This window comes from Pempheris klunzingeri, chromosome 19 (assembly GCF_042242105.1).
Source record: "Pempheris klunzingeri isolate RE-2024b chromosome 19, fPemKlu1.hap1, whole genome shotgun sequence".
Lineage (NCBI taxonomy): Eukaryota > Metazoa > Chordata > Actinopteri > Acropomatiformes > Pempheridae > Pempheris > Pempheris klunzingeri.
Window position 1 is genome coordinate 18,070,263 of NC_092030.1, and position 143,489 is coordinate 18,213,751.

The 143,489-nt window shown below is 41.4% G+C and overlaps 7 protein-coding genes across 10 annotated transcripts; 4 read left to right on the forward strand and 3 right to left on the reverse strand.

Annotated features, from left to right (window-relative positions):
• The first annotated feature begins 2,862 nt into the window (after positions 1-2,862).
• agpat2 (1-acylglycerol-3-phosphate O-acyltransferase 2 (lysophosphatidic acid acyltransferase, beta)) lies at positions 2,863-17,611 on the forward strand. The gene is made up of 6 exons (XM_070851097.1): positions 2,863-3,099; positions 9,414-9,547; positions 12,353-12,528; positions 12,762-12,857; positions 14,349-14,421; positions 14,535-17,611. The coding sequence occupies exons 1-6, from the start codon at positions 2,924-2,926 to the stop codon at positions 14,690-14,692; spliced, it is 813 nt and encodes a 270-aa protein (XP_070707198.1). The 5' UTR covers positions 2,863-2,923; the 3' UTR covers positions 14,693-17,611.
• Positions 17,612-18,486: 875 nt separating this feature from the next.
• Positions 18,487-28,466, reverse strand: egfl7 (EGF-like-domain, multiple 7). 2 transcript variants are annotated; one of them, XM_070851122.1, is made up of 9 exons: positions 28,299-28,466; positions 24,559-24,797; positions 23,816-23,938; positions 22,784-22,896; positions 22,412-22,507; positions 22,131-22,316; positions 20,181-20,257; positions 19,622-19,784; positions 18,487-18,630 (listed from the first exon to the last, which is right to left on the reverse strand). In XM_070851122.1, the coding sequence occupies exons 2-9, from the start codon at positions 24,636-24,638 to the stop codon at positions 18,611-18,613; spliced, it is 858 nt and encodes a 285-aa protein (XP_070707223.1). In that variant the 5' UTR covers positions 24,639-24,797; positions 28,299-28,466; the 3' UTR covers positions 18,487-18,610. The 2 variants fall into 2 exon arrangements, with proteins under 2 accessions (XP_070707223.1, XP_070707224.1); XM_070851123.1 differs by lacking the exon at positions 28,299-28,466 and adding an exon at positions 26,701-26,719.
• Positions 28,467-52,608: 24,142 nt separating this feature from the next.
• tor1 (torsin family 1) lies at positions 52,609-56,749 on the forward strand. 2 transcript variants are annotated; one of them, XM_070850352.1, is made up of 5 exons: positions 52,609-52,871; positions 54,132-54,397; positions 54,497-54,672; positions 55,040-55,167; positions 55,277-56,749. In XM_070850352.1, exons 1-5 carry the CDS (start codon positions 52,673-52,675, stop codon positions 55,519-55,521), a joined length of 1,014 nt encoding a protein of 337 aa, XP_070706453.1. In that variant the 5' UTR covers positions 52,609-52,672; the 3' UTR covers positions 55,522-56,749. The 2 variants fall into 2 exon arrangements, with proteins under 2 accessions (XP_070706453.1, XP_070706454.1); XM_070850353.1 differs by lacking the exon at positions 52,609-52,871 and adding an exon at positions 53,325-53,531.
• A 1,759-nt stretch (positions 56,750-58,508) lies between these two features.
• nsa2 (NSA2 ribosome biogenesis homolog (S. cerevisiae)) lies at positions 58,509-61,258 on the reverse strand. Its single transcript, XM_070850896.1, has 6 exons — positions 61,118-61,258; positions 60,054-60,241; positions 59,791-59,941; positions 59,487-59,666; positions 59,117-59,309; positions 58,509-58,833 (listed from the first exon to the last, which is right to left on the reverse strand). Exons 1-6 carry the CDS (start codon positions 61,118-61,120, stop codon positions 58,766-58,768), a joined length of 783 nt encoding a protein of 260 aa, XP_070706997.1. The 5' UTR covers positions 61,121-61,258; the 3' UTR covers positions 58,509-58,765.
• Positions 61,259-61,662: 404 nt separating this feature from the next.
• Positions 61,663-66,461, forward strand: gfm2 (GTP dependent ribosome recycling factor mitochondrial 2). Its single transcript, XM_070850143.1, has 20 exons — positions 61,663-61,810; positions 61,901-61,985; positions 62,182-62,227; positions 62,322-62,419; positions 62,526-62,651; positions 62,744-62,832; positions 62,932-63,020; positions 63,111-63,171; positions 63,351-63,536; positions 63,628-63,708; positions 63,799-63,947; positions 64,141-64,281; positions 64,378-64,477; positions 64,562-64,742; positions 64,826-64,902; positions 64,985-65,123; positions 65,227-65,412; positions 65,544-65,659; positions 65,743-65,925; positions 66,020-66,461. Exons 1-20 carry the CDS (start codon positions 61,769-61,771, stop codon positions 66,146-66,148), a joined length of 2,304 nt encoding a protein of 767 aa, XP_070706244.1. The 5' UTR covers positions 61,663-61,768; the 3' UTR covers positions 66,149-66,461.
• On the reverse strand, positions 66,430-71,857 carry hexb (hexosaminidase B (beta polypeptide)). Of its 2 annotated transcripts, none has more exons than XM_070850144.1 (14): positions 71,537-71,857; positions 71,260-71,411; positions 70,789-70,854; positions 70,612-70,658; positions 70,391-70,501; positions 70,202-70,303; positions 69,944-70,076; positions 69,614-69,794; positions 69,438-69,524; positions 69,275-69,347; positions 67,678-67,858; positions 67,144-67,234; positions 66,921-67,025; positions 66,430-66,771 (listed from the first exon to the last, which is right to left on the reverse strand). In XM_070850144.1, exons 1-14 carry the CDS (start codon positions 71,827-71,829, stop codon positions 66,708-66,710), a joined length of 1,686 nt encoding a protein of 561 aa, XP_070706245.1. In that variant the 5' UTR covers positions 71,830-71,857; the 3' UTR covers positions 66,430-66,707. The 2 variants fall into 2 exon arrangements, with proteins under 2 accessions (XP_070706245.1, XP_070706246.1); XM_070850145.1 differs by lacking the exon at positions 67,678-67,858 and adding an exon at positions 68,518-68,692 and having other exon boundaries at positions 71,537-71,855.
• Positions 71,858-75,355: 3,498 nt separating this feature from the next.
• On the forward strand, positions 75,356-86,804 carry enc1 (ectodermal-neural cortex 1). Its single transcript, XM_070850967.1, has 3 exons — positions 75,356-75,490; positions 81,036-82,851; positions 86,021-86,804. Exon 2 carries the CDS (start codon positions 81,042-81,044, stop codon positions 82,815-82,817), a length of 1,776 nt encoding a protein of 591 aa, XP_070707068.1. The 5' UTR covers positions 75,356-75,490; positions 81,036-81,041; the 3' UTR covers positions 82,818-82,851; positions 86,021-86,804.
• The last annotated feature ends 56,685 nt before the right edge of the window (positions 86,805-143,489 follow it).

Here is a 143,489-nt window from a genome sequence, read left to right on the forward strand (position 1 = left end):
GATCCAACCCATCACCAGATGGTGATCAGCTGAAACTTAGACTCTTTATTCAACCCGTTCAATCATAATCAAGAGTACAAATCTAGTAGAACAACTCCAAACCTCTGCTTCTCTTGGCCTCTCTTCTCATGGTTCCTCTGTAGTTTCCGTCATGGCTGCTGAAGGCTGCTGAGTATGCGATGCAGATGTAATGAGTCTCATTGACTATATCACAAATGTAGCATTTACTAATTTTCTAATTTATCTCGTCAATTTCTTCAGGGAACTTTCCCTTGTTTTTCCACTTCTGCCAAGCTTTCGGTTTTTGCTGGTAGTGGTTGTAAGTTTGCTCTTATAAATGCAGAAGAGAAACAGTGTGACAGCACATTGCATTTGTGGTTGGATAATGAACAGACTAACTTTGCTCATATTTTCTAGAAATCTCTCAGCTGTATTTGTCTAGATTCATGCGGAGAAGTTATTTTTTTGTTGGCTCATCACCATGGTGGATCAGTTTGATTAAATCTTATGTCCTTTTGGGAGATCCTCAGAAAGTCGTGTAAAAATGTACAGAATATAGACAAAGTGGGTGTGTTGTTCCCCAGATTTGCACGCTTTCAACCACAGACACATTCAGAAGTACAAATATACCACCCTATTGAAAACACACCCATATCTCTAACAATAACACACTCTGCAAACAAAAGAAGATGTACAGCATTGGTTGTTAGAACTCAGTGTACAGTATCTGTCAACTTTCTTCCTTCTCCCATGTAGCACATCGCCATGACACTTGAGTTACTAAATAAACAGCATGCGAGCCTCTCTCCAAAGCAAATGGGCGTTTACTGTGTACCTGCATTACTGGATGACAGGCTGCACTCCCGATTAACAAACTTGTTTGTGAAACCATATTATTTTTCTTTCGGCAGCAGAACTGCAGCTCTGCCATCTAATTTTGCAACTCCATCATCAATAAAGAGTAATGATAACATGTCCTAAAAGCCTAGTTTCTGATATGACCAGAGCAAAAATACAAAAGAAGGCAGAAGTACTCCTGTTCCACGCTGATACACAACCTAAACCCTTCTGCTGCTGCTCCACCGAATATCCGTCTTATAACAGCCTGCAGCCCCGTTTGCTCTTACCTGCACATCGTCTAACCCCCTGCAGCAACTGTCCCTTTATCAATCCTGCCTCAGCTTCTCAGTGGTCCCAAAGCAGACCCAAAACCTGCCTCTTGCATTTGGTTTATCACTGTGGATGAGGAGACATCATTTGCTCCAGATGGAGTGAAAGGCCAAAACTGAGGTAAGATGAACTTAATTAGGAAACACACATCTAATGAGGAGCAAGCATGAGCCTTTTTCTAGATATCTGTGTACTTGCCCCTCTGACAGACAATGTATCGGGCCAGTAAATACTGAACCAGTGGTTTCTGCTGTTTGCTTCACACATCCTTGACTCCAGTTTGTTGACATAAACTCCACCTTTGACTCTGCCTCTCTCTAAAAGAAAACTTTCCCAATTTGTGTGTGACTCTGCTCCTGATTAAAGGACTTTGTGCTGAAGAGGTTTTATTGGTCTGTCTGCTTTGCAGTTGCTGCAACTTAAAGCTAAACTCAACTCAAAGGTGGACTTTGACTACTGGAGGAAGGTTATTGCATACCTGACATGTGAACCTAGTTTTAAGTTTTATAGATATGTTCCATACTACAGAACCAGGTGTTACACCTACAACCATACATGTTGACTCTTCAGTTAAATAGGCACTGTGCAGCATTGGCTGCATTATTTCCAGTCTTTAAGAAAGTCTTCAATTCATATTTCCTCCAGTTGATCTGGACACAGTATGGTCCACTTTTCTGCATTTTCTGCATACAAGGGATTTGTCTTGGTGTTTTGTTCCAGAACAATAAGTCTTAAATAAAACAAGAGAGCAAGGCAATAAGAATAAAAATATACAAAACAATATACATAATACAAAAGAAGAAAAATATATACATATATGTATATATATACAATTAAACCTGTAGAGGTGCAGGTATGTGCAGGGTGGTGATGAGTGTAAATCTTAGTTTTTAGTAACCTCACACTTACTGCATATAATCTACGCGTTTTACACGTTGCAAATTAGACGGAGCAGTTTGAGTTTATGAATGAGTATACCGATGCCAAGCTACGCAGTCTGCCAATGATTAGGATCACTGCACATATTAAATCAGGATTAATGAATGATTGATCCTAATCTTCCAAATCATGTCAACTAGAGCTCCTTGACATGAGCTGAAACTTCACAGTCAAGGCGACTGGACAGTGTCAGATTATAGCCAAGGATTGGATTATCACTGCTAATCCAATTATACATGTGGTGTATCCGGCTGTCAAACTGGTCTCATTCTGAGGATAACACTTTGGAGAGAGTGAATCCACATAGGCCTATTATAGCAGCCTGGAATCTGGATGTTTGACCACACAGAACATCACATATCCTACAAGATCTCTGATTTTGGAGAGGGAGAGCTAACCTTAAGCTAATGCATGCTAATGAATAGTAATTGAATTTAGCACCAAATAGGCTTTAGAATAAACAGATTTTAAGTCTGTTGCTTGTGACATCTGACATAGTGGTCCACCAACCGGAAATAGAAAAAAAATACAACCGATGACGACTTGACTCCACCTCATGATGCCATTTAGCAACAGATGAGCAGCTTACATGCTCATATTGGGCAGCTAGGGATAAGCACTGCCATCGCCAGGGTACCCTGAAGGAGTACTTACTGACTGTGTAATGTTTGTCAGGTCCGCGGTGCTTCCCTGCTCTGTTGCACCGTAGCTGGACTGGATTTTTTTAGCGGCTTTCTCATCCTAAAAGGGAAAAAAAAAAGGGAAATCGGCGCGTGTTGCTGCTGGCAGCGAGTTTCTTGTGTGGCGGATCGCTATGGATGTGCTGTGGATGATACCGCTGCTGCTGATTCCGCTCCTGATGTGGACCAGCAGCACGTTTGTTTTTTATTTCAAAAAGTGCTTTTACGTGGCCTGGATGATGTGTTTGGCCCTGATTACGATCCCCCTGTGTATACTGAAGAGCGGAGGCAGGGACGTTGAGAACATGAGGTGAGTTTGTTTGCATAATCAATGTCGCTCACAGCGCCGTCTGACAGCTAGCCTGCGTTAGCTTGCTAGCTGCTAGCAGTAGCAGCCTTAGTTGATACTAAACATTCAGATTACGTTTGCGAGCGACGTTACCGGTTTTAGGGTTATATTTATACGGCAACACCGTAGAGCCAAGGAGCGTCTAGTCCACCAGTGAGCCTGGCATTTAAAGGGAAACCCAAAAATAAATAAATACTTGATGCATTTTTAATTATGCATATGCTAACATTAGCCCTCTTGACACATTGGCAGCAGGAGCGTGTTAATGTTCGGTTAGCTGAAGACAGGAATGCTAACATTAACATTTACCGTTATGTCTCGTGCTTAGCGAAACAAGTCAGGGCCGATGTGTGTGAAACAATACTGACCTTAGACAGAGACAATTCTCCTCATTATGTTCTCTGTAGGAATGTCTGCAATTTAACTTCGCTCCAGCCAAATGCCTGACATTAGCTAAGTTACATGAGGTGAGCACATAAGTAAGTCTGCACAGTGCACATCACAAGGCAGTCATTGTGTTTCCAGGTCTGCTGTCAGCTTTTTCTCTTTTTTCTTTTTTTTTTTTAAATATTATTTTAAAACAGAAATTAGCCAAAACTCTTATTACTGAATTTTGATCATTCAAGTGTAGCCAGACCCACTGAGTTGTTAGTGCAATGCAGTGAATCCCATTTTTATGAGGCTTTTTAATGTTTTTGTTGAAAGTGAATGCAGCGGATGTTGAGGCCATGCTGGTGACAAAATGATAGAAACAACTTCTGATTTAATGCCATCTGATACAGGACCACAAATCACAACAGCCAACTAAAACCCTCCAGTGGCTAGGAGCATGCTGTAGATACAGATCCTGACTCTGACCTCACCACTGGAGGAAATATGTCATCTTACACTGGACACATACACACTGACCAGGTCAGCTGATACCTGCTTGGTCAGAAATGTAGTCCACCTTTAGTGTCCACTTTGTATGTTTTGTTTTTGTTGTTTCAGCTAAACCTAGATGGTGAGGATGGATTGCTGGACACAAACGACTGCATTCCAGTGATTACCTTGAAGGGATAGATGCCAGATGGCAAGTTCTCCCCGATTAGAGTAGGGTTACTGAATAGTTATGAGGCCCGTCCTCGGTGCAAGCTCGCTTGGCCTTGATCTGCTGACGGCAGCCCTGTCAGTTACAACAGCAGACCTCACTGCCTCGCTGCTCTAGGAATAACTGTTTCACAGTCACATTAGCCATGGTGTTGGTGTCATGTTGCACCAGTGTACCGTTCTGTCAGCTCAAAGGTTATCTGGACCTGTTGACCGTGTCAAAGCCACTGAATCGGGGTCAGACCTCGCACAGGGAATGAAAAGACTTTTTGGATGCACGTTTCACACACTTAACCAGCTCTGGCACAGACAGAGCTGTGTGATTCATCAAGGACAGAGCAGTCTGTCACAGACATTGGCTGTCAGACGAGTACACAAAGGCCTGAATTCTGGGATTGACTACTTGCTCCACAGCTGACTAAGGGGACTTGAATGTAACACAATAAACTATGGAAGGCCAGAACAGGCCCTCACACGAACAGCCAGTCAAAGGAGAAAGAATAGAACTCAAGTTACCATTAATGCGTTTCTTGCATTTCCTGAAACACTCTTGTTGGTTTCAGTGTGTTGTTGATGTGATGACAGAGTTTACAGACACGCAGAGTTATGTGAATGGCTAGTTTTGGCTAAGGCTCCAACTTTAATTATCAGGTAGGATCTCATGACAAGAGATAAAGGACAGAGGCTTAGTTTTCGCTCTCTCTCTCAATTGCTTGAGCTCAGGTTCCTCACTGTGTAATGGCATTTAACATCAGTGGGAGACTAAGCAGTAACATTGTCACTCAGACTATTGGGTGGCTGACCTTTTAAAGTGGACATAGTTTATACTACTCATGTCCTCGTTGATGCCTTTCTGAATGAATTAATCATCTGCCATGTCATTCTGATCCTTTCACCAAGTCCCTGTCTTGAGCAACCACCTGACCTTTAGCACCTGATTTGCTTAAGCACCCATATCTTTGATTGTTGGCACAATTTTTTAGGGACCGTTTATCCACGAGCAGCCAGGCTGTAATCTACGCTAAATGTCATTATGCTCTGCAGGTGCAGAAGGAATTTATTTGGAGACTGATAATGAAATGGACCAGAGGAAAAGCTTAGTGAATTGGCCATAAAAACAATCCAACCAAGATAATTTCATTCCCCTTGAACAATCTTAACAATAGCTGCAACACTGGCCGAGCCATTGCATAACCAGTTGCTTTTGCGCTACACTGAGTGTGTTATCACTGTAATGCAGTGCTGAAAGATAACCCAAAGACCGTATCCCAGTTTAAAGGTTAAACCTGTTCTACTATAGCATACCAGTTAAGCATACAGTATACTGCAAGGCAAGCTTGGCTTCAATTGAGCCAGCAGTGAGGGATGATTGCATTAGGCAGAGTCACAAGGTAATGAATGCCAGTAATAAGCTCAAGAGCTTTCTCGTGTCTTTGATTATCATAACATTGTGACTTTTCCCTTTTTGATATAGTAATTGAAATTTCTCCTGGTTTGATGGTCAAAAATGGAAGGCAAATTCATCATTACCCAGCCCCTCTTACAAATTGTGAAAAAGCTAAGCGCTTGGCAAGAGATAGTAAGGTAAATGTAAAATATGCACAGTATATCATATTACGGGTTATTAGAAGATCATTCAAAGAGAAGTGAAAATCTGATATGCTGCTCCTGCCACAGCTTTAACTCTGGAGTTCACAAAGTCAGCTCTCGTTTTTGGAGTTTTCGCTATCAGTCTTATCAGTTATGACAACATCTTACTTCCTGGCTCAACCAACAACCAGTCTGACATTAAAAAGATCATTATGTCATCTAAACCACTTACTATGTTTTAAGCGGAAATAAAGGCACATACATTTTTTGACCAAACCCAAAATGTCTGTTTCAATTTTCCATTAAAATCTAATGGATGTGAACTTGCTCCCTGGTCCAGCTTTTGCCGGCTGTACTTACTGTTTTATATTGGTCATTTCCAGTGCATACACCTCATCATCTCTGTTAGCTCTTAGTAGTTGGAGTAGTAGTAATAGTAGTAATAGATCAGGGAAATTGCACTCTGATTATGCTTGTTTATTTTCCTCAATAGTCCACAAAATGTACGTTTGTTACATGCCAATGAAGTCATTAGTAGCCAGTCCGAGCATCTCTGAGTCCCTAAAGCTGTACCTTCATGGGGCACTGTTTCAGCAACATCAAAACAAGACTCAGATTTTATAAGTGCATGAGGGATTTGTTCATTTGTGAGAAATCAGGCTCCTGTGACCAAACTGTGACAGACAAAACGGCAAATCCGTGCTCTCCTCATTTAGAGCTGTTCAGCTGCCATTCCAAAACAGAGTTTATGTCCAGCAAATGCTCCGTTTAGTATTTCCGTCCTCAGTGAAAGGGTAAAAAGATAATCAGCTCTGGCATCAGGGTGAAATAAAGGCTATTAAAATGTACTAAGTGGCTTTGCTCTTTTCAGGCCCATGATTATAGTGAGCGTAACCACAAAGAATTACCACAACAAGAGCTTTGATCAGTCACTTTCTTTTGTTTCAGAACAGGATATTGGAAATGATTGTTGGCAATGGTGAATTATTGTATCTATTCCAGCTTTCTCTCTATTTATGTGATGCTCCAACTTCAGATGAGTGCAAACTTGCAAAGGGTGGAGTCCTAGATGACAATCGAAAAAGCTACGAGTGAAACCATGAACCCTAAATTACCAGCAGATTGGCTGAAGGTATTTTTAACATGAGGGCACATCAGGACAACAGGAGGAGGGAGATGTTTTCGAGGGGGATATGATTCACTGATGAGGAAGGGACATGAGGTATTTTCTGAAGTGATGACTTCTCCGGCTGAGACAAATGATGGCGAGGGAAGGTCATCTACGATGGTGGTGTAACAGAAGCCAGTTTTGGTATGTTGCACCGGCTACTTTGTTAACCAAAATTTGTGGTTCAGGTTTGCATAGGAAAATTCTTCCCTCCTTTTTTTTTTTTCTTTTTTTTTAAAAGGTAAATAAGTTGTGGCTATATGGTCAGTAGGACACTTTAGTAATAGCAGATTGTTTTTAGTAAATATTATTTGATTACTTCGACTTGCTCAGAGTTCATTAGCTTCCTAAATAAATTGGAATTTTTGGGATGAAATGTTTTTTCTGTTTTCATGTAACACAGCCAAAGAAGAAACACATTAAATTGAGACAGCAAAAACAAAATATGGTCTGCATAAAGAGACATTTTTTGTTTTTCAGCCATCTTTCTGGTACATTCATGCCACTTAAGGCCTGTAAAATGAATCACATGGAGAAAGTTTGAGAGGGATAATCAAATGAAACTAGGTAAAGTTAGGGTGTTAGGTAGCCATCTTGTCTGCAGGCCACGTGACGCTCGGCACAGAATTGCATTCTTCATTTACAATTCCCTTTTTGTCCCTGTTCAAGTGGTCATTTCTCCAAATTCAACATCAAATGCCACTTTTAATGACTGCTGCAGTATCAAAGTTATTCAACTCCCTGAATAGATTCCCTCATAAGAGCACTCAATTGCAAATCAGATGTTGTCTCAAGCACACCTGATGCAAATAATCATGATCCTCATTAGTCTCATGAGGTGTACTTGAGACAGAACACATATACACGGACTGCCTACGGGTTTGTTCACAGTGACGTTTGGTTGCATGTTAGAAATATGGGTAAGTCCAGAGAAGGAGAGGAGATCATTACCTTGCACAAACAAGGAAAATGATACAAAAAGATAGCAAATACACAGTATGTTCTTAACGATACTGTTGGAAGCGTAGTTTACAAGTTCAAAGCTCAAGGAACACTACACTTCCGGGATGCGGCAGAAAGAGGAAGCTATCAACAGCTGCCACCACAGACGGGTGGCCAAAACCCCTCAAGTGACTGCAGAACACCTGCAGCAAGACAGGTTTCTGTTTCTACAGATTAGATTTCAGATTTCAGACCAGATTTCAGATCAATGTTACTCCATGTGCTTGAGGAGAGAAACTGTCGATTGGCGGGAGAAGGCAGGTTTTTGAAAGGGTTATAGGTGCCAAAGAGAAAATGATATGGTGTGCTTGGTGAAAAACGATCTTATTTAATTAAAGTAAAAGCATGTTAATCTGCATGATCAAATTGTGACACAAGCCTCTCTGGATCCGGTTGTTTAGAATCACATTGAAACTTTTCCAAGTCATGGCAGAGGTCACCTTGGGTATGTCTTAACAGAACTGTTATCTTCTGTTTCTGTACAAAGGAAGACTTAATAAGTCTAAAAACCCTGGGCCCTGAACAGAAGGGGCATAAACAGGAAACGTCAGTGTGGATCTTTTTTTTTTTTTCTTTCTATGTTTATCAGTTAACTTAAAGTGGAACACAGGTGACAGGTCTTGAAGCCCCATTAAGTAACCTGATTGTTGGCAGAGCATATTCGCCAGCGGCTACACAGTGTGAACCATTAACCATAGATAATATCAATATCACAATTACTATATGTATTCTGAAAATGTGACTTAATCTTTGCCTTATGCAAAAGTAGGTTAGCTAACACAGTAGTCATAACAGGTTTATAAGATGGAGATATGGTGGAGGCAGCTTTTTCTTTCTTCCCTAGAAAAATCAATGAATGCACCTTCTCGCTTAATCAAGAAAGTAATTAGCAGATTAATTGATAATGAAAAAATGCCCTTATGTCTGTACTACACAATTCTTTTATTGTAGGTATCTAAAAAATGAAGTGCTGAAATTGGATAGACTGCATGGAGTTACATTGGGAAGGCTTCACTTTTCATTTTGTGTTTTTTTTTTTTTTTTTTTTCCAGAGGCACACAGGCAGATGGTAGGACAATCTTTCTCAAAGCTTACTGGAGCGTACTTACTACAGGCAATTATTTAACCAACCAAGAAACAAACAGTGCTAATAGGGATGTTGTACATGGTTAATTTACCAGATATATTGTATTTTTAAGTCCTGCCGATATTATCTGATTCAGGTCACATTCTTAATGTCTGAGCTGGTATTCTTACAACAGACTGTAATAGCTTTAGTATTTATTGGGCTTTCTACATTCCACTCTTTCTTTCCAACCAAAGTGGGGGTCTTGTTAATAACATGTAGCCTACATACTGCACTCACATGACTGTGAGCGCTAACCTGTACGTATTCAAGACTGTAATTAACCTTTTTCCCCTCCAGGATTATCCGCTTCATGGTTCGTCATGTGAAGTATTTCCTGGGTCTTCGATTTGAGGTGAGCGGTTGGGAGCAGCTGCAGACAGAGGGACCCTATGTCATCATCTCCAACCACCAGAGCTCCCTGGATGTCTTGGGTGCGTACCATACTGCTTACATGTGTGACTATAAATAATTTTGACATTGATTTCACAAATGACAAATATAATTTTCCTCTCTTCATCTGGCAGAAAACGTTCTCTGTGTGCAGTCCATGTCTATTTGAATAATGATGCATTTGGATCAAAAATGAAACGGGGACTATGGTGATGACTTTGAGCTTGAACAACCTTATCGTTGTTTACTTGCCCTGTTCAAACACTGGAGAGACTCTGTATTAACAAGGCTAGGATTCCTTCATGAAAGTGAACACTTACAAATCAGATGTTTGGAAAACTCCCAAAACTGGCTGAAATATCTTGTTGGTTAATTTTGATGCAAGATGGTTGTGCAAATAGCAGCTTTTTGCAGTTCAAAGTTTGTTTTTATGTTCATCTCTGGTCTTCTGAGATTCAAATAAGACTACGCGTAACTGGGGTGGTAGTGTTTCACTCACAGCACTCCACCCTGTGCAATGTGACGCCATATTTGATGCACTGGGAGTTTTCTGGACACTTTCAGTCCTGCATGAGCAGCAGTCCCCTGCAGTTCACGCAGGACTTGTGGATGAAAGAACTGTACTGTTTGACTGGTTAACCTTCGTCAGCGGGGATATTTGAATCCACTCCTGAGTATGCATGTGGCCAATCCTCACTTATTGGCCAATAAAACGGACAAGCTGCCACCACACAGTTTATCTAAGTATTATCCCCCATGCTTTCCAGGACTGTATGCATTTTAGAGTTTTAGGGAAAACAAGTAGAGGCACCATGTGACATCCAGCAACATCAATTCATATAAAAGCAAAGATTTTTAGTCACCTGAGGAGCTGAGAAGTCTTTTTTTTTTTTTTTTTTGGTCAGTGTTGACATCCCCTTGTGGGAGGGAGATGCTACAACACCATGATCCCGAAGGGTTTTAATGGAGAGAGCTGTAGTCGCAAACTGCCTAAATACGGTGCCTGCTCTGACTGCTGACCTGGATGAGCTCACTGACACCATGATACAGGAAACCATCTCATCACACTGTAGACAATTAACAACTGCCTGATGACCTGAATGTATTTTACTGTAGGGTTGTCAGGCCCAGACACTGGAAATGTTTCAGAGGTAGTTCAGTTCTTTGTGTTGCCTCAAAACGCCTCTGTCAGCACTCATTTTAAAGTTTAATATAGCCAATCGATTATGTCTTTGTCAAATCTAATGACGTTTGATTTTACGTTATGATTTTATCCTCAACGCAGCAGCTTGGCATTGACTGCTGGTCAACACAGAATTCATGGGCCGCAGTCAGATTTCATGTATGTTCTGTTGTCTGACAACAGAAACAGAAAGTGAATTTTGATGCGTTCAAATTCACAATATATTTTACAGTACTAAAGAGAGCAGCCAGCTGTGACGATGCCGGATCCCGCGCACATTTGCAGATAGTTGCTGTCTGGTTTGGATCGGCCACCCAACAGTACAAGGACAGACTTGGATAAACAGTCGGGCTAAGACAGATTGCACTGAAGGTTAGGCAACAGTCCTGCTAAAACTGGGACAAATGTAAGATTATACCAGCTTTGTGCTGACGAAGGGTGTTTGAAAAGTGCAGGATGATTTGCAGCAGAGCATCATGCAACCACAGAAATATTTGGCACAGAAGATCAATGAAGAACCGATTGGTTAATATGTACACTGATTTTAAAAAAAAAAATAAAATAAATAAAATGTACGTATATGTCTGGCCTCACAGGACCTGGACTGATATTAAAGCTGTTAAAGTGATAAATTTACTGAATACCATTTAAAATCTGTTGTTTCGATTCGTTTCTCCTCTACCTGATCTCCTGATTCAGTTCCTTTGTGTTTGTCTATGGCTTTGCGTCTGTGGGCGTGTCTTTTAGCACTGTCTCATTCTTCTTGGTCCTAAATCTGAGCGTCGAGGACACCAACTTAGCAGAGGTAGATTTTTCTCTCCATCACCGGCAGGGAGAGCGTGTTTTTCAGTGCCGGTGAGTGATGAGGGCGGGCTCGAGGCCAGGGTAGTGACAGCAGGGGGAGAGTTGGGCATCTAATTAGCGCTGAGAAAACTCAGCATGAGTCTGATTTGGCGTTCCAAGTTGCCATGCCAACTGCTACACCCAGCCATTAATAGCTGCTCATCCTGGAGCTGATGTGTTGGGACCTTAAGGAACCAAGATCCCTCTCACTCTTTCTGATGTCATGTTGTTTCCGTCTGCGTTTTTTTTTCTCGCTTTAGTACAGGCATAGTATAGGCTCTACTACAAGGGTTTGCCACCCTTTATCCTCACACACCGATCTCTCTTCACTAATATCGTGTGTGTGTGTGTGTGTGTGTACGGAGCCTTTGCACCAGCTGTCTATTGCACGAAGGTTAATCAATTTCGTAATGTAACCTCTATTCATAGGGATAACTCTCATTGATAAAGTGAAATTTCTTTTCCAAAGGCACGTCATTACATCAGCAGGCTTTACACATGATGAGATCCAGAAAGTTGCATTTAGTCATTTGTTTTGCCACTGTTTAAGTTATGGACTTCTTTTAAGACACCCGGTTAGAGACTCTATATTTCTTTGCTGCTACTTTGAATTCATCTGGTAGAAAACTCATGCTTGTGGTCACATACTGTCCTTATTCAGCATGACTTACAGACTCACTTTACGTGGAGATGAGGTTACACATTTCACTTACAAAGCATTTAACGTTAATGGTTCTCATTTCTGATGCTTTGTAAAAACAAAAACCCAACAGTACCTCTGGCTGTTCGATGAGTAAGCTTCTTCTCCTGTGTTTCTCAGGCCTGATGGAGATCCTACCAGACCGCTGCACCATGATCGCTAAGAAGGAGTTGATCTACGCCGGCACAGTGGGTCTCATTTGCTGGCTGGGTGGCATCGTCTTTATCAACCGCAAGAAGACGAGCGATGCCAAGAGTGTCATGGCTGAGGCTGCCAAGACCATGTTAGAAGAAAAGGTAACCTGGCTATAGTTGACACAGGATACAGTTCTGTCAGTGATGAGAGAAGGAACAAACTAGTACTACGGGCTTTTTGCTTGTTAATACAAGATTATTTGTCACATTCATTTGACTCTTAGCTTCTTGAGCTTGCTTTGTTTTTGCACTTCATCTGTCACAAGGGTCTGCTTTTGGACACTTTGGCACGGGCTGATTTGCTCTTCAACCTCAATGTCCTTGTACCTCCACAGATTCGTCTGTGGGTGTTCCCAGAGGGAACGCGAAACCAGAGAGGCGACCTGCTGCCCTTCAAAAAAGGGGCTTTCCACCTGGCAGTGCAGGCACAAGTGAGTAATTTTTCTCCTTAAAATGCCCTTTTGTGTTTCTGTATACTGAGTAAACCAAGTGCAAGCTGTCCTATCTAGATATTTATACATGTGAATTAAGCCAACATTTCACGCCCTGTAATGCACAACCTCATCCTGTTCATTCACTTAACCCTGCTGCCAAAAAGGGCTCTGATGATAGTGGCTGTGCTCCAGGGACGCGTCTGCCAACTTTTGTCTCCTAAAAGAGAGACGGGGTAATGTTGCCAGCGATGTGCTGGTTCTAGACACATGGGGGAGCTAGCAACCCTATATGGCACAGGGCAACATTATGATTTAACCATATCCAGTATACGGATGGTGGCACGCATAGACGGTGCTGAATCAGCCAGGGATCTGTGCAAGGACTGCTTGAAAGGGTCAGAGTAGTTTGATGTGTTTACACATGAGCATTGTCATTGGGATATTTCTGTTTTGGTCTTCTTTGAAACTGTCCTCAGTTGTGTGTGTGTGTGATGTAACCATCTCCACCCATCAAACAATCAGAGGGAGGGCGGACGCAGCTCCCAACGCTGGACGACTCCCTTGTAATCGTCAGTTCAGCTGTGTGCGTTTATGAGCTTTATCTTTGCATGCGTGCAGGTGGTGCAGCACACACTCAGGGTCAGACAGGCTGAATGAATTACAAAAACACAGTAGAATGAGATCTGGCGAGAAACGGCGACGTGGTTCACCCCTGGTGAAAGTGTTGGTATGCGTGCTTGTGTGTGTGTTTGTATGCGTGAGCACATTTTTCTTGTTGCTTGCTGCTAAAGATTAATATCAGTTCGGTTCAGATAAGCACCGAGACTGAGAGGCTACAAAAACGAGGCCCCGCTGCTCCTTATTGGCAAACAGATTTCCTATAGGGGCTCAACTTGCTCTACATTTCAGAGCCTGCTTATATGTGCTAATATGTTTTATAAATCGTGCTTCCATGCCAACAGACACACCCAATTTGGAAATGTGTCTGTGCGTTGGTGCGAGGTGGCAGAATAACTTCACTTGAGGTCTGGAGAATAGAATCTGTGTTTATGGTTTTCCTTGTTCAGCTCACTTTACACTTGAGACCATTCCTGTGTGAACATGGACTATTTCTATCTCTGTGTTTTGCTTCTGCTCAGTCAAAACGCAGCCTTTTCATTTGTACCCAGCCGGCCAGATTGAGTAGAAGCAGGACAGCCCCCAGGGGGAGCCACGTTTGGCTCAGCCAGTCCTGTTGAAGGGCCACTCGGGGGGGCCTCGAGAGAGCAACTCGGCCTCTATTAGCAGCAGTGGAGGAGATGGAGATTGCTTGTGTCGTACTGATGACACAGAGAATGTGATGGTGGCTCAGTCAAGCATTTCTGTCTGAGGCTCTCTTATTTGGAAACAAATATAGTTTAGGAGTCAGTTTACTTTAGATTTGTGTGCGCAGCATGAAAATTTGGAAGTAATAATAATATTTTGTGATTGCTTCCTCTTGTTTTTCAGGTACCCATCATACCCGTCGTTTTCTCCTCCTACAGCAGCTTCTACCTACGGAAAGAAAAGCAGTTCAAATCGGGTAATTCAACTTGCAAGCAGTCCTTTCTTCATGTGACATCTGTATCTGTATGCAAAAAGCTGCTCGACGTTCCGTGAGACTGAAACTGACGGTGAAGTTTTGTGTCTCTGCAGGGACCATCAGATTGAAGATCCTTCCGAAGATCGAGACAAAGGGGATGACGTCAGATGATATATCATCCCTGTCTGACAAATCCTACAACGTGATGCGCTCCGCCTTCCTGGACATCTCTGAGTCCGTCACCCAGAGCAACGGGCCGTTGAGGCACTGAACATTTACCACACTCCCACCTCTTTCTCCTCCCTCTCCCCGTCTGAGACCCATTCCTCCCCCAGACCTCCCCGCTCTCCCCTGGGTCGTCCCATTACCTGGCCAGGAAACAACATGACACAGGTCTCTTGTCATGAAATCTCTTCTTGTCTAGTTGACGCCTGGTCCAGTCCGCCTACAGCACAGTCAGTCCCGACCCTCACTGTGTCTGCAGCAGCGCCGGCAGCAGCGCTGCTCTGCACGCCGTGAGCGGAGTGACGGACGGCAAGCCGAACAGTGTGGATGTGTGTTGTTCTTCATGCATGCCTTTTGGATGGCTCTGTCCACCTTCATCTCTCTCTGGCTTTCGAAAGCCTGGCTTTATAATTGTCTTACTTTATCACCATTTTGTACTTTTCTTTGGGCCTTTTTCTTTTCTTTTTTTCTCCATCTGCCTTCTGTTCAGCAGATAAATCTTGGCATTTTCTCTTTTTCTGCTCATAAATGTCCGCGGATATTCATGTGCTCCTGTCATGCTGCCTTTGTTTTAGTTCTCTTTGGACTCCTCTTCTTGCACGCACACACATACACTTTCAAAGCACCCCATCTCTTTTCCTTCCTTTTCCTATTAGTGTATTCTTCCCCCTTTCTGCATTCCAGTCTAAAGACAGATGACATGGGGTCTTCATGAGCGGTGGAGTGTGTGGAGGTCAGAGGTCGACCATGAACTTCCTTGGTTCTGTCGCTGTGAATTCGTCTCTAAATCCAAACTGGCTCTTCGACCCAATGACTACTAGCTCCACGACATTCTCCACGATGTCAGAAAGCAAGAAATCCAAGGTTACAAGATACAGTGTATAACAATAGCACCCATCTGTACTGATTTAGTGGACTAAAGCGAACTGATCAGTTTTCAATGTTGTGCATTGTCGGTGTATCATTGTGCATTCTTTCACTTTTCCTCTCCAAAAGATTAGAGATAGCGTGCGTGCAGCATTGAGCAGCAAGTGTCTTCTCGCCGTATTCTGTATTTTTATTTTCTATTTATTTCTACATCGGATAATGTAGTTTTGTGTTTTTTGTTTTTTTTTTTAAGGAGGGATCACAAGTTCTTTGCTCTGTGGACAGAACTCACAAGTGAACCTATTTAAGATGTGTCAAAAAGGTGATTTCATACTGTGCAATGTTTCAGCATTACTGTTCCAAAGTGCAAGCTACCTGCTGTGCCATGATGAAGAGTCTTTGGGAGGTTTCAAATGTAAGCCCCATGATTATCTCACTATGACCTGCTAAGTCAGTCATCATGTGACTGATTTCACTTTACCAATGATAGAATTTCCCTTTGCTGGTGATGTACAATAGTTCTTGCTGTTGGGAAGGGGGTACAACTCGTGTAGAATTGTGAAATAATTTAGATCTCAAGCACTGTTTGACTTGGTCCAATTTTATTTGTTGTGATTAATTTGAAAATTCTCTAATTACTAACAAAACTAGCACACTCAAGTCTACATCTCAGAAGAGTTTCAGGGTTGTCCTGTTTTTTTCAATATGAAAGTGAAAAGGTGAATAACACTGTTTTAGCTGTGATGTTCTTAATCTAAAAGGAGAATATGAGATTATTATTATTATAAAAAAAATAGTGGAGATTTTGGCCTTAAGTTTGATTGGTTGTTTTGTTGCACTTTGGATTCTTCAGCTAGTGCGCTCACGATCAATTTGTGTTTTGTAAAACGTACTGACAATGATTTCTAACCAGATAGAACTGACTGAACCGGTTTTAGTTTACATCCAGGTCTTAAATTTCACGTTGCTCACTGCCTTCACACTGACTCGCTTATTTCGCCGCTTTTGCCCATCAAACACCATCTGAGAATGTATTTCAGCATTCAGGATATTTGTGTACAACTAATTGCATCTTATTGTCATATTTCTTTGAAGTTCTTGTATTACAGTGCGATGTTGTCTCTCATGCAGTTGGCATCAAATCTAGGTAATGTATTTATTGACCATTAAATGTTAAATTTAGACTGATTTCTCGTGCGCACAAGCCTTCTGCGGAGATCGTCTTGTGAATGGATTTATCAATACTTTGGTACTAAGCCTGTACTCTGCTGTTCATAGTTAGCTGCAACAGTAGTTTTAGCGATTCCTGCTGGGCTCTCGGCTTTAAGTACATGTGATGGTCAGGATTTCATTTAAGTTCAAGGCCAGTATCAAATATGAGCCCCAACTAATTTGATTCTATATTCTTTTTTTCCTAGTTTTAATATATTTATTAACTACTATTAACTATTTTTATTATCTCTAAGAGCCAACTTTACCTTTGCAGCAAGTGGTTTGAATGTTATAAAGTACTCTACCAAATTGATTTCTTCCAAAATATGAATTATACCATATAAATTTTGCTAATGGAGTGTTTTATTCATTTATTTTCCTGTTAAGTTCTTGGTTATTTTGTAATAAATGTGCGATTTGTAAGCTTTGTGTCATGAGCTTGAACTGGCTCTGCAAAACAACCCCGCCGGTTGATATTGGACAGTTGTTTACGAACTAATATGTAAGATATTGGAAAAGATTCAAAGTATTCTGAACCCTAATAAAGCACTTTTCATGCTGAGTTTGGGTGGAAAAATACAAAGGACTTCAAGTTTTCTCTGATTTTTCACCAAAGCTATTAAAGTGTAATTGGTTGTAGCTTTAGATGGATACGAGAAACAGAGCTGACATCCTGCAGAGCTTTGTATGTGTGTGGTCCCTTACTGTGTGTGAGTGTGTGTGTGTGCGCGTGTGTGTGAGAGAAAATTTGCACACATGGTATAGATGCCCATTATAGTATATCTGGTTAATATTGATGTACAGTAGTGTTCTTGATTTCCGCTATTCTGGGTAAACGTGAATGCCTTGCATAAGACTTAATAAAAATTCATTCTTTTTTTCGTAAGTGGTCGTGCACTGAAATGCCTGCTTTGCCTTCCTCTGTGATTTATATTGCAGTCAGTGGAGGAAAGTAACTCAGTACATTTATTCCCATCTCATGTATGTGATTCCTTATTTGTAGATTAACAGTTTGCATAGTGCAAACACTGCAAACGTCTTCATCTTTCCAGGTAATCTGTCTCAGTGAGTCCTAAAAGTATTTCAAAATTCAGTAAAAGTTATTTTACTCTGAAAATGGCCATCCAGTATGAGTACTTGTAACACTTTAATTACAAATTCCCTGTTTGCTTTGACCTCAGTAAAACTTGAAATACTTTTATTCGAGCAACTGATCTGAATTCTCCCTCCACCACTTACTACAGTACATATATAGGAGAGATCAACTGCAGACATGCACTGTTGTCGTAGCTTAATGGATGGTTTGTCTTATATCAGCAGTGAATACAGGACCATGTATTTGCAAGCATTACCCAGTAATCTTTTCATATTAGTGATCACACGATGTTTTTGATTACGATTTTTATTACAAAATGTTACAAAACTAGGTAAAAAATGTCTATTGGTGCACTGCGAAATAACTAAAAGTAATCATAATTTAAATAGATAAATACAGATGTCCATGTCTGCCTCAGGACAGTTGGGGCTTTGACAGAGGACACAGCTGCACTGATGCAAAACAAACAGACACAAAGTGGCCAATTTGACCTCTGACCCTGGGGGGGGGTTGATTCAGATGTTGAAGGGATGATGTAACGCTGAAACTGACCCTGTCACAGGTACTATTACAAAATAAAGAATAAAGTAATCCAACAAGAAAAGTACATGGAACCGTTGGGAATAGTGAAAATCACAGATGATTTGTGCGATTATTTCGTCACAACATAGCAAGCTGCCTTCTGCCACCCCTTTCTGACAATCACCAGCCATCTCGGTGCGTACAATCTCTTGTAGGTTTGTGTCATTATTAACTTCACTGAACTGTTGTGGGGCCGGTGATCGGTGGCTAATTCTCCTGGCAAGAACCTGCAGGGGAGAAGAATGAAAAGAGTTACTAAAATGTACGATGTACCCTGAGACTATGCTTTGATGTCATTGTTCCTGCTGTAATCCTACCTGAGGGGAATGGCAAAGTAAAGATTGTTGGCGTGAGATTTTTATAGTTCATGATCTGAAGTCCCAAAATGTAATAATTGACCACAATGTAATAAAACCAAATGTGATGAAGTTCATAACATAATAAAAATCTCCAGTTTCTCCAAGGTAGGGTCAGGATTCCACGTGGACGTATAATACCATTGATTGATGTGCTTTAATTCTAACCTGATCTTACAGACATGAGTAAAAATGATAAAAACAAGCTTGGTTTGGCACCTTTACAGCTTTACTGTTCTTCATGCTACTTAAAATTCATCGTTTTCTCTGGAATAAGCACTCACTGTTCAGCACTGGACAGTGTGTCAATCAAAGGCCAAGCACTCAGTGACCTGCAATCCCTGCAAGGCCACACGTGGGCATGTGCAAGAGACTGCAGGTTTGTGCATGTGCATGTGTATTGGCTTTTTTAAAAAAATGTTAAGTGTGTTTAAGGGTTGCTAACATGCTAAGCTAGGATGGTGAGCATTGTAAACACTACCTGTATGTTTGCATGCTGAGTTAGCATTTAGCTCCAAGCATCAATGTATAATTGTATATGTATAATTTCACGTATACTTTGATCTACTGAACTTATTAAGTTGGAGCCAAAATTGTTATTACGTTAGAGGCACAAGATTCTATTCTATTATTGGATTTTTATTAATATGAGCTGTAATTTATTTTACTTTATTACATTATGAATCATTGTTACATTTGGACTTCTACACAGTCTCTGATATTTTTGAAGAAGGTTAAAAACCATCTCCGTTTCCTTGGGATACAAAGCTCCAGAGGTGCTCGACTAAAAATTGGATTTTCCCTCCTAAGTGCTGTGGTTTCAACTTTGAAAAATCAAAAAGGTCAGCCTGTGGTCACTCACATGTGCCGAGGCGCTCCTCCAGGAAGCCGATCTGCTCGCTGAGGGAGTCGATGCGGTCTAGCTGCTGGAAGGAGTGGGACAGTAAGGTGGTTTTCTCCGACAAGCCCTCGTCCAGCGACAGTGGGAAAAAGCTGCTGAAGGGCTCCAACACCAACTGCAACTTCTGCTCAGAGGGAGAGGGAAGGAGAGGGAAATGAGAAAAAATAGAAAATCGCTCCAGAGAAGGACAGTTACGCACCTTATGAAACAAATAAAATTAACAAGACCTACAGGGAAATTACACTTAATCAGTTAATCTTTATTTTCCCTTTATGTTTGCTTCATTTAGCAGAGGAAGGATTTTAATAAAACCCGTGAAAAATGTAAAAAGCCATTGTGAAGGTCTGGCATTTCAAAGAATCTTGGGTTTGGGGATTAAATAACATCTAGGATTTTACACCATATCATCATGCGAGGAGCAGAGAGGTCCCTGGTGAGCGCGGCTGGGAGGCATCAGGGTAGGTGGCTTTTATTTGTGTGTTTTTAGTTTGAACATGTGTTCGTGTGTTTTCTCACGTACCTTTTCCAGGAGCTCCACTCTGTTCCTCAGGCTCTGCACCTCCTCCGTCACATTCTCCACCAGGCCGAACCTCCCACCTGGAGAAACCACACAGACACAGAAACATACGTGAGAAAGACTACAGACTACAACGTTTGAGTCTGTGGAAACCGACTGAGGAGGAGTAGAGAGGAGGGTCAGGGTGTAGATCAAAGCCTAGAATGATGTGTGTTTAATCCTCTAACTCAGATCTAAAGTTTATATCTCAGAAGATTCCTTTGAGCAGCTTGCCCCTCATCAACCCTTCCCCACGAGTGATTCACGGCCACAGCAAAGTCTCTTAACTATGAGCTGCAGAGAGGCTGGGGGAATTCAGGGCACTAAGGGGAATCATGGATATGGGAACGGACGAAAAAGCTGATACACAAGCTGAAAGAGAGGTCACCAGAAATAGACGTGCACTCATTCATCGCTCCTGCGAACATGCATTGGTTACTGGGAAGCATCTGCCGGCTCCACCCGGGGGGAATGTCCCTCGAGCAGGAGGGACCCAGATTAGGATGCAAAAATTAGGGACCCGTTGCTTTCTGGCTTTAGCAGACAGACCTAGAAGGGCTCAATCTCTCCCAGATGTGGTCTATTACTGAGACAAAAATGAGTTGAGAAACAGGGTGAGGAGGATGAGGGGGAGGATAAGGGGGGAGCAGGCGATGACCCAGCAGACCGGGTTGATGGAGCTGGAATGAGAACACAAGTGTTGGCCAAGAGCACGGTGAAGACGGGGGGGGGGGAAAATGAGGAAGATGGAGATCCGCAAATGTAGTCCAACACTCCTCCACAGCAGCTTGACCGAGCCAGAGCGATGGTCTGCTTTTCTGAGCATTTAAACCTGTGTTTGTATGTGTGATCTCCATCAACATCACTCCGACGTGTGCATACGAACAGATCATGGAATGCAGTCTCAAGAAAAACACCCCTGCCGGCCTTCCTTTTTTACATCTGAGAGCTGAGCGTTGAAACTGAGCACGCTCCCATAAATAACCTTCCTTTCTCTTTCACCAAACAAAGATCTGTCACATTTCGGCTTTTTTATCCAGCTTTCTTTGTGTGTTTTTGCTGACTCAGCAATACTTACGGGGCTCTCGTGTGGAGCCATGGGAGTGAGCGCTCTCATTTTAGCTGAGGCGTTCCATTTTGTGTGAGTTTGGTCTTTCTTGTCTACAGAAACACTGATAAATAGAAGGGAGCTTGGATCAGAGCCCGAGAAATTTGGCAACGTCAAATCTACATTGAGATATTTCTTTTTTTGATAGTACATGAAACAGTTTCCCCTTTAGATTTACAGTTTGGTGACTCACAAAAATCCCCAAAGGTTGACAGATTTGGGATAAATCAGAAAAAGGTGAGTCCTCTTAGGGTTTCATGTTGCATTAATTCCCAAAAAAGAAATAACGCTGACACAGAAGAGGAATTAAAAGGAATATCCTCAGGTCAACAAACGCATTTGTAGACATGGAGGGGGGTCGTATTATGTTGTTGCTAAGATACAGGAGGCGCACACAAAACGAAAAAAATCGACTTTTTCATGGTGAGAGAAAACATTGCAACATTTTGAGGGGAACTAATGGAGTGTGCGGGATAAAAATATGTCTGTATTAACATGGGAGCTCTATTAATGTCAGATGTTTGCTATACTCACAGGACTCATAGGAGTCAACTGAGTCATTATCAAAAACCAAGCGGTCCCCGTCTCACCGCACAGGCCCAGACCACAAGACATCTGTCTGGAGTCGGCACCAGTCGCAGTGCATTATTACTCACGGTACGAGTTGAGAGTGGCATAGCGCGTACCAAAAGTAATAATGGACCGCGAAGCTGGCTATGTTCGTTTCTTCTGTGCTCCAGACACTTTGCTGCTGCAAAACACACAAAATTACACTCAGCGAATGCACGCACACAGTCCTCATTTACCCGCATCGGTGTGACCACCCACTGTTGCCTGACTGTTCTGGGTGGCAGAGGGAGGAGGAGGAAGGCTTTGACAGGAGCGGCCATCTCCAGTGAGCCTGAAACCATCTCTGCACGCACATCGATAGCTGCCAGCTGTGTTCACGCACTCCTGGGCGCACAGCCGCCGCTCGCCACACTCGTCCACATCTGACCGACGAGAAAGAGAAAGAAACTGGTTTGTGTGCGTGTTTGTGAATATGGTGGCTGTTCAGAAAAGTGTGAGTGTGTGTGTATGCGTGTACCTGTTTGGCATTGGTGCCCCGTCCAGCCAAGCGGACAAGCACACTGGTTGGGTCTTAAACAGGTGCCTCCATTGACACAGGGTTGTCCACACACAGCTGGAACAGACATTTAGAGGAATAATCCAACACTCAAAATATCCTATCAAGGATCTCTAAATGTAACTAATTAACACACTAGATCTCATTTGTTTAAGCTGTACAAAATGATCATTTGTGATTTCTAAGCTAAGATCACCATCTCCTGACTGATTTTCTAGTGTAGCTCTGGACAAGAAAGTTCATTCACACGTTTCCTGAGTTTCCTTTTCCATTGAACAGATGCAGGTAATACAAGCTCGGAGCACACATAAACCACAAGTCCCTCCAGGTTACCTTGGTTGCAGTTGTGAGAGTGAACTCTCCGCCAGCCCGGGCAGCACTCTGGGTAGAAATGAGAGGGAGGTGCTGCTCTGCTCACCTGCCGGTACACCACTGAGTACACAGTCCTGTGGAGCAGAAACACAGACACCCACAGTTAGGGATTCCTGGTTATTCGTGATGCTGTCATCGCCCTCGTGTGTGGTTGAGCCAGCCAGTCTTTTCCACATTTTGTCAGACCGAAAGAACGCTGATGAGAGAATGGGACTTTGGTGGAACATTGAAACCACGGACCGCTGACATCTAAGAGCGTGTCAGAGATGAGATAGGGATGGAGGGAGGGAGCAAGGCGCAGGGGAAGAGATGCAAAGTCAGATCGAAATTCTGAGATTTCGCCGCAGCCTGCTGAGACTCTGGTATGTTTGGTTTGCATGGAGAGATACAAGGTGGAAAATGTTGGCAAAAACTAAAAGCGATAACAGATGTGTTTTCTGGAAAACAAAAGGAATAAATAATTTAATCAAAGTTAGGAGAACCACCATCGGGAATAGAGGCCTGAAATTGCCCAGATAATGAGCAAAAGAATGAAGAAACTACATCCAGAAGTGAAATTGAATTTAGGTGGTGAGGGAAGAGTTAAAAAAAAGATTAAAATTGAGGGAATGTAAGGGGGGGGGGGGGACTAGAAAGCATCAGAGCTGGAGAGAGATTGAGAGTGCATAAGTATGGAGGGAGACGCAGTCCAAAATAAACATGAGTGTGGTCTCTGCGGGCAGGCAGTTCATTTCCCGTAGTTACACAAAGCACTCGATATTTAAATTCCACCCAAATATGTGGCACCATGACCCAATTCTGTGTAAAACGTGCATTTGAGTGTGTGTGTGTGGGAGAAAGTCAAGATCCATCTACTGCACTTGTAACCCTTTCCCTCCCTAAACCTGTCGAGCACACATTAAATAAACAGCTCGTGATGAATTCATTACAAACGCAGATGAGTTCTGTTGTTATTTGTGGAGGAGTGTGCTGTCCATGTGCTGCTGGCCTCACTTGTATGTGCTGCAGAGCCGATGCCCCTGACACAGGGTGATGTAGGGCTTGTGCGCCGGCTGGACGTATGACTCTGTTGCCATGACAACGCGGTGACGGAGGTCTCGGCCGCACACCCTCCTCCTGCAGAAGGGAGGCGAGATATCGGACATTAAAAACTGACACAAAATACAGACTTTCTGCTTCAAAGAGCATCTGCTGGTTTTAGATGAGAAGCTTTGGTGCTTATAAGTCACCGCCTGAAGGCTATTTAAGCTCTTAGTGGCTCCCATCTGGTTCAGAAAGCTTGAAAAACTCCAGATTGGAGCCTCGGCGTTCCGTTTTCAGCACCAAAAGTTGGCGTGCGGCCTAATTGTTCCTGACTGACCCGTGTAATCACTCCTGAATGTGTCAGAGCTACAAGTTGATCTTTGGCCTCTTTGTCTCCACTTGACCTTTTCGTTTTATTTTGGTCTTTGTGCAAGTCAACTGAAAATGACAAAAAATGAGCCTGCAGACTCCCCCACAATGCTGTGCACCTAATAGCCTAGGACAGAAGGGTAAAGCTTTGGTCCTGAGAGAGTGCACTCTTAAATGTTTAAATGTCGTTCGACCAATTTGTGTACATTTGCAGAGGGCCAGAGGCGGAGGAAGAGGTCGCTAAAACAAACGGGTCTGACTGACAGCTGAAGTGGAGATCTGCTGCTGAAGGGCCGAATGACAGGCCATAATAAACACAGGAAGAGCATTAAGTGGGCAGTTACCCGTGGTGAGTGAAGAACTGAGGAGTGCCCATCACATGGAGGATGAAGAGGGAGGAGGAGAGAAGCAGCGTTTGGTACATCGTCTTCCTCTTTCCCACGTTCCCTCGCTCGGTCTCTCACACTCTTCTGTGTGCCAGTCAGAGGGAGGAGGAGAGGAGGGCGAAGAGGTCGTGGATCCTCGCCAAAGTCTCCTCACTCGGAATGTGCTCGCTTTCCTCCTGGAGGATGACTCCAGCTACCTGTGCAGGGAGAAAAAAAAGAGATAATGATGGTTTAAAACAGACATTCAGTACTGTTTTTGACCTGAAGGACATGGGTCTATGAAAAGGAGAAACGCTGCTCTGCTGTTACACTACAAATCTCTTAAAACGTTGGCCAGCAAATGAATCATACTATAGCTCTGGTATTTTTTTTGTTTCATTTTTATTATTGCATTGTCCTTTTTCAAAGTATGAAATGATGAACTGTTTATTTTTAACATTCCCAAGTATTATTTTTCCTCATAGGCTCATAGAGTGTGTTTCCCTGGTGAGAGATTCTAAAGGTCATAGTGCAGTGGAGTGGGAAATGTAGCATTTTTTAGGTACACCGCATCCTCAAGTGTAAAATGTTTTTCATGACCAGCTGTAAAGGTGCGACCTATGTATGATCTGTGCTTTAAACTGCATGGTCTGCTCTCTGTAGATTTGGATTAGCATGCGACAGAAAGCCTTTTTTTTAAGTGTTGGACTCCGACAGCAAATAACTTGTCTGGATGCGTCTTTGGGCCTGATGACTGGCGTGAAAGTGAAGCCGAACTTTGGAACTGGACTTGTTTTGGTGGGCCGGGCCACATGCAGCCCGCACTTGCACACAAATAGCTACATATGTAGGCATGTATGCATTCCTGTGACTGCATATTCAGTCCTGAGCTCTTGTGGAAAAAGCAGGTTGAACTCTCTCTGACCTGCACCTGCACGGATCCTGAAGCTAAAACACAAACGACAGAGCAAAAGGACAAAGAACTCTCCTTTCACAGAAATGTTCACTCATCCCTTTACACCATTTTGGATTATTACATACTGTACAGGATTAAAAAGGACTGAGAACTCCACGACACTCAGCTTGGATCTGCTCCTGCTGCGACGCTTTCCTACTACAGATGTGTTTTAACGCCCCAGATACTAAACCCTTAGGAAATCTTTAACAGGGCAGTAAAGCCAGCTGGGCGTGATGGCAGGTTACAGGACTGTAGCCATGGAGTGATGCTGAGCCTCCCCTGACAGCTTGCATGTCTCTTAGGTCTTGCTGGCTTAGCGCCCAGTGACAGTTCGTGCACATCTGAAGCCTGCGTTCATTCACAAATCACAGCAGTGAGTGGGACTTGCAGTGCAGCAGGAGGCCGCTTTGAAGACAACAATGTGTGTGTGTGTGTGTGTGTGTGTGTGTGTGTGTGCACATGTGTAACAATCAAGCATCACTGCGTTGGCAATGAGGATGGTCCTGCAGGGCAAAACATGTGGCCAAAAAGTTTAGACTAGCTGGGTGTGGTGTAGGAGTGTCCCTATTACTGGAATAGCTTTTAGTATAACATTACAGAGGACTATCAAATATCGAAAAAATCCCATTCGTCCTTTGGGATGCATAAAGTTCATTACCAACATTTCAACACAGGCAATAAACTAATCAAATTATTCAAAATATTCTGAATACATCTAAACAAAAAACACAATCCATACAAAAGGATGTCATTAATCCAGGTGAAAATATGTGGTCCCAAAGCTCAGATCACGTATTTGTGTCTGCATCTGCATGTGTGTTGTGTCTCGCCTCCAAACTTTAGTAACTTCTGGCCCACTAACACATTTCTTACGCCCGCCATGAGAGGGCGCTGTTTTACAGAGCTGGAGAATCACCGTTTTAGGAGCAACATCCCTCACTCGGAGCTCCATCTCTGTGGTTTTCTTTAACACACACACACACACACACACACGCACATGTAGAGTTACGCGAGTTATTATATGGATGATAAATAACGAAACAGGAAAAAAAACACGTTTATGCAGCGAAAGACGACAAGAGCCGGGATGCTGGACACGCACGCACAAGCCATTAGAGGGCTATATGGAGGGCGCATGCATGGAAACAAAAATAATCACAAACCGTGCAACGAACAAGCGGCTTTCCTAAGAATAATCCCTGCAAACACTGAGTCCTACACTGCAGGAAGAAGAAGAAAAAAAACTGGCAAAGAGAGTCCCGTTATATTCCGGTGGTGAGTTCAAAGTCCAGTGATAAAACTCCGCTACTAGTCAGGTTCCTCCTGGAGCTCGGACTGTCAGAGCGCATGGGGGGTGATGGTAGGACCTCCTCCCACTCCTCCAGCTGGGTGTCCCGGAGCTCACACTGCCCGCACTGGCTGACTGTGACGTCACGGTGCAGGTTTCAGACACCACATAGACTTCAGGTTGTTTATTTTATTTTTGATTTTTTTTCCCCATTCATGAGCTCCTGATGCAACCTGGGTGCAGAGACCCTGCTCAGCTGATTAAAGGAAAGGTTCACAGTTTTTCCAGGTGCGTCTTAAAGCGGGCACCAAGTGTGAACAGTGAAACTGATTTTGCTGGGATCATTCTTCCTGTCCACACTGGCCATTATGAAATCCCTTCCTGACATGCTGCAAATGAGAGTTTCTTTGATATGTTTTGGTGGAAGGACAGTGACCCAAAAGTTGAGTTTTGTAATAAAAATACTGCAACTTTAGGACAATATCGTCTTGATTTGGCAAACTCAGACTGCTGAACCTTTATATTAGTGAATAAACTTGTTCCTGTGCAGAACAAGGACAGTGGATTTCGTCGATCATTAGGAGCGGATCCCATAGTGATCACAATGGACAAGGGGAGTGATTACAGCAAACGAAACCAGTTTCATTGTTCACATGATGTGCAAAATTGTGAACACATCCTTTAATTCACTGAAGCAATCAAGAAAGTTATAAGGAAAGCACAATGCTGACTGACGTCAGGTTTTCTAGTCTGTTAAATCCATTATCTTTTGCAAAAAAAAATTACTATAATTAAAATCAATTAGAAATAAGAAGTACCAGTAATATATATTTTTTTTAAACTTCTGTATGTGCAGAACAAATACACGCCTGTCAAACTTGAATCAGAAATTAAAGAGCTTTAATTGTGTTTGTTTCTTTTTTGCATGAGCACACTGATCCCTGCCCTCTAAAACAAATTACTTCAATATCTGACTTGCTTAAAATGATGAAAAAAGAGGATACTACTAAAGAATGAATTATGTTTATGCTCATGTTCATGCTCTAGATTTCTAGGTATGGAACTCACTACTGGGCGCTCAGATGTCCCTAAAATCAAAGGCAATGAAATACATTTTACTGCTCTACTGTATATGTTTTACACACACACTGTGCAATAGCATGTACATCATGATCCTTTCTTTTCAGACAGAGATCTGTGCCCCTGTAACCGTAATGGAAATAGCTCGTTGTCCAGATCTTACCTGTATAGAATAGTTTTCTATTAAATGATCTTATATTTGTTTAGCCTGTCAGCTTTGTTCAGCTGTGTGTCTCCATCTGTTCTCTGTGTGTAGGCCCAAGTGGATTGAGAGCTACAGCATTGGCCAATACTATTGGCTCTGACCTGGTTTCTACAGACAAAAGTCTAAGTTAAAAAGAAAACACAGTAGAAAATGGTCCAGACTGTTGGGAAGTGAGGAGACACTCTTACCTTCGCAGTGTGGGGTCATCAGGTGTGTGTGCGCGTGCAGGCTGAGCGCCGGCCATGGGCCCCGGACCGGTGGACTAGAGGACTCCTCCATGGTGCCACTTTCTTTTAAAGCTCGGCTTGGTGGCTTCAAATAAAAAGCTCTCGGTTAATTCGAGGTGCTCCCTGTGAGTCGACTGGCGACAAATGAAATGTCCTCGGGCGTTTTTCAGTTGCTTTTTATGCAGAGCTTCCTGTGGAACGCAGGAATTGGACGGACAATCCCAAACCGGACTTCCTGTGAGTGTTTGCCGCTGATAAAACCCCTCTCCTGCACAAACACTCTCCATCCTGCTCAAACCGCTTCGCAAATCTGATTTTGAAGCATTTTTCTGTCCCAATTGTGGCGCAGACATCTTGGAGGGGGCAAAGCGCCTTCAGTCTTCTCACCTCGTGGCCTTCTGCTGCCTTTGTGCTCCGTAGGAAAACACAGCAGTCACCAGTCCTGGAGGGTTATTTGTATTCACTGAGCCTTACACCTACTTTAATGCAACACCTCGCACTGGAGATTCAGATGTTTTAGCTGTGGGAGCTCATATAGGCTCATGTTTACAGCGGTTAAGGCCACTGTGAGATCAAATCTGGCAAATTGCAGCTTGTTTAACCCAAACTTGCACGATAAGAAAGAAGTTTCTATTTCCACCCTGCGTTTGTGTGCTTTTATCGCAGCTCGGTGCAGTTCAGAGGGAGGAATGGTAAAGACTTATCTAATGTAAAAGCCATCACTGTCTTCCACATTATAGTAATTGCCAAGAGACAGTTTGGTGACATGTAGAAGCCGTGCACAAGTTTTAAAAGATCCCTGTGTTGATCCTGATCCTAGCATGTAGCATGTTCTTTCTTTCATATTGTGGTTATATTAACGCTTCAATAAATTTTGAAATTGAGAAAACAATCTGACAATGAGGTCCATTCAGTATTGTTCTGGGCCTTTCAAACAAAACAGAAACAGCTGCTAAATGAATGTCGTGGTGAGATTGTTTTCTCATCTGCCATTTCCAAATGCACAAATTAACTATAAACCTCACATTTTAAATGTTTTCTCCTCCTTGGCCAATTTGCAGAATTGGAATATTTTAGTGATACCAGCAGCAAAAGAACCAAACAATCCTGCACACTTGCTCTGATTTTAGTCACATTTTGGTCCCCAGATGCTCACCATGTGCAGGGTCTTATTTTTTTCCCCAGTAAGAGTTCTGGAGTTTGTTCCGAAGGGGTCGTGGCTGAGTTCAAATGGGGTCTAAAGCTTTCGGTGGTGGTAGCTGACATGTATTTAAGACAGACCGACTGCCCCTCCTCTGCCTTGAAGCTGAGCTTGACTGAGATCAGTTTGACAGCCAGGACTCATTTGTCATTCTAAGTATGTGCAGAACCGGACTACATTGTTGTACAGTCAAATGTGCATGCATGCACGCACACACACACACACACACACATATACACACACATATACAAACAAGTTTTCTGTGTGTGTGTTTATGGTTGGGTGGCCGGACCTCAGGGGACATAAACCAGAACGTCACTCAAATAGACCAGAGCATGGCCTGCTTCTCTACTTAAATGTATTATGAGAGATTACTTGACATATAATCATATCTTTTATGCTTAGGTTTGTTTCTCTTTGTTATGCAATGGTACTGCTGAAGAATTTTTAGCATTTGGTGTCCTGCCAGACTACATTTAAGGGCCTATACTGACTAAATGTATGACCAGACCCTCCCTGCATACAAGGAACTTTAGTTTCTGCGATAACAAAGAGGCTACGTGCTGAGGGACCATGGGAACACTTCACTTTGGGGCCGCAGGTGACCACACACGACACACATCATCAAGGCTGATCGCTCAGAGGAGGCACATTAGAATTTAGGATGCAAAATCAGTGCCGGCTTGTTTGTGAAGGCCCTGGTGTGTGTGTGTGTGTGTGTGTGTGCGCGCATGTGTATTTGTGTGTTTGTGTGTAAGCTTGTGTAGGAGAGAATGAAGTGGGAGGTTACCTCTTTTTAAGGAACTCTTTTCATTCTTTGAAATCAAGACTTTGAAAGCAAAGTTTTGCAGTCAGTGTTCCAGATTTGTTCCAGAGAAGATGCGGGAGGGGAAAAAAAAAAAAACGCCACCACTTCCTCTTTGAGAGGAAGCAGGAAAAGGCTGGGGGAGCGAGATTCTGAAGCCTGCTCCCTTGGAACAATAAAAATCTCACTTTGACAGGAAACGGATCTGCGTCAAAGAGGGCCTGACAGATTTTGCTAAAGGGCAGTAGCAGTGACCCTGGATGGGGCATGAACAAGAGGGCAGCTTTGCCCAACAACAACGCTGAAAAAGTACACATTTTTGAGCACATGTGATACATTTTAACACAAAGATTTCAAGTCAGTACTGTGAAGATATTGTAGGTGCATCATTCCAAACCTTTACATTAAATGCAGTAAAGCTGAGAGGGGGAAAGGTTGGAGACATAACACAGATTAAATGTTTTTTAATGTCTTTTAATGAGCTTTTGTCACCTGCTTCAGTTTTCCTGTGAATTGTGCACGTGTGTGTGTGTAAGTGTGTGTCCATAGATGCCATCCATCATGTTTAGAGAGCTTCACTGGGCCACCGCGAGCCCTCAGAACACCCCCCGGTGCAGATTCCACAGGCCTCTGGAGCTCTAATTGTAGGATGAACACCATTTTCCCAAAATATGTTCCCTCATCTGATGACGTGTTCAACTGAGCTGAGATCTGGTGAATGTGAAGGCCATCGATGCGATTCGCGCCATTGTCAAACTCATCCTCTTTGTGAGCCCTTGCGCCCCGGGTTACAGGAAGCATCTGCAGTTGGAAGGTGATCCCACTGATTTCTCCTAGTTTTTGTTTTAATTTGTCACCCCTCTGCAAAATGGAGAGTGAAGTCATGCAAAGTAAAACCACAAATCATAAATTCGCATGAAAGGATTGTGCAATCTGATGCCTTTTATACTTAGGCCATCAGCTCAGATAAAGAAAAACTAAAAAGGGTGAACAAAAAGGAGAAACCTCAGGAAGGATCTGTCTACAGGGACGGACTGACACGAAATGAGGTGTCACATACGCAGTGCAGACTGAGATAACAATAGTAAAGATTAAAATTCTTCTCTCAAACCTAACAGCATGGTGGGTCATCCCAAAAGTTGAATGTTAAGGGACATCCTAACAAATTTAAGCTGTAACTTAGCCATTGTGATGGGAAACGCCCACCCAGAGGCCTCAAGCTAAGGTGCTGTTCCCATAGAATATGTCCAAAAATGGTTTCATCATCTTTTGAAAGATGCAGAGACGTGCCCAACTGCTGTAGTATCATTTGTTAGTATTTGTAAGTTTCACTTCCACTTGAAAAGATTTCGTTCTCTCCCTTTGTCTCCTTTAAGTTTTCAGTCGGTGCTGTGTGCCAGTGTTCTTACGGTCAAGATTTAGTCAGCGCCACTAATGGAGGAATGTAAGTCAGCAGAATGAACAATGCTTCATACAACTGCAGCTTTGATTGATGAGATTTGATACTTTAATAAGGTTATAGCATGCATTGCTGACTAGAGAAGTGAATCTGGGCTTAATGTTGTGTGATTGTGTTTATGGTTGACAGTAAAAAAGGGTGTGACGCTAATGAGACTCACTGCTTTCATTTTTTTAATTCCTAATAACTTGATCTATCATGTCTCAGAACAAAAATGCTGAAATGCCACACTACCATTGTGTCAGGTTTTATCAACTCTGCTGACTCACAAGTGACCCGCGGACGAGACTAGAGGTGCAGCATGTGTCTCTGCTCTGTAGGATTTTCATGCTGAGCAGCCAAACAGGACATCCTGATGTCCAAGGCCTGCCACCAACATTATCACTCCCCTGGCTGTCACCCTCGGCAGTAGACAAAGCCGAGGCATTCGCTCATCCAAAGCCCTCCTAGATATGAAAAGACTTTGTCCTGGTGGTCCTGGCACTTACTTCCTGTGCTCCACCTCAACAGCCAGAGGTGGTTTCAGAATACATAATTCAAAACTGATGCTGTAGAATTCTTAGAAACCCAACCAAACCAAAAAGTATCCTTGACTAATTTGGTCCTATATGAGTATTTAGTATGTGTAATGTATGTGCAGTACATGATGTAATGTCCCTTTTAATGGCCTCTCCTGCTGCCAGCTCTTCTTGTCAGTCTGTCATAAACAGTGCTGAGAGATTAGGAAGTTTACACACATTCCACCAAAGCCTGCGTCTCAGAAACACATGCGAGTCTGATTGGCTTATTTACCATAGTAATCAAATTCTCCTGCTCAGAGGCTGATGTTTGGAACAGTGGCCTGTGATTTGCTGTCTCCCCAGATTTATTATTTTTTTTTGTTGAAGCTGCGAGAGTGTTAAGTGTGGACACTCACCGCGCTGCCACACTAATCCTAAAATATTTTCTCCAGCCGTGTCCAGAATGATTTAATGTCTGTTCCTCTACAAATATGCATTGCCTAGAAGCTTAGGTGTCACACCAAGGAAAGTTGCTGCATGAAGAGAAATATAATATTTCTTGGCTATATTTCTTGGCTATAAAATACACCATTGTGTTGCCAACTTTTACGATTGCTTGTCAGCAGCAGTATTTGGCATTCTACTGTTTTGTGTGCTGTTTCCATAAGGGATATCCTTAGATCTCCTTGGTGGGTTATTGTCCAACTGTTGCAGAAATAGACTAAACAGGGAATTGATGCTGGCATGAGAACATTATTTATTTCAAGAATGGTTAGAAAGACATAAAACAAATGTATGCTTCATAAATAATCGCTCAATCAGTGTCCAATCAAATGTGTTTGATTTAAAAGAGGTGTGCTGATGGGTGAAGCTGACAGATAGCTCAAGGTTTTAAAAGGGTTCATTCTGATGATCACGCTACAGGAAAAATTGCCAAAGTCATTAGGATACATCATCTTGGAACCATGAATGTTGAGGCCAAATTTTGTCCTGGTTCATGTACTGTAGATATGGACATGTTTCACTGAATTAGAATATTTATTTCGAGCCTCGCCTCAAAACCGACGTGTTAAGTCATCAGTCTGCTTTAACTAACTAACTTTAACTTTCTTTCTGCAGCAACAGAAGAAGCCCGGTCGGTCTTTTATATAGATTGTTGCTGCGTCCCTTTGAGGAGCAGCTCTGATGACACCCACAAGTGTGTTGTCCACAATGCTGAGCAGAGGGATATCACATCAAAGGGGACCGAGTGACATCAGGGTGGAGCAGAGAGCACCAAGGTTTCTGCTCAGCCATCTGTTTTATAGCTGTCCTCTGGGAGACAGAGTGGTGGTCCATTAAGACCGAGACCACCCAACACATCAAGTAACATTCAACTTCATACCAACTTGCAATAAAACAGATAATTACAGGGATTTTTTTTGTTTAATCAATGAATTGTTTGTGTCTATTAGATATCAAGAAATAGAAAATCAATCATCAAAATTTTATGCAGCCCAAGCTAATATCTTCAAATAGCTTGTTCTGTCCAAACAATATATAATGGAGAAAAATAGCAAAATTTGCAAAGCAGGATTTTTAGTCACATTAGTGCCTGTGAGGATGGCGACATCAGTCGGTCCACAACTTTGGTCCAGACAGACATATCTCAGCATCTATTGGATGGATTGCCATGGAATTTGGTAAATAGATTTGTTAATTGTTGCACCAGTGAATTATATCACATGTAATTTTGCATGGTCAAACACACACAGATAAATGGATATACGCATACAAATTTTATTTCAAATTTTAAAAAATGGCCATATGATTTTGCTTCATAATTCAGAGTAGACTTATTCCATTGCAGTGATGTTGGGTAGCACTCACTGTTTAAGATGCAATTATTAATAACCAAAATAAAACATTTATCTTAGAGTAGAAATGTAAAAGAATGAATATCTCCTGTTCAGCTTTAAGACTATCCATACAGCAGTCAGCAGATCTTTTTCAGGTTCCTCTCAGATGTTCATGTAGTTTGAGGGAAAAGATGGAACATTTAATGGAACATGTAGGAGTATAAAGAGTGAACTTCTGTCAGAGCAGCAGCACGACGCCTTGTGCTCATGAGAAGTTTATGAGAATCCAGCTCCCTGTGTGTGTGAGACCCCACCCTCCTCTTTCTGTCAGGTCAGAACCTGATTCTCATTGATGTGGTGAACTGATTTCCCCCCTTTAGTGTGGACTAGGACAGCTTGAGTCTTGCAATGCAGCTCCATAATGAAGTACAGTACTGTTTGAATTGTTGTATTTAGGGGAGCCGTCTGTGGACCACAGAGAGGGAATACCAACCCAATGCCGTTACTTTCCCCTAAAGTCTTAATGATGGGTTCATTAAAAAGGTATCTAGCTCTCTAACCAAGCACAGATGGCCAAGAAGCAGTTATGGTATATCAGACAGAGACTCTGGAGGAGATTTATGTCAAACCACAGCTGAACCCCAGGAACCTTGTGCAGCAGTCTCAACATTACAGCTATTTGATCTTCTGTCTGTCTCCGGTTTTACATGAGATCCAAAGCTTCACTGTCCTTGACATCCATTTAGTATAAATGTGATTATTCACTGTAACTACGGAGAGAAAATCAAGGCAAATCAAAACTGACAGTTTGTGCCTGTTGAACTGAGGGCTTACACACAAGGGGCATCAGATACTGTATCACCACAGGCTGGAAACACTGAAAGAAATTTTTTTTTGCTTCTCCCCCAACGGTGTCACTCATTCTAATGACAGAGCAAGAAAGTAGAAATCATGACCTGTTGACCTTCGATGAGTCCAGCATGCACAGCAACAAAATGCTTCAATAAACAAGCCTGACAAATGAGCCTCTCTCTGGTGGGGTTTACAGCTACTGCACGCTACTGCACACAGGCTTTATGAGGCAAGGCACTCTCATAGCTATGTCAAAGACATTAGCAGTGGGGCCCTAATGTGCCCACAAAGTGCGAGTGGCATTGCCCCATCAACAAACTGTGTACAGATCAACAGCACTGATGGCACGGAGCAGACGAGCACGGAGGAAAAGAAAGAATGGCACGACATTAAGAAATAAATGGAGGCGAGGGAGGGTGATGGAACATGGGACGGCTGCGCTCGCATGCAAGACGGACGAGCCTTCAGCGAAACAATTGTTAGCTTGAATGAGTGGCTTCCTCTGTCATGAAAAGGTTTGAGTAGAAACCCTTGATACATCTCAGGTGTCTCAAGACAGAGTATTATAGCAAAATGTTGGAGGAAAACAGAAGTAATCAGATCAGATCAGACTACCCCAGTTATTTTGTTAAAGATTAGAATTGAACTAACTTTGCAAAACATAGATTTAAAGAAATGAGGTGAGATTCCTGAGCTGATGTGTTCACATTAATTAAGTTGGGACAGAAAGCCTAGTGACAACAATTCCATTGATCTGTAACTAGTTAAAAATACAGTATTATTGAATGTATTGGGAAAACGTTAACATATAAATGTAATCACTTGAGTTATGTGATAAACATAACTCATTAAGTGAGCACCAGTATGGATTTCAAGCTAAGCGGTCTCCCACACTAGCAGTAATGGAACTACGAGAGAATATTTCATGTCGAATATTTTATCGTGTATAACTGACTGGCAAAATTAAAGCCAATAAGCTAACTAACCTGTGAAGGGAAAATCACTGACTGACCTGCTCAGAAGACTTATACAACCTGTGATGAAGGGTTGCAAGCAGACGTTGCTTTGTATTAACAGTGTAAAATGCTCTAATGGTTGGGAGTACATGTGTGCGCATTTCTGAGAGGTTGTCGGTCTGGATTTGGAAAAAGTTTGCTGTGTTCCATTTCAAATCCCTGTGTTGCTTACTGAAGTTTCCTAGAGAGTCATTAGTGGGACTGAGGCCTTTGCTGGAGAAAAATGGTGGATTTCCGGATGTCTGTGTGCAGAGAACTGGGCATCATTGAGATGTCCCCAGAGAGATATACCCACTTACTAAGAAAAGCCTGTAGACATACTGTTGGTGAGCACAGCATGACTGATATCCTGTCTTGACTAATGCAACACAATGGTAGTGCCAGGTGTTTGGAGCTGCAGTGCTTGTTGAGTCTAATGAGGTTTAATTTAAAGGGTTAACAAATACGTAAATTATGTTTTGTATGATGTTGACAGTTAATTGCCCTGCACAGACGTATGCAACTCTACAAGTACACACACAGATACGCATACACACAGACTTCCTTTTAAGGGTCAGTGTTTATGTCAGTGTGTGGGACTACAGGGCTTTGGTATGTCTCTGGACCTCGGCCTGACACACACAAGGACAGGCCTGCCACAGGATGTGAGGAGGGTGTGGTGCTCGAGTTTTCTCATTCTCCCACAGACCCTGGGACACATACAGGAGACACACACACAGTTGTTAGAAAAAAAACAGTTGCAAGTGATTGCGTTTCTTTAGTCTAACCACAGAAAATGCACCTAAAATGCCACAGAGATAGTGGAAAGCACATGCTCTCCTGTCTCCACAAAACTCATTCATTCATGAACACAACACACACAAACACACACACACACACACACACACACACACCTTTCCCACCTCAGTGCTCCCCTATGCAGAGGTTAATGAACTTGTTTTGAATTCCTTCACCTCCTTGACAGGAACTACATTCCAAGCCTTGAAAATAGCGGCTAAAACAAAGAAAGGAAGTGATGTGAGAGCACTTCCTATCGACTCCCCTCTGAATTTATCTCAATCCTGCAGACTTGCCCTCCCGCTCGGCCCCACCCTGACGAGCGCTAAGAAAAGCGGGCAGATTTGCTGCTCCAACCTTTTATCCACGCACATCAGTTGAGTTAACCCCGTCCGTTAACATCAAGCAAGCAACATCTTCCAATTGTTCCTCTTCTTTGATCCTCATCGTCTGAGCCTTCACTCTGTCTTTCAGCCAAAACCAGCCTGGTTGTAATTATCCACCCTGTTTGGCCCAAACTTACATTTCCCCTCCATCCTTTGACGTAAATGTAGATGTATCGGTGGTGAGAAGTGGAGGATACATCTGTAACATGTGTCTGGGCTGATTTTGCGCTTGATTCAATGCAAACCTGCTGTGACCCACGACCTCTGATTCCTGTGGCATTCTACCGCAGGGACAGTGGTGGGCAGTGGCAGTAAGCAAAATGGCTTTTTGGCAGAGCTGAAGGAGGGTGTCTGACTGTACTTTCCCTTCAACTGTTTATTTTGTCACGATTCATTTGAATATGACAAATGTTCATCATGCAAATGACTTCTTTTAGTAAAATATGCAAACATTGGCTGTTCCCATAATGGAAAATATCAGCATTTCTTCCATCCCAGCCACCGTACGGCTACAGTTGGTTGACTGTATGAATGACATGATTGTTTTTCAGTGTTGGTTATATAAGCACACAGCTCTAATCTCCTGTTAAAATGGATAGAAACCATTGAGGAAGGCTATAGCATGAGGTTTTTAATGTTTATGTAATGGCTCTGTAGGCAAAGTTAGAAGGGGAATAAGGGGTGGGAGAGAGGAAGCTTCGTTTAGTTACTGGCTCAATCTCCAGAAGCAGATCTTCCGGTTGACGGGTGCTTCCCTGCGTTAGCGCTACAATAATATATGAGTCACAGCGCGGGCTGATAGATGAGATGAACAGGAGGGAAGGGCGGACTGAGACGAGGATAAAAGCTGTACAAAACCACGCTGTGCAGCAGCGGAGGAATTAGAAATCTGTGATGCAGAAGAGCAGATAGGCAAAGAGGGTGGTCTGCAGTAACATTGCCTACTGAGCTGTAGCTATTCTTTTAACGGGGAAAGGGTGTAAAGTATATACATTCTGTTGTGATTTCTGCAGGGGGAAACTTCTGCACATAGAATCGTTTACATGACATGTACAAAAAGGCCCCATAGAAAGTCTAGAGAGACTATATGTACGACACTCTGTCTATATTTAACTGCAGGAGGCACATGGACATGCTGGCCGACCCTGCCGCCAGTTTATTTTTGAAAATAATTCAACAAAAATAAATTCTGCCTCGACCACACTGGGTCTGGATTAGGTTGCATTCAAGGACACAAAACAAGCCTGATGATTGGGTTTCCGGCTCCTTGGATGCAGATATTGGTGTTTCAGTCTCCCCACCTCTTAATCATCCTCCTGGGTCTCTGTCATTGGCCCCATCTGCACCATTTCCCAGCATGTAATGTATACACTGAAAAACACATCTCCCAAGCAGCAAAACCCTCAATGTAAAACGTAATGAAGTGCTGACATCCCATACAGGGAAACCCCCCTCAGTCCCATCACTAATGCACACACATTAATATGAGTTCAGGTTTCCCTCTCAGAAACTATATGAATGCATGTTGCGCTCAGTGACTGGTGGTAAGATTTAAAGGCCAAAAATGTGTGGGACGATGACCTGCAGGGCGACTCCCCCCCCTTCTCCCGGCCAAAGGAGTGCGGCGAGGTTCCCCCTTTTAACAAGTCTCTGCAGGCCCATCCGTCTTCCCAGACAGCCTGTCAGTCTGAGCACAGGGATTTATCCGGTTGAAAAATGAACAGGCTCTCACATGAAAAGGCGCCATGTGAGGCTACTGGGCACAAAGGGGCCTAACATGATTTTAGATGTCGCCATGTCACAGAGCTGTTGCTCAGCTGTCAGCTAACTCCGTTTCCATTGAACTAACCCATAACCTTGTCCACAGTGATGCGTAAAGAAATCTGTTTCTGTTGCTTTCCATCCTAGCCAGTGATTACCCTTTGCCTTACTTAACATGTTAGTGTGGTAATGGATCAAATAACAACTCTAGAAATATGATGGGGCAGTTGTCTGACATCCCTGTCTACTACATATTATTTCAGCTTGGAGATATTCGTTATTTGACTGTGGAGACAAAGTTTTGATATGTACAGAGTTTTGATTTTTGTTTGTATTTGTGTGGACATGGCGTGGTTTGCAGTTAATCATCGCAGGAATGGGGGCGGTGAGTTTAAACAGGAGCACAAACATCCCAGACACACACTTGCACAGATGGTGTTTGACCATTGATCATCAGCCTCACTAGCTGCTCTTATCAGCGTCTTGGTCCATTGGCTGTCTGCACCGAGTCACTTTCACAGTTCAATCAGCACTCTGATTGCGACTCTTTCTCTCTGTAACAGTGTTCATTATCTCTTTGTGTGTGTGTGTTTGCATGTGTGTGTGTGAAGGCGGGTCAAAGAGCAAAGAGGGAGAGTAAATGAAAAGGATTCCCAGAGTTGCGAGGTATAAAGGTTGCCGATGGCTTTAGCGACCTCTCGCTCTCCATCTTCGTCAGGAAACTTAAAGCAATTAAGTCTTATCTCACAGCTGAGCCTTTGGTACCATCTATCGAATACCTCAGTGTCACTTTTCAGCTTTTAGAGGGAGAGTAATGCACTGAGTGTGTATGGAGAGTACTTATCTGGTTAAGACAGTTCCTCCACCTGAGCAGACGGCATGAGAATGCTCTGTGGTTTTGGCACTTGATGTAGTATTTCATTTTCTTTTTCATTTAATCTTAATGTTTTAAGAAAAAAGAAATCATCAGATGGGTTTTTCAGCAACCTGGCAACCAAAAAGTCACACAAAAGTACCATCATTAAAGACATTAATTATAACAGCAGACGAATGTACTAAAGATGTAATGATTATTAATTAACAATAATACAATAACAAGAATAACAATGATATATAATAATACATAAGCCAGTCAAAATTTGCTCCACCTCAACTAGCTACAAGACTGACATTGCCATCCCTAGAAACATCCCGCTAGTGTGACTAGTGCAGAGCGTCAAAGTGAAGGACCTGAATGTTCAAGAAAGGGAAATATCTCTTATACTAAAGGTGAATTAATAGTTATCTCGTCCACTTGCCAGTTGTCAAACTCAGGTTTGTACTGAGTTACAGATATTTTACAGCTTGTGGAGCAGGTGGGTGTAAAACAAGCCTTATACTTGTTTGTTTCTCAGCCCCACCTGCTGCTGCTTCCTCCTCTCATTTATTTTCAGTTTTCTCATTTCATCTGTCAGTTCTCTGTCTGTGGCGGTTTGTTCCCGAGGCCCTCTCACAGCAGGGAGTCACAGATGGTAGATAGATAGTACACCTCTGAATCTGATCCAGTAGGAGTTCAGCTTTCGTTTGCTACTCGTCACATTCAAAGTAGTTCGTCACAATGATACAATCACACATTCTGATCACCTGTTTTAATTGTACATTATTTCTTTTCATTTTTGTGAGTCGGGTCTCTTGTCAAGCTGCCCTAAAGACACCTGTTGGGTGACCCTAATTCAGTGTGTTTATTTAGCTTTTAGGCCAGAAGGACACTCACTCATGCACACACCCAAGCAAACAAGACTGAAAGGGCCTTGAAGGTCACTACAGGTGGTTGTTCCTCTCCTTTCACTGCTTCTCCATGGCCTTTTTGTCTCAGCTGTCACCTTGAAACAATCAGCAGCCTTTGCTTGGCTTTGGTCATGTGACCTTGTGGCTCCTCACAGACTAAAGTCAGTCAAAGAAATCAAACACATTTATAATCAATTATATTTCCTCTCCACACAGCCATAAAACTAGCTATTAATCATGTTTTATATGCATGTAAAGCCTTTCCTCACCGTTTTTTTTCCCATTGTGGTCACAGCTGAAGGATTTTGAGTCAAATTTGTCAAGTTTTCAGGCATTTTAAGAATAATAAATACCACTGTTCAGCCTCGGTGCTTTTTTAAACATACTGGATTGATTAGCGCACATCAACTTGAGGCTCATTTTGGCATTAGGCAGCTCAACCTGGAGAGTCATTAATATTCTTACACAAACACATTAAGGGCCCTTATTATGAAAGAAGTGGGTGTTTTTTTTAAATAAAAGTTATACGGGACTATAATGTCCCTTTAATCAGTCAAACCCCCTTGTTTTGTTATTTCTCTCTTTCATTCCCACTTCTGTCCCATTGAATTCGTCATTCCTGATACCGTGCATTGGAGTGTTACACAGTTATCTTTGGGGCTGAGTGTGTTTTAATACAGTACAATAAATGTGTTTTGACTTTGGCCCAACTTGAACCTCATAGCTGCTTGTCGGTCCTTTTCGTCAGCTTCTTAGCTCCCTGCAGGTTCTTTGGCTCAACTTGCTCTGTTGTAATCAGTGGACTTGAATGCATTTGCCAAAGGGACAGGTCCTCAGTGAATATTATGCTGAGGTTAATATTCTAAAATGACTGTAAGGCCAAAAGATAATTGCTTTATTTATGTTGTTATGAACTTAGAAAAGAAGAAATGAGACTCTATATAGGAAGGTAAAACACAAAATAACTCTTAAAGAATTCAAAAAAACTCTTGCAAATTCTTATCATCATATTTTTAAGAAAATAAATCTTTCTCTGTGTGCCAATAGAAGTAGACACTATATTCAGTGCTATTCAATGTTAAGGTAATTGTACACTATGGAAAATATATACATTATATATATATATTATATATTATATATATTATATATATTTTGCCAATTGATCTTTGCTCATAATTAGCAATCAATCAAAACCAATAACTTTTTTTTATTCATAGCCAGTTAGGGGGTAGCAGAAAGTTAACCCTTTATTGGGCGAGGGACCATATTTGGTAACTTAAGTGGAAGTTCAAAATGCCACCCCTTGCCTCACCATGAGGCAGTAGAACTACGAGATTTCTCCAAGCCAATCAGCGACAATCAGGCTACATGACAGACCAGCAAGAAACCATATATAGTGACTTCATTGACCTTGATTTTCACCATAAAATTGAATTTTTTTTTGAAAACAAACAAAAGTAAAAAAAGTCTTGTAATGGTCTAGGGTTGAAATTTTGAATTTCTAAGTATTTCAATGAGTGCCCTATAAAGGGTTAAGTTAAGTTGATATGACAAACTTGTCAGCAGATAGTTGCAACGTTATCATGCATTTCTTTTACGTCTATTTTAAATGTTTATTCGCTTTTGTTTTATTCATTTTTCATGAAGGAAATTTCTCCAATTGTGTCTTTCTGCTATTTGGTGCTGAGCAGCCACAGTGGGTTTTTCGAACTTTTCCCCTGAAGAGAGCTGCTTGCTGCAGCCGAAAACAACCTAATGAGAGCAGTGTGAGTGAACAGTAAATTTGCAGGCTGGACAGCTAAACAGTGAGCTGAAGCTTGCTATGAAGCTCCATGAAGCCGAGGGGAGCTGCAGATTTGGGTAATAATTCTCTGTAGGCTCATCAGTACGAGCGATCCCTTTCACATCACATTGTTGGGTTGCATTGTTCTTATAAAATATCAACTATGTTGACAACAATACATATAGAAAATAGAAACAAAACCAAGTGTTCCTGTAGTAAACACACTGTTGCTGATGGTTGTGTCAGTGTCCATGCATATACATGTTTTCAGGATATGAAGAATTAATCTGTAGGAAAGAAACGTGACTAACAACAATATCTATCATTTAAGTGCATTACCAAAGTCCATCCTGGTTCCCTCTTTGCTTTCCATCACTCCCCTCCCACGGTCTGGGAGGCTGGCTGCTGGGAATGTTCACCACCTGAGAGAGGAAGACTGAGGCGGATGCTGGATATGAAATCACTTCCTGCTCAGGGTCTGAATATAGTCGTGATGGGGTACAGAGGGGATGTTTACATAGTGGCCTACAGGGGCTCCTGACACAATAGGGACAGCTCAGAGCATGTTTATTGGATGACGGCAAGCATTGTATTGTAGAATTGTATTCTCTCTCTCTCTCTCTCTCTCTCTCTCTCTCTTTTTCTCATTCTCCATCTTCATGTTCCAGTCAGCCTCTTGTTGCTCTGTATTGTCCGGCGGCAGGCTGGGATGTCTGTGTTTCTATTGTGCCAGGAGACATTTGTCTTTCTGCAGGAAAACCACTTGGAGAATGATCATCGCCTTGACATTTATTTGGCAGTCAGCAGAAAACACAGCTCACTCCTGCAGGGAGCAGACAATAATGTGGACTCCCATACATTTGAACATGCTGTGTTTGAATTACTTTTCAGGCTGGTACGGTATATGACAGACCTGAGAACAGGTGTTTCAGGTTATCTGTGTCAAATGAACTCTTCCTTCCTCTCTGAGCCGCGTCTTGGCCTGTTTGATAAACTCATTCGCTCTCCTGGGCCGCTGTCCCTGAAGGTTTCTCTGCTATCCGCTCTTTAAGTGTGATATAAGAACACTGAGGGCAGAACACAAACACACACACATTTGGTTTGAATTCTCAGGCCAAAGAAGGATTTTCTCCAGTGTTTTGGGTGGTTTGTGCCGTATATTAGATGGTCTAACTTGTCTGCCCTGTGGTGAGGATCCATTGGTAAGCAAAACAAGAACCCTCAGTGACCGCCATCCATTTTAGATGGCAGACAAGAAATGTGTAATAACGCTTTCATGACAACAGGGAATATAACTTAAACTCAGCGACCCTGACATCACATAAAACACAAGATTTACATTGACACTGTTTTTTTAGCCACTTGGTGGTAGCAAGAACAACATGTTATCACTATCACACTAAGTTGAAAGCTGTGGCTCCAGCAACTACAGAGCAACATTAGTATGTATTTCACGTTTGTGTCTACCTGGTGAATGTTTAGGTTCAATTTTCACCCACCTCTCAGGTCCATTTTGCTCTCCACCAAGTTAGTTAGTTATATATAGTTGCTAAATGCCACACCATGTTTTAACAGCTCGGTGCTGGATTTAAGATTAGAGAGGGCTTATTAGTGCTTCCTCTCTGAAAACTGCTGCCTGCGGCTAAAAACGCTGCTTATGAGACGAGTTAAAGTGAATCAAAACTGTAAAGTAAAACCAAAACAAAGAGCTGAAAGATGCCTAATAGCCCTGTAGAGCTGAGGGGGACAACAGGGTACAGTGATGAGTCCCTGTGGGTTCTCATACAGGCGACCCCTTTCAAATTACACATATCGTCATTTACAGTCGTAGTAAGTAGTCAGATCATTTACTTGTGTCAAAGTACCAATACAACAGCCTAAAAATCCTGCATTTAAAGTCTTACCGAAATATAAGAATGTATTATGTTAAGTGCTATCACCAAAATGTGCTTAAAGTAAGAAAAACTGCCCTGTGATTGATATATCATCATATATGTCTAATCGATGATGATTAAATTATTATGATGCATCAAGGCATAAGCAGTATTTTACAGTTATATGGTAACTGGCCGAGGTGGAGCTAGTTTTAACTGCTTTATATACAGTTCAGGAGTTTAGCCCAGTGTTTCCCACTTGAGGGTCAAGCCCCCTCTGAAGGGTCATGAGAGAAACCTGCGGGGGTCCTGAGGTGAGTTATGGGAGCGGGAAGAAGAAGAAAAACAAAGTTCTGCAGTTCATATTTTGTTTTTTTTCTCTAGTTTAGTAAGTATTGGACAATTTGACCTCTTTAGGTCTCAAACTGTTATCTAAATGAATCCAACAAAGACTGCAGAGTACTACAGGAAGTCTGTTTTTGGTGAAACTGATAAAACCTCATGCATCTGAAACATGTGACAAGGTGATAAATACGGCTTTTTGTTTAACAATGTGTTGTATTTTATAAACTTATCATATCTTTTATGTAAAATCTTAATCTATAAAGTAACTTGTGACTACAACTGTGAAATGAAGTAAAAATTAAAAGTAAAAAATATTCCATCTGTAACATAGTTTTTTTTAGAATTATCAAGTAGCTCAAATGGAAATACTCAAATAAAATCCATCTACATAAATGGCCATCTTGCAGTCATGCCTTAAACAGTAGCCCACATGGCGAGGGCTGGCATCACATATTAGGAAACTCCTGTAGCACCCGAGGAAGACCTCCTCTACAAACTCCACTGGTTCAGGTTGTAGCACAGGGCCTCTGGGACCAGCGTCTGCCTAGCAGCCTGGTGGTGTGCTCCTTCTCCTGTAGCGCCACCATCAGGGGGAACTCATTGACCTGGAAAAACCCAGAAGGACTTGGCCTCTACACAACGAATGACGCAGCTGTTGTTGTATTCCATTCTTCCTGCAGATATGCCTCAACTCAAACTGAACTCAAAACTAACTAGGTTTTTACATGAAATTCAAACAAATCACCAAATGATGATGACTGGGTTTCCAATGGTCCAGTTCACTTTAGCTTATCCAGACAGAGCGCGTCTCCTCACACTAAGCTCCCGACTGAACACCAGGACGTTACCACTAGAGATATATTTTTTATATTTATAACGATATGATCTTGCTCCCTGCTTCTTTCAAAGACAGGTTGCATCAGCCTCTTTCAAACTCTTCAACTCTTTAGCAAATATCTTGGCATCATCTGCATCAACTCCAATCTCCAGTCAGCTTTCAGATTGCAGCAGCCCATACTCAGAGTCCGGCACATCTTCCAAAGGGGTCACCAACACGGTGACCCCCAAGGACCACATGAGTCGCCCCCAGCAGGCCTGTTCTAAAAATAGCACAACTCACCAGTGAGCTGCGTCTAAAACTTATTTTTTTTTCTGTTGCTATTCTTTTTTTAATCACACTTGCATTTATATAGATTTGAAAATGACAATATCTTAAAAATAAAAGAATTAGTTTAGTTAGTTTTAGGTACTGACCTTTGAACTCGAAGAGGTCAGAGGTCAGTGTTGTGCGCATGTCAAAAACTTTGGCGCTCGTGGAGAGTAAGCTAGCGGAGAAGAAGGAGCTGAATGTGGTTTCTAAACCAAAGAATGTGGCAGAAAAAAGAAAGAAAGCTCATAATTTTCACAGTGAATGGGAGGAAGAGTTCTTTGTTACTACTCTGAAAGAAAACTGCGTGTGTCTCATTTGTGCGGCGACGACAAAGCGGCACAATGTGGAGAGACACTTTACGACGGGTCACAAAGCTAGCATGCTAACTAGCATGCTAACTGCCCACCGGGAAGCGCGCGACGGGCAGAAACAGCCCGTGAGCTAAAGGCAGCTTTGGGTGAGCAGCAGTCTGTTTTCACGAGTCATTGTTGATAATTATTGTGAGAAATTACTAACGTGATCAGTGTCTCCACATAGATGAGTATCATTTGTCATTAATAATAATAATAATATATAACTAAAGGCAAACTGAGCAAACATGATATTTCAGAGTGTGACAAACTGGTAGCCCTTTGTATGACTCAGTACCCATGAAGGAGCTCTCAGTTTCAAAAAGGTTGGTGACCCCTGTTCTATGATTTCACTCACCTCTCTCTGGCTCTGGTTCCACTGTTCTTTCTTTATTCTTTATTTATTTATTTGGATTTCCATTTGCTGCCGCTGTGGTAGCAGCTACTGTTATGACTGATGACTCACAGACATCAGCAATGTCTGCCGACTCCGGATCTTCTACTTTGCAGAAGCAGTTGGGAAAATGCGAGTAAATGACAAGCACATCAAAACTGCACTCAATTGCAGCACTTCCACCACTGGTCATTTCATCCATTGTTAATATGCTTAGAGCAGCTTTAGACTGAAAGAAAGATCAAACTCAGTGACCAACATGTTTAACATTTAAGTGTTGTCCTACATCACCTACACATATTGTTGAACCTTGGGAAAAAGGTAAATACGACACAGCAGCCTGAAAACTGAAAGAGCTGACTCAAAATCTCCCTCTATCCTCTCGCACAGGAAGATTTTCGGGGCAATATTGAACTCTTTACCACTGCACTTAAGAGCATTGCATAACCCAAATGCTACTTAACCTGCTGCATTTTTGGGGTAAGCCTAACAATGAGAAAGACAGGAAAATAGACGGCTACTGACAGAAAAAATATATACCACAGCTTCATTGTACTATAATAATGTAATAAATGCTTTTCTAAGTGACCACTAATTCAGTATCCTTGGTAGCCCCAAATGATGTTTCTATTTTTTTTTCGATTCCCACAAGCTTTTGTAGTTACTGTAATTGAGTTATTTGTGTGGTTTGCACTTCCCAAAAGACATAAATTTTGCACTACAAAGGGAAAACCAGTTGGCAGACAGAAGCTGTGAGCCCCTCCTGGTGGTATTAAAGGGCATAACAATTCCAATACAAACATGTAACAGCTTTGCACCCTCCTGTCTGCTATATTTTTTTTAACACACAGCATTCATCACGGGATTTAATCCTTTCTCTTAGACCCTCTCGTCGTTGACTTCATGAATGTGCTTTGGCTCTGGTTTTATTCTTTAGGTGGCCATGCAGCCCGAGCTTCCACAGAGTGAGGGGAGGGGGAATTAAGGCAAGGGTTAGATGAGGTGAACAGAGGGGGAGTGAGGGTCAGTGTGCGCTGGCAGTGCCCTCTGTTTATAGTGAGATTAGAGGTTGACCTGTCCCCTCTGTTTTCCCCTCAAAGCTCCAACTCCTCTGCAAGTGCCGTCTCCCATTCTTTATCCACTGAATGAACCACCGGAGAAATTAGTGGGAATTAAAGTGAAAATAAAGACATCCAGTCAGGCATTAAAGTATGAGTTTCCCACCTGGTAACAGCAGAGTTAAACATCTCAAGACAAGCAAAATATTTTGCTTTGTCAGAGTCATCAAATCATTTTCCAACATCCACAGTGAGTAGACATTTTTACTCTGCAGGCAAAGTTACTCTTTCCCACTTGATGACCATTGAGAGGATGCCCAGACCTCTCAGGTCCTAAAGTTACTGGGTGAAAAGCCTGTTTCATAACACTACACTGATATTTTAGGAATAACTAACTTAAAGTACACTCACATCTAAGGAAGCCCAGTCTGCCTGTGTAATGTTGCAAAAACATTTTCACACACAAAAAAAAAACACTTTCAGCTGGTTAAATTCATAATGGCTTTCTAAAGGGGCATTCCACCAACATTGGGGGATTATGAGACACATCTAAAGTGCTCTACAGTCCTATAGATAAAATGAAGGTTTAAACACGCACTTAAAATGAATTGTGATGTATATTTTTTTCTTGTGATATCTTCAAAGTAAATGTTTTGACTATTCCTTCAGTTTTTTTTAGTGGGGCTTGTGGGTGTTGACGTGGATGACTAAACCCTTTGACTATGCGACAGAAAATGCAAAGTTAACAACAACGACTTTACACAGAGGCTCTGGCTTAGGGGCCCTCTGAGCCCTCAGGCCCCTGTTCAGTAATCCACCCATGTCCACCAATGACATGTGAAAATCAGTTGACTAATCAGAGGGTTGACTCTCAGACATTTGTGCCTCTGGAGGAGCTTTTTAAAGCTTGGACTACAAATGTTTAACAAAAAGCCTGCAATGTACACTTGGTATGCTTTTTCCTGGACATGTATGTTTATTAATCTGGTACGGTCTAACTAGCTATCTGATTGCATTATGGGAATTGTAGGATCCAGCGTTTTGGGAGTTTTACTTTCAGCCATGTTAGTAGCATGGCTCTAGAGATGGCAAAGGTGGTTAGTCAGTCAGTATGTTACTTTGGTGTAGACTGAAATATTTCTAGTAACTATTGGATGGATTGCCATAATTTTGGTACAGACATTCATAGTGCCCAGAGGATGAATCATAAAGATTTGATGATCCCCTGACTTTCATGGGATAGTGTACCAAATGGCTGGAGAACTCTTTTAATTGAGCAAGTTAAAATGCTATCTATCTATACAAAAAAGATCTAAATTTAAGGCTCATGGCCTTCTTCGGTGAGCAGCTGAAAGATATGAAAATAGCTACACAGGTGAACCTTGACTGTAAATTTTGTCACAAATACATGTCAAGAATGAACTTTGATGCTCACTTAAAATATTAATATTAAATAAAGCTTGTGGTACTACTACTACTACTACTGTACTATTAGTAGTACCATACAGTCATGTAAAGTCATGAGAGGAATAGCGCATAAAATCTCATTCAAAGGTTTGTACTGTGTGGATTTCCTGGGAAACGACAAGAAATCTGGGTACTTTGTTCCCAAGTGCTTGTGCAGATGCTAACAGATAACAAAGGAAACTGCTTCAAGCAGGGACAAGAGAGTGTGCGTTGGGATCCTTTCAAGCTTTTTTTTTGCACTTTTTGTCACAGCTTTCACAGCATTATCAAAGGAAGCGCAAATCCCTCCTTTTCCCTCTGAGTTATCTCTGCCCAAGAGGGAGTCTGGGCTTCATCAGGAGTAATGGTCCCCTCGCTCTAGCTTTCCCCATCCCCGAAGAGCCACCCTCAGGAACCTGAGGAAGAGCCCTGATCTGGGAACATAATCTCACTCTGTCCACACCAGGAAGGACACGCCGCCACAATGACAGGCTCGAGGAGAGGAAGGAAAAAGACCACCAGCAGCAGAACTCGTAGGTCCTGTGTTTGCCTTGTGCCTCTTGAGACAATCTGTACTGGCAGATTTATGACCACCATCCTGATCAGGAGTCCCACACAGGCCGTGAGTCTGAGTGTTATGAGGAGACACTTGGATTAAAGCCTGATTTTAATTTTTCACTGCTAAAAAAAACATGGGTGCCACCTTTACATTAGTATTCTTTCAAGCCTGTCATTCTTTCTACTTTGTCAATGTGTTCCACTACATGGCTGTCCACTCTGTGTACACATTTTATTTTATCTGTATCTACAACACATCCTGCTGCAAGATGAGCTTCAAACCCATTCTTGGTTACACTGTGTCACCATCCATATCCTGTCCTCATAGTGAGCAAAAACCCAGCAGAGCCAGTGGCTGCGAAGCTTGTGAAGGGGGTGAAGCACTGGGGGAAACATTTGGTATCTATAAACCACGCTGTCTTATTATGGACGAGCCTGATTCAGAGGGTAAAAACAAAAACATGTATTAAAAAGGTTCCCAGAGAGGGTGACCTTATGACACAAAGCAAAAAGAATACATTACCTCATATTGTCAGAATAACTACAGAAAGGTTTGAGTCTGTCATTTCAAATATATCAAGTCAAGTCATGTCAAGATTACGGTATTTATAGCCCACGCCTGCATACATTGTCTGAATGGGCTTTAAAGGCCACAGCAGCAGCTCCAGACCCAGTCTAAGCCCCTAAAGAAGATAAACTCCCCAAATATAAACTAGGCCAAGAGTACCAGTTGGCCTGTACTGAATTAGAAATGTCAAAGCTGCAATACAATGTTCCCCTTTGCTCCTAGAGGACTTTAAACCTCTGGTTCAGTGGGCCGTACCTTTGTGAAGAGTCTCTTCATGCATATGTGTACTTTCTTGAGAGCTCTTTTTTTAGATAGTAAACTGAAATTTGGGCTAAAGAGATAGCATTACTTATTGATAAAGTCACAAACTCAACCTCTTTCAACCCAGTCAGTGTAAAGTGGCTTCATGTTTTCACATTTGGTAGGTTATCTGGCTCTTTAGGTGCATTTACATTTGTTTGAAAGGAGTGATATAAGTTCAAGCAAAATTTCAATTAAATGTATTGCAAGTAAATGTTAATTTACATTGACAACTTAATTTAAACTGTCCCTTATGTATGAGGGTTTTTTGTCATTAAAATCATGTAGTGAAGAAGTTGTCTTTTTGAAAATAGAGAAAAGAAATGTTTAACCAAAAGTTAGATTTCTATGCAATTATGCTCAGGTACATTACCATTTGTCATGAACATAGAACAGTTAGAATAGTTACCATGAAGAAAAAAGTGTGAAAACAGAGCCCATTATGATTTATTGCTCCTTATATGGTGATTTAAGGGCTGAGCTCTACAGCAAAACTCTCTGCATAGAGCATCGTAGCAGACTGCAGATTTGGTCTAGTTGGATGATTAAACGTTAATAAAAACAAGAATTCAATCTTTTGACAAGTCTTGTTTAACCAACTGTTTATTTAGAAGTTTTGTGAGGCCATTAGGATAAAAAGAATGAACGAGATTATCCTTTAATTTAAATTCAAATTCATTTATTTGGCTCACATGGAAATCCCCATCTGCAGTGTGATCCTGCCCTCTACTGGCAGGGGAAAAACAATCAAACTATAATATTAAGTAGTCTTGACCTTGTCCTCCCTATGTGGCATCTCCCCAATCTCATTTGTGCACTAGATTTTAATTCATGCAGCCATGTGGGCACTGACTAGGAAGGGTTAATCAAGCCCTCCACACTGTTGGCGTTGAAGTTACAGACATGGCTGAATTGACCTGCCAGGAGACCCTGGGGTAAACAGGAGGAGGTGGGCACCCAATAACCCCCTGTTCATTCCCATTCCCATGATGGAATATTACATGGCTTCATGTTTGCTGTGCAGTCATTTGATTAAACACAAATGACTTTAGGAATATGCTTTATTCAAGCTAGGTGTTGCCACATGGACCCTCGTCTCATCGCAGACTGCACATGAAAGCACAGTTTCAGCCATAGTGAATATAACTTGCCCTTCACCTTAAACCTAAAATAATGCATTAGAAGACTAAAACTCTGCAACCTCCACACATTTTGCTTGACTGAAGTACTTTTAGAACTGTGCCACTTTTCCCAATCATATTTCCTAAAGTGAATGTTGTTTACAGTAGCAGATATATTGCTGTATATTTGCAGCACCTTATGATATTCATTGGTGAACAAACATACCATGAACACATAAGACAGCTGTTTTATTTATATAATATATAATGTATACCCTTCACACAAAGTTCCTTTTTGTTACTGACCTTTGGGTCGCCTTCACCATGGACATATTCACACTAGGTGCTTCCTATTTGAAAATTGATCCACTGGACATTTGAGAAGCCATGTGACTTTGCTCACATGACATCACAATTTGTGTTAACCCAGAGTTTTACTGACTTTCACTTGTTTGAGGGAGACCTACTGGTTAAGTGTCTCAAATTAGGCAGGATCACACATTATGGCAATTCACTCTATATTTATTTGCTTTTGGTCATTTATTGTGGGTCAGATGTGGGGTCTGATTGTTTAAAAGAAGTTGAAAACGGAAGGAGGTGATTATACGATTTAAGTGTGCTGTTTTAAACACTTTAAACACTTCCACTCCCACTCTGGCTATTTGATCTGTTGTTCTTTACATAGCTAGAACCCTATTTTGTGATATGCACTTGTATCTGGATCAGGATGGTCCAGTTCAATGCTGCTTTGCTGTAAAAGTAAAATGGATTATCTGATTCTGGGTGGCTAAACATGGGGTTTTCAAGTCGGGATCAGTGTAATCCAGATTAAATTTTTGGGACATTTAAACCCAGGTGAGCGTCACCTTCGGACTCGTCACGTCACGTGTGCGCATGACAACCACAACGCCTCCGCCAATAGCTGTCCTCAGCCGTCCTCACTCAGTCCGCAATCCTCAATCTCACACACTCACGACCATCTTTTCCCAACTTTTTAGTCTGATGAAGCGGTGAATTTTGTGGGAAATGAAGCCGAGGGAGCGACACGTCCTGCTGCTCTGGATGCTCGTCTGCTCCGGCACGACGGAGGCGATCGAGCCCATCAGCACCAGCATCGCTGTCGGTATGGCTGCAGCTCTGACCGGGTTTTTAGCTAGCTACCAAAACATCCTCTACTACTTCCACGAGTGCTGTCGGCCCGAGTGGATTTCTTTCAACAGGACAGGTAACACACACACACACACACACACACACACACACACACACACACACACACACACACACACACACACACACACACACACACACACAGGCACAGAGTTAAGGAGGGGGAAGAAGGAAGACATTGCCCACCATATTTGATTCCTTTGCCATTTCTTCTCACTTACCAGCCGTTTGCTAGCTAATATCATCAGTTAGTTTAAAGTTAGCCTACCGGGTGCATCTGTCACATTGTAAGGTTGGCTACACAATTACTTACATTGCAATAGTACTTCCTATTTAAGTATTTTGCATAATTTTCAAACACTTCTGGTGGGTTGAACAGAGCTCGCTGTGTTTTATCACATGTTTGTGACGTTTACGGAAGTTCCCGTTGTAAAGCTGGGAGCTCGGTAGCCTGCTAGCTAGTGCGGTGTTGCCGTGCTATAATGGTTGTTTTACGGCATAAAAACAACTAATGCCGGGAATCCCGCAGTTTTGACGATGAAAGCGGCACATTTTTATCTACTATTACACGTGTTTTCGACAGCCAGTGTGCTGGTGAACGCGTTCGACCCGATCACAACAACAGTGGTTGTAAGCGTCGGCGCGGCACTTGGGCGGACAATCTACGATTATTTCCATGAACGTTGTGATCCGAAATGGATTTCCTTCAATGTAACAGGTGAGAATGTGCACAAGGTGGATGTGTAGATAGTAGAGCTACATCTGTAACGTTGATTATTTCAATTTCCGTGCAGTGTAGACGGCGATGAAATTGGCATTTTGTTTTGATTTGTTTTGTTTTAACGTCAAACTGAAACCCAACTGGCAGAACAATACATTTGAAGTCTCTTTTTAAAGACGTTAGTTCCTACAGGCACCCGTTTCAGGCCCTGATTTGAGCCATATCCAGGTGTTGCAGTGTTATTGCGGAGGTGGACCGCCTTGTCTGAGACGGAGGCTGCCTCCATTAACATCTTAAAAAAAAAAAAAAAGAACTGGATTCACAACTAATATTCATTTTAAACGCAGATCTGCTGTTAACGTCTCTGTGATCCTGTTCTACCTGATTATACTTTTGTAGGCACCTTACCTGCTTCACATTTATATTTATGTATATTTATATATATTTAACTCATTACATCCTGACAGTTGCACATTTGGCTCTTGCACCTTACTCTTTATATTGAGGAGGAGATTTTGGTGGCTTAGCACCTCAGCTAAATAGTTTTACTGAGAGCGTTTCACTCTAATCCTGTGGACTTTCTGTTGTGCACTCTAGGTCTCGAGGTTGACCTGGAAAACAAACTGTTCGGGCAGCACATTGCATCGCGCATCATTCTGAAAGCTGTGAATGGATTCATGAGCAATGTCAACCCGAAGAAGCCCCTGGTGCTCTCTCTGCACGGATGGACTGGCACAGGGAAGAACTTTGTTAGTCAGCTGATCGCTGAAAACATTTACAAGGAGGGAATGGACAGCAGCTTCGTTCATGTTTTCACATCTGAACTTCATTTCCCACACCCGAGTCAACTTGACACCTACAAGGTATGATGGCACATAACATAGAATCCAATTACTTTCAATCGAAACAAAGACTTTGCTCTGTTTTGCCTTTTGTATGAATGTGCTGCTGTTTCTCCTCAGTCTCAGTTACAGCAGTGGATCAAAGGAAATGTCTCCAACTGTGAACGCTCCATGTTCATTTTTGACGAGATGGACAAGATGCATCCTGGCTTGATTGACAGCATAAAGCCGTACCTGGACTACTACGACAAGCTAGATGGAGTTTCCTATCGGAAAGCCATCTTCATCTTCCTCAGGTGAGCAGCATTCCCAAAGTCTGACCGGTCAAACATTTTCATTTGAACCACAGAAAGGCATCAGTCGAGGAAATGAGAGTGTATCACTTGCCTTTGATAGGGTCGCATTAATTGGAAGTAGTAGAAGAGTTTTCAGTGATTTCCTTCTCTTAAAGGACCAGTGCGTAGGATTTAGGGGCATCTTTTGGCACCAATGGAATATAACACTTATAATTGTGTTTTCATAAGCGTGTTGCTGGTCCTTTAATCAGCAAAATGTACAGTGACTTCTAGAAACACCTGTTTCTCAAGGCATCAAATACATCACAAAGCTCATTTTGATATGATGTGTCCATGATATGTTTCCTGTTTCTGATTGTCCTCTTAGCAATGCTGGTGGAGAGAGCATCATACAGACGGCTTTAGATTTCTGGAAAGCAGGAAGAGAGCGAGAAGAGATCGAGCTCAGAGACCTGGAAACATTGCTCTCTCTGTCAGTGTTCAACAACAAGAAAAGTGAGTATAAACTTAACGTGTGCACGTCTGTTGATGCTGTATACTTTGGACTCATTCAGAAACTAAATTTGATGGGAAAACGTGGATTTCTGCTCCTCTCTCCCTGCAGGTGGCTTGTGGCATACAAGTTTGATCGACAAGAACCTGGTGGACTTCTTCGTCCCGTTTCTGCCGCTGGAGTACCGGCACGTCGTCCAGTGCGCCCTGGCCGAGATGGAAGCCAGAGGACTTCGGCCTGACCAGAGCGTGGCGGACCAGGTGGCCAGAGATTGCGTCTATTTCCCCAAGTCGGAGAGAGTGTTCTCCGTCAAAGGCTGCAAGACGATTGAGAGCAAGTTGGACTACTACACATAATGTCGGCATCTGATGGACGCTACGCTCAATCACTATATGCACTTTTTTTTTTTTTAAAGAAAAACACTCTCAGCCAAATGACTTAAAAGAGGAAGTCAAGCTGACTGAACTCTGAAGACGTCTCTGCAGACGTTTCTCTGTCTGACCTTGAGGCCACGTGGAGGATTTCAGCAGGCCTTCTCCAATGTTGCATCTCGCTTACAGTGACTGATGAGGCAGATGAATGAGGACGGCGCCAGTCGAATGAAAAAATAATAAGACTGGAAATGCTATCCTGAGTAGCTGATTAAGGGTCTCGAGCTCCACTTTTATGTCACACCACAATGAGAGTCTGAAAAGTGGTCTTGTTTTCCTCAGAGCTCCTTAATGACTAACAGTGTCCTTCTGTACGGCATGTCACTGTTTTTTTTTTTAATGTTTACTCCACACATGGAGTACTGGACACACCCGCCTTGATTCTTTTTAATTTTTACACACGTGCCCACTGTATATATGAGTTCAGTAACAGTCCGAGCTGGCCCTGGTGGGGTAGCCGCAGGGCTGCTCACCATTCAGATGCAGAAAACACTGTCGAAATGCATCCTATTAAATTCAAGATCATAATTTTTAGAATCTGTAATATGTTAGTAATATACACTGTAATGAATACAGCTGTGTCCATAGTGAAATATTTCCAGATGTTCTTTTGCCTTACAGTTACGTTGTATTTTTCAACACCAGGCCTGGACTCATTTGTACACTGTATGAACTCAGGATCGTACTCTCATAACACACACACACACACATTTTTTACCAAAACTTTTTTATTCTTACAAATGCAAATGGCTCAAAATACAAAATTCGTATGATATTGTGTGTAACAGAGTGGTTGATTATCCAGTTAATTTGATTTGAAAGCTAAAAATCACAATAGACTGTACTATATTTAGTCTTTGAAGAGGAGAAAATGTTTAGTCATATGTAGTTCTTCCCTAACTGTCGTGGAAGGAAATGTTCTGTTGGTTTCTCAAAATCTGACAGTTTGCTGTCAGGATTTGAATAAAACCCAACAAAAGAAGATGTAGTAAAACATTTTCTGTACTATTGCTCACAGTTATGAAGATGAAGGAGCTGAAAGTGGATTGTGAAAGAATGCTGTCTCTGTGGATGGAAAGCAAACACTAGCAGGCTTCCCTGCTGTGAACACACCATACAAACAATTCACAAATAAAGAATGACTTTTGTGACATCGCTGTTTCTTATGTGTGCCTCACATCAGGCCGGAGCGAGCCGCACATGATACATTAGGGAAATATGTTGCGTGCTAGCTGTTTCATGCCGACCTCTCATTCTCCTTATTGCATCTGTATGGACAACATTTGAAATATGTATAAAACAGCAGGGAGTGCTACAGAACATCTTTGACAAGACAGCTGCCCCCACTGAGTTATAGAAGCTCAGTTACACTAGCTGGTTATGGTTACCAAGGAAGTGCATCTCTGTCTCAACCTCACCTGTCAAAACCACATATTACCACATATTCTGTCTTATTACTCAATTAATTCTTGGATTCTATAGGAAGCCAAACAGCTGATAACCTCTGGACTAAACCTTGTTCACGTGCTTCTGTTTGGGTCTCGTGCAAAGTACCAAACTTTATTCATTCAGATTTGGCTTTCCTCCATTCACTACATGCGAGGGGTGAACACGAGGTTAAAGACACAGTCGAGAACTCGGACTGAGAAAGAAGTTCTGCAATAATCAAATAGCTTGCATAACACTGCTGTGCAAAGTACAACTCCAGCTCCAGGGCTGAACTACAGAAGAGAAACAGTAGTGACATCCGGTGGTGGAGGCTGGTGGGTGTTGCACACACGGCCATGTCCTCCTGTGGTAGAGGGCAGGATTGCAATAAAAACCTAAGTTACTGGGACATGTGGTAAAACTAAGCAGAAGAGTAGGTTGACAAAATGAAAATGTGTTTGTTATGTTTACACAAGCTGCATCTCTACTTTAATATAACACATGACTGGATGGGCAATAGAGCATTTCTTTGCATATCCACTCTACCTGTGAAGCTCTCACATTGTAATGCATTCATTCCATTTCACACAGTTGTGTAGTTCATAGTTTAGACACAACGGCAGGAACACAGTCACTACATTTTAAAAACATTCTAGTTTGATACCAGCTTGTAAGACTTTCCACTCAGAAGCTGCTTTCTTGTTACTTTGACCGTACATGTGTACAGTATTGGAAGCCCAGGTCTGAGGCCTGTTTCAGAAATATGTGCTCTGTATGGTTTTGACCCATTAAGGACCTGCGGAAATCTGCTGCCTTCCAAGATTTATCCTGCTGCTCCAGATGTCCTTTTGTTTTTAGAAGCTGTAAGTTTACTGTGAGCTGCTTCCTGCCCTTTTCTCTCTCTGACAACACAGTGCAGCACACACAATGATACAGAAAGGAAGAGGAAGAAGCTTGTTAGTAAAGACATGGGCGTTTTCACTCCCTTTGTGAGCTGTGACTTTCTTGGACTTTGACGTGTACAGCAGTGCATGACTGCCCAGGTACTATTACAATAACCTCACCACCTTTAAAAGCTACAGGCTCTGCTCTCTAGAGTGGAATGTGTTCTGTTTTTGACCAAGTGGTACTGTGCTTCACAGATGTTAGCGTGGAGTGTTAGATTTCTGTGAAAGGAATACTGTTCATTTTCATTCAGCTTAACATGATGCATTTGGCAGTGTAGCTAGAGGGAAATATGTGAGAACATATGGTCATAGTTACTGCAGAGACATATTCTATGTTTCACTTTAATATGTGCTGTTCTGCTGCTGTTTGCGAACATTAATGAACAGGCAGAAATGAGTCTGATTACCGTAGCAACGATTTGACTTTATGGAACAGCTCGTCATAACATGCCTGGCTTTTCCGAGCAAATAGCTAGCTTAACTTGGTAAAAATCCTCTTATTATATGGAGCGTTTTAGAAGTAAGAGAGTCAAAAAATTATCTGGTGTCATATGAAGTTTATTTATATCACAACATTATTTAATTACCCCATTTACCCCAGCGTCCATTTGTTACAAACACTGTTGTGTTGCCAAGTGCAGCGTCAGCAACCTTCCTCACAGTCGTGTGATTTGAAGCCCACTGCTCTTCTTTGTCTTCCGTCTTCGCATTCTTTGTTGCAAGTGTTGTTGTGTCAATGCTCCTCATGTAAATTCAGAGTTTCCAGGCACAGTCTGTATAAAAGGTGGAGAGTCTTATACCAGCAGAACAGCGTTAATGCATCCATCGTTCTCTGGGTTATTTGTCACCTGGGCATATTTACCTGCGAAGTAACAGAAATGTTTAAGTTACAATATCACATACCAAACTAATCCAGAACACACACAATATTTACATCAAGTGTCACATTTGAACTGTTTTTGCAGACCTTGGAATTTATCACAGAATGATTGTATTGCTTTAACTCCTTTACCTTGATGTTATTTCCAACATCTGAGGTCTTGCATATGCACATGCACACATTTATTGATTTATTGTTTACATGGATGTTTCTGGATTATCTACAAGTGTAGGGGATGTAACTGTATGGATTTATGAGCACTCACCCCAGATAACCTTTCCTCCTTGTGTGACCAAGCCCAGCTCGCTGACATTGACCTCTATGACTGTTCCTTTTGTGATGACTCCCAGAGTGGTGTAGAGGGGGGAGGAGGGGTTCTTCTTCACTCCTAGGATGGGAAGGCAGAATGTGGCCTTCAGCTCTGGATGTGTGACGTGAGCCTTCTTAAAACGCAAACCCTAAAGTAGAATAAAGAGAGGGAAGCCATTTAGGTGTTAGACATGTAATTCAAAACAGAAATTGTACAATTCAACTTCAACATTACCCTGAATGCACATGAGGACAGAGTTTTGGAGATTAGCTCAAGTGTAGAATGTAACATGACATAAAGCACTTCAGCTTTACTGGGATCTTACCATGGGTCTGATGAAACGCTCATATTTTGGAGGTTTACGGGTGAAGCCATCGCCAACAAAGCAAACCTTGGTGACCATTCTTTTCCAGGCTTTCTTTTGTCTCTTTCCAGTTTTGATGACTTTGAGCACTTCTGTCTCTCCCTGGGCACGCACTTTTGGCAGGGGCACCTCCCATTTGCCCTACAGACAACATTACACATTTGTGTTTAGAAATCAGTGATGTTATTTCTACACATCTGTGGCGTGCTCATCAGCAAACACTGAAAAATGGGCTGCTGACGAGCAGATTTCATCTGGTACTTACAGCCTTCTCTTTCCTCTTCTGTTTGATCATGTTGGAGAGGACCTTAGCACGGGACTGTCCCTCTCTGTCCAACAGGTAGGCTGGCACTGCTCCCTCTGGGGTCTTATCATCGTTCTTCTGTTTGGTCTTCCTCTGTTCATGCATTTTGATGCTGCAAAGATACAAGAATTGTTTGGCTGTTCGTTGGCTGCAGTTTTCATGCCCCCACCCCAAATCAATCAGCATTTAGAAAGGCAAGCATGGTTTTCTCCATCTATACTCACGTCTTCTTCATCTGGATCTTCTCTGCATGTCTCTGTTTGTGGTACAGTTTGGCCTTCAAGCCAATCATCTTCCTGGCTTTGTGAGACCGCTCATGGGCCTCACGGCTCTCCTTCTTCCTTTTCTTTTCATGGTGGTCCAGGCGGTAGCCATGCCGCTTGCGGTGTAACTCAATGTGCTCGTTCTGGGGCTACAAAAGAATGTGCAAACATGCAATTCAATTAAATTCGATTTTGAAGTTTACCTTATGCACAGGTTTCATGCAGAAATCTACGGATCCCAGTTCCAAGTAAAAACTATCATATGCGGTGCTACATACAGTACAGAAGCTCTATGGTGGACCAATTGTTCTAACAGTTCGCTCAGTGGTGTAAGTTTGAAAAACAAACATGCAGTGAGTCAGACTGTTTGTAGATTTTACACTGAACTAGCATCAAACCATTTTTATGTAGCAAGCATCGCATCCTGTTAAAGAAAACTTATCTACAAGTTATTGAAAATAACTTTTTTTTTTTATCTAACATCAATAATTTCAAGCATAAAAACCCAAACATTGTCCGGTTTGCTCATCAAATGTGCAGATCTGATGCTTTCGTCTCTTTCACATCATTGCACATTTATAGATTACACACAAACAAGCTTTATGAGTACTTCCTATTTGGCTTTGAGACATGATATATTGCTGCCCTAAACCTATTTCATTCGTGTGGAAACGCAAATGCCACCAGCGCATAAAAAAATCTGATCGATTACGACTAAACCCAGTTAATTCAGATCTCACGATTAATAGCAAAAACCCAGCGATCTCTTATTCCAAAGCTAAATGACCGGGCACTTAACGCACATATACAGTGGATAAAACATAATGAATAATCACACGAGGTCAAATGGTTTCCATGTTAATAAATACACATATACACTCACGCCACATAAACACAACGCCAGAGCACAGCAGCACGTCAGACCGCCACATGTCTACTGAAGCTAATGCTAGTACAACATGCTAACCTGTTAAACTGCCTGAGAAAAGTCACATTAAACACTTAAAAACGGGCTGCTTTCTTACCATTTTGTGTTTCGGGAGTTAAGTATTACGATGAATGCGTCGCAGTTGGTAACAGTTGGTGAAGACGCAAACGATTGGGTGTTTTTGCTTGAGGCTGGGGTCCTTTAGGTGTTGTTTTCCCCGTAGCCGATACTTAGAGGAAGTACGTCATCCTGACGTAACGAGTTGTCCGTTGGTTTGATATGGACGGCTTCCGCTTAACAAAATGTTTCCGTGACACTGAACCACATTAAAGACAAAATACGTAACTTTTAAACATATATTCGGTAAATAATTGATGAATTACTTCATTCGCGAATTTTAAGGTTTATATTACATATCTACATATTTTGTAATATTTTCAGGACTCGAGCCCGGACATTTTAGCCATATACGTTTGTTCCCAGGGATGTGTTTTGGAGCTGCACCATATTAAAGCGTGACATTTGACAGCCTATATTACATATCTTTTACAGGACATTTAAATGTTTTACTCCGGCAAACATTTAATATTAATTTTTGTTGGTTATATATGTGAGACTCCCTGTTTCTTGTTACGGTGTTGCCATTATTAGTGGGCTGACATTGCTCAGTGCTCTTCTGCCTGCAATGTTGCCCCACAATGTTTTGGCTAACACCGGTTTTGAGGGAGTATTAAGATAAGCAGTGTGTATGTGTGTTAGAGCCTTTCGGACGTTAAACGGGATGATTTGGGTAAGATACAATCTGCCAAACTGAATGGTGAAGATGCCATATTGTGATAATATCGTGTTGACTTCACCACAGGGTCCTTGTCTTTCACAGGGAAGGTATTTATTGCCTGCTGTCCTGCAGGGCTGCAGGTGCAGAGTGAGCTGCTGTGTTAGAAGACATTACAGCTTTCTTCCAGGTGCGATTTTTTTTTACAGATATTATATGAATTTCCTCAGTTTCACATAATTATAAATATACTTTAGTAGCTGAGCTTTTGATCATGACTTTCTGTGACAGACTGTCATGAAGTTTTAAAACTTCACTTTGAGCTGTTGTAACTTGATGAGCATTAGTTATTATTTTGACATTGTACTGAATGTCCACTGTTGTAGACGATGTCAAGTCATTACGAGCTGTGGCCAACCCTGATATATCAAAGTAAGTGCTTCCATCCTTCACTCAGTTCATTAAAATGCTCTTTAGATTCAGCTGTCTTCAAGACTCCATGTTGACTCGTGCACTGTATCCACAGGATCCGAAACATCGGCATCATGGCCCACATTGACGCAGGGAAGACAACGACTACAGAAAGGATGCTTTATTATTCTGGCTATACAAGAGCACTAGGAGGTGTGTAGGATGGTGAAAACGTCGTGACCATGTTTTTTTTCTTATTACCTTGTGTATTACCTGCTTCCTCTTGTCTCTGTTATGTATTTCTGCTCCTTGGTTTCAGATGTGGACGATGGGGACACAGTCACAGATTTTATGGCTCAGGAGAGGGAGCGTGGCATCACCATACAGTCCGCAGCCGTCACATTTGACTGGAAAAGTTATAGAATAAACCTCATCGACACCCCAGGTAGAAATAGCATCCTTGTGAGGATAAAACATTTCAATGGAAATGAGAAGGTGCAGCCACTCAAATGTGACTGCACGCGTGTGTGATTACAGGACATGTTGACTTCACTCTCGAGGTAGAGCGGGCGCTTCGTGTCCTTGATGGGGCTGTTGCGGTGTTTGATGCTTCCGCCGGTGTTGAGGTAAGCCCACTGCTCTCAAACTGCCTATTTCTTCATTTAAACATTTGTAGTGCTGTATGATACGATTACGTATGATCATTTCCTTTTAAACACCAACAGGCTCAGACTATGACCGTGTGGAGACAAGCAGAGAAGCACCATGTTCCCTGTGTTTGTTTCCTAAATAAGATGGATAAGCCTGCAGCAAGGTGAGTGACTAGACAATCTGACCATATGAGTTTTCTTTATCTTGTTTTTTAAATTATAACTGTAAACTGCCTTTCATTTTTTTCTCCCAGTCTAAGTTTTTCCATCGAGAGCATACGACGGAAGCTGAAAGCCAATCCAGTCCTCCTGCAGGTAGGCCATCAAGCAGGATTATTAAAAAAGCCAGATAAGTCCAAATGTATTTACATGACTGTACAATTTGCAATGATTCAATCCAAAACAAACTATATAAAGATGAATAAAGTGTCAAAAGAAAGACAATGTAAAAACCTAATGTCACCATGTGATTTAGTTGTTATCCTCTTTCACAGATTCCTGTCGGCAGTGGCAAAAACTTCTCAGGCGTGGTTGACTTGTTAACCAAGCAGAAGCTGATATGGAAGCTACGATCTACGGGAGACGATGGACGAATGTTTGAAAACAAACCTCTTGACCAGTCGGATGAGCCAGAGCTGCTGCAGGAGGTCAGCGAGGCCAGGACAGCTTTAATCGAGCAGGTACGCATCGTGTCATTCACAGCAATGCTGACAGTTTTAAATATTCAAAAGTTTATTTTTCTCCAGTTTATATTTATGTTCTCGATCCCAGGTTGCTGATCTGGATGATGAGTTTGCTGAGCTGCTGCTGACTGATTTCAGTGACAATTTTGACACTGTTCCCTCTGTTAAAGTAAGTATTGCATTGCATGATACTACAATATAAGCCTACAAGTAGCACTTTATTCTGAATACAGAATAAACAGTGCTAATGTGTCCCCAGCTACAGGAGGCTGTGCGGCGGGTGACTCTGGCCCGTAAAGGCGTCCCAGTTCTCTGCGGGAGCTCTTTGAGAAACAAAGGTGTTCAGCCTCTATTAGATGCCATCACTGCCTACCTGCCTGCCCCCAGTGAACGGCACCACGACCTGGTGTGAGTGAACTCTGAGTGAGCTATTACAGTTGATGTTAAATGGATGGAAGTTGGGTGAAAATGAGCAAAAATTCAAATCATGCTGGAATTGTCTTTCAGTGAAAATGTCATGCTATTATGAAAATATGTGTCTGTGTGCATTTATTCGTTGTTGTCAGACCATGAGCTCTGTTCCTCATTCATCATCCTACAGGCGGTGGTACAAGGACGACTTATGTGCTCTGGCCTTCAAGGTTCTCCATGACAAGCAGCGTGGTCCTCTGGTATTTCTTAGGATTTACTCTGGGACTCTGAAACCACAGACTGCTGTGCACAACATCAACAGGAACAGCATGTATGTCTTTATTGCAACTACCCAAGCCTACCAGTCTATTTTGACCAAACTTCTTATATGTTAAAACTTTGAGTTTTTGTACCATGTTGTGTGTAGTGAGAGGATGAGTAGGCTGCTGGTGCCGTTTGCAGATCAGCATGTAGAAATTCCCTCGATGACGGCAGGAAACATCGCCCTGACTGTTGGACTGAAGGGGGTAGGGGATTATACACCACTTTCCATATTTTATTTGCGATTTTCTCTACAAAGGTTTACTTATCTTTTCCCACTTTCACTGCAGACAGTCACAGGGGACACCATTGTTTCATCAAAGGCTTCAGCGGCAGCTGCAGCCCGCCGAGCGGGCGACGGGGCAGGGAATAAGCGTGGGGAACATGCCAGCATGGTCCTTTCAGGGGTGGAGGTCCCAGACCCTGTGTTCTTCTGCACCATAGAACCGCCCACCATGGCCAAACAGGCCGGTCAGTGACAGTGATTATAGTTTTGATACACATCCTCCAGCAACCTCGCCGTCACTGACACATTTATTTTTTCCCCCTGAAAGATCTTGAGAATGCACTCAACTGCCTGCAGAGAGAAGACCCCAGTCTTAAAGTCAGGGTTGACCCCGATTCTGGCCAGGTAATACCATCATTGGATTAGCAAGGACTTTCTTTAGTGACAGCATCTGCCACAGCTCAACTAATTGTCTCTCCAACATCAGACCATTTTGTGTGGGATGGGAGAGCTGCACATCGAGATCATCCACGATAGAATCCGAAGAGAGTATGGCATTGAGACCCACCTCGGACCACTACAGGTGGCTTACAGGGAGACTATTCTCAAACAGGTCTCTACTACAGGTACTACAAATGAACATTTCGTAATAGGTGCGTTAGGTTATGTAGTTCCCATCAAGCCAGTTTTTGTTCCTGTGTGAATTTCCCCGCTTATCTCATGATGTAGATACATTGGACCGTACTGTTGGAGAGAGACGACATGTTGCGACAGTGGAGCTGGCTGTCAGACCTGTGGACATCCCCTCTACAGGTGGTTCATGTCAATTAGCTCTCACAGAAGAGCTGGAGGGGCAGCTATCGCCAGAAATCAAAGAGGCAGTGGAGAATGGAGTACACAGCTCACATCTTCAAGGTATTACTTAATGAAATTTCTTTTCTTGCAAACCTGCGCTTCCCTCTTTTTTGCATAGCCAAATTGTTATTTAAATAGTTAATAGGCTCACTAAAATGTACATTATTTTCAATACCTGCCTCCACCTTCAGGTCCATTGCTAGGTTATCCTTTACTGGGCGTGTCTACACTTATTCAGAGTGTCAGCATGGAACCAGGAACATCTCCTGCCATGGTGTCCGCCTGTGTGTCCCGCTGCATGCTGAAGGTAAACTACTATGGCTTCTTATGTCATAACTGCAAACTAAAAGATTATCAATGGATAAGACAGGTGTGTTTGTGTGGACGCAGGCCCTGAAGCTAGCAGGAGGTCAGGTCCTGGAGCCAGTGATGTCTTTGGAGGTCACTGTCGGGGAGGAACACCTTAGCTCCGTGCTGGGGGACATGGCCCAAAGACGAGGAACCATCCGAGATATCCAGAGTCGTCACGACAACAAGCTGCTGCTGGCAACCGTGCCCCTGGCTGAGATGATGGTGAGATGCAATCGAATTCATTTTGTCTGGAGTTTTTGGTTTAATGTGTCACGCTGACAATTATCTACACAATCATGCATGTTTCCTTCTCAAGGGCTATTCCACCATTCTGAGAACACTGACTTCTGGCAATGCCACCTTCTCCCTGGAGCTGGACACCTATGAGACCATGAACCCACAGGACCAGAACACTCTCCTGAAAAGAATGGCTGGTCTGCTGTGATCCCAGCAATGTGCAACTGTTCAGCAAAGGGGCCAATCTTCTGAGACAGAGGCATGGCTAGTCCCTAAGGAGACTTTTCCAGGACTTACACCTAATATCAGATCTGACTACCAACATGTAGTCAGAGTAAAATGCTATTTATAGCATGAATATCCACTGCAGGCAAGAGGACAATACAAATAGTGTATCATATTCTTAGCTCAATACTAAATACATTTACAGCCAAATATTCCGTACTTGATTTTTTTTTTTTTTTTTTAATTAAACACCAGACCAGCACCTAAAATGTAAACATTTTATTCTCAATCAATATACAAACATTCATAAAAAAAAAACCAAAAACAGTGCATTCATGAATTCAAGATGTGATGACATTAGATGTGATCAAGAGTTCTGATGATCTGCTGACTTGGAAGGATGATGTGACTCAGCATTGATAGAGTGACTTGCCTACAAACGCTAGCGTAGAATTTGATTTCTCAGTTTAAAGTACACAGGTGGGATTGAATGTGTGCGGATCAGCTTCCCTTTTTTTTTTTTTTTCTTCTGTTGGTTGTTTTCAGATACCCTTGTACTCACGGGGACAGTAGCTGGAAAACAGTGGCTCAGCGGGGATCCCACGCCTTAGATAGAAAAAGATAATTGGGTGATGAATGTGTCAGTACTGTTCATACAGTGTGTTTTATATTACATTAGTAGCCTTTCTAAACAGGAAGCTGTCTGTTAGATGATTAAGCATTCAGAGGGCAATGAATACGATGAGGATGCTTACTCCACCATGCGACAGCGGTGCGCTGACAGTCTGTTGTAGGCATCGTTGATGTCCGTCACGTCCTTGGCGCTCCACAGCCGCTCTGCCACAGCGCTGGCACGAGGCCTGTGAGTGATGCAAGACAAGAAAACATAAAAGCAAATCAGCCTACGATCATGTGATGTGTCAAGGTTCAAACTTAATTTTCTGACGAGAGTTTATGAGGGAATCACATGAGCCATACCAGAGTCTGGGTGTCAGGTTGGTGGCGTCCACATACTCTCCCCACAAACAGGCCTCTCCACCAATCACAAGCTTCTTTTGTTCTTCAGTTCCTGTTTTAAAATTTAATATTTGATGAGATCAGGCAGCCCAACCAACATCCAGGGAATCTAACACTCCACTGGATCAGAGTGATAAATGAAAGAAAATGTTAAATCTAGTTGAATTATTATGAATTATCTATGATTTTTTCCCCTTCTGGTGGTGGAATATTAAGTTATTTTCTCTCTGTTCATTCAACAGGCTTACACATATTTGCACAGGAGTGACAGACAACAGATCTGTGTTAAGAGTTAAAGAGTACAGCAAATAAAATTAGTCAGACCTACAACAAAGTATAAAAATATCCTATGAGTGAAGAAAAAGGTCCGAAACCTGTATGTAAATACTGAATAAGAGGAAGGTTGCATATACAGCAATAACCAGTTGAAAGAGGCAGAGAACAAATATCCTTAAATGTAAAGCTGAATAAATCAGACATCATGCAGACACAAACCCTTGAAATCCTGTGGGTCTGCCTTGTAATGGCCCTGCCAGTCCTGGCCGTAGGAGATACGGTTCAGGTACCAGGGAGTGGACAGCAGGGTCTGGTACCCTGATGATGTAACATTTGCCATCTCACTCTGGTATTGCTGCTGGTTTCCTTTCCAAACGTGGATAAGTGTGTCTGGTTTCAGCTACACAGCACACACATACATACAAGAATTATTAGCAGCAAGGTGCAGACAAATGGGGACGAAGACGAAAATGTCTGAGCCTTCTGTTGCTTCCAGGACATTTAGGAGTCTTTTGTGTTTGTACTTGGGCTTACATTTCTTTTTACCTTGCAGAACGGCATGGTAACATCTAAAGGAATTGTCTAGAGATTTAAAAAGGTTCAGTCCAATATTCGTCTTGGTCCACATTTATGAAGGACCAAACCGGACTTATTTTTGGATGGTGGATTGAACCCAGGACAAGACAAAGTGTGCATCTTGTCTACCCGCCACATTATTTAAGTCTCATTTTATTTGAATATTTTTCATAAATAAAACTAAATGTTAGTTTATTTGGTCTTTGATTCAAATAAACCAGGATTGGTCCTCCACTGTGGTGAACTACATCAACCCATGAAAGAAACAAATGAAACCACCAACCACGCTGCCCCATCTTCTTTTCATGTCAATGTCTGACTCGCTCTTCTTGTCACAACTGTGCAGTTTTCAAGCGTAAGCCTGTTGAACAAAATTCTGATTTTTTGTTTTCCCCTCTCAATAATCTAGGCCCAAATCAAAGTTTCCCTCCACCAAATAAATCAATCAGACATAAAAAGCCATTTTTTTTAATGAAAACTGACCGTTGAAGTTGAGTGGCTCAACCTTGTAGTACTTCTGCCAGTCCTGTGCGTAGCTAATGTAATCTAGGTACCATGGGGCGGAGAGGATGGTGGTGTACCCTGATGCCGTCACCTTGCCCATCTCCTCATTAGAACTGCCGCCGATCCACACATGCACTACTGTGTCTGCCTTTAACTGGAATAATTACAGACCAAGCTGCTGTACTTAGGTTAGATACTTGATGCACGAGTTGTCGGTTTTGGTTAAATTAATAGTTTAACATTTTGGGGAATATGTTTACTTGCTTTCTAGCTGACAGTTGAGAAGATCGATACCACTGCATGCTGAATACTAAGCTACCACGAGAAACCATTTAGCTTACCACAAAGACTAGAAACGGGGTAAACGGCTAGCCTGGCTTTGCCCAAATGTAACAACATCAGCCAACCAACACCTCAAAAAGTTTGTGTAACCTGCATAAAAACTGAGCAGTGACTTCCGGATGATATTTTGGTTTCAGATATGAAAGTGATATCAATCTTTTCATCAAACTTTGGACAGGAAAGCAGAAAACCGTATTTCCTAAAATGTTAAACTATTCCTTTAACAAGACAGAATGAAAAACAGAAACACAAATGAGCTATAAATGGGGATAAAGTACTTCAATCAAATGCCCAAACATCTTGGTCGACATAGCATTTAAAACCCCACATTCTTAACTCTAACTTGGAAAGAATTTTAATGACATAGCTTTACACAATGTTTCTTTTTACTTACCTTAACACCATTGTCAAAGACCTCCTGCCAGATCATGTAGCCCTTCTTGGTCGTGGTGACGATCTCCAACAGTCTAGAGCAAAAGGCAAATATCTGTTTTTGTCCTCTTTGGATAATGAATAGAGAACAAGCAACTTACTGCAGTATAAAATGAGCAACACACCTTTGGATGTAGAATGATTCCAGTTTGCTGTAGTCTTGTCCAAAGCCTTGCTGATCCATGAACTTCTGAATGTCCGGGTTGGACTTCCTGCAGGGCAACAACAGCCGCAAAATATTAGCTGCCAATTAATCTTTGACACCACGAGGAAGGTTTTGATAATGTGTACAGAGTCTCACCAGCAGGTGAAGTCCACCTCATCACCTCCCAGGTGAACGTAGGCGTCAGGGAACACGGCGCTGATCTCCTTGAAGAACTGACTCATGAAGTCGTACGTGGTGTTCAGGATGGGGTTCACTGGTCCGAAGGTGCCAGAGGGTTTGGAGCCAGAGTAACAGGGTGTGAGCAGATCGTTCTGGCCTGAGAGGAAAAGATGGAGCAGATATGCGGTTTTATTTTACACTTTGCAGGTTTCTGAATGCTTACTTGGAGTTTCTGAAAGAAAAAAAAAAAAAAAAATCTAAAAGAGGAAACAGTAGTGACTCTGCACCAACACTTGCAAAACTCACCTTTGCCCCAAGACTGTGTGTGTCCTGGTGTGTCGAACTCTGGGATGACACGAATGCCTCTCAGACGGGCAAATTCAATCACCATCTTCACGTCAGCGGGTGTATACACATGTGTGTATGGGTGGTAGGCTCCCTGTGAACATGGTAACAACAATCAACACATTCTTCTGGAGGATTGTAAAAAACACAATGTCCCAATATGAAAAATGCTCCTCGTCTTTGCTGAGATTTTACTCTAATCTTCCTAGTCTTCCTGACCTGCTGGCTCAGCTGTGGGAATGTTCGGCTCAGGTAAGGGAAGGACTGATCGTCCACGATGTGCCAGTGAAAAACATTAAATTTGTTCATCGCCATTGTTTCCTGTGTGAATGAAGAAAGAAAAACATTAGATTTCAACAGTAAATACAGAGAGTGAGAAAACAACATAAGAAGGTCTTACTGACGCACCAGATTAGCCAAGATGACTTTAATGGGCAGGAAATGCCGAGAGCTGTCCAGTAAGATGCCTCTGTGTGAAAATCTGGGGAAGTCACTGATTGCTGTTGAATTGATGCTTTTCTGAAAAGGTACAAAGTTAAAATCAGCCGGACTCATTTTAGATTAAGTGCAAAAAAATCGTCCTCATTATGAGGAGAAATTAGATCCAATCATGTCGTCCTTTCACTTACAGCTCCGTATTCATCTTCATACACCAACTGGCTGAAAGTTTCCAGACCTGAAAATGATGGAAAGACATTGTGTGAGTTAAGTCCTGTGAAGTCCTGTTAAATATTTCTGATAAGGGGATAGGGCCCTAATGCAGAGTTAGCTTTGATGCTGTGCAATAACAAGCAAAAACACCCTACCATGCAGGGCTCCCCAGACCTTTGGTGCTTTCAGGACAGCATACGGCTGATCCACCGACAGCTCATCTGTGGACACAAACAATTGTGCATTGCATGTGCCTCATTACTGCAGTTAGAGTGTTGCAGGTGGTTATTATGGTAAGAAAGTCCTCTGCACTTGAGGGGCTTTAAACATTCAACCGTAGCATCTTCAACCCAGGTAATCTCCAATTGCTGACAACTCAGCAGAGATCTGCACATGACACTATGGTAGGCAGTGGTGGAGAAAGTATTTCCTTAAACATAATCAACAATATAAAATACTTCATTGCAATTAAAAACCCTGCATTGAAAATACTGGTAAAGTATTTCTATGATCATAATCATTCAACATTCAATTAAAGTTCAAACGCTTCCAATTTCAGCTTAGTCACAGTACTTGAGTAAATGCAACCTTGATTAAATATGATATGAAGGCGGAAGAGGACTCACATGACTCATCGGAAGTCACAGCAGGGTAACCGTCACATTCAGTGTCAGCTGATGTGATCCACACCTGCAGCTCTGTCAGCTCAGAGGGGCCCGCTCGCCTGCCTTTGCCCAGCCCCTGCCTTTTAGCGCTGCCAAACATGTATTCATAGTACCTGTTGAGGGGGACAGACACGGGGAGCTGTTGTTTGTCATGCGGTGCCCGGGGGCCCCTGAACGCCGCACTGACGACGGCAGGAGCTTAAAACCACAAACAGAGGATACAAACGGAGCTTCTCACCTCCTGTAGGCGTCCTGCAGGAGGCTGCAGCTCGGCCCCGCAGATGACTCCTTGGCGTCTACTATTTTGAAGCCGGAGCTGGTTACCTTGAACGAAACCTCTGAGATCTGCACTTTCTGCGGCAGAGGCCACAGAGAGCCATATTTTGAAGGCTGGGCAGCGCGCTCAGTCTCGTCCTCCACTTCATCGATGTAGTTGTACTGCAGCGGCCGACAAGAGCCGAGGGCCAGCAGCAGGAGTGTGAACTTCAGGGCACCTTTAGGGTCCATGTTGACAGGAGCCAGGGGAGTCATGAGACCTGGTGATCAGGCAGCAGCATTATAGTCCACAGAGCCAGCGGGGCGGGGCTTTCTCATGCGGAAGTCAGATTGTGCAAAGATTTAAAGGAGAACCACCACTGCTTTGTAAAAAGTACATTTAAAAAGTGTTTAAATATTCCTTTATCTATGATCAAAAGTTCAGAAAGGATACAAGGTAACAAAGAGCAATACATATTTAGAAGTATATAGTTATTGTATGTATTATTATAATAAATATAATACTAGTGTGCAATAAAGTGTGCATGAAGTGTAAGACAAAGCTTCACTTCAATGTTTGGCATCTTGTAAATATGGATTTGCTCCTCTCCATTAACCAGTTCTATTTATATTTATATTTATGGGGTGCCAATTTGCACCTGGGTGGAAAAAGCCAGATGGCCGTTATTTGGCTATTTAGGGTCACACAGTATAAAGAACCATAAATTCCTTAAATGGTTGCAGGTATAGTGGCCGAATAGGTGAGGTGCAGGACTTGCACTCAGTAGCTTATGGTGGATATTTGCTCCATCCTACTTTCTACTGCAACTGCTGTAGCATAAGAAGGAAGTACAAGTTCTTCAAAATGCTACACACTTTTGTACAAAGCACAAATCTACTGGACCTGTTTCTGAGAGTGTAGAATACTTATGGATATTTATCTGTTGTGGGTGACCAATCCTTCCTTATCCAGATTTAAACACACGCCACAGTGTGAAGCCACAAACAGCCTGACATATTAGGGCATATTTGGCCACTTCCTAACTTCACTTATTGGAAATGTGGAGCAGGCATCGACCAGCCCAATGATTTTCTGTTCATGATGTCTGTCAGCACGTGTGCCACCATTCACAACTGATTCATTCCCACAGGTGACAAAACTAGTTATCACTACCTGATAGGTTTGTGCCACAACCTTTAATCCTAATTTACAGCACGTTTACTCATTCACTTACTCCAACATTTACTCCAACATTTAGTCCACTAGATGTCTCTCATGTCACATAAATGAAGCACTCACTGCCATACGACTTATTTTTCTTTACTTACACGCTCATTCATATAGAATCTGTCTGAAACAGTCAGTCTATGTCACTGTTAAAAAAAGTCACTGTTTAAACTTTTACCGACAAGAATATACAACACAACTACATTTTCTCTGCTGAACAAAAACAAGAAAATGAATTCATAAATACACCATAACACCATGATCTTAATCAACTGTTAAATAATAACACAAAAAAATGTACCCCTCTAATATCCCAAATTAGTCTATTTGAATTTCTCCATCCGGTACATATATTTGTTCATGCACAGCCCATATAACATGAAATATTTCGTTATTTGGTGAAATACACTGATTTTTATATTTGGTCACCTTAATTCAATGCACAAGTCAAGTTTATGGAAAAGAGAGGGTTTTAATGAGGCCAGAGGAAAAGAAAAATGGCTAATTTTGCAGATATTGTTGTTATTTTGGAGTTCTGTGAGACCCCAGACAGTGTGAAAGTAAAGTCAATATCAACCAGACACAAGGGTTAGTAATTAAACACAATATTTCATGTTGTTTTATGGCAGCTAACTGTATTCATCAGTATAACTCCTTCAGTTCCAGCTTCCAGTCTCCAGCTCTATTAATCCTGTGAACACTTTGTCCACTAGATGTCTCTCCCATCACATATATACATTTAAAGCGTTTGCCAGCTTAATGACTTTTTCTCTGCAACTAATCACAGTTCTCTAAGAAGCACTGTGCTGTATTGTCCTTGATATGAAGCTACAGTAATGGAGTCAATTCAGTCTTCATGAAAGCAGTTGATGGGAAAAGAAACCCGATGCGACTGTTTAACGGCTCTAATCCTCACAACACAAGTGCAGTGCGCATAAAAACAAACAAAGTAATAAAGTTATAGCCTCGAGGGTCCAGTAAGGAGTTTAGTCACGGCCAAAAAGTTCCGTCAACAGGGACCACAGATGTGACTCACACAAGATGTCCAGGGATAAAATGGGACTTCCTGTTCCCAACCAGCCCAACCAAAAACCACAATGCCTTTATAATCCTATGGGATTCACAATGTGTCTCTGGCATTCAGTGGTGAGCCTAACATTATGCTACTTTCTATATGGTGTTGTTTTAAATGCATCAGTCTTTTTAAAGTTGGGACTCCCCAAAGGCACAACAACACATTTCATTTTCTCTGGGCTCTGATCACAATGCTGGATCCGGTTCCACATTATAGAAGAAAAACAATAAGAAAAAGAGAGAAGTGGAGATAATGACATGTACTGACAATAGAGCTTCAGTGTATTTACAGGACTGATTTCAGAACAGGGTTCGTCGTCAGCTATTTCATAAATGTTACAGGTCGATACATTTGCCATAGAGCTATTCACATGATGGATTCTAGACATAACATCTGCACACATGGGCTATGAGATGATTATTTCATCATTTTCTTTCCTCCAGAGTCACGTCCCAGAGAGCAGAACTGGAAGAGGCATTCAGATCATTTCGTTCCACACTTCACAAATACTCCAATTACATGCAAAAGCCCTGTGTTTGATATTTGACTAAAAACAAAAGTACAGGAAATAGTAGCAATAAAATGTATGAAAAGCAAAAGTACTCTTCATGCAGAGAGGCCCATGTCAGTGCTGCTGTTTCAATAGAATGGGTCATTATTGTTGATGTGTTTTCTGCTTCAAAAATGTAAAGGCCTAAGATCTTAATCTGAAAACGAGTGGTAGAATGTAATTAAATAAATCTTCACAAGTACTGTATATACTTTAATACATTTTCCATGGAACAAGTACTTTTAACTTCGATTCCTTTGCTACAAATACGTGTATTTCTTGAGTACTTCTTGCACCACAGCTAAAAAGTAAGTAGAATTATGAAATAGATGTAGTGGAGATGAAAATATCGCATTTCCCTCTGAAATGTAGTGAAGTAGAAGTTGTTAAAACTTGAAATACTCAAGTAAAGTGCAGGATGTACTTAAGTACAGTACTTAGTCATGGAAGAAAGTGTTCTTCAGCTTTTTCTTCACTCTTCCAGTGCAGTGAAAGGGTGGTTGTGGGACCCCAGAGGACCCTTCAATGAAGATTTTGACTGAAACTTAGGAAAATCATTAAAATACTCCCATTTAAAGACTCTTAATTCAGTAGTAATGTGTTTGTGTGCGTGGGAGGGGGGAGACCAACTGTCCTCCACATCTCTCTCTCTCTCATTCTCTCTCTCTCTTTCCATTTCCTGCACGAGGAGACGGTCCTCCCCCAGTAAACACACCCATTGATCAGAAGGAGAGAGGACTGGGAGCGCAGGAGGAGGACCGTCACTGAGGATCGGAGCAGCAGCGCCGGAGGAACGCCTCCAAACATCTCAGCCTGATCCCTCTTCACAAAACCCCGTCTATTCTGATAGATATCCACATTTAAGATAAATAACTCCCGGGAATTGCAGGCGACCACAGAGCAGCTGGTTATCCGAGGAGATCGGCCTTCGTCCTGACCGACTGTCCGGCAGCATTTCGGGAATAACCAAGGAGTTGCTCCACTCCCCGAGCGCAGGGGCTCTTTCAGCATCGTGGCTCTTTCAGAAGTGGCATGTTCGAGGGACACCGCGGACACAATTGAACTCCTGCTTTCACCCAAAGAGGTAAATGTGACATTAAATCCCACCCTGTAGGCTACGGCAGCCTGTGAACAGGTTGTTTTATTGGAACAACTGATGCGTCCTTTTCTGATCACCTGATGATGGAAAACTCCGAGCAGTGCCACAGAAAGCAGGCTAATGGACTAAAGGTTGTTGCCGTTCACTGATCCTGTCTATATGATGCCATTACTAACAGGTCCCTAGCATATTGATCATACTATTTTTGTATTTTCATGAATATGTCTGAGTCCTTTGTGCTCTCCTCGGTGACTCGCTCCTGCATACTCATGCACACTCAGCGTGGATTTAAAGGAGCGACATTTATTGGGTGTTATCAATTGATAAATAGAATTTTCTAAATGGCTGAGCTCTGATTTAAACACAGTTAACCTCGCTCGGATGTGTGCAGGGTTGAGATCATACATTTGATTGTGTTGGAGCTGAAGACTGATGCAGACCCAGTAGCTGCTGGTGTGTCCTCTTGTTTTGCATCTTGCTTCATCTTTTTTTTTTTCTCTCTCTCTCTACCAAGTGGCAGATGTATAGAGCTGGCCCATATACAGTAAGCCTGGTGTTTACTTTTGAAGTCTCTCCCTCCCATCCCTCTTCCTGAGTCCATGGTTGACTGTGAACACCTGGCAATGATTTTAAACAGACTGCAGCCAGCCAGGCCTCAGATCCAGAGCAGAGGCTGCATGTGCATGCCTTTTAGCTGTGTGCTTTCTGAGTGTGGCATGTATGTGCTGTCTGGTTTTTGTGCTTGTGGATCTGTTTTCTGTGAGGGGATGAGGAGGACAACTCTCACAGACATCCAGCCAGCCGCTCTCTCTCGCACTGCTGGCATATTTTCCTCCTCTCAGGGCGCGCTGGTGTGAATGTACTGACTCTGAAAATAGCATGTGATATATATGACCATGAGCGCTGATTGTAAATACAAATAATCGCTGGTTTTACAGATGCAACTAAATATCATTAATAATGAATCCAGTGATTATCTATTTGAAAAATCAGTTAATTGTTTCATGTGTAAAATGGTACAAAATGCCCACTTTGACATAGTCGACAGTCCAAAATCTAAATATATTCAGGCAGCAATGATATGTGACAAAGAAAACATTGAATGATTAATTAAATGATAAATCGAGTATCAAAACAGTTGATTCTTTTTCTGCTGATCAACTAATCGATTGTTTCAGCTCCAGTTGGCTTCTGCCTGTTTTTACATGGTGGTTTCAGTGAGGTTTTATTCACAATGAATATACAAATAACCTGTAAATAATCATGTAACTATCACCAGTAAAAGTCAAAGCGAATATAAGCCCAGTCGGCAAGAAAACTACTGTAATTCCTTATACAAGTGACAAATGATCAGTTGTTGTGTCTTAAAATCAATCCAGAAATCACCTGTAAACCACGGTGAAGTAGCCTTAATGTGGAAATTATCACCTTTGGCAAGATTACAGACTTGAAGTGAAGATTTGGTTTAAAACAAGCTGTTTTTTTGTTACTGTCAGTGACCACCAGTTAGGTCTGGTTGATTATCTTAAATTTTTCAAAAGTATTCCTCGATGGTTCACAAGTAACGGCCTTATAATGAACAGTATTATGGCTCCAGTCAGAAAACATTTAAATTTTGGATAATAATTGCAAAAATGATTTGTCAGTTATATAGTAGCCAATTTGGCTGATTGCTTCAGCTCTAATAAGCCGGACAGTCATCAGGAATGTCACGGCAACTTGTTCATGCACACGCTGGAACCTGTTTACTGTGAACCAGATTTAAGCAATAGTCTGACTTAATTTATATGGGTTGCAGTAATATGATTTCTCCACTAATTACATGTTTACATGTGTTAAGTTAATGTCCTGGGGGATGTCAAGTATCAGATAACACTTTAACATTACATTTGCTAATAGTCTAGACTGGTATTTATGATCAAGAAGAAGTGGAATTTGTAAGAATCCATGTAAGAAAGTATCATTTTAAACCCTCAAATCACCCAAGTTGTCATTAGATTCTGTAGGTTTGACAGTAACAAAATGACAAACTGCCATCTAAATTAAAAATATGTGAACACAGGCTTTTCAGGACCTGGAGGTCTAGCTGCTAATCCAGACTTTACCCTTTATATGCAAATTATCTGGTTTACTGCTCCTCTCTTTGTTCAGCTCTCCCTTACTCACTGCGTGTATGGGTGAGCTCAGTCACTGCGTCTAAGTAAAAAAACTTATATTATACAAGCAAATGACCCTCAGTATCTGTATGGAGCAGTATGTAATTAGAGCAGTAGAAGAATAAAACAGGATTATCATCACTTTAACTTTAACTCAGACGGTAAATTATGTAAAATTCAAAATTGTAACAACAGTGAAAGGTTGCATAGAAAATAAGCTTATTGGCCAATGTAGGTATGAGGGCAGGTACTGGTACTGTTTGACCAACCGGCTGATTCAGGTAATGGAGCAGAGTCAGAGTCGGATTCAGGTTGCTTAATAAGGTATAAGGCACATGGCAAGTAGGACGAACTGGCCAAGGACAGTCAACAGATCAGCTGGTATACGCTGAGAGTGACTGACGAGGAAAGTGAGGACAGGTGACGGAGCAGAAGGTCAAGTGACTTCAGAAAGGAAGAGCGGGACAGAGAAGAAGCCTGCGTTCCAAATCACTGAAATGCTGCAGGTTCTCTTATGCACTGTTGCGTGCCGTATGTATAGTTTGGACACACTACTTTGTCATAAGAGTGCACCTTTAACTTTAACTCTCTTAATCATGCATTCGTCGCAGTCCTGTCAATTTGTTGTCATCTGTCTGCGCTCTCTCTGTGACTCAGTCGATGTGATGCATCTTACACTGTGCAGAGGACTGTGGTTCTGTGGTCCAGAATAGACAGAGAAGAATACAGGCTTGCATACTGCAATCTGTCGGACATCCTGTTGTTTTTGGCATAAATGTATTGGGACATATTAAAACATTTTCTGGCCTACTGAATAGCATGGTAGCATGGGTATAGGAATGCAGCCTGTGACAAATTCCTGACTCAAAACTCCGATTTGGACAACAGACAACAATGTTGTCGTGCCTTACCATTATCAAGTAAAAAGCTCTTTCAGTCCTTTCAGAGAGGAAATTCCAACACTTTGGAAGTTGGAACAATGGCACAGAAACAACAGATTGTTTGGTAAAAGGGCTGCAACAGTCATACTCATCATGATTTCAGGGAACTGCTGTTAGTGATTCAGAATAGTTCTTATTTTTTTTAATTGTTGCATTTTTACTGTCCTTCCTATGAGCAGAAAATTGCCGGTTTGTCTAATTTCAAATAATCTTTTGGTTTGTTCTCAATCGTTCTACGGAGTTCCTGTTGAACTAACTGAAGTGTTTATTTGCCTGTTAGCTACTGTGCCTCAGACCTGCACTACTGCACTAGGTACATTTATCAACATGCTAGTTATTATACGCAAAACCTCTCCAATTTAGTGCATAATTTATAAGGAGCACTTATTCAAATCAAGCCACTTACAACTTCCAATTAGAAAACATGAGCTGCAGTATCAGCACGGAGTGTGTGCTTGTGTGTATGTGTGTGTGTGTAGCAGACAATATGTGCAGGTTAGAGAGCAGGCTGGGATATTCTCATTATTGATGAGCCAGAGGCCAGAAAATGACGGTTGCCAGTTTTGTCAGTGCTGGAATGCAATAAATCTTGTTGAACCAAGGAGCTGCAGTTGCTTTTGTATTTCATCAAGTTGAGTGATAAATAATACTCCTCTTATTATTGTGCAATATGACTCCTCTAATGGCGCCTGTGTTTTAAAGAGAATACTTTCAAATGGAATACATTACATTAGCTGTAAACGCAAAGTAAAGCATGATGGGAGTTGATGGGAATTTCAATCATTTTGTAGGTGATGTTTCCTAAAGCAAAGTATTGGCCAAATTGAATTTCAAGCTGTTGAAAGTTATTACAGTTCATCCTCAGGGGAACATGAATGTCTCTACCAAGTTTCATGGCAATCCACCCAAAGACATTTCACGCAAAATCACAAATGATAACCTCAAGTTGACGTAAGACAAAAAGTCAGGGGATCACCAAAGCTAATAGGCTTCATCCTCTGGGCACCATGAATGTTTGTAGGCTGCCACATTTCATAACAATCCATGTAATATTTGATGAGATATTTCAGTCTGAGTCAAAGTGGAGGACTGCACCTTCCTTATCTATGCAGTTCACATAAAATTAAAATCGGTAGCTTCCTCATCTGTTTTCAGGTTTGGCTCCAGTTTTAAGGAACAATGTGCTACTATTGAAGCCAAAGGTGTGAGTTACACAAGCTCCATTGGACTTTCATTAGCACATGCAGGGTTCACACCTTGTTGTCTATTCATGAGATAGCATTCTGAAGATTGAGATGCAGATAATTCAACTTGAGGAAAACAGAACCTGTCCTCTCTGCTCTGTGGCTGGGTTACTTAGGAATCATTTACGATACCTGGGAACTTTTGACCTCTATAAGTCTTGAAGTGATAGTGACCAAAAATCTATCACCACCTGTAGTTTTGTAAAACATTCTCTCAAACAATGGCAGCTGCGGTCACTACACAGTATCTCGTCTTAAGTTTTACTCTTAAGATTAAGCAATCCTCCATTACTTCCATACATTAGACATGGAGGAGAACTTTAAATGTCAGGTCAAGAAATCTGGCAGCTATGGATTTATTATGTCAGAAGGGGACCTACGTGCAAAAGGCACTTAACATGTCTAGAAATCAGATGGAATGAAAGCGAACTCTGAGCAAGGACAGTGAAGATGGGAGCTGTGACTTTCTGGAGGGGAGTGGAGTAAATTCTATGCATTTCCCAGGGGCTTAAAAAAGTCCTGCTGTCTCTTTCTTTCTCGTTTTCTTAAAGAGCTCTGCAGAGGGACTTTTGCTTGTAAATCATGGTATCTTTAAAAGAGGGGGATTTGTACTGCCTGGAGTTGTTAGTGGAAAAGCCTCCCGATCTCTGTGAGACGACAATTGTTATCTACTTGACCTTCACAACTCCCAGACGTATGCTGTTTTGCAACTTGTAATCACTGGATCTCTTGCTAAATGTCTCTCTATTTTGTAATACGCTCCAAAAAATGCAGATCATTCATCATATTATGGATATTAGGGCTGCAAAATGTAACATTTCAGCATCACTAGTGCATATGCAATAATAAGGGCTCAGAATGAAATTCAATAAGGATAAATTAGGCCCACTTTAACACTTGATAGAAAACTGCAGCAGTCTGTTGCTACAACTTTTTATGACTAATCCCAAAGACATACAGCCTACAACAACATCATTTAGCCTGATTTACAATGATTATATACAACTTTTCCATACAAACTGTGTCACATGGGTGTTTTGCACCTAACTTAAGAATTAATGGACCAAAACATTGTTACATCTGTGACTCTTACTATTTCTTGAGCAAAACACTGTACATAACCTTTTAAAATGAACTTAAAATATGAAATTATAAAAAAAGATTTTTCTTGTCTTTTCCTGTTTTTCAGGATTCAATGAAAATGTCCGTGTGCGTCCATGAGAACCGAAAATCCCGAGCCAGCACCGGCTCTATGAACATCTACCTGTTTCACAAGTCCTCGTATGCCGACAGTGTCCTCATGCACCTCAACTCACTGCGGCAGCAACGGCTTTTCACAGATGTCCTGCTTCATGCTGGTAGCCGCTCCTTCCCCTGCCATCGTGCTGTGCTGGCTGCCTGCAGCCGCTACTTTGAGGCCATGTTCAGCGGTGGGCTGAGGGAGAGCCAGGCCAGCGAGGTCGACTTCCGTGACTCCATCCACCCGGAGGTTTTAGAGCTCCTGCTGGATTACGCATACTCATCACGTGTGGTCATCAACGAGGAGAATGCAGAGTCATTATTAGAGGCTGGGGACATGCTAGAGTTTCAGGACATCCGGGATGCCTGTGCTGAATTCCTTGAGAGAAACCTTCACCCATCTAACTGCCTTGGCATGCTGTTGCTGTCTGACGCCCACCAGTGCACCAAGCTGTCGGAGCTCTCCTGGGGCATGTGCCTCAGCAACTTTCCAGCCATTTGCAAGACTGAGGACTTCCTCCAACTGCCCAAAGATATGGTGGTGCAGCTTTTGTCCCACGAGGAGCTAGAGACAGAAGATGAGAGACTAGTTTATGAAGCTGCCCTTAACTGGATCAACTATGACCTGGAAAAGAGGCACTGCCACCTTCCAGAGCTCCTGAGAACAGTCCGTCTGGCCCTGCTGCCTGCCATCTTTCTCATGGAGAATGTTTCTACAGAAGAGCTGATCAATGCCCAGGCCAAGAGCAAGGAGCTGGTGGATGAAGCTATCCGCTGTAAGCTGAAGATCCTGCAGAATGATGGTGTCGTTAACAGTCCGTGTGCTCGACCAAGAAAAACCAGTCATGCCCTCTTTCTTCTGGGAGGGCAGACTTTCATGTGTGACAAGTTGTACCTGGTGGACCAGAAAGCCAAAGAGATCATCCCTAAAGCTGACATTCCCAGTCCCAGGAAGGAGTTCAGCGCCTGTGCAATCGGCTGCAAGGTGTACATCACTGGTGGGAGAGGCTCAGAGAATGGTGTGTCCAAAGATGTGTGGGTCTACGATACCGTCCACGAGGAATGGTCGAAGGCTGCACCCATGCTTATTGCCAGGTTTGGCCACGGCTCGGCGGAGCTGAAGCACTGCCTCTACGTAGTTGGAGGCCACACCGCAGCAACTGGCTGCCTCCCGGCCTCTCCTTCTGTATCACTCAAACAAGTGGAGCAGTTTGACCCAGTGGCTAACAAGTGGACCATGGTGGCTCCTTTGAGAGAGGGTGTAAGCAATGCGGCAGTAGTCAGCGTCAAGCTCAAGCTCTTTGCCTTTGGAGGAACCAGCGTCACCCACGACAAGCTTCCCAAAGTGCAGTGCTATGATCCACAGGAGAACCGATGGACTGTGCCCGCATCCTGCCCGCAGCCATGGCGCTACACAGCAGCTGCTGTGCTTGGAAACCAGATCTTTGTCATGGGTGGGGATACAGAGTTCTCAGCATGCTCAGCTTATAAGTTCAGCAGTGAAAGCTACCAGTGGACTAAAGTGGGTGACGTGACAGCCAAGCGGATGAGCTGCCAGGCTGTGGCGTCGGGGAACAAACTGTATGTGGTGGGTGGGTACTTTGGCACTCAGAGGTGTAAAACTCTGGACTGCTATGACCCCACACTGGATGCTTGGAACAGCATCACTACTGTGCCGTACTCGCTCATTCCCACTGCTTTCGTCAGCACCTGGAAACATCTGCCTGCTTGAGCCCCAAACCCTCTACCTACACGCTTTCCATGAGGTAAATTTGACTATTAAGTCACTCCATCTGTCTGAAAGGGAAACTCCACAAATTTTACACATTAAAGTCTGTTTTCAGGTCTTTGTAACTACTTATTATGTGAAAAACGTGTATAAAGCCTTTTGTGGCTCCAGAGGGAGGTGCGGAAAATCTGATGAATTGCCTCAAGTGGTATGATTGAGCGTTGGTTGGAGCTACAGACTACCAGTCTGAAAATAAAAAAAAATATGGGGGTGTAGAGTTAGAAAGGAGTTTACCTCAGTAGTATGATCCTCCTCTGTGCAAGAGGGTAGTGGCTTGAGGCTACATTAGCCACTACCAGCACAACACACACCAGATTCTCTAAACCAAAGATTGGGTTGCATTGTGGGTAATGTAGGTATCATGTTCTGCTGCATCAATTTAGCTTTTAAAAAGTCGTTTTTTAGTTTTTAAAAATATGTGATTATATATTTCACTCAATATTCCAACACATCGCATAAACAGCAATCCTACGAATCTGGTAAAGATACACAGAGATACACATTGAGACATTTTAAAGTTGAACAACAGGCTTTACTGTGACCACAAATTAAACAACATTCACAATCATTATGAGTAGAAGCCAATGAGAGATTCTAAAATTTAATGAAGAAACATAAGGGTGAAAGGAGAATTGCAAATCATAAAAAATGAATGTACTGCAAAATCTATATTTCCAAATCTGTCAACGTGTGCTGATACAGACTATCTGTGGTACCCAGTATCGATCAGTATCTCATGTGCACTTCTTGGGTCTCTCGGGATAGGTTAGGCAGAATTTTCTCAGAAAAAGAGAGGAAGGAGCTTTAGAGGAGAGAGAGCGGGCCAGTGGGAGGATTTATAGAAGCTTGTGTGTGTTAGTTAAGTGAGTTATGTGGCTGTGGGGATGGGCCGAAGGACAGAGAGGGTAATTGAAAGAGAATAGGATACTTTTATTGCTCCTGTGGGGGAAATCCCTCTAAGAGGGAAAAGGGGGTCTGCCAATTAGACAAGCCACACACCACAGGCAACAGCACCCTGGCGAGGCTAATCCACTCTCAGTCGCCTTCCTTTGATGAGGTTATGGTCTTTACGCTGGGTGAGAGGGAGGCAGCAGGCGACTCACGCAGTGTCGGAAACCATTCATCATCAGTTACAAGTAGAGGTGACTGAGAGAAGTGGCAACAGGGGAAGTGAGGACGGAGAGTTGTAGGGCTAGTGAGCGTCAGCACCTCCCCCCGCAGCTCAGTCAGACACGCATCATCCTTGATAGCGGTGGTCTCGCTCTGAAAATTTACTGTTGAACTAGACAGTCTCTTCTGCCTCCATCTATGTCATCTTGGCCTCATTCTAACCCTGCTCTCCTGCTCTGATGATAAGCAGGCCAGACGTATGTGGAGCATGGGTAGTCAGCTGGCAAACCTGATCTTTCTGCATGCTGCAGGCTCGCGATCACATCACAACACACAATCCCTACACCCTACACTGATGCCCCAACGCATACCCATGCAGGCAGTCCTTTTCCTTTTGCCGAATTAGTTGGAAAGGCTGCGGGCCCTCAGCTCCTGAGAAAACGAAGAAGTAGAGTGACTCCCCAGCTGTCCAGCACAGCACAGTCACCCATTTGAAAATGTCAGGAAGCAGCTCAGAGCAGCTTCACTGCTGCGATACTGCGATGTTACTCGCTCTCCACAGGATATGAAATATTTTCTTAGACTTATTATTCCCTTTCTTTTCAGTGACTCATCTCTGAAAGGGAGAGACTAGACTGAAGGTTTTAACTATCTCTAAGCCAGTGTAACACAGTGCTCAGTGAAGGATATAATCCTGCCACTAATTTGATACAGAATTTGTTTTTGGTGCGCCTGCCTGTCATGGCAACTGACAGTCTACTCACCGAACTCGGTGAAAAGACAAAATGTGGAGGAATGAGAAAGAAAGCTGACTGCTTAGGAATGAAAGAGTAGGGAAGTATGTTAGACCTCAAAGAAAGTGATTGTAGCAGTGAAAGAAAAAAAGAGGTTCCCTCACAGTTTTTCCCAGGGGAAGAATTTGAACTTTTTTGATTTTGTTTTTTCCTCAGAAAGCTCTTAGCCGGAGCAAATGGTACTGAGAAAAGTGTTTGACTGATGTCCTTTATAATGTTGATAATGCAACCCAGTTTTCAGGATGCCTCATAGTGATCTTAGATATTTAGAAGCTGTTTACATACAAAAATGAAGAGATCTGATCATGATCAGTGCTTGGACAGTTTTCTGGATTTCAAGTAGATTTACAAGAGATGAGGACTCATCAGCAACAAGACATTCTTCTCCTAGCCAAATTGCTACAGGGTAAAAAGTGCTCTTCAGGGTTTACTCAACCCACCTCCAAATGGAGCTAGCTGATGATATTACATTCACATTAGACACATAGAGGCCTGCCAAGCCTGTAACCATCTGTGCCTCACAGATAAGTATATATTAAGTAAAAGCTTTAAAAACGGGAAGGTCAAAGTGAAATTCAGAGCGTAAAACACACTCAGATGTGAAAAGTGTAGTAGGCTGCGGGGGAGATAAGAAGCTTGACGGAGGCCAGACTGTACTGAGGAAACAGAGTAGGTGGATTTACCAAATCCAAGTCTAGCAGGACATACAGAGTGGACACATCAGCATACATTTACATATGTAAAGTAATATAGTAGCTCTTAAATTCTTCATTCAGACTGTGTGAAGAGAGGTTTTAATTCATTTCTGTGGTGATTATTTAGGATTATTGTGCTTGTGTTGTATTAGATCATAGGGAGTAAATAAAATGCAGTCCATTCAGCATCGTGGCAAAATGCTAGCTTCACATGAGATGAATCAACAGCACTCCAATAGAATCACAACACTATTGCATTGCACTGTATGACATTGTAGGTGTACATTTTATTCCATCCGCTCTCCGAACATCTCCCGATCATAAGAGAGAGAAAAAAAACATTACAGGAACCAAAGTTTTGAGAAGGTTCTGATGTGATCCAGCAGCTTTATGCCTGAGCCTCATTCCCCATTTTCTGTTTTGAGGCTTCCTTTGTACTTTGAATAATTAAAAAGTCACCTTTAAACTGTTGTGCGTTGTTTGCTTTCAGGCATCTTCATACATCTTATTAGCCTGTTTAACGAGTTTTTCTTTTCTCTTTCCACAGATTTCCCTGTTTTGCATCATCTACTGGACTCCAACTGTGAAGAAGCACACGTCATCTCCCCCTAAAAGAGACAATGAGCAGTGATGTACAGACACCCGCATTCATCTTGATGTCGCAAAGATGCAGAACCAGAGAGGCGTACAGCTGGACACTTGTTTCTGAGAGGGAAGCTGAGACGTGCAGTACAGCTGCTCACGCAAACATACCAAACAAACTGCTGCTTGTTATATGAGGCACAAACTCCAACCTTGCACATATCTGTACGCAAGGTCACAGGCTCATGATTTCATGCTGCCACATGAGGACTGCAAACTGCATTTTTCCCATTTAGTCATGACAGGCTTGTGAGGACCTGCATTGATGTTTTTTTCTCTATGATAAATAAGAAAAAAAAAATACTCTTTTCATGGAGACTGCAATGTATAGCATGATGGATGTTCTATTTAGGCAGATGGAGGGAGAAGGGCAATGATTGCTGTGCTAAAGAACAGAAAGCCACTCAGTTTGTCTGAGTATAGCTGATTTATAAAATAGCACAATGAAGGAGCAATTCTCCCCCTCTTTCCTCTAATAAGCTCTTTCGTTTGACCCCTACCTTGTATCTTTATTTTCCTTCTTTCAAAGACGTGCTCCCATTAGCTCTGACACAAAAACAAACCTTTGAGTGTTCCTCTTACGAAGGCTTTGGCAGTTTGCTGTCACTGCAAGCCACGAGGTGTTGATGACCAACACCAGCTGAGGTTGAGGAGGATGGAGGGGGGCCTGTACGTGGCCGGGGGGGTTGAGGTGCCTCGGGGTCATGACCTTACATGTTTGCTGTTTTGCAGCTACGCATTAATGCCAGATGAGCACCGGTTAACTGACCCGCTGTACAAAGGAGCGGTATTCAGTGTTTGGACGCTGTACACTTTATGCTGTAAAAGACTGCTGTGCTTCTGTTATCCTGATAAAAGCTGCGGCTCGCTTGCTGAGTCATAGCCCAACCCTTTTTAGAGCATGTCCACTCATTGTGATTCAGTAAAACTGGCATGTGGAACTCTGTGGTCACAGAAATCTTGTCACCTTAACCTAAACTGAGAATTAATCAGTTTCTTTTTAAACTTGCTGCAATGTAGTCTTAATTTATATGACAATGATTACTCTGTTATGTTTATATGTTTAATCCTATTTATTTCTTCTCTGCCTGCATTCTCATGTGAATGTATGTGTGGATTATGTCATGCATGGCCAGGTGTTGTGTTTTATTTGATCTCAGTTGGGCTGCATTTTGCACAATTCAGTCTTTCCCAGGAGGAGCTTGTTTTTTCAAAAGAGACAGAGGTGCACCTCTACCAGGGTTTTCATATATGTCAGAGCGTGGATGGAGGAGGAAGAATGGCTCGGGTTACTGATGGTGTGAAGCTGTTTAGGCCACAGGGTCACTGCCTGAATAAGAAGACTGAATGGGATTGAAAGAAATACTCATTTTACTTCTGATACGTTCTCTTTAAGAACCTGGGTCAAAAAATGTCTTAAATCGTCCCATCCGGGGCCAAACTGTACCATCAAAACAAAAGATAAATGAAACCACAAAACAGATAAGGCTGTTGGAACTATGCAGTGTGTGACCCAGTAACTATGCGTCACACAGTAACCCTGACATGGCTAAGAATGCGACAGTCTTTGCAGCTGTCCTTGGGACAGCTGGAGGTCGAATGTGCTAACTTGGCTCCTCCGGGCGTTAACCCATGGTCCTCTTCACCATTAGGTTGAGAGTTGAATCCAGTAAGCTGTGCATTGATAAGGGCAGACACCGCAGTGCTTTTCACCATAGTGTCAATGATGCACATAAAAAAAAAAAACGGAAAAAAAAAAAAAAAACATTGCAAGTTCCTAAAGACCAAAAAGAGAGAATGTCTTAAACACTTGCATATAAAATACTTGGTAACTCTAATCAGTGTTTTTGTCTGTATGTCTGTCTAGGTGACCTGAACATTGACGTTTTGCAATTGAATATTAATGGTATCATTGAATTTCAATGTAAGAGCTAATGTTTTGGTGGAATATGTGTATATTTTTTCAAATGTCCTTCCTCTTGGATTCATTAAAAAAAACAAATCTGTGTGGATCAGTTGGAAAGCCGCTCTGTAAAGTCCTGCCCAGCTCCTTAAGCCACCCAAAAGTTCATCCTTTTATTGGCAATTTCAGGGCTTCTACAGAGACCTTTGTGGCTTCATAATGTTGACCTCCAACCACTGAACACAGAGCCTCTGGCCCGACCAATCAGATAAGAGCGTTTCTTTCCCATAGAACCCAAGTTTCCCCGGCAACAGTAATGAATGCCCCTTCAATTTGCACCTAATTGCTGAGTGGCATTTCCCATTTCTACTCTTGCCCTCCCCTTATCCTCTGTTATATCTGGATTTCCAGCTGGCTCAGATTGGAGCACAGTATCTTGCTTCACCTAATAATGTAAATTAGACAGAAAAAAACACTGTCAGCGTGCATCAGTTTCATTTTTTGTCATGTAAGAGTTTAATTTCTATTTTTTATGGCATTATTTTGTACATGTGATTTTTTTCACAATGTGAAATTCATGGCTATTAAACATAAGAGTTTTTTCCTCTTGACTGTAAACCATTGTGTCTTTGTCTTCAGTCTGGAGATAATTTGTAGTAGTGCAGATTTAGGAGGGAAAAGCAGCTTCAGCACCGCACAGAGTGCTTTCTCATTACTGCATGTTTCACATATTTAGGCAGCTTTGGAGTGAATACAGCAGCCAAAGTGTCCTGAGGTATTTAAGGCAGTATATCATGCGTATAGCTTTTGTTCTGTGGAGGAGGGACTGAAATCATCTTATCTATGCCTCTGGCTTCTAAGCTTCCTGCACAAGAACAGGCGAAACACAGCCAGATACTTTCCCTTTCTCTGTCAAGTCACCTTGGCAACGGCAACCTTTATCTGCAAACTGTGGGGGCTGGAGGAGAACATGAAATCTTAAAAAGCACCTCTCTCTATTCTCCTCCTCCCTCCCTGGCCTGCCTCCCCTCTCACTTCCTACGCCCCCTCTCACACTTTTCATCAGTGAGATGCATTGCAGAGCGGCTCGCCAGCGGCAGAGCCCTCCTGAGCTTGACGTTCGCTGGTTTGTAGTCTAACATCCCATTAGTGAGTGACTGCAGAGCACACTGCCACTCGCTGCATTCCCCCAGCTCTGAGGAGTCCACGTCTGTTCACTGTTTACATTCTTCGCCCCGACACGACTCCTGGACGCTGACATGAAGTTGAGAAACACCAGTTTTACTGGATCCTGGCCCTCATGCATTCACAAACAAAAACACCCATATACTAGGGGAAAGATGAAGCTTGGGAAACAAACAAATATTCTTTGACTGTCACAAAATGTGCTGACATGTTGTAATGATCTGTTCAAAATCTTATCTACATCATTTCAAGATAGCTTAGCCTCGAGATGTTTTTCTTTCTCAAACACTCTCTCAGCAAAGCATAAAGGGATGACATTCAGGTTGAAATGTGGGAGCTCTGTGTGTGGGAGGCCCCTTAGTGGCCCTGTGTGATCCAACAGTCCCCCCATTAATCAAGACAGGAAGTTGAATTTCCTGTCCGCCAGGAAGTAGGTCTTACTCCCCCCTTCCCCCCAGAACATACCACTGATGGCTCAACCTTTCAACACTGTGAATCCTTTGGGCACTGCGAGCTTATGCAGAGCTTGGCTGTACAGACTAAAGTCTAGTATTTTGTGTGGGCAGTCTGTATGTGTGGCCGAGTGTGATAAAAACAATGTACCTACATGTCACCGTCGCCTGGCAACACAGGCATTAGCAGCAACTCAGTCATGCAAGCACACACACACACACACACCAAACACACCACACACACACTCACACGCGTTCATATTCAGAGGTTTCCAATGAATTTACATCTGCGTATTAGCTGTACATGTCCTTACACTGTAAGTCAGTGTCAGCAGATGTCTGGTCACATTTACCACGTCTAAAGGAAATAACTTAACTAGAAATAACTAGAAATAACTATCTTGAGAAGCTTTAGAAAAAGGTAACATGGAGTTAAGGTGTTAATTGCTATGTATGCTATCCATACTAAGGTGAATTACAAACTACTCATTTTCAATATGTGGAGAGTATTTATGGTATTCTTGCTCATTGATTGGCATCTTAACATTTTAATCAACATCAGAACAAATTTAAGAGGATAAATCGGTTGTTCTGTTTTTGGTACTGACAAATCCAACAAAAAGACCAAACCTAACAATGTGCCAGTCCGTTTCGTAATACTTACCTACTACTGACCGAGTTACAGCCCATTTTGGGATGAAATCTCTCAATCTCTCAATACATCTTGAGAGATCTTGACTGCCCCAAAATGAGCAGATGAGCAGATGCATAGTGGCGACATACCGCAGCAGCCAATGATGTATCTAAGTTTGTATATCTTTGGTCTGCGAACAAGCAGTGATAGTGATTGTGCACTCAATGATAACAATCATGCGCTCTGTCGGATTCTTCGCATGGCTCTCTCCTCGCAGGCTACGATATTGCTTGTGCAAACAGAGATATCCTGCATGCCAGTAATTTGGCAGTGATATGCTGTCATACACTGATTCTTCCTGAAGATGTAATTTTTAAAAAACTGATTTCAAATATATAATCTAATCTTTAAAATAGGCTCAGTAATTTCATCGTAGCTTGTATAAAACATCAATCTACAGTGGATTAATACACACACACACCAGTTGTGCACTAATCAAAGTTGTTTTCCAGTAATATGAAGGTTTTTGTCCCCAAAATGTTTCTGGTTAAATGACCACTTTATTCTCAAAATGTTACAACTTTTGACAATGAGAAAAATAAAAAATCACCATACATAAGTGAAGAAATTGCAACTTCAAGCAATATGGGCTCCAGCTGCTTAACACATAGTTACATACTTGGCAATTTATGTTGATTGTATAGAGTGAAATTACACATTATATATACAAGTAAGATCCAAACGGTGTTTTTCCCTCTGAGTTTCCGAGGGTTTCATCAGCTTGGTGGAGGTGCAGGTAGGTTGATTCAAAGCTGAGAAAGTCTGGTGAGTTTCTGAGCTTTTGCCCACCCACAAAAAAATATTCATACTATGCAGGGTGGAGCTGATTTAAGCCATTCCAGACGCACGCACAGACACTGTGATCATGTCGGGGATGTTTTCAAAATGAGAGAGCCATCCACTGAGCTGTGCTCACTCTGACCTCTGAGTTACATCAGCATTCAGGCAGGCAGCTGAGGACCAATCTGCCTCAGGCAAGGGGACTGTGTCAAGGGCCAGTGTGTCGCTGTCAGATGTCCTGTAATGGAAAAGCAAAGATCTTCTTATCAAAAAGTTAACTTTTTTTTTAACTTGGGCAATATTGAACTGCTATGCTGTTCTAAGTGTGTTAAAACTAGTACATTTTAATGTGTTACCTGCTTTGAAATGCCTACTTTGAAGAAAGTTTAGCCCTGCATCTGATCCTGCTTATCTGGACCACAAGGCAGACTTGGTAGATAACAAACTGAGGAAAAAAATAGCACCTGCTGGACTTCTAAAGAGAGAGGCTCAGCTCACACAAGATTTTCAAAACCCTCTCTTATCTGAGATTCCATTTACCCTGCAGTGGAATACAGAGAGATGTCTGGCTGCAGAGATGTTTCCTGGATTTGTTAGGTGAAATGTTTTTGTTTCCAGTAGCTCAAATGTCTGTTGTAGCTCTTAATATTTTTAAATATGCTTTTTTTTCCCCAATTAATTTTGTGCATGACTTCATTAGTCCCCTGTTTATCCTCCACAGCATGCACACTTCCCCCTTTGTTATCGTTATTGGCTGAATGAAAATGGATGAGAGGTTGTTAAGTCTAAGGAGGACTGCTCAGATGCACAATGCCTCCTCTCTTCTCTCTCTTTTCATTTTTTGTCAGTGTCTTTGTCTCTGACTCGTGTCAGTACTTTAGACTCCTCCCTGGATAATCTGCTGCTGCCGACCACATCCTTAAAATATGGAGCTATCCCTGCAAAGATTCCCTGCGGTTTGGGTTGCTTTTCAGCCACAAGCTAATTTACTGCTCGAATGTCACCTGTGAGGTGATTTCCCTTCAGATGACAAGATTTAGAAAAGCAGATTAATTAATAGAACTCTGGGGAGCAACAAATGTGTGACTGACCTTGACTACTTTCCTCTTGACTGATTTGGCAACAAACTTAAAGAACTATGCTTATTTTCTTTCTTGCTTAACGTTAGATGAGAAGATTGACACCACTTTCATATCTGTATGATAAATATGAAGCTCTAACTAAATGTCAAGGCATTTTTCTTCTAGCAAAGGCTTTGTCCATTCTAACTGGCTGTAGGTTAACATTTACTGTGAAAACATGAGAGTGGTATCATTCTCTGAACAACTCTGTTTCCTAGAAATTCCATTTATATACAACCAGTCATCACCTGCAAATACGTTTTGTGGAAAACCACCTGTTACCACCACTATTAGCCTACTTTATCAACACAATGAGGGGAAAATCTTAATGTTGAACTTTTTAAAAAAGGCTCTCTGACCATATATTTCATTCACAGCACTTGGTTAAGTTTGGAAAAGATCATAAAGGGACATCGAGGCTACATTCTAATGTTGGCATGCTTACAATGCTAATGCTAACATGCTATTGTTTAGGAGGTGAAACATTTGCCATATTCACCATATTAGTTTAATAACTTAACGGTGGAGATCAGCTGGCTCAAAAACTTCATGTTGCAACGCTCCTGAAAACCTCCTCTCATTTCGTCTGACAGCTGCAGATTCATGAGGCTGTGAGTCAAAACACTTTTCACCCTTTGGATATCCTACCGCTTTATCAGGCCTTTTCATGTTGATAAGATGTGTTTGGGGGTCATTAGTACATACTTATTAACCGCTTAGGGATGCTTTTAAGGCCATTTAGCTTACCTCAGCAATCTGAGGCTTATCTCATTGCCGCAGAAACATGAAACGCTGCACGGCTTCATAAGGTACATGTAATAACAGTTTGGGGTGAGTCACTGCAGGCAGCGCGCTCATAATATTGTTTATGTTCTCTTTGAAATTGGGTTGTTGGGTCTTTTAATCAGCGTGGCTCAAAGGCATTTGCCCTGCAATTTCTGCTGTTATATGGATTTTCACTTGGGTGTGGTTTGAGGTTGAGTAAGGAACGATGGAGGTAGAGGGGGGGGCTTGGTGTTTTAGGTGGAATGATGGGGTAAACTAACTTTAAAGTAGCATACCTCGGGTGAAGTCTGTTAAATGGTAAACATTATTCTCTCTTGACGTGAATGAGAAGCCAAAACAATCAATTAACTCCAGCCTTCTAATTACGGAGGGGAATTCATGACGGAGGTGGCGGGTGTAAGCGTGCACTTCTTTCATTCCTTGTCAGCTGCCCTTTTCAAGCACACAACAGAGGGAACTAGTATGATAGGATGTCAGCGTTGACCTGTATCATTCTGACAAGATGTATGCTTTTAGAAGCCTGTTCAAAATAAACCTTGGTGGATGAAGTGTTCAGAATATGCTTTCAAGTGAAATTACAGATTCAGCAACATAAAAGAACTCCATTACAAATGTATTCTGCATTGAAAATCCCTCCCAAGAGAGGGTAGAGAGGTATTGTTAGCAAAATGTACTTAAAGTATCAAAACAAAAGCCCTGTGAGTGATTTATTATACTGAATCATTTGACTGATTTACTGATGTGTAAGAAGCACGTTACTGTTGTAGTTGGCTGAGGTGGAGCTAGTTTGAATAGTTCATTTACATTTCAGAAGTTAAGTCGGGTGGTTCCTGACCTTGGGGTCAGACCCCCTCCAAAGGGTCACAAACTCAATCTGAGGGGTCGTGAGATGATTAATCTGAAAGAAAAGAGAAAAGAAACCTATTCTGCTGCACAATTTCAAATGTATTTTGTTTTGTTCAAGTGTTTTCTCTATTCTTTCAACAGTTATTGAAATAAATCCATTAGAGGTCTCACCTTAAAGGAACTGCTAAAATCGCACAGACATCTGCAACATGAGAAGGAGCCCCAACTAGATACTATATTTCTATAAATGGTTTTCTAAGGTTACAATGTGTTTTTGATAAAAAAAATCTAGACCTGAAAAGTAACAGGCAAATGTGTAGTTGAGTAAAAAGTACAATTTCTCCGTAAACTGTAGGGTAGTGGAAGTAGAAAGAAACATAAAATTGCACAATGACTTGAGTAAATGTAGTTGGTTATCATACACCATTGAAAATAATACATGTTAACCACAAATCTTCTTAATGAGCTGGATTTCTTAATGAACTGGATGAAACTGGATCGCTTCAATCGCTCAGAGAGCCCACAAGTAATGACAATCTTTCAGGAGACAGAGATGATGCAAACTCTTTATTACCCATCATGCTCAGCAGAGTGACCCTCCCTGATCCCCTGAAACTACCTGTCAGATAAAGGTCAGCTCCGCTCCCTCTCTGACGGGCATGTCTGTACAAACAACTCCAGACTAAGACTTTAATCTGCAAACCAAAACAGCCTCGCTGAGAAAAAAAAAAAAATCAGGAAAACAATAAAAAAAAAACAGCTGAAGGAATGGAAAGCCTGTGTTTACTGAGGCATGCTCACAATCAGGCTGATAAATGAATGTGTGCTGATGTAAGGTAGCCTCGCCGCAGCTAATGAATGAGTGTGAGGGGTGTTGCAGAACTCCAATTTCTCAGGCATTTTTATAAGCACTTGAAGTCAGACTGCGGTTTGAAGTTGCTCATCAATTAGGAGAGCCTCCCTCACTAAACGCCGCTTAAAGATGGAAAAGAGGTGAGGCTGGGACAGCAGTAGGTGGCGAGGGGAGGGGGTCAGGAAGCCCACTGAGTTTGTAATTAGCAGAGTAATGCAGGACGTCTGACAGCTGGTTAGGATTTTGACTGTTTTATCCTTTGCCTGCCTTCCCCCGTGGCAGGTTGTTATCTGTGCCTTAGAGAGATTTCATTGGCTTCCACTGAGCCCCTGGTGGGGGCTCTAAAGCTATATCTCAGGCCCCGACAGCGGGGGACCCCTAAACTTTTAGTATTAATCACACAAAAGGATTCCTTGCCTGATTCAGGCATGTGGTCCCCATTGGGGTCTCAGCAAGCATGAGCGAAGATGAAAGCCAGCCTCTCTTTCCTGCTCCGAATGTGTTGTGCACACGCCAACTCTGCTGATGAGTGTCCGCTTTTGTTCTGCACGGGACCACACACACACACACACACACGCATACACACACTCACACCCATAAACACAGCAAACCACACATGCATTTGAACACACTTCCAAACACCCACAGACACACTCAGTTAGCCGCAGTCACTCAGACACCCGGTCCCCAATGGTGCTGTGAAAACTTTTCAAAACACCCAAAGCTCTGCGTCAGAAGTGATGAAAAGTAGCTGACATTTCAGAGAAGCTTTATCACGCGGATTTGCAGATGGCTTTAGTGACCACACGAAACTTCGGGTCTCCTTACAGATGTTTTCCTCGCTATTTTGCTTCATGTGGACTAAGTAAAGGAGATGGAGCTGGGGCTTATATTTGTGCTCTCATCACTGGTGAAAAAGGGATTTACATGAAAAAAGTCGTCTTTTCAGCGTAGAGCAGCAGCAACATGAAGCTGCCGAGTTGCTTTTAGGCGTGCGACACATTGCAGAAATTTAAACCATTCAAGTGATCCTGAGAGGACTGAATTTCCCATTTTCATTAGATTTCCTAATCTTACTTTTCAACACGAATACTGGGAATATCCTGAAATGCATTCATGAATTACTTTAATGAATATGGCAGAGCAGATGTGTATTCCATCAAAGCAGATCCGCATATGGGATATGTTACTGGTGAAGTGCTGTAAGCCACTCTTTGCTAGCAACCTGTATTCAGTCTGGAAGGACTACCACAGCAACACAGGAGGAGAACAAACAGAGTCACAATAAGGAAAACAAGATGAAATGTGCAACTTGATCAGATGTCAAAGTTTTGTTGAAAATGTCAATAAGTTGCACACAGTTTTAATTGCTACTATTAAGTGTTTATGTGCCTGTGCTGTGTGCTTTGTGAGCTATAGGAAGCTTTAACTAGTCAGCAGAAAAACGACACAATACTGTATCATGTATACCCTTTAAAGGTAATGTAAAAGTGGCAAAGGTATTAGTTAAACAGCAGTTTGGGAGCAGAGCAGATCCAAAAAGCCCTCTAGTGACTGATTTAGCCATAGTCCACTTTTTATTAGGGCAGTAATTATAATTGGCCTATGCCAGCTACTTCTCAATCCTCAGACCTTGTCATCTTAATCTCTACTAATCCTCCTTTGTGTTTGCAGAAATTAGTTTGTGAAGTGGGCTCAATCTAGGTCAATCCTTCGGGCACTTTGGAAGGAGTCTGACGGGGTTTGTGTATGTGTGTGAGTGTGTGCGTTTGAGTCTCCCGTGACAGATTTGATGGGAGGTTTGAAGGAGGGAGGATGGAGCAGGGGTGCAGTGGTGGGCACCGAGCAGGGCAAACACCTATTATCACCATTTTAATTGGAGATTAGTGGGAGGATTTAGCTGCAGAGTCAGCAGGGAGGTAGACAGCACTGGGTGCTGGCAACACTCTCTGTGGGCATGAATCTGTGTACCCTATATACGATTTTTATACTCAATGTAGACAAAGAAGAAGGAGAGATTATATTCGGAAGAATGTTGAGAGGACTCCTCTTTCTGTTCTTTCTTCATCTCAAAAGGTAGACAAGATCAAATGAAATGACATAGAATTTCAATTATGTTGGAGAACAAGTTTGCCCTTTGACAAAGTCACAGGCAATATTCTCACAGTGGATTCCCAAGGCGGTGACGGAAATGGGTCAGATCATGAGCAGAAAAATAAGAGTGAATGAAAAATGGCCAGCAGTGGGTGGTGAGAAGCGTTCATGACAATATCAGGAGTGGGGTTCAATACATCAAGCATTTACATGATACTTACACTGCACACAGAGCTGTCCGCCTGCCAAGTGACAGGGATTAAAGGAACAGTTACACGTTGGTTTTTGTATGTATTAAACAAAAGAGCTTTAGTGGTGCTTGTGGGTGGATGTAGTTTAGTTTGGACAGAGCTGGGCTAGCTGATTTTCCCTGTTTACAGACTTTATCCTAAGCCAACCAGCTGCTGGCAATAGGCTCATACTTTCCGTACGGACATGAGAGTGGTTTTAATTAATTCAACCAAGTCTTCCATATTAATAAGTATATCTCCCTTTACAAGAAGCTATCTAATAAATTCTGAATGTGAATTCAAGGGTTTGTGAATTATAAAACTGCACCTGCTTTAATTTGCTCATTTTATATTCCAGCCAACAAACCAACGTGGTGATAGAACTGCCTATCTGAGACTACGCACATGGGCTGAATCAGTAGCCATAGTGCATGTGCTAATTGATAAGAGCTTTTTTATTTCTGTTATCTCTTAAGTACGGCACCTTTGGGTGTTACCTTGTGACTACTGTCATATGGTTCCAAGGTGAAAAGTGGACTGTTTAATCTTGCGTGTTTAAATTGGTGGAAAGTGCACTGCCATAAACATGAAGGGATATAACCTTGGCTACAGTGTGTTTGAGTGCGATAACGTGGCCCTCAGTGCTAATGGCTAATAGGCATGAGAGCTGAGTGGGATTTAGCATGATATACTGTAGCTTAACAGGGTTAATGCGCTTGAAAGAATGTCTTTTTATCTTGCTTATTTTACTTTTCTCACGACTGTCTCTTCTCCAGAGCTCCTCCCCACGCCTCATTTCTCACTGTCCTCCCAGTGTTTCTCAACTCCCGATGTGTGATAAGTTCGAGCCTGTCGAAGAAATTGTAGGAAGGTCATGAAATAAATGCCCCTTGTGTTCAACGGGCTACTGTCAGAGGCAGTTTTTAAACACTACTCTAAATTTCTATTAGCTACAGCTGGCAGATGATTAACTTAGCCTGAGAATGGGTTAGCCTGGCTCTGTCCAGGGTAACAAAATCCTCCTACCAGCATCTCTAAATACACTAATTTATGTGTTACATCTTGTTTGTTTAAACTGTATAAAAAAAGTCTAAAAATATCAAATTGTGTTTTTAAGCCTTGATCATACCTCAATACAGTTTTGGGCATCACACAGACATTCACGTCTGCAGCCCTGTTAAACCACAACTTTACCTGCTGTTTCCAATCTCTCTGCTAAGCTACACTAAGATGTGCTATATATGACAAAGTGTTAATGTCGCTCAGAGATGTGACTACTTTGTGGTTCTCTTCTACTCAAAAGCTTTACACCCATCAGTACTTGAAAATTTATCATTTTATATGAAATAGTGAAGGTCAGAATTTTTAAAGAAAAATCTCCTTAATAGATACCAAATGCTTTTATGACAGTATGTAGTAGTTTGCTGTTTGTCTCCTTGTCCTCTCCAGTGTATAGCTCCACCCAGGTCTTCCACACCTGATTAGTCCTGAATTCCTGAATGACGTGCACCTGGATCAGGAAGGGAAGTTGTTAAAGGCTCTCAGCTCAGTTTGCAGATAGGAGGCTTCAGGTTGTGGGCTGTTGGTCCTGCTGCCTCTATGCCTGCGAGTTTATTTTGTGTCATTGTCTTTTGACTGTTGGTGGTTAATTTCAGTGTCATGGTTATTTTATGTTTTTGCCTTAACAAAGCCTATGGAGTTTTTTTTAAGGTGGTGTTTGAGTAACATTAGTAACATTACGGGTCAGTGGTGGAGATGGCTCGCCCCATAGGACTCCACATGCTAAGTGGAGGGTCTGGGGTGTCCTCGCCAGGAAATTTTGAGCATCAAACACAAAATTTCTTGCGTTCTGGTGAATTGTTATGCACTAATTTGTGCCTTTGCTGCATCAACTTATGATGAGAATATCTTTGTGTAAAGAAAACATAAAATGGCGTCAGGTAATAAGTGAAAATTTAATTGGATATAATGTAATGAGGCTTCCTCTGGTGATTAACTTTTCTCATTTAATGTTATCTCTGCTGAGCGAACACACACGTGGGCAGGATTTACTCTTCTGCTCTCTTTTGGGTTTTTTTGCTTGTGGAAGCAGCCTATTAAAATTTGCATGCTTATTCACATCAATGACAAATTCATTCATTTTAATTAATTCATAAACCTGTGGACTTTAATAGCTCATATGTATTTCAACAAGATTGTGCTCCTACTCAAACCTCTTTGCACATTTAAAACATATGCCTATGAAGTAAAAAAAAAAACACAACACATTTAGGTGAAAACGCTGATCAAACCTATAAGTGAATGAGACTTTGTTAAAATCGTCCTGGAAGACAAAAACCTTTGTGTTGACCATTCCTGCCCAGCTCCCAGAACGTGGTCAGGATCAAAGGGGAGATTTTGTTTTCCTCAAGGGCCAAAGTCGATTCTCACTTCGGGGTCTAACCTCCTCACTTGCCCAGCAGCTGTGAGACAACACACGGGAACTTAACTGTGGTCTTCAGAGGCTACGGCCTATATCCACTGCCAAACTATAGACAGTGTAGGTTACACTGTGGGTTTACTACCAGATTTAACAACTTCACTGCTAACCTTTCCCTCTGCTCCGCTTACATTCACCATCAATCTCTGCCGCTAGCTCGCTCACTCGCTACACACACATACACACACACACACACACGTAGTGTGTCATCTTGACTGGGAGGGCAGTATGAAAGTATTGGAAGTATGTGATATGACTTAGCTCAAATAAGTACAATTCTCTTCCAAAATATTGTCAAGGACTTGTCCATATGCAAACCTGTACCTTGGAGTTACATCATTTGCATATCATCTCACTGACAGTTTGTGGTTTGTTTTGTATATTACCTCGTAGCACACCTCTTTTTTTCTGTGTGGCATTTCAATTGCAAAAAAAAAATGGATTAAAGAAAATGAGCAATCATCTTTCCTTCACTATCAGTCTTTACTTTATCTGTCTTTGTCTCTCTGTTTCTGTTTCTTTCAGCATTTACATCCCAAGAGACACTGACCCTCTTTTCAACTTTCAACTCTTCTTGACTTTTGTAGGAGAGCAGCAGCAGCAGCAGCAGCAGAAGTTCTCCATCTATCAGATCACATGCTGGGAGCACACACAACCCCACTCCTCCCTCATGACTAATCAGCTGGAACAGTTTTTCTTCCCAAAACACAGCACACCACCCTCTCCCACAAACTGCAAACTCTTGACTTTAACTCACAATGTGCCCACCATCTGGAATTGTCCTACTGAAATGTACTATGTGCCATGTGAGACAACAACAAAATTTGCATCTCCTAACTTTTTAGAGCACTGATTTCTTGCACTCCTATAACATTGTCAGAGTCGTGATGGACTGTTTTTTGCTTTTTAGAGTATCAGCAGAACCAGAGATATCCTCTTGTTTTATTCCATGCATTCTTCTTCCTTGTCTAAACCTGCCGCTTACATTACCTCCAATGTAACTCAGTCACAAAGATGAGACGTAAACTTCACTCTGCTCCATTGATCAATTTTGATGATTGAATAATCACATTTATAAAGCAAAACTGCCAAACATACTTAAAAGTTGAATATGAAAGATTTGCTTTTTTTCTGGTTTCTAACATTTTATGATGAATACCTTTGGGTGTAGGACTGTCAGACAAAACTGGCAATTAAAAGACCTTTGAAAAAAATGACGCGCATTTTCCACTGTTTTCTGATAGCTCTACTACTCTACTACTGTAGGTGGGCCTTGAGTTATGATTTCTAAAGTGAATGTATACGAGTCAAACTACTATTTCAATGGACATTTCTGTCAAATTGATTAAACAAAAAATAAGTGAGAGATTAATCCATAAATTGATTAGTTGTTGAATCCCAAAATACATATTCTCATAAAACCTTTTGTAGCAGTTTTGGTCAGTCAGTGGTGATTTTCCTTGTGTAGATTATTTTTCTCTTTGTATATCTAATATTCATTTTTCTCACAAAAGATCCTCTCCTCTCCTCTCCTCTCCTCTCCTCTCCTCTCCTCTCCTCTCCTCTCCTCTCCTCTCCTCTCCATGTCCATTAGCCAGCTCTAAGTAATGCTGACCTGCTGACAGAGTCACCTCATTGGCTCTAGTCCAGTCCAAATGAGGCCACTTTGGCCCTCATTCCAGCACGGATGGCTCTGGCCTGGCATTGGTCCATTAGTGATGGAGTAGGTTCACTACCTTGGAGATCACTCAAGGTCACTGTTCAATTCTTGCATTTCTGTCCCCTGAGGCAAACCATGTACTGTGTTTTTTCCTCACTCCATATCTGACCATAAAGAGAATTGAACTTTTTTTCAGGGTCATTAAATGTCCTGAAGCCAAAGCCTGAAGGCTGACATTCTTGTGGGTTTTATCTTCAGGTTGTGACGCTAGTCTGATACGATATGGCTGTGTGCTGTGAGCATCTGTTATCCCAGAATGCCCCTGGGACTCTCAATCACTCTCTGTGAAATGACACTGGAATGTTAATTGACCTAGAAACCACTAGGTGTTTTTCTGTTTCGCTCCAGGGACCTAGAGACATACAGTATACAGACATAAATACAAAATATACACTACAAATGACCTCTTAAAAACAATACAATGATTAATGATACAAACAACTTCACCCCAAAATGTGACAATTTAACACTTAGGAGAGAAAAATAATGTAAACCCCTTATGAAAATAATGGTAATTTAAAATATTTTTGTCACAAATACACATAGTGCTAGTGTAGCCTAAACTTGGTTGATCAGGATTAGCCCAATTATTCCTACTGAACATGAAAAACTTTAAGAATAGGTCACAAAATGTTCTTTCATTATTAAAAAGGGCTCAGTAATTTCCCAAAGCAGCAGTTTTTGGCAAATTTTACTTAGACAGGAGTAAATGGTTCATCATAATGAAGTAATATGTCACCCAGTGCAACAGTGTGGCACATTTATGTGTTTTCAATAGTTTTTGTATGACAACAACTTTGTCAGCAGCAGTATACAAGACACATAGCAATTAGACAACTAAACCAGCAGATAGACTTAAAACCAACTGACAGTGCTGCAAATCATTCATGCACAAATTGTAGATGGATAGCTTTAAGAAACAGTAACTGTTCATTTAAAGTATTAGACCAATGTTTTTCTTCTTTTTGTTCATCTATTTTTGAGTGTGTCAGGGAGGTGTTGATTTAATTCTGTGGTATTTTTTGTTGCTGCGGTTTGCTCATGTATTGATTGATTATAGTAGAGGGCGTCACTGTTATTGTTCAAGCTCTCGGATTGTATTTAGAGGCTTCGCAAGTAGTGCCTCCACCAGACCATCACCATTTTTTCGAACACAACCGCTGGTCTGTTTGGTGAAACATTTGAAAAGGCATCACATTTCTTTTATTTGTCTGAACACGGGGTATCACAGGAATGTTGGCACATGAAACTTGAGTGTTTAATGACCCAAATACCAATAGGTGTTCATCCGTTTAGCAGTGCTTATACATATGCACACGCACACCTGCCACTGTGCTCACAGGCTACTGCCCTGTCCAAAGACGAAAATTCCTGCAGTCACATCTCATGCAAATCAGCTCATGTAGCTGCTGCTGAGAGGGTCACACCACACCACAGGTTACAGTTTAACCCTGCTTGTTACAGCCGACAGGTAGTGGCGGAACTGTTAACCAGTCTATGCCCCTCCCACCAGCCCCGTGCTACATTTCCATGCTAAAATCCTAACAAGGCTATTGTGATTCAGGAGAAGGCGTTTAATTTGCCCCGGAGCTAACATTTTTTCCAGCATGTGTACACTGTAATGAGATTTCCACTGCATTTCCCCAAGCTGTGAAACCATTTTCACCACATTTGAACAGAGAGAAACTGCTGCAGTTTCCCAGAAATAAAACTTTATGGTGAATAACAATAAGTACCGTTGGTTGTCTGTTGGTTTTGCATCATTCAGTTGTGCCAGGGTCTCAAGTCTTTGAGAAAAAGACTCACTAACATAATGCCTTGTTTGCTCATTACTGGTAGTCCTCTGCTGTGGAGAAATAATGGGATAAAATGACTCACTGCAGCACTCTGGGCAGAGCAGCTTATTGTCATTTGTTGTTTATTGGCCTTGTTTGGTCTAAAAAGTATCACTAATTCCTGCTCACAGTTAAACAGGGATGTAAAATAAATAGTACAACTCAATCATCAGTCATGAAAGACATATTGGATGGATTGCAATGCCTCGATGGCAGAGGAGCAATAAGAGCAACAACTATTAAATGGCATTATTTTGAAAGGTTTGAAAATATACCTAAATATAACACTATAATGCAGCATTTGTCCGTTTATCTGATGGCAAAAGGAGGAGGAAGCATGAGTTCATACAGTTATATGGTTGGTGTAGCACATAACACGTTTAATAGACATTGTGACTACTTTAAAGATTGGATAATACTATGCACATCACATAGTAATGAGCCAGTTCTGTGAGTGGCTTTAAGTGGGATTATGGCTGCATGCAGTTCTATCATTGGAAAAACATTACTCCCAGTCTCTTGTATACATGCCCAAATGTATAAGACCATAAAGCACTGAGTCAGAAAGAAAAGGATTGCATGTGGGTGGCTAGAGAGAGGGGGAGAGACTGTAAGAGCTGATGTATTGTCAGCAAAACAGACTCCCAGAGCTGAATTAGTCACACCAATACATCAGTTTAAAAACACGAAGAGTAACATTTGAAGTAGCCCCTCCAAAACCTGACATTACAGTCCTACATCACCCTCCCCCAGCCCCTATCTAGGGCCCCATCTGTCATAATCACTCGCATATGTTTTTGGAAAGGTCCTGCGGGGCCGTCCTCTGAAGACACCCAAACATACCCCACCTCCCCCTGAATAATCTCTCACAGAACAGACACACTGTTTGATGCTGAACACACACTCTGCCATGACACCTTTGATTGGCCTAGACTGAGGAAACACAATCCACCCCCCCCCCATCCCCAACCATATGCCTCATTCATGAAAATTAACATGTGTGTTGATTTCTCTTGGTGCTTGGTGTGTGCTGTTGCCAAAGGTGATGGAATATCATTTTAAAATTTTTCACATGATGCACTAATGATTGCAGAAGTGACAAAACTGCTGACTTCATGCTTTGTTGAGACAACCAACTTTAGAAATGAGAGCCTCTGGCACCTGCTGCATCATAATTGGAAAAGGTTGAGTGTTTTGTTCACTGAGCTCAAACCTCAGAGTTCTCTCACCTCTCTCTCACTAACATACCCCTCCTCCTTCCCTTTTGGCTTTGTTACTGCTGGTGTCACCCGCTGGGTCAGACTGTCATTTACTTGTTAGCTCCCTGCCGGGTGCCCATTTGGGGGACTGGAGGGATCAACACAAGGGGATGGTATGCTGCAGTTGCTTTTGCAATCTACAAAAGCCTGGAAGGAGGTAGATGAGCATCATTTAAGGTGTGAAGTGTACATTCTTGTGTTTTTAGACTGCCTGTGTCTTCTTTCTCTTTTGGTCTCTGTGGGTGTAACGGGGTGAAATGTGGTCAAGGCTTGTTATGCAGATACACCAGTAAAGACCATTGTTCTTCATTATCTCTGTTAAATCATCCTCTCGCATATGAACAAGAAGATTTGTGTGAAATCCTACCAGGCTGGTTTTTATACAATCTCCACAGCAATGCAGGGCTTTTTTTATTTTAAAGAAGTCAGATGAGGTAAACGAGAGCATTTAGGTGACCAGACATGTTTTAAAAAGCCAATATTGTTTAGCCTGATTTATTAAACTGCTTTGTTTGGCGGTTAAAGTAGGAATAAGTGCAGCTAAAATGCTGGTCCATCCAATCCAACTGGTAAACCAAAAGGTTTAATTGTAAACTGTGGATGCTTACAATGAATAGGTTTGATTATGATTTTTTCATCCACTTCAGATTTCTGGCTGAAGTGGCAAGGCTGTTACGGTCAGTTGCATACCATGCTCCAAAACCATTGACAAAAAAGTCCTAAGACTTCCTCTGACTGTGTTTTTGGGCCCATAGAGCATGAGCAGTGTAGCGTCTGGCTCCTCACACACATGAATGACATAAACACAATTTACTGGTATGGCTCCTGAGACTTTAATTATTGGCCATGTTGGAGTGGTTATGTTCTTCATTTTGGAGCCATTTCTTTGTAATGCATGTGTATGGGGAAGACCAGAAGGAGTTGTGACTTGCAATACTGATGGTGGCCACTAAGGTAAAATCGCCTTATAGCCCAGTGCTGTCAGTTGAAAATTTCAGCTGGTTTCTGGTTCAACCTTGACGTACCATACTTTCTTTGTGGTGCGTTTATTTTTGGCTTTGGTTTTTGGTGAGAAGCTGCAGTTAGTATTCTAACCATTGTACTGTACTTAATGCTGAATTCAAGTGGAAGTGAATGCAGCATGAGACTGCAACTCCGATTACCCTACCTGGCCATCCACCTCCCAGGGCGTGCATCAGTGGTTTTAAACGTATAGTTGCTGAAGAGTTTCAATAATTCACTGCACTGTATGTGTCAGAGTTCTGTTCTGTGCAAGGATGAGTTGTGGGCGTTAATATTTGATGTCCTCCTTTCTATTTGTGAGCTGTGACGAAGCTGATGGATGACCCCCGATGTTTGTGTTTGTCAGTGTTATTGATCAAACTAATGTGGGAGAGCAAAAGACAGAGACACAGATTCATTCTAAGGTCAATTCTTGGGTCAGTTTTTCCGTTTTTCTTGCATTTACTTCAGTCGTCTGCAAAAGTAATCAATTCTTAATGCTCCCATTCTACAGATAAATCATGAATAATTTATTGTAAACCTTGCCTTTCACCTGTAAGGGTTTATCTGTCACTCAGGCCAAGCTACCAGCTTGTAAATGGAAACAGTGAGAACAAAACAACAAATAATACATAAGCTTAAACTTTAATGTTCTCGTGGTGAGACTGAGAACATAAACAAAGTGAGGGAACCCTACAACAAATATACAACCTGTTGCTTCCAGAATTCTGTTAATGCTGTGTTGCAACTGTATTACAATGATTTACTGTTGGTCCAACATTATGATCAGGGCAAAAACTGTGCTGAACAGGGATTGTTTTTCGCTTGAGCTTTGTATAAGGTGTTAGTCTTGTGATCCACAACTGCAGGCCTGTAAAGTCAGCGGTATCAGATGATACACGGGTCGTATTTCAACCTGACTGGCATGAACTCCTGATATACTCTGGTGTGACTCAGAGCGGCTCTTGTCTGTTAACCCAGTTTAGGTTTCCTCACAGAATTAGTTCAAAACGAGGGAAATCCTTTCTAGGACCTCTGGAGGGAAATCATTTCTGGCCACTGAGAATAGCAGACTTGTACAAGATCTGTGTGCACAGGAAAAATAAATCTTTTCATGAATTGTGGTGTAGCTTTCCTGGAATCAGATTTTGATGGCACTGTTAAAAAAATTCCCAGTATGAACCTGTCTACAATCACAGCATTTTGTCACATCACCTCCTCACAGAAATGTTTAACACATTAGCTTGTGATCCACTGGTGTTGTAACACTGTTGAGTCTTAACACATTTTTTTCCCCACATTTTTTACTCTGCATATTGCATTTGGTACATTTTATAGTGTATATTGCATTTTGTATTCATTTACCTTGCTAATTCTTATTGTTGATCTGGTACTTACAACATTTTTTTGCTTGTTTGTCTGTATTCATGGTGGTGGTCACTTTAACTTTCTATGCTGCTACTGTAACACCAGAATTTCCCCCTGGGGATCAATAAAGTATTTCTATCTATCTATCTAGGTGACTGTCTTTTCAAATAAATGTTAATTCATGATTTTTAAAATTTTTTTCTGAATGTTTACATTTCCCATTTTGAGCTTAAAGATGCAGAGCACTTGTGATTCCCAAAGAGATGAAAGAGTGTTGAACATAACTAAAAGTTTGACAGGAAGTGAAGCTGCATCAAACTAACCAGGGCAGGTCAGGAATGAGGTCACATACTTCTCCAAATGAGACTGCCACGAGCCAAAGTTGTAAGGAAGAGGACACAAGATGTATTTGTGTGAGACAGAGGGGGGATACAAAAAACAGCCTGTTCTCAAAACCTGAAAGTAGGTTGCAGCCTGTGCCTAATAATAATGTGAGAATTAGACAAAGTCTGCTGGTTTCCTGCTCTTAGCTGGCTGTGATGTTTCCTGCAGAAGAGAAAATGCTGGCTGGAGCCCAAACCCTCCATCCTGCCCATCCACTGCCCAAATGTCTGCCTGCCAAACAAATACGTGACTAGAAAAACCTGATCAGGCAGATCCCTGTGTTTCTGACTTGGATCATGGCTGTGTATGTGTCTGTGAAGGAATGTATTATATTTTGAGTGCACCTCACAAACTTAACTTCCCCAGCCAAATCAACAGGTGTGACGTTACCCACAGTCCAGGAACGATAACCGTGAGCTTTGAAACCGTGAAATTCATCCTGAAATAAAGGATACGAACCACGTCTCCCTTCCTTTTCGACTGAAGCCATTCTTTTTTTTTTTTTATCATTTTCCACTGGCACAAGTTGTGGATAAATTGCAAATTTTATGTCCGGTGATTGCCAGAGGCTGTATGTCAGATTTTCTTTGCGATGAGGGACTATAACCAACATGCTGTTTGCATGTGCTCACTTCCATATAAATTTTTTAGATCTCTTCAGCAAAACGTGGTGTGTAAAATATTAGGGAAACCAACAGGACTTTGGCCAAAACTGTGGAAAATAATTCTCATAAAAAGTCCAAATCCAAAATCCCCAACTGTCGGACTTACTGTGCCTGTTGGAAGTCTTTTGCTGTCAAAATACTTCAAAACTGCTGGTTGAAATGTACTGCAGCCTTTGCAAATGCTACCCATAATTGCCAATGTGACAGTAGCGGTAACTTTTCCAAACACTAGATTATAATGCCACAATCACTGTCACTGTAGCTGCAATCATGTCAACAAAAGCTCTCCCAGAATTGAAAGTGAAGAGATTATTAAGCATCTCTACATCTCCAGCTACATTTTACTTTTTACTGGGTTTCAAATTAAGCTTTGCCTCCTTCCCAGAATTGATAACATAGTATTATGGAGATAGTTAAAATATCTCATTTGATTGTTAGGACAAATTGGTATCTGACAAACTGGTGAATTATTTTTGTCAATATTATTCTACTTTTTCCATTTTTTCGTAAGCCTTTGACTCAGCAGGTGAGGGAAATCTGCAGCACATCAAACAGCAGGAGCCTCTGTCTGTGGTGAAAACATCAGTTGGCTCAGACTATTTGTAGGAAAGTAAAATTGCAGGTTTATCATTCTTTTACAAAGCTCTGCAGGAACTTGGAGCTTCCTTTACTTGTGTTTACTTTGTGTTGTTGTGTTCTCCTCAGGATTAATAGGAACATTTGTGCGCTCATACACAGGTACCCTGCATGTGTGTGTGTGTGTGCGTGTCTGTCCGTGTCAGTGTGCATTATTACTTGCACTTGTAGATTTGAGGCCTTGTGGGAAAAACTGTTGTTATGTCTATCAAACTAAAAGAAAATGCAACTTAAATGTAACATTTTTATTGTCAGGGGGGAAAAAAAACAGCACTCACAAGATTTAAAGTTCCATGTTTTGCCTTGCATTCTTGTTCCTGACAAAATGGCAAGTTTAACACATGAAAACATTACACACACACACAAACACATTACATTAAAAGAAAATTACAAAACTAAACAAAAGTATGGCTTTTCACATTCAACGTGTCCATGTTTGTCTAAGTGGGTCAGTGTTTGTTTACAAGAGAAAGGAAGAGAGATCTGTGGCATCTTGGCACGCTATTAACTTTTAACTTGTGTTTATTCTCATAAACACAGAGATAACACAGTCTAATTAAGCATTGCTAATTCATCATTTAAGCTACATCTCTTCCAACATAAACAGTTGGATTCATTCTCCACTTGGCAGTTTATGCTGCTTAAAACCACTGTTGTTGCTGTGGTCCTCTATTCTGGATGTCGGGGACGCACGTAACTACATGACCAACAAAGAAATGCCCTAGCTGCAAGGCCCACACGTTTTGTAAGTGATGCATCTTTATATAATAGAAATATGACAATAAACAATGAGGGCAAAGTTTGCACAGCAGTGCAAGATGAGCAATGCTGTATCATAGAAACCATGCTACTATATACCACTACTTTGCAACAGCAACTATTTGAGAGAAACACAATGCTACCTGAATCATATCTTTATCAACATGATGATGAAATATTTTTAATGAATGTATCTGCCAGGTCACAAAATGTTCTTATTGAATGTATCTACATGCACTGGCACATGTATTTCATTTGTTTTCCCCTCAGTTATGACTGTTACGATATCAGATTTTCACAACATGATTATCGTGGCCAAAGTAATTCACGATATTATCCTAATATCTAAAGATAATGATTATAGTTCTATCAGTCAAATTTATCTTTAACTTTTTTTTTTATTATTGTGCCCTTTGACTCTTTTGGCAAATGAATTACACTCAAAATTCAAGTATAGGGAGGAGGAGGGAGTCTACAACCATAACTGTCCAAAGGCGTACAAAAAGAGCAGTTACATTTAATGGGTTGTGAAAAGGCAGCCACTCTTATATATTGTGATTTACTGTCCACTGACCATGTCCTGACACACTTTCTTCCTCTTTCCATTTTTCACATTCTCTCTTTTATAAAGGAAGTCATGTATGTTTTGTTTGTCAGACTTCAAGCTGCAGTGAAAACATGCATTATCAACTTGATATCAATATTTCATTAAAAAAATAATTGTTTTGTCAATAGCATGATGATTTTATGGTTATGTTTAGGCTTTTGTTGCCTCAACCTAAGCATATGTTGAAATCAAGATGCTTGTCACCTCCATTATCAAAGTCTGATGCTTTTTATGTCAATTATCCACTAAGACCACCTCCTTATGAGCTGCATGTGTTACAGAATGTTGCACTTTGTTAACTAGAAAAACGAATAGTAACTATATATTGAGATAAAAATCTGTATAAATAATTTCATTATTAATTAAAAAGCAAATCTTTTGTGTCTGTGACTCATTTCTCATGAAAGATCAAATCTGTGAATATGCAAAACTTAGTTTCACTGCCTGGTTTTAATTCTGGCTCTGATATTTTCCAAATACATTTTCAGATATTATTTCAGTAACATGAGACTGCTGACACTGTATCAAGACAAATCTGAATCCAGCCAGGCACTGGGGATGAAGTCAAGGTACATGAAACTATCAGCAATCATGGGACTTACTTTGGCTGATTTCAATGTTTGCACGATGCCAGACGGCCCTCAAACCCAGACTGAATTTGCTCTTGGAGACAAGGAGTCCAGATGTTTCTCACGGTTTGATCAACCTGCGAGATTCATTTGGCTTTCAGGGTTATGTGGATGAGCCCTTTGCTGCGACTGGCCCTCTAGTGACTATAACAGTTTGACATAATGAGAGCAGCTCTCTCCCCTACAGTAGACCAGTGACTCTAACTTCATTATATTTCCGCTGCTGCAGCAAGCTCATCAAGTTTGAAAAAGCCAGTCATGAAACACTGCATGTTTATAGAGACTTTTTAAATGCTTTTCTTTATTTCATTGCATGTACAGGAAGAACCAGAGACTGGATGTGCTACCGTCTCAGCTTCTTTCTTGGAGGACAGGGCAGCCAGGTGATTTAGTGTGCCTCTGCAGTGCTTGGGGCTTTATTAAAGGGGCCGAGGCCTCCTGGTGACACTTCATATATCAACCACATCCCCTGACAGAAAATCACCTAGGTCTAAGCTTAGACTCCTCTCTAGACAAAGCTTAAAGGATGATCAACATTTTATTACTCTGTGCAACGCTCTCCAGAGTACGGGCCGAAGCTGAAAAGGGTAACATCAAGTGCAGATGTATATCACCAGTTGCAGTTGCTTTAACCTTGCCCAAACAGTAAGTTAACAAGTAATTAATACAGCACTGCAAATTGTAACATTTAGTATGAGATACTCATGATATGAAATATGAGCTGCCCATTTTCAGTAAATCACTACGGGTCTCTATGGTACAGGTTTCATGAAGACAATGTCAGTCAGAACCAGTTTATTTGTTACGGAGGGGATATCTCAGCTCATATAGGAGGTGTTATGTCTCAGTGTTCACACATCCCAAGATCAAGAAAGGAGAGAAGGTAGAGGAAGAACATGTGATTCTCAAAGCGCACAAGAATATGTTACCTCCTCTGTCGCTGCACACATGAATGAAAGACTTAATTTACTGAAAGAAGATATCTAGAAAGAGAACAGTGAGGTAGCAAGATGACAATGGAAAGATAATGAATGTTCATTTCATCCTCAAACAGAAAAGAAAATCCCTATGGAAATCTGCATTGGACAAATGACTTTGAAGTAATGAAACAATTCTACGTTATGAATCTAAATTAAATAGAAGAAAATTAAATAGCAGAAAGCAGCAGACACCTAAATTGTGTTATAAGACCGCTCCCTAATTAACTCCCAGAACAGTGATTGTCCAATCATAGTTTGGCAACACAAACTACATATAATATAACTGAAAATATAAACCTGTTACATTCTTCCAGTATTTCTTAATTCCTTTCCAGTTAGGACAGAAACATGAGGTACCTTAGCTTACTTCATTGACAGCACAAAATCTAATTAAACTGGATCTTACTCAGTTTCTTTTTCTCACCTGAAAAGTTCTCTACATGACATTCAGAACATAATGGTTCACTGAGGGTTTAGGTGTCTAAGATGCTGAAATATCATATAAAGAACCTATAATGTCAAAATGCTAATTTACAAAGTTGTCTACAAAAGACAAAGATAAAGTTTTATCTGCCTAGTAACACCTGCACATTCACTCGCTGTATGACTTGGGATTATTATTAGTTATTTCTCATGCAGATGATACTCTTTACCTCTCAATGTGAATGAAGAGGAGTTAATGAACCTAAAAATAGTAGCCTATACTATATATTTACATTATATACTGGGAAAAAGGGAAGTGACGCAATTCATGTCTGTGGACCGTCGTTCTTCCTATTGGCTCACAGAAGCAGGATCCCCAGACGAGAGGTCCACATTTAAACTCTCTAGGCTTCCTGGAAGGGCTAATAAAAGACTATGTTGGCGCACTTTCACCACACTGTCCCTGCTCCCTCTGTTAAAGCCCCGAGAGAGTGCCACAGAGAAATGCATGAATGAATTACATGAGCTGAATCAAAGTAGAAACACGGAGAGGGAGATCACAAGGTGAGAGACGAGGGATGGTGTGAAAAGAGGGGGCTGGTGCGTGCTGACAGAGAGAGCTGCGATGGAAATCTGAGGTTAGAGGGAGAGAGAGTGAACCTATGTAATCCCTCAGCTCGGGGGGTTCGGAGTTGAATTCTCCTTTGGCCATGCAGTGGCATCCAAGAAGGATCATGCCATAAAAATGATACAGAGTGGGGACTTTGGCCATTGCCAGGGGAATATACATTATCCCTACCCCTGCTTTCATTACGCCTGAGACTGCACACAGCACAGACTCCTCTTCTCATCTACTTTCCCTTTATTGCCTCCATTTCTCACACAGAGAATTCATTAGAAATTGACCGCGTGACAAGTGTGCCGAGCTTAAACCACTTAATGGAAGCAGAAGATAATAGAAATGGCTCTTTGTGTGCATGTAGGTGTGTGAAAGACAGTTGGGAGTACACATATACAGTGTTGACACTCGTATGGAACACCGATTATGTTAGTTTGCCTGACTTTTTCCATTAACATATGTCCCTCGCTTGTTTAAAGTTGACATTCTCAACAAACAATCAGAAAGGTGTTGAGACGCACCTGGCTGTAATGGAAATATGAACTGATAACAACTTTTTCTTCCACACTCACAAACATGAGCGCCTTATCACGAGGCTGCCAGGCAACTGTGTGTGTTTACCTGTCACACTAAATGCATGACAACATGTTTGCCGCTGTGGAAACACTGATCTTTGGTTGCAGATTGCAAGCTGTGTTTACTTTATACTTCCAGATCTGAAGGGAAAGATTGCTGTTCTCATGCACTGATTGGCAGTGAAGGGCCAGTGGCATGTAAACATGATTAAAACAGGAAACAAGGCAATGAGAAAGATGTCATGACTGAATGCTTTTTTGGAGGCAAAGGCATCCTTTTCCTTTTTCTTCTCAGCAGGCGGATGACAATGAATTTGCAGATGTTTTACCTTTTTTGATTTAAACCTCAACTTGAACAATGTTATGGTGCTATGAGATAAAGTGTGAGCCAGTTCCTGTTCTCAACTGAACAGATACAATTCCCAGATTAAGGTGACAATGAGGCATTTACATGATTCAAAGTACAGCAGTCTGATTTCCACAGTAACCTGAATTTTAATGACTTATTTGCTGGCATAGATGCGTGGTAGCTTACTGGGAACACCTCATTCTCATTATCACCAAATGCAAGTTGTAAGAATAATCACTCTTCGGGTTTCACCATTATTTTGTTTAGTGGTTGAGAATGTAAAATTGATTCATTAATGTTAGCAAGTCGGCAGATTTGATGTCAACTCACAAGTGTTTATGGTGAATGCACCTAAACAGGAATTCAACAACTTATTTACTTTACATGAAATAAAGAAAATGCTTGAGCTGTAATTTACCCATGTTATTTGGGTTATGCTCGAAACATTTAAAAAAGTAAGTAGATCAGGTTAAGACCTCTACATGTCACGTTATTGGTGTGTATGTAGATGCCCTGAATACACTTTCTGCAAACTTTCTAAAAGTGTGTGTTGGCTTTGGGCTGGGACTGAGACGGAGAGATGCACTGTGAGAACAATGAACCATCTGGAAAATGAGATCACAGGGTGGAGCTGGCGATAGGGATTGCAGATGGATATAACCCAGACTGACATGGTTATGACAATTTCCGGCTCTGGTAAGTCATAATTCACACACCGTTCCAAGCACTCATGCAATGAAACGTACACACACATACATGAACGTGGTTAGCCGATCCTACTTGAATTAAGCGGGGCCTCTTTCAGAGATACTTATCTCTGAAAACTCCACACGATAGTTAAACACAACCTCCTCTCCTTGTGGTGCTCTATCTTGTTAGAGTAACCGAGAGAGGAGGGGAGACTGTTGTGTTTTCATAGGCAGACTGCCCAGGCTGACCTCTGTTGGCATGCAGCCAGGGTGGAGACACTTGACTTAGTCCAACATGATGAAGTGGTGCGGCTACCCCGTCATTCCGGACTCCAACACAGGGTGGTTCAACAGAGACAGCGGAACTAAAACAATCTTGAACAATGATGTCTGCCTCAAAGGATCACCAAGGTCGCTGACTCTTATTGGACAGGACGGGGGTAGGAGGGCTTGTCCCACTCAGCAACCGCCAGAGAAAACAGAAGAAGATTGAAAAAGTAGATTGAGTCACTCATAGCACTGTGCTCCACATTCATACAGTTACAACTACATACATGAGCTGCTATAGAGTTTCTATCCAGAAATAAAAAATCTACTCTACTAGGGTTATAAAGGTTAATTAGTAACTTTGAACCAGATTTTGTCAGGCATTTGTAGACAGTTGCATTAGTGTTTAATGACAGCACATGAGGAGAATAGACACAGAGGGCTAAAATGGCAGCAACACATTAGTTAGATAGAATAACAGAAAGGGGTGTAACTGCACCCTTAAAGAGGCTTAACTAAACCAGTTCTGAAAATGAGCTTAAAAACATACAAACTAAGTAGTAGTCAAAAAGAGCAAAAAGCTATCATTTCTGCAGTAATAGATGCTATAATTAATATTTAATATTGAAGTGATTTTCCAGCTGGAAAGAGATTCAAACAGTCTACAGAAGGAGTTTCTCCTGATAAGGATATCTCCAGATATCTGCCAACCAAACATATCTTTCACTTAAATAGATTAAATACAGTATTACTGACTACTGAGCATTTATCAGTCATTGGTACAGAAGCCATTATCAACAGCATACACATGGCCAAGGGGCTGCATTGGTAGACACATAAAATATGACCAAGGAATAGTTTGAAGATGGAGTTTGTTTTTTTTAGCCAGGGCCCTCTGTGTCACCCACCCCTGCAGAGTCAAATGAGTAAGGGGGCTGAGTTTTTTTTCCCTTAGGGTGTGTTTTCCAGCTTTTCTGTACTCAGAATGACGTTTTGTTTTACTAATCATTAGGCAAAGACGGAGATGATGCTTGTCAGATCCCTTGGCGTCACGTAGCTCATTTCCTTTCTGGCCACGTTTTCAGCCCTGTGGACAATGATTGCCTCTGTCTCCTATGGATTCTGTGGCCGCTTGTCCACACGAAGGTTTGTCTTAGTAAAAATCTGTGATAGATGGATCTGCTTTCATCATAGTCATTATTATAAGAGGTTATATTTAGTTTTAGGTCCTCGACCCTTCCCTGACAATACGTTCAGTGTGTATTGGGAGTTAAACACTGTGATGAAGAAAGCTGTGGGAAAAAAAACATCAACAAACAACGTCATATGTGTTTGTGATATATCATCAAGCATATGAAGGCATGTGTTTTGTGATCACACCAGTCCTCCATCCCCCAACAAACAGCCACTGCCACCACCAGTACATACAAACACATAGTCAACACTCAAGCCCAGCCATGATGTGATTTATGAGGCCAGCGCTGGACGCTGCTCTGCAGGGTAATGCATTAAGCTCTTATCTGCCTCTCCTGTATAAGGCAGGCCTCATATCATTTAGGAGAGGAGAGCAGCCCTATAAACCATTGCCACTAGAGATTCATACAGTCACAGAGCTGCACAGAGAGGAGGAACACAACAAAAAAGCTTTCTTATTAATAGGAAGTCAGTTTCGCTGAGAGCAGTAGGTGGGAACGGTGTTTGAAAAGTGTGTGAAACGTGAAATGTAGGGTGAGGTCAGAGAAAAGAGGCTTAGCTGTAAAAATAAAAGTAATAGTTTCAGGAGGAGATAAGATATGAAAGGTTATTGAAAATTTAAAAGAAAAAAAAAGCCTTATCTCTGCTGGGGAATCGTTGAGGATGCTTTGTGTCTTCAAAGACAGCCGCAAAACACAACCTGTTATGTCTGATTCAATCTAATAAATTCTAACATAATCCTCTGACTTTGGTCCTCCCAGAGAGGTGTGTTGGCTGAATACTAATAAAGCACAGAGGCGGCTGAAAGGAGACACAATAATGTTCTCTGTAACATCTCACTACCTGTAACATTTAACTATATAACATCTTAATATCAAAAAGCTGAGCAGCAGCTACAGTGGCCCTGATGGGTAGGTGTTGTGAGCTATACATAGAGATAGAAAAAGTGTACAGAGAAAGATGCTGTGGCTTTTACTCTTTCATGTCTGCAGCGGCTGTGTCCAGTCTACATACTAACAAAACCCAACCAAAGCGAAGGTTTACTGCCGGTTCATTCAGAGGACAAGATAGAAGGAACTAACAACTGGTCTAAAGTAAAAAACAGGCTCGCTTTTTTTCTAATATGATATAATATAAGGTGGATATACAACACAGTATGTTATTATTTTTTGTCACTTTTGACTTTATTGGATATGCAGCCATGTGGAATGCACTGTAACCAACCAGCTACCAAAATGCTCCATCTAATCAGTATTTTCACTATAACAACATATCAAATGACAAGGAGCGAGGCTTTTTGGAACTTTAAAGTGAGGTTCAGGTCATTAGTTGTCCAGTCTGCGACTTTAATGTTTTGGTTCACTCTCTCTGCGTTGCTTTTCGCGTCAGCAGGCAGCTGTTTTCCGTAAGCAAGTTCTGTTAAACCCACGGTACACTTCCTGCCCAGCAATACCTTTGTACAGCATCTACACAGGGAGGAACAATGGAACCAAGGAAGTAAACTTAGTAAGTAAAGGAGGAACAAAAAAAAATCACTTTTCCACATTGCTGTTTGCATTCCTACTGAATTAGATTAGATAAATGTTTTTTTTAAAATGCACTACATGCTGATGTGGAAAAGGAGCCTGGAGACTCTAGAATGCCTGTCTCCAAAGTAGATAATCTGTTGAGTGTTTTATTCACTTTAATAATTTGGGGTTAAGGGTTATCATTCTGGGTTAAGGTTAGAAAAACACTGGAGTCCTAATTAAAAGACACCAACACTGACAGCTGGCAGGAGGTGGGATACAAACAGCTGTCTCTGGTGTCAAAGTCACACTCACCGTTTGGTCACTTTACGGGCTTGAACAAATGCTAATGCTGTCTTTTTCCTACTGAGGACAAAAATAGGGTCTTCATATCATAATGAAAAGAAATGCTGTAGATACAGTGTTGTTATTTATCGGTTTTTACTTTCCCCTTCCGAGCTCATTTCTCCTCTCTTCTTCTCTCCATCTTTGCATTCAAGTGGACATGTAAGTGAAAGGATCAGCGATAAATGGAGGCTTCCCACATTCATCTTTGTCAAGTTTAGTCCCTCCGTCTCCTCCCCCTCCTCTCAACACTCCCTCTTCCTTTTTTTGGTCACCAAAAGTATACAGAGCAACACACTTGGTTAGTTTAAACACATTCCACTCCTGTAAACCTGTAATTAGACTCTGAATTCCTCCTATCTGTCCTCCAGGTACAGTACAGATGCTGGTTAGCTTCCTCAGGGCTCCTGCAGGCTTGGAGTGCAGAATCGTCCTGTCCTAATTGTGTTGGTTGGAAATGGAGCAGATGCCTCAGCATGGTTGACCGTACCTCTCTTCTCTATGTGGGTAAACACAGACAGTTCAAATACAAAAAATAGCAGGAGTAAAGCCAGGCTGAGACATTACAGTCTCATAGCTAGAGTGGGTAAGATGGTACAGAAACATGGTGGTGGTGAAACATTATACAAAAACTATATATTTTCTCGAGGACTAACCTCTCCTCCCTTTCTTGAAACAAAGAAAGTGGTTAGCATCTCCTTTCCAAGATTTTAAGACTGAATATAAGGCAAAAATGACTCCCTAAAGCTGCATAAGGTAATTATGTACTGTGCTTGGACTGCGACCACAGGTGACAGGACATCACATCACAGGTAAATAAACAGCTCAGGAACAGTAAGTGATGAAGTTACTGATTGCAGAGCATTTCCACATCATAGTCTTAATTTTTTATGGAATGCATCCTGCACTTCATCAAGCACTGCTTTGCAATAGGTAATCCATCACGGGTGACATTTTGTTGTCCTATTTTTTAATGCAGTTGCAAGCGGGGACCATTTAAAAACCTCTCCTTGTTGGTGAGTTCAAGGACATTCTGACACCTGAGATTTGCAAAGCAGGCTGCAGAAGAGCAGTCCATTCCTTAGCTATGTTTTCAAAACCCCAAAAGACAAACCATGACTTGGAAAAATCCACATTTTTTTGTTATCTTATTTTGGATTTGTGGTTGGTTTAGTCATATCTGTAACAGCACTTTGTATGTTTCTCCTTCTCTATGTGTGTTCCTCTGTGTCAAGGTTCAAATCAGTGGGTAAGGTGGGGCTCTGAGCTTACAGGACTATCTCTCCTTTAAATTTTAGAAGAGAAAATCATAAGAAATAAGAAAATTCAAATTTCAGTTGGAAACTTTCATAGCTTAAACATGTAAAAATCCCAGTATGGTCCTTTAAACAGCATTTTGCCATCTACTATGTGCAGAGAAGAGCTTCTGCTGAAGTCAGTACCAAACATTAGTATTTGTACTGAAACCTCAAAAAGATCTTTGGGAACCTACATCATGATTTAAGCTGATGAGACACACATTATTCTGAATTAAACACACTTCCTACACTGCAGCTTAAAGGCTGATATTCCTGCAGCGTGCCCCTTTTCTTGGTAGCTCAGATGCTTGGAATTGCGTGCAGGGATTTAGCTTCAGCCTTTAATGTCTGTGCACCCATTGTGGTGACTCATGCTCACATGACTGAGCTATGCTTGGAATTTAGGTTTCATTTGTGTTTTTGTTTAGGGACTTTTCTTCCCAGGCCCACCTGATTCACAGCTTGAGTGATTAAAGAAAAGCATATCACCATTCAGCAGAGGCCAATCATCAAAGAACCACCGCAGGCATTTTTCCATCACATCTACCAAAAATAACATCAGCGGTGGACTCGGCACTCAGATCTTTCACTTACAAAGTAAACGTGGCAATACCTCAAAGTAGAACTACATTGTTACCAGTAAAGTCCTGCATTCAATTGTGCAAAAAACAGAAAAGTATTGGCATCAATACTTAAAATAGAAAAAAATAAACATACTCATCATGTAGAATGGGCCTTTTCAGAATAATGCACATTATGTTACTGGATTATAATTATTGGTGCATTCATTTGTACATTCATTTAATGTTGCAGCTGTTAAGGGTGAAGCTAATTTTAATTACTTTATATACTGCTGGGTAACTTGTGACTTTCTCCCAGCATCAATACAGTCTTAACCTATAAAAATAGATTAAATTTATTTGCTGGTTGTATTTTATATCTTAAATCTGAATCTCTAGACATTAGCTGCTAGACTAGAGTAACTAGTTACCAAAGATATCAAATATATGTAGTGATGTTAATAGTACAATAAAAAAAACTTGTAGTGGAATAGAAGTACAAGCTAACTCACTCAAGTGAGGTACCTCAGAATTGTACTTGAGTAAATGTACTTACTTTTCACCACTTGGTGTTGATGTAGGAACTATTATGAAATAGTTAGTTCACCTAAGAGGTATCTATCGATGTAGATTTCTTATTCTAATGAAAAAATTCCAGTAAAAACAGTTGAAAGCCGGGTCACTGAGGTACTGTACATGAGCAAAATCACACTTTTAATTAATAATTTCAATCGTGTGAACAATGCTGCATGTTTATATGTGTGTTCACACAAGGAAATAAGTAATAAAAGAAGTGTGTGAGCCTTCCACAATGTCCTAAGAACCATGTGAGGTGATACTTCTGCAATACTAGAACTTATGAAATAAACATGAAGGACTCCCATAGGACACGTAAGGCAACAGCAGCTGTTTGTGCGGGCACACACACACACACACACACACACACACACACACACACACACACATACACACATAAATACTCATCCGCGCGCAAACTTAAACACGGATGTACAAAACAGACGCACATTTGAAACACCAACTCCAATAGTGACTTCAGTCGATTTTAGTGACTGTTTCAGCTCCTTTTCAGCATGATTAAACAAGTGTTCAGTTACTGATAGGAGAAGTGTGACAACTTACAGAACAACAGTGTCTCTCAAAATAATGAAAATATATGCCAGAATAATCAAATTCCTGTATATTTTGCTATGTTGCGATTTTAATGATGTTGCTTGTAATGGGCCCCACAGGGAAACAGGAGAGTCACTGCAATCAATTTACTATTGTCACTCACTGGAAAACAGTGTCAGACACACAGAAAATTAAACATGAACAAAACAAAAGGCTTTTTTGTTGATATAGATCTTCCTGACAACTATAAATAAGGTCTAATTGTCCAATTAGCACTTCAGTATATGAAATCATCTGTGTACAAATTGCAAATTTGCACCAATAAATAACTTCTGAATGATTTAATATGGCAACTGAACATTCCTAAAACTAAAAAGTCTTTCAACATTGACAACATAAAGTCTCCAAAACCTTCCATGAACATTTTCTGATTCAGCACCGGTTGATAAACCAAATAAGAACACTGAAAATGATAAATATGAGCTTTTTGTCTGACTTGCTAGAGTTATGGTTCAAATTTGGTTACATTTAAAACACTAAAACTGCACCACAGTGCCCATTCTTAAGTGTTCAACTTAAAAACCAGTGCTGAACTTTCTTCTTGAAAGTTAAAAATATCTATATTCTTCTTTCAGACATGCATTAACTGCATTGTGAAATGCAATTTGCTCGTGTTTGAAAACGTTGAAGATGTAGGAGAGATGTGACATAAAATATATGCTGCTATTTGGAATGTAAGACACATTTGCTTGTCCATGTTTTCCTTTTAAATTGAAGTCCTTATTCATTAAGTGTTTTCATTATTTTGTCTATCCCCTTTTGGATCTTTAATGAAGTCTGGCTTTCTTCTCCACTGGTCACATCTCACATTAATCAACTTTCTTCCTAGCTTATAATACAGCCATTGTACATGACAGGCTCCAGAATTTAATCTACAGCGGAGCGGTAAATGAGACGCCCTTCACAGCCGATGTGACAGGACCATCTATGTGTTGCGCTCCCTCCCTTGAACCACTGAGCCTTGAGCGGGGTCGCTCAGCTGGAATGAGTTTGCCAGGACAAGGTCAGAAGTTCAAACAAGCGCATCTCATCAAACGCTCACGTGCTGAAGTGTTCGAAGTGAAAGGCTGCGCTGAAGATGGTGTCTGTGTTTAATGGAGGGCACTGCCTCCGTCAGCCTCCACTTTCTCTCTCAGTAGGAGCACAAACTGCCTCAGGAGGAACACAACTAATGCAGGTGACACCTGCCTGGTTGTGGATGAAGAATAAATCGGCAAGTACAAGGTGTGACCCTGCATGCTACAGGCTACTCTTACTGTAAACTTGCTCTGAATGATACTGTCAATCTCTGGGTTTACTTGGTGGGCGTGGGCATCAAACTACTCTGTAGGTGGATTAGGCTCTGTTTGAACATCACTTGCCCCCGGGAGAACTGCACTGAAGTGGATTTGGTTAATGGGAATCTGTCCATCACCATATCTCAACTTGCTGTACATTCAATTACCGCGCTGCCTGCCTGACTGCCTGTAATTATTTACTGATCTGGCCGACAGAGCTTTCAAGTTCAAATAGCTGTGTGTGAGGCAGGATGGGGGGCGTAAGTATAAGGGTGGTGGAGGTGGATGGTGAGGCATCCCTAGAGTTTATTACAAGAGAGGACGGTCATGTGTCATTGGAGTTCATTGTGCTGCAGTGCCGGCGTCCCCGATGACTTCAGCTCCTACGAGCAAGATGAACCGCGGTGATTAAGCGGTGCGATGTGCTCTCAAATTGATTTCCACAAAGAGAGTCATCAGCTTTGTAGGACGGGGAAGCACGCCAATGATTTAATTCCTCTTTGATGATTTTAAGAGTGCCACTCATAAACATCTGTCAAAGAAACCCTCAAGAAATCCAAAGTCATGTTGTTTGCAAGACTTTGGCAAAAGAAATGGGATTTGGAGGTAGTTGGGCCTAAATGAATACAGACACATTTGCCCACACAGTCACCACCCTCTGGTCAGGCTGTCAGCATCAATCAGTGTGTGTAATATTTTAATAGGCTGGTGTAATGTATAGCCACTAATCTAGAGACCGCTGACATCCCGCTGGCAGGCGGCCAGGTGGGTTTCCCTCTCAAAGTCTGCCCTTTTCTTTCGTCTCTCTCACAGTGCGTCTCTTCTCTTTCTCTTCTATTCTGTCTCCCCCCCCCCCATCTCTTGATTCCTCCCCCTTCGGTCTCCCGTTACAGCCTTATCGCAACTATTAATCTCACACAAGTACTTCACTCAGCAGGTCTTATTGTGAGAGCCACCTGCCCAGAAGTGTGGGGTAATGTATACGAAGATCGCTCCTTGTGCATCAGCAGCCACCAAAGCCCCATTTTCTTTCTTTTCTTCTCTTTTCCATTTTTCAATTGTCTTTGCTCTGCTCTTGTTTTCATCTTCTCTGATTTTTACATTTCTGTAAAACCTGTCAGGATCATTTTCAACAAGTGTCCCTGAAACCTGAGACACTGGAACTGTTTACTGGCAGTAGATTACGATGGCATCATTGTGTTTCCATTAGAAGTGCCATGATGGTATAGAGTTTGGACAGCTGACGTAACTCTACAATGTTTCTTGTCATAACAACCCATGCCCCGGACAGCTGGGCGGACGGTGAAACAGGATACCTGCAGTCATTAAACAAATATCCTTGACTGTTTTCTTTATTTCTCACAAATCTAATTTCTAAAACCATTTTTCTATTTAAACTCTGCATATTAGGCAGAAATTCATGCATTATTCCTCCATGCACGTAGCACCTCTCTCTAAATATGCCCCGGCAGTAACTATTAAACAGGTACAATGACAATTTTGCTGTACATATGTGTCCTTCATCGGATTTCAAAGCACTTGGAATAGTGCACATGACCACAGCTGAGTGAAAACTCAAATTCAAAACTCAATTCAAACTTTTCAGGAGTGAAAGCTGTAAAGCGGTCTTGTTTTAATGCATGACCACAGAGCATGTTTTTCAGTTTATCCACTGGGATTTCAAAGGGTTTCATAAGACCAAATGTGGTAGAGGTTTCTCAAGCCACAGAGGAGCATGTCACTCTTTGATTCAAGTGAAAACATGAAAATCACCAAAATTGGAGTCACATTTTGGCAGGCACTCTTCATGTCTCCATCTGCAAATTGAATACTTTTGCAGAAGAGAATAGCTTTTATTAATTCTTGATGACACCAGCAAACTATCCACACACGGTCTTCTTCAGTCTCACTGATGTATACTGTATGTTAAGTATATTTGCATGCAGAAACACTCCATTAAATATGCTGGTGTGTGGATGAATCCAAAACTTAGGAAGACAAAAGTGCAGGCCAGAAGAGCTTGTGCGTGCACAGCAGTCTCCAGGGAGAGGGTAAAGCTTTTTAGGCAGGTAGCGCTGACACACTGACACAAAAAAAGCTCCTTGCCCACTCTTTGTTGCACTTTAGGGAGATGATTTGGAGGCTGAAGATGCTTTAAAGCTGCATCAGCTCACTGTTGATAGTTAGTAGGTGTTGTGTCAGATCACTCACCGTCGGAGGCAGCATGTTTCACCGCCATGCTTCTATTGCCTGGATAACACTGTTGGAATAACCTGTTCCCACTAATTTCATATAAATTACCTCACTCTTCACAAAGAACAGGTCTATGCCCCCTCTTGTTTGGTGACTTTGTGTTATCAGTCCAGTATGTTGTTCAAGAAAACACCTACATACTTGAAAGACTACACTATCTCCATTTCTTCTCTCTCATAGAAACAGGAGTGAGTGACTTCCTCTGATACTTCATCTCTGTAACTGTAAATACACAGCATCCTTTATAGTGTAACATCACCAACATGTATTTTCAGCTAGCAGTTATACATGAATATCCCTTCCGGATATACCACTCTATTTCCATGCTATTACTCGACAGCTAATTAAGCACCACGGCGGTCTTCCAGTAATTCTTCTTGCAGTAATTATTTCTGCTGTTGGGTCAACGTCAAATACCATAATACTGAAAACAGAAGACAACTAGTCATAACTGCACTGGTACAATCAGAACAAAGTATGCACAACTGCTAATTAAACAGACTTTGCAATGTTGTGATTCCATGTGGGTATGTGTTTCTGCTTTGGAGGTGCTGGGTCGTTGCTGAAATCAGGATTTAAATTAGAGTGTTTACATCTACTAAGCTGTGGAAAAAACTGAAGTGCTACTTGGTAACATGTCCTTCTACAGTGCTAAGCCGACCTTTTTGCAAAGGTTAAGTCTTTGGGGGATGTTAACTAGAATCATTCATTTTTCAGTGGGTTTTTCAATGTTTTCACTTTTCCTGTTTTGATCACGCCCCCATCTCTGACAGTTGCTCTTTGAATGCCACCCACTGATGGCCTCCAGGGCAGAATGCCCTGAAAAACAAGATTTTATGCATTATTGGAAAGTTTACAGTGGATTGACTGCACTGAAATTCAGCACCTTTTAACCTAGAAGAAAAAAAGAGAACAGAGAACTGCTTCTTTAACTTAAATTTGTAATTTTACTGACCAAACAAAAAATGCAATTTACCACCGTCGCTGTGTGTAAACACCTGTGTGTGATGCACCTCCACACATATCTTTGTGCTCGCACACTCATCCACATGCTGTGCGCGTTTCTGTTTGTGTATCTTGAATCCAATGACAGAGACGTTCAAATCTGATCCTAGGACTGCTTATGTCTGAGCGCACTCCATGACCCCATCCCCAGCTAGGCACCCTGTCGGTGGGACAAAGAGCGTGTTGTTATATGAGGGGCTTTAGATGTGTAATTACCCCAATCTACCCTGCAGGAAGCTCTATAAACACACAACTACATACCTCCCTGCACCTGAGATTTACACTGACCGGGAGAGCAGAGAAATTCTTCACACCAGCACATAAACACAAGTGACAGCACACACTAAGCAAGCAACCCTTTTCTCCTTCAGCTGCAGTACCATAAAGTGAGTGAAATCAGATCTTAGAAGGAAAAAACAAAGAATTTTTTTTACAGTTACATGCACATTATGTGCTTCATTAACGCTTAGCTTTTGGTATGTGAGAAGATCTACCCTTAGTAATTAAAGTAATTTTCATTTTTTTCCACCACCACTTCCATTGAGGAATCTGAGCTACTTGGTTAATTGTGATGCCGGCTGGCTGCCAGATCCTGATATTTGCCTTGTAATTTGCATATTGAGCATTGCGTGAAAATGGTCGACCTTTTCCTTCTGACCCTCAGGGTGATCGTTTACATTCCAAATTCACGTGTGAAAGGAAAGGCCATGCAGGGTAAGAGAGAGGAAACGAGTGCAAGAAGAGAAATGAGAGTGGGGGATGTGCAGTGAAACTGCAACCACAATAAATCACTGTCGTACACTGTCATACACACAATTATGATAAGCTGTGCAGTTGTTCACACTGATGCAAGATTTACACGTGAAGTTTTTGTGCACCATTGAAAGGAATAAGCCAGTATTGTCATATGTAAGTGTGAAAGATTGTGAAAGCAGGTTCACACAAAAACACTTCCTCTAAATGAGAGATCTGAAAAAGCTGGATCAACCAGTTGGTTCTGAAACTAAACAAATCATCAAACTCTCACACACAAAGAAAGAGAAGAAACAATAACCGCAGTCTCTGACACATGATGTGTGCACACACAACCACACACAAACACACACACGTTAATGAGGTAGGTATCTTAATTTCAAAGCATTTAAAGTAGCTGGAATTGAGGAAACATGCTTTCACGTGCATGAAAGACACATGACCTCTGGCAAGGATTTGCATTTAAGAGTTATCAAGGTTTAAAGGCACAGTCTGACATAAGAGCATTTCCAAGGTTCTGAGCGCTCATTCTTCTCTAATCATTTCTTTCACACTCTGCTGTATGTGTGGGCAATGTCAATTTAGTTGGATGTGTTTTTTTGTTTTTTTTACACTGGTTAAAAGAAATCTTAGGGAAGGATGATTACAGGGTTTGAATACATATTGTTCAAGGGGACAATGGTGCTACAAAATTGTGAATTCAACTATGCAAAAACTACATGTGTGTTAAATGCCCTGATTATTCAGGGGCTTATGCTTAACTGCAGGAAGATCTAAATATTTTTTGGTCTACAGCCAGGCGAACACAGTCACAATAACAGTGCCAACATGCTGATGTTGAGCATGTTCACCATCTTAGTTTATGTGTATGAAATTTATCTCGATCGAACATGAATTTAGTTTGGCCCAAAGTGGTGGACTGACCGACCAACATTGCCATAGAGTCACAAGGCCAGTATGCATAAAAATCGCAGCAAATTCCGTGCAGCACTGCCAAGTGGCAGATCCCTCTCCAATACACTCCATAATGTACCACAATGACTCTATGACACGACTCTAAACGCACCTGAAATAAGTTGTTTCTGTACAATAATGTCTTGTTAAGGGTGTGGTCGTAAATGTCCCCTGAAATGTAACCACACCCAACAATGATGTCACATGGTCCTGGAGCACACGTGTACATCACTTCACATCTGTTTTATCTAGAGTTTATTGTGTTTGTGCAAACAACATTTTCTCATTAATAGTTCCCAGACATGCTCCATATGTGATCTAAATGAGTTTTATAGACTTACTTCATGATGCCAGGTTGCCACAATGGCACCAAAAGGAATGATTAGATTTATTCGAATACAATACATATATTTAGTTATATATAAATATAATATTTCATGAGAATTTTCTATCCACTAAAAGTTGTGCAAACTTCTGTAGCTGCAATTTAAAATGACATTCATCTGATGCAACATATGCAGGTTTCAGGCAAGAATAATCACTGGGAGGAGTCGATGCAGAAATTGGATGTATAAGCTTTTAATATCAGCCTAACTACAAAGTAAACCTGGGAGTAGGTTTGGTCTGCATTGCAGCAGCCTCTTTGTTCACCGGTGAAATCAAACCAAATGCGATGGTGTTAATTTCTCTGTGAGCATTTCTTTGGCACGAGATCTTATAATGAAACATGTAACGTTCACAAATGAAATGAAGAGATGAAAGACATACTCATGCATAAATAGAAGTACATTTGGTATTGCATGTTTAATTGGATCAGCGTTTGCGTTGTCCCATGGCGGCACCGGGCATATTGTGCCAAGAGACATATGTCCCTTGAATTTGCAGTTTGCCATTAAGAAAATTATATATGAAGGTGTGTATTCATCAGTGACTACACTATAGATTAATTGATCATTTGCCATAATTGAAAAAACAACTCGTGTGTGACGGTATTAATTTGTTTCCATTATGCCTGATTGATATCTCCATTTTCTTTCATCCTGCTTCTTTCTCTGTTCCATATTTATGCAGAAGGATGAATCATTGCATTTCCCCACGCTGCTGCGCTGATGCATCTTTATTCCACTCAGTGCCTTTATAGCGCTGCCCTCTGACCTCTCTGAGATCAGTAATGTTGCAAGAAGAGTGTGACTGATCCACCAGCAACCTTCTCCTGTGAAGGAGAGCTGACAGGATCAGCCCATCCTTCATGCCTTGATGTGGGAGCCTAACTTAGTTGCATTAGCATTCTTCAGCATTCCTCGGCTGGACCTGACATGGTGTCATGCTTCTGAGTGCAAGTTCAACCATGTCCAAGGTGCTTATTTTCACTCAGAAGATAATTTTCCTTCATAACAAAAATACACACAGGCTGCATTCCTAAATATGAGGTTAGAATATCACACCCACCCAATACCACAAGTGCTCGCTCTGTATCTATACAGTATGTGCACTTATTTCATGTCTGTGTGATAGCAGCCGTAAACTTTTTCTTTGCATATTTTCTTAGGAAATCAAGTGTTACAAATCAATGGTTACAGTTTGACAGTTTGTTGTTTGAGAGGAATATTTTAGTATATAAGGTGATGAATTATGATTCATGTTTGTAGGAATGTGGCAGGATGTTTACTACACAGCAAAGTTCTCACTCTGCAGAGGTGAAGTTTATAACCTGCCTGCATTCTTGCAGAAAGTAGAGACGATGGGAAACATAAACAAAGGAGAGGTGCAAATGTGCGACAGATAAACAGACAGGTCCTCTGGGAGAAGGAGAGCGAGCGGGCAGACGGGGGGCGGTGGAGGGAAATACACAGAGCTTGTGATGTGAGCTCGAGGTAGTTACATGAGTGCTGACATTCAGGGGAGGTGGATGCAGCACAAGGGTCCACTGTTAGAGGGCAGGGCGAGGGAGAGGAGCAGCTGTCTGTCCGGGCAGGCAGCAATACGCCTGCCCCCCAGCTGTCAGAGCCTGGAGAAATGGCCAATTCACATACAGGACATTGGGTCAGTGTTCAAGGACTGACGAGACATCGAAACTCTCACCACATATACAGGAAGGTGTGTGTTCTTGACAGCATGCGGCACACACAGAAGAACATTTAGGAGAAAATGTATAAACATGCATAGGAAACACATACAAGCATGATTATTACATTTTAACAGCTCATATTATTTCTTCTACTTATTTTTTATTGGAGAATTGCCTAATAATCTGTATAGTGAGCAGGTACATAAATGATTTATACGGCATTGAAAAAGAAACATCACGGTTGGAAGAATATTTAAACAGAAAGCCTCTGATATAATCATCCATCCATGTAACTCACAGCTGCTGAAATAATGAAACTGATACCTGAGTAGATTTTATAATTTTAGTTTTTAGGAAAAAAAAAAGGTCCTGCACACTGTCAGCACTGCGTTTATTAGAAACACAACTAATGAATCATGAACCTTCATCAGGCCTTGATTCCACTACATGAAACAGCACATATTTATAATGAAGCCAAAGCTTTTGATCAAAAAGGGAGAACCAAATCTCCAAACATTTCACCACACTTGAGACATCAATGATTTATAAAAACATCTTCAAAATGAGACAAATCATAATACACATGAAAGTAGAAAAGAAAAAAGAAATAGAAAAAAAACGTACATATTAATGATTAGATAGTGGAAGCAGCTCAGACTGTCCGAGTCTAATTGGGAATACTATGAAAAAACTAACTATGAAAGAAGCATCAAGTAAATTGTCATAATCTGGTTCTGTTGTTCCTTTCTTCATGTTCAGTTTAAGGATTAATGACTGTAAGGAAAGGTTGAGTTTCAGTTTGTACTTCCCTGGTCTTGTGGGTTTGTCCAGACACTGTTTCCTGTTTTATTTTGTAGGAGTCTTGTCTTGCTCTGCCTGACTTCCTGTCTTTGTATGCTTTCCTGCCCTTGTGCTTGTCTGCTCCTTGTCTGCGCCACCTGTCTTGTGTCACCTTCGTTAGCTCTGCTTTGTTCCCAGTGTTTCCCCAACCTATCAGCTCCTTTGCTCGTCACATGTTGACACCTGTTCCCCATTCCCTCGTCAGTTCGGTTTGTATTTTAGTCCCCAGAATTCTCTGCTCTGTTTAGCTCATTCAGTCTGTCAGTTCCTGTTTAGTTGTGCCTGTCATTGTGAATAAATTTAATGAGCCATTCCTGCTGGCCCCCTGTCATGCGTTTAGGTCCATGTCCTGTGACTTACCATGACATAAATAGTCTAATATTAAAAAATCAAGCCAATATTTCAAGTGAAAACTTGGTAAATAGTATAACATTAAAAAATGTATTTACAACTGTTGTAGACAACTTACAATATTTGTTCATTTTACGAAGTTACTTATTTTTTAGCATGAATACTTTGACTTCAGGCTATGAAAGACATTTAACTTTTGTACATGACATCTACACAGTGAGCTCATACACACTTCTCTCTCAGTTTTAACTGCCATCTTGGTCCTGATTAGATGTGGGATGATGTTTACATTGAACACAAAGGAAACTGCATATTCATGTCCCTGGATACTTGATTTTGTCTACTTGTCTGCCGTCCGCCGGAATTCTTTTGTGAAGGAATATATTGATCCTTATATTTCCACAGTAAATGTGAATTAACTCGACTGGCTTAACTGTAAATTCTGGATCAAATATGGACGACTGACTCTACTAGACAAAGCCTTATTTTTTAATTCTACCAGAAACCTCTCAAGCCTAATTTCTTGGTCCTTGACAGTTGTCAAGGCTCACATCCAGATACTTGTTAGTCTTGACAGGAGGCATTGTGATGATGTGAATGGTGACAGGGAGCAGAGGACGTGCTTGTCTACAAAGGAACTGCTGCTCAGTCTTGTCGAGATTGAGCTTGAGGTGGAGGGCAGAAATCCAGCTGGGCATGTCGACCAGAGAAGCATGACATGCGCACATCAAGCGGTATTTTAAAAAAGGACTAGATGGGTAAAGTTGAGTATCATCAGCAACGCGCTCACGCTGAATGTTTGATGGTGCAAAGCAGAGCAGGAGGAACCCCATGGAGAGATTGCAGTGATGAATGGAGAATTCTTTTCCACATCCCTGATAAGAGCGGGCAGTTTGGAAGAGACGGACAGAGAGACTGAGTGGTGTGGATCGAAAATGCCACACATAATTAAATGAATTACATTTGTAATAGTTTGCCCATCCTTCATGCCTTGATGTGGGAGCCTAACTTAGTTGCATTAGCATTCTTCAGCATTCCTCGGCTGGACCTGACATGGTGTCATGCTTCTGAGTGCAAGTTCAACCATGTCCAAGGTGCTTATTTTCACTCAGAAGATAATTTTCCTTCATAACAAAAATACACACAGGCTGCATTCCTAAATATGAGGTTAGAATATCACACCCACCCAATGGAACCCCATGGAGAGATAGATAGTTTGTCTTTACCTCTGAAAACAACCCTAACCCTAACCCTAACCCTCATGCTATAGTGGGCATGTACTCAGATCCCTGGGCACAAAGGGGGTTCTCAGGGATTTTTTTAAGCGGGTAAAAACATCTGCAAAAGGACTGTTTATAAGGAAACAGGCTTGCGTGTAAATAAAAAAGGAAAAGATCTGTTTAATATTTGTACATGAAAACTAAAAATAATATGGGTTTATATGGGAAAAGGCTTGCATGCACTTAGGCTTGCTAAAAGAAAATTAAGTAATGTGAAGTGAAAGCTGCAATTTTAACAAGGAAAACTTCTTCCAGCTGCTCTGCAACTTTTAAAAGAAAAAGGAGCTAGAAATGCAGTCGCGACAGAATTGCACAGTGTTGTAAGTAACGGAGTGAACGTGCGCCGCTCTCCTTCTGATTTGGACAAACATCTCTGTAATGAACTAGATCTTTACAGAGCAGGTCTCTATCAGAGCTATAATGCTGGACAGTCAACTTTTCTGATGCGTCACATCAAAACTGTATCTGAAGCTGTCTTCCAGCAACTGCAAGGGAACATTTTTTTTCTAAAATGTCAAGGATTTAGACACAGAGACGTCTGAACATGCAGCGCAATATGAACTTGTCAGAGAGTTGTATTCTAATGACTTGATTGAGGGTCTGTGTGTGTGTGGTTGTAGCTGTGGCTCTGCATTTGATTCTCATTAAAGTTTTCTTTACAGTTAGCAAAAGGATGGTGTTTTATTTACATTCTGGTGCGGTTTCTACACGTCCTTCATGCCACCCCTAATCAGCTGGCACCTTATCCGGCAGATTAACTGAGCTATTTTCTATGCCTCTGCTCCAAAGCTGGCTAACAGAAGCCATCAAATGTTTAAATAGGAAAGAAGATATGCAGGAAAAGTTCCCTTCGTTTCGCACAATAATCCCAAACATTCATAATACTCCACAACACAAAATGCAGCATAAAGTATTAGCTCCCTCCTTTTGCTTGTCAGGTTAAAACTAAATTGCTGCTGTAACATGTGAATTTCCCCCTCTGGGGAATCAATAAAGAAAGTCTTAGTCTTAATGACTGAAAAGACTCAATAGTACGTTTCCCCACATGCAGTTACATCCTGGCCCTTTTGTTAATTACTGCCTGTCAGATGATGGACTTGTTTCCACTTGATCTATTTACCACATTTGTCTTGTTTTATTTCAATTAACGTGACATGTTAATTCTATCTTTATCTATTGGTTTCGAAAGGATGACTGGGCCATTCTTTACACAGTAATATCAATGACGTTTTCAGGCCACCCACAGAATTGCAGATATGAAGATTAATGGCAAAATGATGATTGTGTAATGATTTTTTTCTGCTATCATTATTAGCTGTTCAGACGTTGGTGATCACTTGGATGGAAAACCGGGGGCAACCATGAGCGGAATAATGTGATATCTGTTGCAAAATTAAATAAGATTGTAAACATTGATTTGCTGAAAAGATATACCTCAGGCATTTTGAGGCTGCTTTTTAAGAATCAGTTTGCTTAGTTGGATTTTACTGCAGGGCCATTCACAAGAATGGTCAACTATAGGTAACCCCTTGAATCAGTGACAGACAAGATTAATGCTGATCAAAACTGATGAGAAAACGGGGTCTAGGATGAGAAATATGTGAACTTGGTTTGGCAAAGTCCAACTTCAGGTGGCAAATCATAGTTAATAGTATTTGCAGAAGAGGAAGGCACTGTCGGTGAAACATACAGCATGAACGAAACAGAGAGGTCGGCCGGCAGGAACAGAAAGATGAATGACTGTGGTTTGGGAGGAAAGAGTGGAAATCTCCTTAACATTGCTAATACCAGGCAAGCTGGAAAGAGTTGTGAAGTGGAGTACTATATATCATCTGTGCCTTCGAAGAAAAGTTCAGAGACACACACAGACAGTAGGACACAATGCTTTGGCAAGAGTTAACTAAAGACTTTCTATCAAAGTAGGAGGCTCTTCTGGTCTACTGTACATTAGACCCTTAATTCGCACACTTAAGGTACACCACTTGCTTTTTTTCCCACCTGATACCATGTTTGAATTGTAATTCAAGGCGAAGACACGATAACTCAGTTGCAAACCTGATGGCTGCTTATGTTCCATTCCGTTTCTCTGTCTGGGTAATCACTGCTGTCACCGCTTTCTGTCTCTCTTTGAAACAGTTAAATACAAAAACCTAATGCCTCAATGAATTTTAATCTCTCTAAGCCTAATATATTTGATCTTCAAGTTAATAATAATAATAATTACTTTTTAGGCCCCATGTGGAAACACAGACAACTTCGTCAATTGCTTTGACATAAGATATAACTGTCTCCTTATGTTAGAAATCTTTTAAGAGCTATAGCAATCAAATTTTACTAAGGATTTAACTATGATTTTAAATGTGTCCAATTTGTATTTTTCTATATCCAAACTTCCTATTCACTGCATTATTGACTTGACTGCCACTTCTTACAGTAAACATATCAACTACGCTCCCTGCTTTTCAGTGGGGCTTTGCAAGTGAATGTCTGTCATTATTTGGAAAAAAGAGTGTGTTTTCAAATGCCTGGTTGAACAATATGGTTATTACCTGAGGTATGAGTCTTTTAACATGTGTTCATGTGTGTGAGTCACTGACGGTCAGTAGTTTTGTGGAACAATGTGTGTAACAAGCTCACTGTAGGAGGATAGCCAGTAGCAAAAGCAGAATTTGTTTTTGTGGGTTTCAGAACCACAAAACTTCAAAGCCTTTGACAATCTGAACTACTTTCAGCTGCCCTAGAAAAAAAAACAAGTAATCGACAGCGCGCTCTGTCAGAGTTTTAACAGTATGAAAGTTAACCAAACTGTTGGAAGTTTGGTTCTTGGACTCTTTAGAGTACGCGCTTGACTCCACATCCTCCTCTCCACTGCACAGTGGTGTGGTAAATAATGGACAACTGGAAGAGTCAAGAGTGACTGCCCAAGGCTGAATACCGACATCAGGAGGTCTCAGGCTTGCAGGGTGCTTAAATTAGCTAGCATTGTACACTCCAGCTCCAATGTGCTGCTGATTCTGCTTTGTGGTTGTGATAAAAAGCCTCCAGCCAGCCCCACAGTACCCATAAAGGTATAGAAAAGAACTGACAACACCAGTGATGTGAGCAGTCAAAGTTTTCCTTCCATGAACTGTCCACCAGCTTCACTGAATCACTCATCACTTGCCTGCACGCTGCACTACATAAATACTATGGGCTTTTCCATTCAGTCAACAACACCCATCACAAGATCTTCAGCAAGCTAGAGTCATCTCCCTCAGAGCGGTTAGGGGTTTGTTTAAGCACCACCATGCATCTGTAGAATTAAAGTGTACCAGCGGTCTGAACATCCACAGACATACAGGGAAGTGATACTCTAGGTGGACACACAAATACAAAATCTATATGAAAGTGAAATGTATAGTGTTGAAATACTTTTCTATTGAGGAGCTCACTGAATATTATTGCAAGAGCATTGCCATTTACTTTCTGAAGCTAAAGTCCTTTTACATTAATTTATATCTTGTAATAATTCATCAGTATGTTTTGTCTCAAGATATCTCTTGAACTTACATGACAACGTTGCCATGCATGTTTAACATAGCTTCCTACAAATAACAACTCGCTTCCCCTTCCCATGAAGAGCTGTAAGTCAAGTAGTTTTCATTTTACAGTCAAATTTTACATCTTTTGGCCATTTCAGACTGTGTTGAGGACTCTGACACTCAACAGTGTTGCTTTGAGGCGTTTTGAATAATATGATATAATACTTAGATAATATATTATATAATATATATACATAATATAATTTTTTCTAACTGCTTGCTGCAAACACTGTTGCGTTAATATGACAACCACTGATCATGAGGTGTCATCATCAGTTTTACCTGTGGCATAACTACATATTCAATACAGTTATCTGGAAACGTATAATGACAATACAGTCAATGTAAATCACATCTGTTTTTATCAATGTGATGGAAATGTGGTATCCTCCTTGCGGTATCCTCCCCAAGGCATCCCACTTTGAGCACAACTTCACTTATGTACCATTTATAGTAACATACACAACCGTAAAATATAATACAAACCAAAACATCTGACCTGAAATAATGTCTTCCTATGAGAAGCGGCTGATAGGAATAGATTCAACTGAAAACATTGCATTATAGTCTGTAGGCACTGCTAAAATTCCTCCCAAATTCTTTGTTTGTGAAAGTAGAAAATACTCTAAACACAACAACTTGGTATTTGTTGGGGGCTGTTGTATTGGATTGCATAGTGTATTGCATCAGTTACCCATAAAAATCTTGTCCACCCCCTGTATTTTTGTGCTGACGTACAGTACACAGGTATTTGCCGCATACTTACATGCGACTGACTTGCATTATGAGCAAAGAATTCAACAGATGTTTTCAAAATGCAAGACAAGACAAGCTTCATTGAGCTTATCAGTTAAAGCATGGGGAAATTCCCATTACATGGTTACATTACTGGTTTGGCATCGATGTGGATATAGTCTGCAAGCTGGTGACACGAGAAATTGCCAGTAAACAAACAACCAAATCTTTGCCTGATAACACATGAAAGAGAAAGGTCCCTGGCACTGGCACTGTGTGTGTGGGCAGCCAGTATGTGTTCATACCTCTCTGCTCTGCATTTGCTTCCTTATCTCCCATCGACACATGAGAGGATTCCCGGCGAGCAGCGGTCCCTTTGAAATCCTCCCAGCATGTTTGTTTATGTCAAGCACTCGCGTGTTTCAGGGATTACATCTTTTCTTTTCCTTTCCTGAATTCCCCTCCTCGTTCGCCTCAAAGGAATTCAGCAACAACTCCCCTCCACCTCCTGATACACACCCACACTTGTTAAAATGTATACTTCTGCCTTATGGCAAGGATTATGAAAGGTTATTAAGAGAATTTCATGCATAACAATGAATGTAGAATGTAGAAAAAACATGAAACATGATTAAGCGCAGTAGAGATAATTCATTAAACTTGAATAAAACCTGAATACTGAGATCTAGTAAGATAACACGTCCGAATTTCGTTCTACTGAAAGTCAGCATAATGATCTTCTTCCTTACCAGTATACAAAATGTTCAATATTAGCCGCACCGCTGTTTTTTCTGCTCCTTCAATCATTCTTTGGGCTTAATGGTCAGGCTAATTAGTTCTTCAGAGAATTCTGTTGTCAGACCCGTCATAGTTGTCACTAGAGAAGAAGCCAGAGAGACCATTAGGGCCCCGATTGATGTCCACTAGACAGTCCCTGCAAGTGTTCTTCATTTTAGACTAAATGAGCCCCTGCAGCTATTCCCGAGTACACGGACAGAATGCCCCAATCGCTGCTGGTTCATTTCATGTTTATTATTGGTCTGACAGTTCCCTCATGCCAGAGGAACCCTGCATCCAACAATAAATGTTACTTTCATATGCAACTAAATTGCATCACCAAACACATTTTGAAGGAAATGCAATGTAAACTGCAATTTATCAACATAATGGGAAACCATTTACATTCTCTTCAAACTCTTCAATGTTGATGCAAAATGTTCATACTGAAAGAATTTGCAATAGTTTAGTGTCAATACATCATTCACTTAATTTGATTTCATGCATGTCCTGTAAAATGAAGATGAGAGGCTGCAATCATGCCAGCAGCTCTGTAAGGTTGCAATTTGGCACAGTGGAACAAACATGCAACAGAGACGGTGTTTATTCTGATGTTTAGCGAGGTTATATTTACCATGTTCACAGCGTTAGTTTAGCTGGGTTTATACACACATCTGCTAATTAGCACTTTATTTTAATCCCAAAGTACAACAAAGGCTGATGGACTCTCATTAGTAACTCAGTCACAGTATTGGACAACTAGGAATACTTACCTGATGGTGAAGCTTGATGATAGAAAAAGATCACCAAAGTCAGTAGGATTCATCCTCTGGGAACCATGAATTGAATAGAAATCAAATCAATAGTTGGGGTGACCTTTCACTTAAAAACACAAACGCTAAAGGAAATGTCAGAAGATGATCAAAGTCATCATGCATCGTCTTGGAGCAATAAATGTCTGTACAACATTTTATACCAATCTTTCCAATAGTTGAGATATTTCACTCTGGACAAAGCAGTGGAAAACCAGTATGCAGTGTAAATGCATGCACACAGACTCTTACACGATGAAATTGTTTTCATACTCAGTCTAAACAGAGAGCCTTATGGTGTTGTTTGCTAATTGATCTGTGGAATTATCAACATTTGGGAACAACCTTGATCACAGGATGAAATCTCTCCTGCCTGTCACTGCTGAGGCTATGAATATGCATGGAGAATACATTAGTATTAGAAGACACAAAGCCAGCTGACTTATCAAGGTAATGTTCTTTTTAGAGGAACAGAGACCGTGATGCAATTCTAGTGGTTTAGATCACCATGTAAACACACATATTTATCCACTAAGTAACTGCCAGTGTCTGTGCTAACGTGTGCCTATCTTTCTGTTAAATCAAACACCTTACCTCACCTTGGATCTTATAAATATCTTGCATAATGACAGTATTAGAAATTCCCCTTATGTCACGAGGCAGGAATGTCACTGAAATGTCAAGTCTCAACACGCGTGTGTTGAGCTGTGGAATCGGTCTTACTAAAGCAGGACACGCTGTGGGCACAGTCGGGGTTGTATCACGGTTCAGCCCAGGTTTCAGCCAATGTGAAAGCAGTCAGATATAATGGAAATAATATTCAACAGACCCACTTTATCCTCAGAGTCTGACCAATCAGCTTTTCTGCTAATGACTCACTCTGAGTCATACGGGATGTGGTCAGAGAGGTGATGTTTGGCAGGTCTGAAGTCCCTATTACAGAGTAAAATAATTTATGTATTTGAATTCCTCCTCTTCCTCTTGTTATACTGTGGATAATAACCCTGTCTGGGGTGATGAATGTTCTATGTAGATGTATCAACTGGCTCAACATTTAGAAAACAAACTTTCCTGCTGACTCTCTGAGCTGCCAAAGAGGAGAGTGAGCATCATTCATTCATTTCTCGCTTTTCTGCTCTCTGCAGCGCACGGACTAAACTATCACTTTGTGGTAGTTTACCGCAACCAGTGATTTCAGAATAACAGTGTGATCCATCTCTTTATATGTGATCCACCACTGATGTGCATACCCGGATTTTTATTCCACCCATTTGTTTCTTTACATCTTATTTTCTATACATATAAGAGCACAGTTGGAGGCAGCCTGAGATTCAATAATTCAAAAAAGATCATGTTATTTTATGAGCAGCCTCTACAGTACTGTACCCGAACACATCCTGTGTAGACACAGAGCACTGAAGCTGCTGCTGCCACTCTGCTAACATGCCGCTCACACTATACCTCCTGTGTATTATAGACACGTGTAGACACGGTGTTAGATTGAAAGTTTTTCTGTCAGTGTGGTTCGACGTGACAACTTCAAAGCCAACTTCAAAGCAAACTTTCAATTGGCCTTGACTGAGTGAAGCATGCTACGGTGTGTTTCAGCTCTCCTCGCCATCGAATGATCAAGTTCCTACCTGAACACTTGTCATTCATCTTGATAAACTGTCTTCTTGGGAAAGCATTTAGCCTCAGGTAACAGCCACACTGGTGCTGAAGAAGCAGGAAAATGTATGAAGGAAATTAACCTTATTCTATGGTTAAATAATTATGTATTACTGCTATGCTGTGCAATGTAATTACACGATCATTATTTTGTATTAGTACCCTAAGAAAGATAATATGAACAACCAGAGCAGTAAACATGCACACCTCCCACCTCAAAATATGAATGGAACTAGACAATTCTATTATATACAGCAATGCATGTTTTAGCCTTTAACTGACCCTGCTTCTTGTTTACTCACAAAATAGACAATAAAGCAGGGCATGCTTTAGGACAGGCCTACCATCTTACTGACCAATCAGAGGCAGATCATGCCTAAACCTAACCAATCAGAAGCAGGAAAAAAGATCAAGCAAAATGTTTGGCTCCAAAAAAAACAATATAGCGACAAAATGCCAAACTTAGGGCTTCATAACCGTAGTTCACTAGCTTTAGTGGTGCTAGTAGGCAGGTTTTGACATAGCTGGGCTAATTGTTTCCCTCTGTTGGCTGTAGCTGAAGGACATATATGAAAGTGGCATTAATCTTCTCATCCAACTCTCCCCCGGCAAACTCTTTGCCGAACAGTCTAAAGTGAAATGTTTTCATAGAGAAAAAGCCTCATAAAAGATGCAGTTTATATATTCCATCTATATCTAATTTAAAGACATGTTTTCTACTTTCAGGAAAAGTCTCATGTAGAAATTAGGAAATAAGTTTTAAATATAATATATACGCACATAATTTGTCTTTCTCTGAACCAATCAAAAGTAAATATTTCATTTCTTTCTTCTCTTGACATTAAGTATGAGCTGTCATGCTTCCGGCACATTTCTTCATCTTTCTCTTTCTTTAATTTAGCAGAATTAGATGTAGAGGCTTCTGTAATGGCCCCCTGGAGGCATGAAATTATGAGAGTCAGAGAGAGCAAGGTAATTACCATCAAGACTTTGGGCCTCAACCAAAAGCACATTACCCACTTCAAACGCTGAGAGAGAAATGCAAACACAGGAGCAAGATAGCTACAGCTACGCTGCATAGCTGAACCCTCTCTGACCACCCGTTTCTGTTTCATGCACGGGGGCTATGTTTATGGAAAAACATTGTTTAAAGAGTTATTTCATTTTTTGTTTTAAGGTACATTTATGTTGCCTAGATTTACAGTTTTAATATATTGTAATTTATTTATTTACTGTAATCCTCCCAGGAATATGTTTTCAAGCGGTTACAGCAGAATAGTCATTTGACTGGCTGGTAGTAACACCGAACTGTATAAGCTGCTATGAGCAAATACCAGCACACTTATTGTCTCTCCATTTTTCATTCATGTTTGATGCCTACATCATGAGGAGACTTGATTTTCACTATATCTGGAGCATTGAAAATGAAAGACTAGTGTATTGAAAACTAATAGTGTGGTGCATCTACTTTCCAAGTGACTATTTAATGGTTTGGGCTATGTGTTTTATGTTTTATTAGTTTTTCTTAAACTATCTCTGTGCCTCATTTGTGCCAGCATTGATTCAGTGACGCAACCATTAGGCTTTGCTCTCGCCAATCAATAGTTCTCAAAAAGGCATTAACCAGATGCAGTATATAGGGAGATGATCTCAGTTAGCTCTCTGCTATGACTAGCTCAGAGTCCCAACGCAGGCAGAAAAAAAAAAAAAATCTATAAACAATACAAACATGCCCACGAATGATTATGTGAAGACTACTCAATCCTGACCCCAAAGGCAACCATTAAAAATGAAACTGAAAACTGCTTTCGCAAGGGAGCAGAGAGAGTTGTTGTAAATAAAATGAATAAAATGGTGGTGGGAGCCTAGAGACTTTATACTGTGGTTATTAGCTTGTTTCCAAGACCGTCTGTGAAGGAGAAACACTTTCCTTCCTTTTACTCCCTCACCAATAGCTGCAGGTCTCTGTATGCAGCTCATTACTGCACTGAGTAGCTTCTAAATTTGAATATATGTAAATATGTGACTGTGAAGCCTGGAAATGGTCAAAAAGAGCAAAGCCATTCAGCCAACTGAATCTGCATTATAAGCACTAAACAGACTCTAAAAATTGTGAGTAGTGTATAAAATTCACATAAATGGCTGCTGTGTTGTTAATTATGAATACTGAACCGGTCATCCCCATGAGAAGCTCCTTATATCACACTAAATAAAACCAAGCTTTTATTACAGTTGGAAGCAGGATCTTTCTCAGTCTCATCTCGTCTCTCAGGGATTGGGAGCCGTTCTGCTTCAAAGATTTAATTTTCACAGGCATGAAATTGGACCTCTGTCCACTCATACTTGCAGCGGTAGAGTATCGGACCTGCAGTTTTAGTTGGTGTACTCAGAAGCAACAAATATGAACCAGGATCTCCCAGCATTGCATAAAAACAGCCTTACCGGGCCCAGAGTGCTCCTAAAGGGACGCTCCTGTTCCTCAAATGACCCTAGTAAACCCAGGGGGTATTTATTGGGATATTGATCTCATTGTAATATACTATATTCAAGATCCAGATAGAAAATTCTTTCTCAGTGTCCTTGCTCAATCATACTTAAACAGGTCAGAGCTTATTGGAATATATAATTACAGAAATGCACCATTAAGAATATTTGGCTCAGGAGTGCTCTTGGTTGTTGGAGCTTTCAAAGAATCTGTATTGTATATAGAGTTATATTCTACCTTCATGTTTGTCAAACTTTTTCATCGTGTATGAGATACAATGACGGAGGGGTTAGATTGCAGTGGTGAACAGATAGCTCTTTATTTTGAAAGAGCTATGTGTATCATATCTGTCTGTGTATGTCACAAAAATATCTAGTATTTGGATCTGTTTGAGAATTTGTACTGGCCGTTGTTAGAAAACATTGTGTCTGCTTCAACCTACAATAAATTGGTTTCTACTGCCATTCATACTCCACATATCTGCCAACAAAACACAACACAATATTTGTACCATGTAAATAATGAAACATAATCACATTTAAACTCCATTTTAAAAAAATGACACTAAACTGAATCTAAATAAAAGCTGTGTAACTGTTAATGATCATTGTGGACATTAACAAGTGAATTAGAGCAATTGAGATCATACAGGCCAAACATTATCTTTTTAAAACAGAGGCCTTTTTAATATAATGGGAGGAAGCCCAGGTGAAAAAATGTTGGTCTATAGTGTTTGTAATAATGAAGAAAGAGGCTATTGCAGCCATATTGCATAATTTTTGACAAAGGAGCTTGTGTATGCAGTAGGAGGAGACCAAGATGAAAATAAAACCTGGTTTTAAGAGTCAATTAAAATGTACAAAAACCACTAGGGGTGAGGTAGGGGTCTTACTACAAACATGTGGATGTTGTTTGTATCTGTTCAAAATGCATTACCTGTGCATATCTGAATTATGCATTCAGAGTCATTTACATCGTTTTGAAAGAGCGAATTTGAAAGAGTGTTACACAACACAATTTATATCCCCATGAATCTGTACAAAGCATCAGCTACAGCACTTGTCGAAAGGAGCACTGTTTCTTTGAATCCCTGCAGGTAGTTAGATAAAGATATTATCTAATGAATAGCACTTTAGTCAAGGTTCCATGAAGGGTTTGTTTTCATACACTCTAATGTGAACAGCAAAAAAAAAGACAGCGTTGGACAAGCAGACTTCAAAAGACAGAGCAGACAGATGGATCAGCATGCACTGAGAGCAGCTGCCAAAAAGATGGAATTAAGAGACAATGATGGGCTCGTTTACAAACTGTACTGTGCATGTTCTAATTGGCCCTTTTGTTTGTGCATTTTGCTTGAGAGAAACCTATAAGGACCAGTGGAACTCAGAGGGATTCACTGACTCATAGTTTGGGTGTTGCACCATGACACATCACTCTGGTTATCCACCCATAAAGCCTGCACACCTGGGTATCCACACACACACACTTTTAAAACAATTCCCATACTTGGCATAACATATCTTAATATCAAGGCCATGCAGATATATTTTGATACACACACACATTTTAATAAATGAAGGCATTAAGCCACAGGAGGTGCTTGCTAAATAGTAGTGTTTTATTTGCACAATCCACACAACATAATTTACTATCAGCTCAACACAAGATCACTTCACATCAGTTCGTCAGTTCTAAAAGTAATCGGCATGAGGGAGCAACAGATCTCTGCTTTAATGAAGCAATGTTCCTGTAATGATTTGTACTGGTGGGGTTTTGTCTCTAGTCATTAGTAAGTGTCTAGCAGCAGTAGTGCTGCTGGGCATTTCATTTTGGAAAAGTCGGTAACACTAGGAGGTAAGTGTTTCTGCCTCAGTCTTCGAATCTCATTCCTATTTCCCCTTAATAAACGACTTCATCGCTCTCACAACAGTGATTCAAGATGTGGGGAGCATCCTAAGAGAAAACATTCGAGTGTGCTGGACATATGTGTGGTGAAAGAATTCATTTGTCCTCTGTCACACCACACTTATAGAAACATGAAAGTGGGAAATGACAGGATCTCAACTCATTTCCATGGTGCTTTCAGGAAGATTATGAACTGAGACGGACAGATTTTGTGACTGATCCTTTGAAAACACTTGCAGAGATTTTCTGGCACAGCATGACACTCAGCTGAAGGGAGTGTAGTCAAGTTTTTCCAAGCATAATATGAAAACTGTCAATCAACGGTGAAACAGCAGCTACCAGAGA

What these genes read in the sequence shown, in the direction of transcription:
- gfm2 (XM_070850143.1), top strand. Translation starts at nt 61,769, where the DNA reads ATGTGTGTTAGAGCCTTTCGGACGTTAAACGGGATGATTTGG. An exon ending in ACACTGTTCCCTCTGTTAAA is followed by an intron (nt 63,709 to 63,798) that starts GTAAGTATTGCA and finishes ATGTGTCCCCAG; the next exon opens with CTACAGGAGGCTGTGCGGCG. An exon ending in AACATCAACAGGAACAGCAT is followed by an intron (nt 64,282 to 64,377) that starts GTATGTCTTTAT and finishes TGTTGTGTGTAG; the next exon opens with TGAGAGGATGAGTAGGCTGC.
- hexb (XM_070850144.1), bottom strand. Translation starts at nt 71,829, where the DNA reads ATGACTCCCCTGGCTCCTGTCAACATGGACCCTAAAGGTGCCCTGAAG. An exon ending in GGTCTGGGGAGCCCTGCATG is followed by an intron (nt 70,659 to 70,788) that starts GTAGGGTGTTTT and finishes CATCATTTTCAG; the next exon opens with GTCTGGAAACTTTCAGCCAG. An exon ending in GAATCATTCTACATCCAAAG is followed by an intron (nt 69,348 to 69,437) that starts GTGTGTTGCTCA and finishes CTTTTGCTCTAG; the next exon opens with ACTGTTGGAGATCGTCACCA.
- enc1 (XM_070850967.1), top strand. Translation starts at nt 81,042, where the DNA reads ATGAAAATGTCCGTGTGCGTCCATGAGAACCGAAAATCCCGAGCCAGC.
- tor1 (XM_070850352.1), top strand. Translation starts at nt 52,673, where the DNA reads ATGAAGCCGAGGGAGCGACACGTCCTGCTGCTCTGGATGCTCGTCTGC. An exon ending in GATTTCTTTCAACAGGACAG is followed by an intron (nt 52,872 to 54,131) that starts GTAACACACACA and finishes TGTGCACTCTAG; the next exon opens with GTCTCGAGGTTGACCTGGAA. An exon ending in AGTGTTCAACAACAAGAAAA is followed by an intron (nt 55,168 to 55,276) that starts GTGAGTATAAAC and finishes CTCTCCCTGCAG; the next exon opens with GTGGCTTGTGGCATACAAGT.
- egfl7 (XM_070851122.1), bottom strand. Translation starts at nt 24,638, where the DNA reads ATGTACCAAACGCTGCTTCTCTCCTCCTCCCTCTTCATCCTCCATGTG. An exon ending in GAGTGGAGCTCCTGGAAAAG is followed by an intron (nt 19,785 to 20,180) that starts GTACGTGAGAAA and finishes CCCTCTGAGCAG; the next exon opens with AAGTTGCAGTTGGTGTTGGA. An exon ending in GGAGGAGCGCCTCGGCACAT is followed by an intron (nt 18,631 to 19,621) that starts GTGAGTGACCAC and finishes TCTCCCCTGCAG; the next exon opens with GTTCTTGCCAGGAGAATTAG.
- agpat2 (XM_070851097.1), top strand. Translation starts at nt 2,924, where the DNA reads ATGGATGTGCTGTGGATGATACCGCTGCTGCTGATTCCGCTCCTGATG. An exon ending in GAGCTCCCTGGATGTCTTGG is followed by an intron (nt 9,548 to 12,352) that starts GTGCGTACCATA and finishes TGTGTTTCTCAG; the next exon opens with GCCTGATGGAGATCCTACCA. An exon ending in AGAAAAGCAGTTCAAATCGG is followed by an intron (nt 14,422 to 14,534) that starts GTAATTCAACTT and finishes GTGTCTCTGCAG; the next exon opens with GGACCATCAGATTGAAGATC.
- nsa2 (XM_070850896.1), bottom strand. An exon ending in AGCGTTTCATCAGACCCATG is followed by an intron (nt 59,310 to 59,486) that starts GTAAGATCCCAG and finishes ATTCTACTTTAG; the next exon opens with GGTTTGCGTTTTAAGAAGGC. An exon ending in AGGAGGAAAGGTTATCTGGG is followed by an intron (nt 58,834 to 59,116) that starts GTGAGTGCTCAT and finishes GTTACTTCGCAG; the next exon opens with GTAAATATGCCCAGGTGACA.